This window comes from Ochotona curzoniae, unplaced genomic scaffold, assembly GCF_017591425.1.
Source record: "Ochotona curzoniae isolate NIBS_2020 unplaced genomic scaffold, NIBS_Ocur_1.0 contig_4064, whole genome shotgun sequence".
Taxonomy (NCBI): Eukaryota; Metazoa; Chordata; class Mammalia; order Lagomorpha; family Ochotonidae; genus Ochotona; species Ochotona curzoniae.
Window position 1 is genome coordinate 813,961 of NW_024466107.1, and position 141,519 is coordinate 955,479.

General features: G+C 56.7%; 1 protein-coding gene across 1 annotated transcript; it reads right to left on the bottom strand.

The window, feature by feature from the left end:
- Positions 1 to 1,120: 1,120 nt before the first annotated feature.
- Positions 1,121 to 93,932, bottom strand: RREB1 (ras responsive element binding protein 1). Its single transcript, XM_040984022.1, has 12 exons — positions 93,699 to 93,932; positions 48,432 to 48,533; positions 46,138 to 46,257; positions 45,575 to 45,787; positions 41,222 to 41,311; positions 40,353 to 40,516; positions 26,796 to 26,940; positions 26,289 to 26,425; positions 18,729 to 18,918; positions 15,214 to 18,106; positions 4,307 to 5,044; positions 1,121 to 3,681 (listed from the first exon to the last, which is right to left on the bottom strand). The coding sequence occupies exons 4-12, from the start codon at positions 45,743 to 45,745 to the stop codon at positions 3,284 to 3,286; spliced, it is 4,926 nt and encodes a 1,641-aa protein (XP_040839956.1). The 5' UTR covers positions 45,746 to 45,787; positions 46,138 to 46,257; positions 48,432 to 48,533; positions 93,699 to 93,932; the 3' UTR covers positions 1,121 to 3,283.
- Positions 93,933 to 141,519: the final 47,587 nt, after the last annotated feature.

A 141,519-nucleotide genomic window follows, 5' to 3' on the forward strand; every position in this document is an offset into this window, starting at 1 on the left:
TGGAAATTCCCTGTGTCTCTCTCTCTAAAATCTGGCCTTTAAGATAGACAAATCAGAAAGAGAGAGAGAGAGAGAGAAAGAAAGAAAAGGAAAAAGAAAGAAAAAGAAAGAAAGAAAGGCTCAAGGGGTCGGTGTTTGGCACAGCAGTGAAACAGTGGTACACCAGCTGCTGTGGGTGCCAGCCCTATCTGCCTGCCAGCGCACCGGGTGGGCAGCACATGGCTCATGCGCTCAGGTGCCCGTTGGCCAGCTGGGAGCCCTGTGTGAGCTTCCTGCCTGGCCCAGCCCGGCTGTGCTTCTCTGGAGTGAGCCAGTGGATGGGCCATCTGTCTCTGTCTTGCTGTGCCTGCAGTGTTGGCTGGCCACGCCTCGGGCAGCGAGGACCATCTCAGCCAGACACCACAGAAGAGGGGGCGCTTGCGTCCAGAGCCCCGGCCTCACCTCCGCAGGCGGCAGTGCTGGTGGCTCGTGGCTGCACCGAGGTCCCTCCCATCGCCTAGCATGCCACAGCGGTGCAGCCACCGCACGCCAGGCCCTGCGGACAGACTTCCCGTGTGGGATGTAAGTCCCAATGGTGGCAGATGACAGCACACAGATGAGGAAGAAATGCTGTGTGACCCATGGAGGCGACAGGTAAGTCAGCAGAGCGGGGCTGGGACCAGGAAGGCTGTGAGCAGGTGTGTGGGCAGGGATGTGTGCGCAGGGCCAGCGAGAGCAGGGGGTTGAGCAAGGGCTGGGACGGGCACACGAGGGCCTGGAGGGACGAGGGGATGCGGAGGCCACTGAAGGTCACGGTGACACAGGCCAAAGGAGGGCCTTGCACCTTCTGACCCCCCAGTGTGGGTTCTGACCTGCACTCTCCGTGCCCACACTCGCTGCATCCGACAGTGGGCCATCACAGATGACCAGGCCAGGCCCGGGCGCTCGTTGCAGGGGGAGCCCAGTGCAGCCTGCGGCTCCAGGGCAGGCTTGGGCTGCAGCCCCGGCAACGGTCGTGGTCTGCCAGGACAACCCTGACCAGCGCAGCCATGCACGTCCTGAGGGGCAGGGACCCAAGGAGCTCGGACCCTCACATCCCACCCACGTGGCCATGGGCTGGGGACAAGACGACGGCGAACTGTGCATTTTTAAAATGACATTTATTGCTCAGATGGGTTCATACAGAACAGCTTTCTTTTCATTTTGAATCTTGAAGTTTCTATACAACTGAATACAAAGAGGAACAAAAAGTACCAAAACCGAACTGGGGATTCTGTTCATGTGGCATAAACCAGTTTTGTACATAATATGTAGCAGCAGTTCTTAATTTCCCTTTAGAAAAATATGAATTCTACATTTATTGTTTCCTGTTTAATGCACGGGCTGAAATCATATAGGATCAACTTCTTTCTTGGAGAGAGAGGACAGCAAGGAGACACATGCGTGACGCCTGCGAGGCGGCCCCGTGGCCGGCGTGGCCTGCGTGGCTGCCGTGGCCGGCGTGGCCGCCCGCCCCAGGGCCCCGCTTGGCCCGGCTGCCACAGCCAGGCGCTTCGTGTAGTGATTAACTCGGCTCTGTGTCCACTCACTGAAGAAAACAAAAGAGAAAAAACTTGCACCTCAAAAACTTTTCAGAAGATCCACATATATATATCTTATATATATATATATATATATAATTTTTAAAAGCCCTGAGAGGAGAGAGAGAATCAAACAAAATGTATAGAAAACAAGCAGAACAAGCTATGATTCACCCAGAGTTTTTTTTTTTTAAACAAATCACAAATTTCACAGTTTAATATTGGGGGAGGGGACAGGAACAACACACAAATAATCCATCTCTCCACCTTGCTGAGAACGTGGCAAGAGCTCCCTGGCTGCGACGGCGGGCGCCGGGCAGAGCTGACTCGTGGGCGGGCGGCCACCCCGCGGGGCTGCGCCCAGACAGGGCGAGGAACCCCAAAGATGACAAATTAACAACTGTAGTAATAATAATTAAAAAAAGAACAAACCCATACGGCAAGTAGGAACTGCTCTGAGCAAAACAGACCGGGGGATTGCTGCTTGCGACTGGCACCAGATGCCCCGGGCAGCCAGCGGAGCCCCTTGCCGACACTGCTTCGTACGACCCCGTCACAGGACTTGAGCTGGTTGTTCACGGCCGAGATGCTCTTTGCACCTTCCTCAGAGTCAGGGTGCTCGGCTCCCAGCCCCCCGACAGGCAAGCAGGGAAGGTGGCGCTGCCCTGTGCTACAGTAGGATGTCCCACCTCGCCTGCAGGGGCAGCTGGGGGAGGGCTGGGTCGGGGTTCTGGAAAGGAGGCAGGGCCCGGGGCGGGGCGGGGTGCTCTGGGAGCCTGGCGTGCCTCCTGGCAGCTCGCCCCTCGCACGCACGCACCGCTCCATCAGCAGTAGTAGTGAATGGGCGCCTTGCCCCTGGGCAGCCCGGGGCCCCTGGCTCAGGAGCGCCCGGCCCACCGCCTGGCTGGCTGGCCGGGACTGGCACCTGCAGTCAGGGACGGAAGGCTTGTGAGTACAGTAGAGCTGCCGCCACCCGAGCTGTGGGCAGCGGCTGCAGGCACGCAGGATGGGGACCTGGGGGCAGCGCAGGTCTCCCAGGACAAATATTGCCCACTTGTTTCTGCTGACTGCAGAGACCAGCAAACTGACGAACTAATAATAATAATAATAATATTATAATAATAATAATACATACATACACCAACGGGAGAGGGAGGGGGGAGGGAGGGAAGCCACACCCGGGACGGGCTGGCCCGACCTCCCGGTGCTGGTGGCTGGAAGGCGGCCCTCAGGAACAACTGGCACCGGCAAGGAAAGCTTGAGATCCCTTTGCCCGCTCAGGGCGAGGGGCCGCGCTGGGCTGCAGCTGCACCTGCCCAGGGCAGCCCACAGAAGGGCCCAGAGCGGCTCCTCCGCCTTCCTCTGGGCACTCGTGTGGTTGTCTTCCAGTTATGGGATCCGGGTATCCGTGGGTGCCAGCTCCCGGCACGCGGGGAGGGAGGGACGCTCAGAGACCCACCAGGAAAGAACAGACTTGCTCACACCGATCCGAAGGGTCACGTTAATGCTTAAAGGAAATCTCCAGACAGTTCATTACAATGCTGGGTTTGCTTTGTTCAAAAGTCGGTTTGGGGGAACACAACGCCCGCGCGAACGGCGGGCCCCTAAGTAGCTAAGGCACTGGGAAGGCTATGGCACGGCGCCTGGCGGCCGAGGGCACCCAGACCAGGCCCAGGGCGCTTTGCTCTGCTGGCTTGTGCGGGGGTCGGGGGGGCGCGCGGCGGTCACTCGGCGCCCAGCACGGGCTGGGCCGGCCTCCTGCCGCGCGGCTCCTGTAACTCCTGCGCCGGAGGCTCGGGGCTCTGGGGGCTGGGCTCCCCCGGGGATGCCCCCTGCTCCTTGGCGGGCGCCCGGCCCGCGGCCTTGTCCTCCCTGCGGGCGCAGTCCTTCCGGCTGCGGGTGACGGCCGCGTGGTTGCTGGCGGGGGCCGGCTCGGCCTCGTTCTCGGAGACGGGGTTGGTGCCGCTGTGGCTGGAGCCGTCCTCGCTGTCCTCCTCCCTGTCGCTGTCCCTGGCCTGGTGCTTGGCGTGCCGGGCTTTTTGGTGGATCCGCTGGTGCCGAACGAGGCTGTGCTTCAAGGTGAAGGTTCGCTCGCACGTCTGACACTTGTACGGCCGCTCGCCTGGGCAAAGGGAGACAGGCACGTGTGCGCGTCGCCCTCCCTCCTAAAGGCCCCGGAAGCCATGACCACCGCGCCGCACCTGCCTCCTTGGTGCCCGCTGCCCAACTGGCAGGCTGGGGCCCACTCCTCCTGTGTCATGCCCCGTCGCCCTGGGAGCTCTCCATGCAGCCTGGACCAGCGTGTCTGGGGGCTCCAGAACAGCCCAGGGGTCCCTCGCTGTGGGAACAGCAGCGCCTGAGCCGCTGGCCGAGGGTCCCATGGGCCCCTGCTGCTGTTTCTGCTCCAGCCAGTGGCATCGCCCGCAGCCAAGGGCCGCGCACAATACCAGCGTGCAGGAGAGGGAGTGTGGCCGACGAGTGTGTGCAGCCTGGGCTGTGTGTGCACCTGTGGGGGTGTGTGTGTGTGCGCACAGGGGGCGGGCGTGGGGAGGCACTCGCTGAGCCGAGGCAGAGGCTGCCCGAGCTTTCTGGAAGAGGACGACGTGTTGCTCACACAGCGCTGCTTGGGCGCTTCAATGCCCATGGTGGGCAGAGCTCTCCCGAGTGGGACGTGCCTGCTTGGCAGGTGGGGCAGACGAGCTGTGCCCCGGCCCAGCCCTCCCGGCCGTGGGCGCCCGTGTACTTACCGGTGTGGGAGCGCATGTGGCGGGTGAGGTCCTGCAGCGACCAGAAGCGCTTGTTGCACACGCTGCACACCTTCTTCCGCTTGTCCGCCTTGCTGGCCGCGCTCTTGGGCGAGTCCGTCTTTGGGCTCTTCTCCGGGGGTTTCTGCTCGGCCGCTGCCTCCCCGTCGGAAGGGCCCTCGGTCTCCTCGCTCTGCTTCTCGGCCTCCCCCATGCCCGGGGCCGGCTCGGCGGAGGCGGGGGTCTCGCTGGCAGCGGGCTTCTCGTCCAGCTCCGGGGTGGCGGGCGACTCTTCCCCGTCCGGGCCCGGGGCGTCCCTCTCGTCCCGGTGCGCCTTGCGATGGCGGCTCAGGGTGCCCAGGAACTTGAAGCTTTTGCCGCAGGTGTCGCACGCGTACTTGTGGTCGTGCGGGGCGCAGCCCGCAGCGCCCGCCTCGCCCTCGGCCAGCTTGAAGTCCATCAGCTTGCTGGCCAGGTCCAGGTCCAGGCTCTTGTTGCTGACCGTGTCTTCCTCGGGGCCCTCGGCCTCCCCAGCGCTCTCCTCCGGGCCTCGCTCATCCTCCGGGCGCTCCTCGGTCCCCGGGCAGGTGGGGTCTGCCTGTGGGGCATCTGGGGTCGCGGGCTCGGGATCCGCGGCTTCCTCCGATGGCGGTGGCTGCGGCGGTGGCGGCTGCCTGTCCCGGGAGGTGAGGTCCAACACCTCGCCTGCTGGGGCCGGCGTCTCCACGTCGGACTGGCTGTCTGTGTGGGCAAGCACAGCGGGCAGTGGGTTCAGACGGGCCCGTCCGCAGTATGAACTCCACGCCCAGGCCCTCCCGCCCCGGGTTCCCACAGCCATGGGCTGAACCAGCACCGCATGCCCGCTGGAGAATCTGAAAGGTTCCATGGCCCGCCCCTCAGGAGGAGGTGTGAGTGGCAGCAGACACAGGGGTTGGAGACAGGGGAGGTTGAGGAAGCCAAGTGAGGTGTCCAGGGCAGGGGTGATTCGGACATGCAGCCCACACAGGCCCGCCCTCCTGGAGTCCAGCTCATGTCCAGGTAAGGTGGGAGGCAGACACATGCAGCCGGCACAGGCGCACAGAGGGGTCTGAGCCGAGGAGCAGGCGAGCGTGCAGACCGGGGGCCTGGGTTATCCATTCCCGCAGACCCTGCCTGTTGGCCAGCCACCATCTGGGCCCCGGCAGCACGAGGTGCGGGAAGCCCACCAGCTTCTCGGGGCTCCAAGGGGTGGCTGGTGGCAGCACCACCAAGTCCCCTTGCAAAGGGGTCGGAGGACCTCACGCTGCCAGCTGGGAGCTCTGTGCCCACAGACCCAGCTCTGTGGAGTCTGCACCCTATGGAGGCCCATGGAGGCCGCTCCCCAGGGCCACATGGTCAGGATGGTGTGGGAGACTCCCCTGGCAACAGAGCCTTGCTCAGCTCTTCCGATGGTTTCCTGGGCGATTCCCTCAAAAACATTTACTCTTTGGTTATTACTTTCTCATTGTCAACTTATCCTGGGCTCTGTGTAAGAACATGGGGTATTTTAACGCAGAACCTATCTAAATCAAAAATGAGTTCTGAAGCCAAGTGCACAGAAATCCTGAGATGCAGCCATTCCCTTAAGAGGCGGGCAGTGCCAAGCTAAGCTGTGCCCAGGGGAAGGCCAGCTCTGGACACAGTGCCCGTGGGTGTGCTCCACCAGACACCCACTAGGAGGTGTGCTCCAGCAGGACAGCCCCGCCCTCCCGCCCCAATGCGCTTCTGCTATTAAACAGCAGCGGGCGAGGCCAGCTCCTAAAGGCAGGGAGCCCAGTGGGCAGCGTTACAGGCAACCCTACTTACCACAGGGCAGTTACTGAGGTGTCCCACTGCTCCTTACTCCCTGGGCAGCTACAGTTGTCAGGACTGGACCAGACCAGTCCATCCGGGCCTTGCAAGGCAGCAGCCCAACTCAGCAGAGGAAGCCTGGCGGCTGATAAACCCGCCGCCTATCCTACCCGGCGATGCCCCCGTCGGCTTGGCAGCACAAAGTGGCTGCTTCCTGGCGATGCCGTGTCACCATCCGATGCGATGACCAACCTGAGGCAGTGAGCTGACGGGCAGGGCGGCTGCGCCCAAGAGGCTGCTCCTGACACACTCAGGTTTAGAAAACATCCATGTATCTTAGCTAACGGTCCCATGTAGGGCCAGTGGTCCTGGCTGCGCTGCTTCCAACCCGTCGCCCTGCAGTGAAGGCAGCAGGTGAGCCAGGTGCCCACGTGGGAGACTGGCTCAGCTCTAACCATTGTGGCCACTGGGGCCTGAGCCGGTGGGAGGAAGATCTACATCTCCTTTCTCTGGTATGACTCTGCCTTTCACATAAATTACGTCTTTAAAATGTCTCAGTATTCATTAAGCTGTCCACGGGAGCAGTTCTTTGGGGAAGGGAGAACTTGGGTGCACTTCCACAGATGCCCTCATGTCACTGCTTGGGAGGCACACATTTCATACTGAGTGCTTCCAGCGTGCTGCTAACAACCATCTTCGGAGGGACAGGTGAAGGACTCCTGGGGGAGCGAGCCCCTGGCCCAGCTGGTGGCTGTTGGCATCCCGGGGAGCGAGCCCCTGGCTGTGGGCATCCCGGGGGCGTGAGCCCTGGCTGTGGGCATCCCGGGGGAGCGAGCCCTGGCCCAGCTGGTGGCTGTGGGCATCCTGGGGAGCGAGCCCCTGGCTGTGGGCATCCCGGGGGTGTGAGCCCTGGCTGTGGGATCCCGGGGGAGCGAGCCCCTGGCCCAGCTGGTGGCTGTGGGCATCCCAGGGAGCGAGCCCCTGGCTGTGGGCATCCTGGGGGAGCGAGCCCCTGGCTGTGGGCATCCCAGGGGTGTGAGTCCTGGCTGTGGGCATGGTGGGGGAGCGAGCCCCTGGCTGTGGGCATCTCTGAAGCATGTCAGTGGGCAGAAGCATTCCAAGTTCCTGGTTCCCTGCCTTTTCAATGAGAATAAACTAACAGAAAATGCACTTTAAGTGCATGAATCTAGAGACCATACAAGAACATCCCTTGTCATTTACTGCTCTTTCCCCGCCTTGAAAGGGTCTCCCTCATGTGGCATCTCCCCTTTTCTGCCCCCTCCCCCAGATATAGAAAGGAAAAAAAGGGAATGTGGAAATGGATCTCACCCACCTCCTTTAGACCTCCACCCTAATCAACTAGGTACAAATATCAAAAATAAAAATTAAAAAAAAGAAATCCAAACCCTCCCTTCTGACTCAGGCGAGGCTGCCCAGCTCCGAGGGCTCCCGGCCTGCTGCCCTGCCCTGCTCTCGTACCCTGGGGCTGCCCTCTGTTCTCACTGTGCCCACAGCCAAGCCACCCTGGTTGGGTCCATGTTTACTTCCAGTGACCCCCAGAGGCTTTGTCCCTTTCCAGAAAACATGCACAGCTCTGGGGCAGGCTGAGGTAGGAATGCTTTGATGGGATTGGGAAGAAAAGCCCAGACAACTACAAAATGAACAATGGACCACATGGCAGGCCAACGCTCGCTGTAGACTCCCAGGTTAGGTACCCCATCATGACTCCACACGTCACTAAGGCACCCCAAGCCACCAGCTGCTTTCCCTCCCGCAGCCCGCTCCAGCCAAGGTCCCACTGCACTAAGCAGTATAATTAAACATGGACGCTGGCCAGCAGGACGCTGCTGGCTCATGGACCCCAAGTCACAGTAAGACCCCACGGGCGGTCATGACCATACCAGCCTGGCTCACGGGAGCTGGGGGAAGGAGCCAGCAGAGAGGCCTGCATGGGCATACCCACGGGGAGTTTAAGGGCAGACAGCGGGGGTTAGCTCCCCCTCCTGTGCCACCCCTTCAGACAAGCATGGCTGTTCCCTGTGACTTGGCTAAGGACAAGGGGACTGACTGCAAGGACAAGGGGGTAAGGGGTAGGAAGGCCCCTCCCACTGTCCACTCCCCTGCATCCCTGTGTAGCTCCAAGAGAAGCACTGAACAGTCACAACCCTGGAAAAGCACAGGAGGCTGGAGAGGGTGGGCCAGGGCTCTCTGCTCAGCTCTGAGTTACAGGGAAATGCCAGGATTTCAAAACCTGCAAAGAACATCCCGCCCCTGCAGTGCAGTCCCTAATAGGGCATCCTGCACCTGCAGTGCAGTCCCCCTGCTCCCACAAACAGGGCATCCCGCACCTGCAGTGCTGTCCCTGACCCCAACATCTACAGCAGCCCATTTCTGGTTCCATTTTGGGACTGGTGGTGGCAGATGGGGGTAGCGGGAGGTCAGAGAAGGAAGGGGTGGCAGCTGTTAATGGCGCTGTGGGGACCTGGGGCAGAAGCGGGGTCAGTGCAGGAGGGACGCAGGTCAGAGTGGTGAGTACGGCATGCAGGGAGTGCCTTCCAACAGGGACGGTCCCCCAGCGCGCTGGCCACCTCTGCCACAGCTCCCGGTGCCTCGGGCTGCCAGTGGAGCGCCCTCCCATGCAGCCCGCCTCCCCGCCCACTGCGCTTCCTCCTGGCTGTCCGGCTAGGCTCAAGGGGCGGCCTGTGCGCCCCCTGCTCGGGGCTCTTCATCGGCCAAGGCACTACCTGTGCTATCACGGGCGCCACCATCACTCTCTCTGGACTGGGGAGTAAGCCCGTTTCTTCTCAGGGAGCAGGTGGTAACTCCGTGTTTGCGCAACTGGTGGCGTTCACAGTTAGATTTGGTAGAAAAGAAGGCATCGCATTTTTGACAGGGGAAGGGTTTCTGACCTGAAGCAGGAGAAAAAATATATATATTTATCTGGCTTCCTATTGCACGAGGAAGCAAAGTTGCTCTTGCTTTACTCCCCTGAGACTGCTGACATTCACGCCTCCCCCACCCCAGCCCTGTACATTAACACTGGACACACACACGCACACACACAGCAAAACCCAGCAATAAGCCATGATTTCTTCTCCCCTCGAGTGCAACTTTAAAATACTCAAGAACTGCTGGAGTGGAGGCCACGCACTGACAAGGGAATGATGGCAGCTCAGCAGAGCGTGTCCGCAGGCCGTGTCCATCTGCTCCCAGGACGTCACCTTCAATAACCCCTCCCTGGCAAGGGACACGGAGGCCAGGCACCGTGCAGTCGCCCGCACGAGGACGCAGACACAGGATCCCCAGACTGACTCATCCCCTGGCTATCCTCCGGGGCCTGTTCGAGGCCACCGCACCTCTGGCTGAGCAGGTGCCCAGGGCCTTCCCCCAGGGCACTGGAGCTCGCCATTCTGACTGCCCCAGCTGCCTGCGGTGACCTTTGCCCAAGGTTGCTGGCATCCTGGCTGGCAGGAGACAGGCGGTCTCCTGCCGTCAAAGGGTCCTTGTTCCCTTGGCTCTCAGCTCTGACTCGGTGTCTAAATAAGCGAGCAACATGTCACTGGGGTGGCAAAAGGATGTGCACACGACTCCATAGCTGTGCATGGGGAGAGAAAATGCTGGCAGCGGCCATCCCGGCTGGTCCTCCCCTTTCCTGCGCTGCCCAGCTCCACGCGTGGGCTGCCAGCTTGCGAGTTTGCTGCTTTGATCTGCCCAACACTGCAGGACGCAGGGGCAGCTCCGGGGCGGGTGGAGGCCACCTGGAGCACAGAGTGGGACAGGGAGGGTACAGGCGGAAGGGAGGTGGCGTGGGGAGGGCACGGAGGGCAGAGAGGTGGGTGTTGCATCTGCCGCTGGTTTCCCTTCTCCACTCCCAGCTCTGCATTATGGGGCTCGAGGCAACGAAGGCAGCCACACAGCCAGAGCCCAGGCTTTGCTCTCACCAGCCAAGGGATGCCACAATCCAACCAGTTCAGTCACCGGGCACAGCTCCCTGCAGATGCAAGGGAGCAGGGGTGCTGCCAACTCCTGCCAGCACTGGTGGGCTGCAGCACAGCCACTTTCAGGGGAGGCTGCCCAGCAATGGCAAAGGTGTGACCAGGAACTGTGCTGCTGGGGGAACGGCCACTTTCCTGGGACGCCGCTTCCGGTGACGCACAGTTGTCACAGAGAGGGAAGCTTGGAACCCTGGCACACGCATGGGAGCATGCTAGAGTATTCCTGTACAAGGGGGATGGAGGGCATTGGTTGGCAAACAAACAAACAAAAACTTGAAATCATCATTTATTCACAACATGCACTTTCCATGAAAAAACTTTTTTAAAAAAAGATTTGCCAGGAGCTGCCTCTGGGTCTCCCACGCAGGTGCAGGATCCTAAAGCTTTGGGCCGTCCTCTATTGCTTTTCCAGGCCACAAGCAGGGAGCTGGGTGGGAAGTGGAGCGGCCAGGATATGAAGTGGGGCATGGACGGGACGTCCGTGCTTGCAGGCAGAGGATTAGCCAGTTGAGCCATTGCACCAGTCTCTCATGAAGTTCTTCACGACAAAACACGTCTCCAACAAGCATCACACCAAAATAAATCCTTTTCAGTGCTGTTTTCTGTGAAGTTTTGGAAATACCCTCATCCTTTTAGGGAACACCAGAGGTACATAAGTGAAGGATTGGGGCTGGCGCTGTGCAGCCAGTTAAGCTGCTGCTGGCAATGCTGGCAACCCCTGTGGGCACTGCTCTGCCTCTGATCCCGCTCGCTGCTGATGGTGTGAGAAGGGCAGCAGAGTGGCTCAAGTGCTTGGGAACCTGCACCCACATGGGAGACCTGGAGGAGGCTCCTGGCTCCTGGTTTGGGATGCCCTAGCCTTGGCTGCTTGCACATCTGGGAAGTGAACCAGCAGAGCAAAACTAACTTTCCCTCTTCTCCCGCTCTGTAATTCTGCCTTTCAATTAAACCCACCCCCTTTTTTTTGAAATGAGGGTCCCCAAAAAGTTTAAAGACAATGGAATTGAAAGCTCTTAATACACAACTTCTGAAATTCATGCATGGTTCTTTCATGACACACATTCCCATAGACTTTCTGAATATCTTTCTGACATATCAACTTTGACTTTTCTGCATCAACATAAACTTATCTTTGAATCCCATTTTCCCTGAGTTCCTGGAAGACCCCCCTGTTCTGGCAAGCAGAGGACACGAACCTTTGCAGTGATGTCCTAGCAAAGCTGATGGCAATTACTTGGCAGGAGCCCCTGCCGGGGTCTGTCTGAGAGGGACCTGGGCCTGAGGCACACCCCAAGCCCCCGCCTTGCTGTTCTTACCCTCAGCCAGCCCGAGAGCTGAAGGGAGGCCTGGTATGCGGGCTGGCAGGATCTGCCCACCCTGGGGACACACGGCGGGGAGAGGCCTTGATTTCGGACACCAAGTACAAAGAAACAGCTGGGAATGGCTCTGCCCGCTTCCACAGGACCACGCGGCCCAACCCCCGCGACATGAGCCCTCGTGGCAAAGGCGTCTTTCTTCTGCCTGTCTGCCTGCCGGCAAGTCCTGAGAGCTGGAGGAAGGTGCCAGCCAGCTGCTCCCCACAGCCGGCATCAGCACCGAGCAGCTCAAGCTCCCTGTGCTGCCCCTCAGCAGCGGGCAGGGCCTGCGCCCTGAGCTGCGAGGAAAGGCATCCAACGCCCCGAGAGGGAACAGGGAACTGTGGACTGGCAGAGGGAGCTCAGATGGCACACCACTGGGGCAAAGGGAAGGAGGAAGAGAACGGGGAGAGATGCCGGAACGAGCTGGCTGCGTCTGCTGGCGCTAGCCACAAGGGCAGAGGCAGAAACAGAGCGCCCTTGTCTCCTCCGGTGGCGACAAAGCGAAGGAACCAGGAAGGTCCCCGCCATGGGTAGTTTCTGGCCAGGAGGGAGATTCGAAGCCAGCAGAGGGCGGACGGCAGGTGTCTGCAGAGCCCATGCCAGCTTCCTTCTCCAGCAGTTCCCAGAACGGGGTGCAGGCAGGAGGAAGTGGCTCAATATCCTTGCTGGTAGGCTGCTCAGATGCCCAACAGCTGGGTGGAGGGGAAGACACACCGGCAAGGTCGACAGGGACACTGAGCCCGACAGGGACACTGCTCCAGCAGGCTGGCCAGCGAGCAGCAAAGGTGGCAGACCGCTGCTCTGTGACAGCTTCCCAGACTGGTGGCTGCAGCAGCACACAGACCCCTTCTTGAGGGTGTGCTTGGAATGCCGGGGGCGCTTCCGGGGGCATGGCCCAGCCACCCAGGGACAGGTCATGTTTTCACAAGGCACGGATCAGAGCCGAGCACCCTACATAGGGTGAGCCTGTGGGAGGTGGGGCAGGCCTCAGCGGGCAGCTTCTCAAGAACGAAGCCCTGCCTCACGCCATGTTCCTAGCTCCACACGAGGGGCATGAGGGGACGAGTGGACCATGTGCACTGACCATATGGCAGCTGGAAGTGGGAACTTGGCCCTGGCTACGTCTTCCTCGCCAGAGGGTGGCCGAGGGGGTCCGACTTGAATTCCTTCTGGCAGGCATGGATAGGCCTACCTGGAAGACGTGCTCTGAACAGCCTCCCAGGAACACGGGGTTTGAGTAGCAGTGACCAAGCTCAGAAGGGAGGCTGGCGGCGAGGCAGAAGGGTGAACCACTTTGTAGGAGTGCCAGTTTGCATTCTGGCTGCTCTACTTCCAATCTGGGCCCCTGCCAATGCACTTGGGAAAGTGGCTGGCGATGGCCTGAGTGCCTGGGCTGCAGCCAGCAGCGGTAGCGCCCTGGATGGAGTTTGGGCTTCTGGCTTCATCCAGCACTGGATGCCCAAAGCCATTTGGGGAGTAAGGCAGGCTATGGAGATCTCTCGGCTGTAACTTTGACTTTCAAATGAATAAATCAATCCTTGAAACAAACACACAAAAACCAGCCTGGATTCTCAGTAAGAGACTGGGGCTACTCCAGGCTTCCGAAGGACAGCACACGCCCAGCACGAAGGGCAGTGCCTGCCAGCACATCTGCCTTCTGAGAATGTGTCTGTGGGACCTGCAGGTGACAGCCATGTGCTCGGAGGAGGATGGCAAAAGGCAGCCATCTCCAGAGGATGTGTTTTCCTATCTGAGTTGCAGTCCTCATGGGAACGAAGCCTTGGCCATGCTTAGGTTTCCGTGAAGGAAAGAATACAGTGGCCCAAATCTGGAGAAGTCCTGCCCTGGGGAGGCGAGTTCCCCCCGCCTGCATCACGCTGCATGTCGCTGGGGGCTCGTGCGGCCTGGCACTGACTGCAAGCTTGCTTTGCCTTTGTGGAGCTCCTGACAAGGTGGCGGCATGGCCACTCCCTCTACTGTGCCAGCTCGCCCAGGAGGCAGCTCCTTGGCCACTCCCTCCACAGTGCCAGCTCGCCCAGGAAGCCCCAGTTGCCCAGAGCCTCCCTGAGTGGCCCAGGGTGGCCACTGCTCAGTGACATTCGTTAGGAGTTCGCAAGCACTATTCTGAAAAAGGTGGTGGTTTGAACCCCAGCTGCTCCACTTCCATTCCTGCTCCCTGCTAATGTGCCTGGGAAAGCAGAGGATGGGCCAAGAGCTTGAGCCCTGCACCCACGTGGGAGACCCGGACAGAGTTCCAGGCTTCTGCTTTTGGCCTGGCCCAGCCCCGACTGCCTTGGTCATTTGAAGAGTGAATCGGTGGATGGAAGATCTCTGTTTCCCAACCATCTGTCTGACACTTTCAAGTAAAATAAATATTTAAAACAGGATAACATTTTAAAAGTAAAAAATAATTATCATTTACATTAAAATGTAACTGGTGCCCTGTATGACAGGGCTTCCAAAAAGTGAAAGAGCGGCTTTAGATGAGTTTATTTTGGTATACAAATAAGCGGAAACCATGCATAAAAATTTTCATTTTATTTGCAAGGCAGAGAGAGATCCTCCATCTGCTGGTTCACTCTTCTGAATTCCTACACAACAGGAGCCAGGGGTTCCATCCCGATTCCACGTGGGTAGCAAGGCCTACGCACTGGGGCCAGCCCGGGCTGCCCTCCATGGCGCATGTCAGTGGCCAGCCGGATGGGAAGCAGAGGCGGTACGTGGACCAGGCCCTCTGCAGGGGACAGGGTGGGCACCCCGAGCCACGCAGCACCCTGACTCCGCACCAAACACTTGCCTTCCGACCATCCCCCCCGGACTGTCCTCTTCATTTTACCTGCCAAGTTTGTACCACACAACGGGAGCTACTTGGCCAAAGAGTAAATCTCTCTACTTACTAATCCTTGGTTCAAATGACTTAACCCCGCGGTAATCAAAACACTAGGATTATGTGGCCAGCGTGATGGTGTGGGGAGTAAAGGCCTGGCCCATGCTGCCTGCCTGAGTCCCCCGAGTCCCGGCTTGCGTCCTGGCTGCTCCACTTTGGGCCCAAGGACCTGGGCCTCTGCCAACCAGGAGGAGACCTAGCAGAAACTCCTGGTTCTCGCCTTGCCCACCCTGGCCACAGTGGCCATCCAGGCTGTGAATCAGCTCACACAAAAAAATCTCTCTTTCCCTAACTCTGATTTTCCAATAAACAAATGAAACCTTAGGGGGAAAAAAAAAGTGAGATGGAACGTGTAGGGTCTTTGGATATTAGAAGTACCTGGTGTGAAATTACTCAAAAAGTGTGTCTTATCCCCTAAACTTCTTTTCAAAACTTAACTCACAGAGGACATGCTTGAGAACCTGGGGATATCTTTCTCTAGCCTGGGGGTTATCCTGGGGGTTATCCTGGGGGGGGTCTCTGGTCTACATAAGTGATTCTACCAGCCCTGGCACGATTCTCAGCAAGCCCTGCCTGGTGGATGGGCAAAGGCCACGTTCAGTCTGCAGCAGCTCGCTGCCCGGAGCCTCTTGGGGGAGGTGTCTGCAGGGCCAGGTCACCGGACACACGTTCTCCTAGCACAAGCAGATGGTTCCTCCAGTCCCAGCCCTGTAGCATGGAGCCTGGCTTCCCTGTCCTTGCCCTCCACCGGCAGGGTGTCGAGGACTTGGCCCCCCAGGCTCAGGGATCCAGAGAGCACACAGGGAGACCCGAGCTGCAGAGGGGGGCTGGAGGCCAGCCCCCGTGGGGGAGCCTGCTTACCGGTATGCGTGAGCATGTGCCGCTGCAGGGAGCTGGCCCAGGGGAAGACACGCGGGCAGTGTGGGCAGGTGATCTTCTGCAGGCAGCTGGCATACGAGTTCCGCTTGGCCTTCAGCAGCTTGTCCTCGGCGGTGCGGCCCTGCTCCTCGTCGCTGGGCCCCTGGGGGTCTGGGGGGGTGCTGGCCGCCGCCTCCCCAGCATCGTCCTCTGTGCTCTGAAGGAAGGGACTGAACTGGTTCGTGTCCGTGGTGGCCAGCATCTTCTCGATGCTAGCGAACTCGCCGCTGGAATCCAGGTCTACCCCGCCACCGGCTTGGGCTCGGGGTCTTGCCCCCCTCTTCCGGCCCTTCTTCTTGGAGGAGCCCGCTGCCTCCTGTGCCAAGGGTGACGATGCCTCTGGGCTGCTAGCTGCAGGTGGTGGGTCCCCAGCTTCTCTGGGACTCGCACTCTCAGTGGCGGTGGTGGGGTCTGGGGTGACCTTGGGCACGCAGCCCGCAGAGCTGTCCGCGGCCACTGCCACGCCAGTGCCTGGAACTGGGCCGGAGCCCATGGGCCCGGAGCCCACGGGGCCAGGCTCTGCCATCTTGGCTTTCAGCAGGGTTGGGGCGGACGACACGGAGGAGATGATTTGCGCGATGGAGGCCAGTGGAGGCAGCTCTTCTGTGACAGGGGGCTTTGGCAGGAGCAGTGGGGGCTTGGGCCGCAGGGGCCGCAGCAAGGCGGCGCCGCCCAGGAGGGCTGGGTTGCTCAGGAGCGTGGGGCTGCCCACCAGGGCCGAAGAGTAGACCGGCAGGGCGAGCTGCACAGAGGCCTGCACCGGCTGCGCGTGCGGCTCCAGGGTGCTTGCCGACACTGCCGGGTTTTCCAGGGTACCCGGCTGCGGCGCGGGCAGTGGGGCGGGGCAGGGCGAGCTCTGCTCCACGCCTGGGGCCTCCTGCTCCGGCCTCTTGGCCTCGTCCTTGGCTGCCTTCCTAGGGTTCTTGCGGATGGACAAGTCGATGGGCTCCATGGGGCCATCGTAAGTGGCCAGGGAAGACGAGCACAGGAAGGACATGCTCTCCTGCTTCACCTGCACCAGGGCCAGGCCCTTCTGAGAGAAGTCCAGGGGTTCGTTGAAGTCCATGGCGAAGCTGCCCATAGGCTCCAGCTTGATGGAGACGCGCGGAGGCGCGGGCTGGCTGGGGCCCCCGTGCAGGTAGCCGTTCTGCGGCTCCAGGAAGGCGGCCAGGGGCTTGCGCTCGCCGGCCTCCTGCCCTGGCGCCGAGGCCTCGGCGGCCGCCGCCTCAGCAGGGCCCAGGCCGCTGTCCACCGCCAGCACGTAGCTCTCGATGTCGTGTTCCGGCACGTGCAGGTGCTGCTTGAGGATGTGGTGCACGCAGTTGCGCTTGGCGGCGAAGGCGGCGCTGCACTCCTTGCACTCGAAGGGCTTGCGGCCCTTGGGGCAGCCGCCCAGGCCGCGGCCGCAGTGCGTGCGCATGTGGATGCGCAGGGCGCGGTAGTGCTTGAGGTCCTCGCCGCACAGCCGGCACACCGTGTCGGGCGCGCAGAGGGCGTCCACCAGCTCGGCCGCGCTGCTGCTCACGTACTCGATGTTCCTCTCGATGTCCTTGCGGGTGGCCTTGAGGTGCTTCTTGCGCAGGTGCCGCTCGCAGTTGGCCTTGACGGTGAAGGGGTAGTGGCAGATCTTGCAGATGTAGGGTCGCTCGCCGCTGTGCGTGCGCAGGTGGCGGATGAGCGCGGCCTTGTCGGCGGCGATGTAGTCACAGATGTTGCACTGGTAGGGGGAGATGCCGAGGTGAGAGCGCACGTGGGCGCGCAGCACGCCGGAGAAGCTGAACACTTGGTTGCAGAAGCGGCAGGGGTAGAGCACTTTGCGCATGGCGGGGGCCTTCTTGCCGCCGGGCCCCGTCATGATGGCCTTGAGGTCCCCTTCGGTCAGCTCCTGCTTGATCTTGGCCTCCACGCTCAGGGGCAGCAGGGCCTCCATGAGGCTGTCTTGTGCCAGCTGCGTCTTCATCTCGGGCTGCCTGGGCAGCTCCAGCTGCGGCTGCTGCAGGAAGAGCTGTGCGGCTGCGTGGGGCTGTGCCCCTGCCTTGGCCTGCAGCAGGTGGGCGTGGGCGGCCGCCTCCACCGTGCCCTGGAGGAGCTTCAGCGGCGGCGGCGGGAGGCTGGGGCTCAAGCAGCCGGGCGAGGGCTGCTGGGCGTTGAGGAGCGGCGGGGGTGTGGAGGCAGCCACCACAGTCCTCGGGGTGACCAGGGGTTTTGGCTTCAGCGGAGGCATGTGCTTGAAGATGGCCTGCAGGGGTGCAGCCGGGGCCTTGGCCAGCGGCGGAAGACTGATCTGGGGCGGTGCCGAGGCCGCCATCTTCAGAATCTGCTGGATGTCAGCCAGCTCGATGGCCGACTCCCCCGAGATGGGCTTGACCACGATGCTGTTGTCCGGCTGGATAATGATGCCCTTCCGGAAGGGCTGCAGCGACAGGTGCTTCAGGCCCTCCTTGGCGGCCGGCAGCAGCGTGAGGGGGCCGCCTAGGGACGTAGCTTCGAAGGGGGACAGGCTCAGCACCCGGGTGCCGGCGGGCTCCTGAGGTAGCGGGCACCTTAGCACCTGCAGCTGGATGGCCTGGTTGTCGTCGGGCACGGGCTCCTCTGCGGGCGCAGGCCGTACATCTTTGGCGTGCTGCAGACCGAACAGGGCCAGGAAGACCTTCTGGTCCAGGGTGTCGTCGGGCAGGGACCTGGCCGGCGGCTTCTCCCGCCCCGGGTCTGTGGCCACGTGGGTTTGTTTGTGCAGGGTCAGCGAAGAGAACATGGGGAAGGCCTTGTCACAGGTGTCACAGACGAAGCGGTGCTGCTCGCTGATGCACCTTCTCAGGTTCGTCTCACACCAGGCCTGCGTGGGACCCACGGGCAAAGAGCAAAGCAAGAGGCGTGAGGACTGGCATGTGGTCACCAGAGGGGGTGGGGCAAGGGCTGGCTGCTGGTCAGGGTGCCCGGAGGCAGCCTCTGGTTCACCCGGGGCCAGACAGGGCTGGACGGGACGGCCAGGGATCCCTCGGCAGGGCACGAGTCCGGCCAAGCAGCAGGCCCGCGGACACAGCAAACAGGTGCCGTGGAAGCTGCTTCAGAGACCTGGTTAGGTGGCATGCACGTGTGTTACAAGTGAGCCCCTGGAGCCAGGAGCCTGGGCACCTGACCAAGCCCCTATGGATCATCTCCTAGCTAACCACTGTTAAACACTGGAAGCAAAGAAACCCCAAAGCGGACCACAGCCAAACCACTTCAAAGTCATCTTGGCACTGCTTTGTCAGCGGTGCTGCCAGTCCCACTCTGTCATGACCGCTGGGCTGCCGATCCTCGAAGATGAAACGGCCGCACCAGAGCTATGCGGAGCGACCTCACTGTTCCCCATCCCAGAGCCAGTGTGGAGCAGTCACAAAGCTGTCAGCAAACTCAGCCCCAGAAACGAGAGCACCACCCAAAGGAGACCACAGTCAGCCGGCCGCTCTGCATACCTGCGAGATGCGGGGAAACTTCCTGCAGGAGAAGTCGGTGAACCCCAAGTCGTGGAAGCCAGCAGGGATCGAGGGGTTGCTCTGGATGAAGGGCCGCCCCATGGCGTCACGTGGCAACTGCCTGTGCACGAGTGCGTTGTGGCGCAGCAGCCCACGGTGTGTACGGAAGGTGACACAGCAGATGTCACATCTGGAGGAGGGACAGGGTGCCCGGAAGCAGCTCGGTTAGTTCCCCCTGCTCTGTTAGCCAGAATCTAGCCTGCTTTTGAGAAACTGCAATCTATTGTCTGTGCAGACAGCACCGGTGGGAGACCCGGAGCCTGGGCGTCGTGGGGAGCCAGGCGGGAGGAAGCAGGCCGGCTTGGGGTGGCGCGTGAGGCTGAGGCCTGCGTGCTCCTCCCGGCCCCACGAGCTCAGCCCTCAGCACTCGGACGGAGCACCTCCGCTCGCCTGGAATCGAATAGAACGTTCCCGAGTTCTCCAGGAAGAGTCAGAGGCAAGTGGCGACTCTAAGACCATGACTGGTAGCACCTGCTAAACGAAACCGGGCTCCCATGCAGGTGGGTGAGACAGCCCTTATGTCAGAGATGAAAGCACTGAGGTTCCGTGACTGGCACCCACCAGCTGCACACACGAGGACAGAACACATGTCCATTCTGAGACACCACCATGCAGTACAGTAAGTTCCTGCCCACATCCCATCAAGTGCCAGTTCAGGTCCTGGTTCAGCTCCACTTCCAATCCAGCTCCCTGCTAATGCAGCTGGAGAGGCAGTGGACGACGGCTCAGCGCCTGGCCCTGGCACTTGTGTGTGGGATGTCTGGATGGAGTTCCAGGCTCCCGACTTTGACCTGGCCCAGCCCTGGCCATCCTGAGAGTGAGCCAGCAGATGGAAGCTTGCTTTCCTGCCTCAATCCGCAATTCTGCCTTTCAAACAACTCATCAATCTTTAAAAAAAAAAGAAAGGGAGAAAGAGCAAAGCAGGCCATCCGTGCCACACCTGGTCCTCACTTCACAGTGCTGCGCTCCTGACCAGTAGGAGTTGTGCACTGAGCATCCTGGCTCCTACTGAGGTCCACTTCTGCATCTTGGCCGAGATCCCCAGGGAAGATCACACCCCAACTGCGTAGCTGCCAACAGCCTGCAAACTTGCACCAGGTACCATCTGCCGGAGAGCCAAGTGTGCCGTCCCTTCGCCCAGTCCCAGCGGCATGGTGCTGGCGGCAGATGTGCCCTGTGAGACAGTACCATGTGCTACGCCATCCTGTCCACTGACATGTGTACCTAACCCACTTGAACCATCCAGGGCGTGCCTGCCATCCCCACAGGCTCAGGCACCGCTCTGCAGACTCACAGTTAACATTCACCCACAGAGTGCCTGCCATCCTTCTTGCTGACTGACACATGGCACCGGGCAGGACGCTTGTCACCCAGCCATGTATGGTCAAGGTTCTGGGGTGGGTCCTGAGGATGTGGCTCCTTCTCCCTTCTCCTCTCCCTGGAGCTGATGCTGTTCCCCTGCTAATCCCTCAGCCAGGTCCTGGAGGTCAGACCCAAGGAACGAATCCTTGCCAAAGGCCCCCAAGAGCCAGGTCATCAACCATGAGGCAGCGTGGCCCAGCTGGGACAGGGCCAGCCTTGGAGCTGCACAAGCCCAGGGGACGGCGACTTGCCTCTGTCCCATCCTGGCCTGCAGACAGCTCCTCTTCTTGTACCTCCCTGACCTTGGTTCTCCCTGGCTCAAATCTGGCCGCACATCCTACACAGAGATGCCCGAATGGGGCGAGTTTAACTCTGACCAGATATTTCACAGGATTAAGAAATCATTGGTAACGTTTTGGCATGCTTCCTGCCCCACTAGGAGCCTCCAGGAAGGGGGTGGGATTGGCTGAGGTCTGCAGGGACCATCACGTCCCAGCCTCTACTTCACAGAGGTGGAAGATTTTTATTTAGGGCAAGTGGGGCCCATGGGTGCTATAGGAACTGGAAGTAGTTCAGGGGTGCTGCAGGGCATGGCAGCTGTCTGTGCCAGCCCTGGGAGGTGAGGCTCCTGCCTGCACCCAGGGCACCGAGGCCCAGAGCCCTCCTCCTCCTCCCTGGCTGCATCCACACCATGCAGCGTTGGCAGTGCTGTGTGGCTCCGCTGCGCTGGCACCGAGCACATCTCTGCACACTCATTTCAGACAACAGCCCAGCTAGAGGTAGCAGGAAGAGCCGCAGCTGCAGCACCTTTCTCCCTGTGCAGAGAGCGAAGGAGTGGGGGGTTCGTGCAGTAATTCACACTCGCACAGCTAGTGACACGGCTGTGGTGTACACATGAGCTTCCTCGGCAGTCACTGTGTCACTTGTGGAGCGAGGAGCAGGCCTGCATCTCTCAGACATGCTGCTGGCAGGTGGCAGACCACATCAAAGACCAAGTCTGGTGGGCACTCATCTAGACCTTACATGACACTAGCATGGCAGACCAGCACCTGGGATACACGCCTGGGCCCCAGCCAGCACTCCTCTGGCCGGTGGGGGGTGACACCTGGCTGTGAGATCTGCTCTATCCACCTCTGCAAGGACAGCGGAGGCCACTGCAGACCTGCCCGCATGCTGTGCCACCCGCACACCCTGCCTGAGCTTGTCAGCTGGGGCCCCAGTGGTGCCCCATGGTTCTCCCCTCACCCCTGCGTTGGGGGGTAGCTTGGCTCTGCCAGGAACCATCAAGGGTGCAATTGTGAAACATTTATAGATGGGGCTGGACGGTACAGTCATAGGAGAGGGAGGGCTGGACAGTTTCATTTGGCAAGAGGCTGGGACAACGTGCCCGAGGGAGGTTTAGAGGGGGTGCCTCTGCATTGTCCAGCACCAGGGGTGGCTCTGTATCAGCGATGTGGCAAATCTTTCCAAATGGAAACTGAAGCCGGAAAGTGAAAGAAACCACGGACCCTTTTGATCACACTCCAACAGGTGGCTCCACAGGCACAGTGTGGAAGTCACCATGACATTAGTGGCTGGGCATGGGGCCTCTGGCAGGCACAGGCCTTGTAGGAAACTCCGGGAGCCAGTCCTTCCCATTTCTCTCTCACACACACGTGGCTGGATCCCCGGGCACAGTGGCTCTCGCCCACAACAGGCTGGCTAGACTTAGCCGCACGTGCTCAGGCACAGATGCAGCCCGGGGCTTCGCTGGGCTGTGCACAAGCAGGCAGAGGCCCAACAGGTCAGTGCAGCCTGCCAGCTCCGGCCTTGTCTTCCTTTGCCCTCGGTGCAGCTCCACCACGCTCCTGCACCCTGCTCAGAGCCGCCTGTGGTCTGGGTGAGGCCAAAGCACGAAGCTGTTTGTTCACAGGAAGCACGGAGACTACGCATCCTCCTTCTTTTGCTTACATAGGCTTAGGAACCTGCCCTGCCCCTCCTTCCAACTCTGGGCTGGGGTGGAGGTGCACACGGCCGACATGCCCACTGTTCGGCTCAGTGAGTGGCAGTGCAGAACCTGTGTCGGGATGGGTCCCAGCAGGACCGACTGTTACCTTCCAAGGTGCTGGCCTGACCCAGAGGCAGCCAGCGCTAACTGGGGCGTCTCTGATGCGCAGCCCGGGGCGCAGGGGCTCAGCGCCTTTGGAATCTGCTGCCCTGGAGACTCCAACACCCAAGGCTTAAGGGAACAGCCCAAATCGTAGTGGCCCGCTCATTCTGCCACTTGGATTTGGTCCACAGCTGTAGCAGGCCGATTGCTGTCCCCTATCAACATAAAAGGCCATGCCAGTATAGCTCCAGGAGCCTGCCAGTCCAACAGCAGCCAGGTCTTTTTTGTGAGCGTTCTGAGGAAAGCGAGGCACGGCTCTGTCATGCAGGCTCTCCCCTGGCCATGCAAGGCCTACTTCTCAGCACAGTCCCATGGCGGGTCTACACCAGTGTGTCCCAGGCGAGCTAGAGGCTGGCCTCCCACAACTGAAGCAAGAACCCACTCCCAGCATGTCTCAGTTAAGTCACAGAGCTCGCGAGTGGTCCTGGACTTCCACCCCCATCTCTGCTTCCCCAGGTTGGCCACAGTGAACCCTGCATGTCGACACTGGCTCAAGATTGGTTATAGTCTGAGCGCTGGGCCCCCTCGCTCTCACTCGGCTCTGAATCTGTTTTCCAGATGGAGAAACCGAGCCCCTATGGCCCGAGGTCACAGAGACACCAGGCAGCGGGCTGGGCCACAGCCAGTTGGCTTGACAAGGTTCGGCCACACAGGGCACTGAGGGCAGCTGCTGGCAGACGGCCAGGCTGCGGGCACGGCCCTCGGCGAATCCGCAGACCCTGGCTCAACAAGGAGCGTGCTGCTCCTGGCTGCTGCTGCCTCCCCCACCTCCCTCTCCATCCAGCCCACTCCAGGAGGAGACAGTGGCATTCCTTTTTCAAAGGGATTTCATGCTTCATTTTTCCCGGCCCTGCCTCCAGGGGCCAGAAGGAGTCAGCTTCTCCTGCTGGTCTCCCGCCCGCCTCAGACATTCCTCTGTGGCCCAGCCTGGGGACTGACTGCCACAGCTGCACGGCTCACACCTACCGTGAGCAGCAGTGACGGCCCTCCACAGGGCTCTGGCAGGCCCAACACCCTGCCCTTCACTGCTGTAACAAGCCAGCCAGCCTGGGGCAGCCTGGGGATGTGGGCATGAGTGGGTTTCATCCATCCTACCTGGGAAGAGGGGGGAAGAACAGGACAGCTCTGAGCAGGGGGCCCGGCAGGTGGCCTCATCTTAACTCCTGGCACAGATCTGCAAGTGCACCCTCAGTGATGATCAAAGCCAGTGTCGCCACCTCCCAGCAAAGCACCAGGAAACCCAGGGAAAACCTGAGAATATCAGCAAGTCCCACTGTGGGAGGACAGGTGGACATACCCTCACAGCCCACTGGGGGGTGACAGGTGGACATGCCCTCCTTGTAGCCCACTGGGGGGTTAACAGGTGGATACCCCCTCCAGGCCAGCTCAGTGGGCCCTGCAGTGGACCTCTGGGCCAGTTTTGCCTCCACATTTCTAGATCTCCCATTTGAACATCAACTACTTAGGGGTAAAAATGTACCTGTGATTAACACACATCGCTCCCCACCCACGTGTCATCATTCCCCAAACAGTACTGGGTGACAACCAGCTCTGCTCCAGTTTCCAGCTTCCTGCTAATGACACCCTGGGAGGCACAGGGTGGCAGCTCAAGTGGCTGGGTCCCTGACACCCACATGGCAGATTCAGGAAAAGTCCTATGTCTTGGCTCCCCTGGCCCAGTCCTGGTGGGCACATTCAAGGAGCAGGCCCACAAAGAGGATGTCTTCTGTTTCAAATACAACGAACATCTAGTGGATGGCACTTGAGCACCCAAGGGTCTGGCATGCACAGGGATACAATGTCCTGTGGGCACCAAGAACGTCTGGGTATGAATGTCATTCAGTCGCTACACCGACTCCACTTTGATTACACTGGCATGATCGACAAAGCACTATTCCTTTTGCTGGCTTCCATTTCTCTCTCCCTCTTTCTTTGCTTCTCTTTCAAGCTTTATCTCTTTATAATAGAAAGGCAGATTTGCAGACAGAAGGAGAGGCTTTCTGACTCCCCATGGCTGCGGTGACCACAGCTGAGCAGTCTGAATGAAGCCAGGAGCTTCTTCCGGATCTCCCACGTGGGCACAGGGTCCTAAGCACTTGTGTCTCCTTCACCGCTTTCCCAGTTCACAAGTAGGGAGCTGGATGGAAGTAGAGCAGCTGGGACATGAACCCGGGTCCATAGGGGTGCTAACATTTGAACATGGAGGATCAGCCTGTTGGGCTATGGCACTAGCCCCCACCAACAGGTCCTCCTGCAGCCACCTGCCCTCTGCACACTGTGGCCCTGGCCTCTGGGGCCACAGACCAGCACCCTTCTCGTCCCCACCTGCCTCTTCTTTCTTCTGAATACAGAACCCAGAAGAACTGGGAGAGAGGCCCAGCACCTCTGCGAGCCGGGAAGGGTGCTCACACACAGAGGGAGAGGCCAACAGGTGTTCCGAGTTAAGAACTGGCTGTCCTCCAAACTGACAGCATCTCCCTGCGGCTCTGCTGCCTCTGGGGTTTGAACATGGACTGGTGCCTACTTTGTTTCTGGGTGAACAGGTGGTCTCTACCAGGAGCCCATGTCGCAGATGTCACAGTCCTCCACAGGCTGGCTTCCTCCGAGAGCAGGCCTTTATGTGGGATGGCAGAGCGGGAAGGAGCATGGGCTCACCCACCTTCTGTGACCAGATCCCTCTGCTTCCCGACACCCACCGCATCCCACGAGAGCGCCCAGGCAGAGGCCTACTGGCTCACCCCGTGCACAGGATGCAAGCGCACCTCCTGAGCACTTAAGATACCTTAGTTAGTTGAAATGTATAGTGCTGCAAGGAGAGGCGGTAGATGCAAGTCAGCACCTACCACCCACAGACCATCCTCAGTCACGCCTCCTGCCAGCAAAGGACATCCCCACGAGCCAGCGACGAAGATCCCCACCCTGCCCCGCTCTGCCTGCTGGACGTGCAGGACCCATCTGCCACCAGGTCACCCATGACATCCTGCCTGTCCAGAGTGACTGCCTCTGTTAATGTGGAGGACATCAGGGTTCTCTCCCTGGGGCAGCTGCTCAGCCAGCACCTCTGAGAGGGTCGCCTCATCTCCCCAGGTGGCACCCGGGTCCTAGCCTTCCTCACACACAGAGCAGACGGGAGCAGGGTCGGGCCTGCAGCCTGACTCCCAGGCATCAGGCCATGTCTTGAGAGCACGCAGCCCTGAGAGTGCATCTCCGCCACTTCCGTGTGGCGCTCCCTCGCCCATGCCTCCTGCCAGTAGAGATAAGGACGTCTGATCTGGCTTGAAGGAACCACATCATTGGCATCCCACCCCCACCTGACTGTCTCCAGCTCCGCCGATGCCCCAGCTGGCCTCAGCTGTGTGTGCCGTCCAACATGACTACTCCAAGCTCCCCCGTGGCTTGCTTCCTTTTCAATGTCTACTTATCATTCATTCAGAGAGCATGTGTGAGAGCTATCTCCCATCTACTGAGTTTTCCCCAAAACAGCCAAAGGATCTTTGCAGGTCTCCCATGCGGGTGGTGGGGTCCGTGCACTGGCAGGCAGCTGGGGCCAGGAGCAGAGCCGGGCCTCAAGCCCAGCCATGTGACGAGGGATGTGTGGCCCCAGCTGCAGCTCACGGGCTGGGCCACGCGTCTGCTCCTGGGGGGGAGACATTCGAAACCCACTCGCTCATTCAAGAACCCAGGACTTTCTGCCGGATGAATATTGAAAAGGAAGGGGGGATCCTGCTTCATCCCCCACGATTCTGCCCGGAAAGGCGGGAGCCGCAGCAGCAGCTTCCTCCCTGGAACCTCACAGGCCCCCCGTGCAGCCATGGGCCCTGCATTGAGGTCCAGCTCTGCTGGGTGCGAGAGGTGCAGCACCCAGGAGCCCGTCTGATTCACAGGTTTGTATGCAGTCAGCAATCACCTGGATCGAAAGAGCCTGGAGAGCGGCTGGCAGTGGTGGCAAGAGAAGGCGCTTCACGGAGCAGTGTGTGCACTCCCCTTACCTTAGTGGGTTATCCGAATGCGTCTCCATGTGGCTCTCCAGCCCGTACTTGCACACAAACTCCTTGAAACACACTGGGCAGTGGAAGAGCTCGTCAGCCGTCCCGGCCACCTCGCCCGACTGGCCGTCCTCCAGCATCTGGGACAAAGGGAAACAGAGTCAGAAGGTAGCCTCCAGAGGGCTCGGCCTCAGAAAAGCCAGACCAGTGCCAAGGGAGGAGGCGACCCCGGGGCTAGGGTCACAGCTGGCCTCTCGCAGGACACCCAGTCACACAGGGCACCTAGCTCCCACTGGTGGGATGGATTAAAAAAGAAGAAGAAAAAAAAGAGTCCCCAGGGATAACAAGTCCTCCAAAGTGCCCGAAAACAGGGTGAGACCTCTAGGGCATCCGGGGGCTCAGCAGAGGGTGCTGCCAAGGAGGTACACAGGGATTCAGACATGCCACAAAGCCCTTGTGGCAATGCACAGCTTAAGAGCTTACGGTGGACGTCAGGCAGGGAGGAGAGACCTTTTTAGCCGGGGCTGTGTCCTCTCTCTCCGACTCGGTGTCATGACTCAGTTTCCTCTTGGAGGACAGCCGCCTGCGCTTCAGAGGGGATGGCGGAGCTGCGGCTGCCGAGCCATTGGGGTCCTTCTCATGAATCTTCATGTGTCTGCAAGGGCGCACACACACGTGAGCAAGACAGAACCAAAGCCCGTCTCTGAGCACATAGGGGACACAAAGCACGGCTGCCCCGAGACCTCCGCCTCCAAAAGCTTTCTAGGCCTCTCAAGCCCTTGTCCATTACACTGCCTCCGCTCTGCCCCTGGCTGGGCAATGACAGTCGCCAACTGCGCTGGCAGGAAAGAGCCAGCGAATGAGCCTGCAGCCCGTTCTACCTCTTCAGACAAAGGTACAATTTCAGGACATCCTGTTGCCTGGCTCATGAGGCAAGCAACAGCCACAGTTACTGACGTGCCCCCGCCGCCATCCCTGGCACGTGCTGATGGTGCTTGAGCCCTATGGTGTGTGCCAGTTCTCCACAGTACTATGTCATCTACAGAGCTGGGGGTCGCTCGGCTCACGGGTGGGCGCCAGCTGGGAGACTGCGGGAATGTGCCCCTCTAGAATGTCTCGCAGGTGAGCCAAACCACACAGCCTATCTTACCGCCATCTGCAGCCATTGCTGCCATTGCCGCCATTGCCTCTCACTGCTGACTGCGAGGCAGTGCTATGGGGAGAGCTGGTGCCCATTTGGGGTGCTGGCATACAGGCAGTGACTTCACATGCAATGCCACAGTGCCCGCCCAGGACGATCTTACCCAGGAGCTCGTCAGCCGAGCAGTAACAGCACTGCTTTCTTGCACCATTCCCTAGGGTCGATCTGCTGGTGTACTCTCTCCACCCTCACCCCCATTCGCCCAAACAGCATCTCAGGACTACACGATAGGTTCTGCATCACCAGCTGTGATCCCACAGCTGTCACCTGGACCTGAGGTGAGACAGCCCGCATCAAGCTCTAACCACACTCCATCTGGTGAGAGCCAAGGGCCAGACCCAGGCTAACGCCCCCACCGGGTCTGCACAGGGCAGCAGGCACTGAACGCAACACCCACTGAGCCAGTGGCAGCCTTGAGCTAGCTGCACGCCTGGGGAACCCACAACAGTGACCCACAGCAGCCGGCCCCTACTTAGGACAGCCAGCCCCCAAAGCTGGCAGTGTCAGCTGGCCACTTCTTCCCAGGAGGCAAGGCACAGCCACTGTGACAAGCTGGCCTCTTCCCTCAGGAGGAGGGGTCGCCCTCTCTGGCTGGCCCCTTTCACTTCCAGGGACTCGGGGGCTTGGCGCACCAGAGTGAGCTGCCAGCTTGTACAGCCTCCCACCCCTCAGTGGCCAGGCCAGTCACTGTTCACTCTGTGGACACTGCCCCTGCTCACCCATGTTCTACTGCCATGCCTGAGGTGGGATCAAAACGCCTACTGGCTCTGAACATCAACGGCTCAACTGTGGCGGACAGCATCAGTGGACACTGCTGGCCACGTGGCACCTCCTGAAATAGCACACGGGAGCTGGTGCCTTCCCCCTTCTCCTTGCCACATACCTCCACCCCTAGTGCCAACTGCAACTCTGGCAGGTCATCTAGTTGCCACCTAGCCTCAACATACTTTCTCTGGCTTGTAGGAAATGCTGGATAGAGGAGCGAGAACCTGCATGTGCCCCAAGACCTCAGGCCAACATGGCTGGTGACAACACGGCGCCCCAGTGTGTCTGGCTGTGCCGTGTGATGCCAACAGCATGCCCAGCTCATCCATGTCCCCTGTTCACAAACCATGTCCCCCGTTCTGCACTTGGAACGGCTGAGGGATCTATCTTCCAGGGTTTGCACAACAGGGCGCTCGGTGCTTCGTGGCACTAGCGAGGACAAGCAACCACCTTTTGCTTTTTCTAACCATAACACTGAGCCACCACCTGTGAGACCGGCATCCTGCATGCGTGACTGCTTCCAGTCCCGACCGCTCTGCTTGATACACAGCTCCCTGCTAGCGCACCTGGGAAAGCAGTAGAGGATGGACAAGCACCTAGGCCCCTTCCTGAACCCACGGGGTAGACCCTACTAGGGTCCCAGCCTGATGCAGCCCTGGCTGTTTCAGGGAGCGGGCCGAGGCTGGAAGCTCTCACCTTCTAACTCTGGTTTGCATATAAGAAGTGAAGGGAAGAGGGGGGCAAAAACTGGAGATTTTTTTTTTTTTGGATGGCAGATTTACAAAGATTTTTCATCTGTTGGTGTACTTCCTAAGCAGCTGCAACAGCCAGAGCTGAGCTGATCCAAAGCCAGGAGCCAGGAGCTTCTTCTGAGTCTCCCGTGTGAGTGCAGGTTCCCAAGAACTTGGGCCATCTTCCTCTGCTTTTCAAGCAGGAAGCTGGAGTGAAGTCAGGGCACAAACTGGAACCCATAAGGAATGCTGGCACTACAAAACGGAGGATTAGCCTGTTGAGACACTGCCCCTTCTCCCCCAATTTTCCCCTCTTGAACCTGGAGGTTGGGTAGGTGGGTGAAACATCCTCCAGTTTAACTGTAGCCTGCACCCAGCTCATGTCGCATTTTCCGAGCAATCCTGGATCTCCTTTCCAGGTGAGATGCAGACGCTCTCACAGCTCCCAACATCCAGCCCGGATTTCCTGTGGGCTTTGTAACGGAGCAGCTGAGTTCCTGCATCCACGGAGTGATGTCATGACAGGGAGTGTCACTGTGCTGAGCACCTGGCACTGCCAACCCAAGGCAACAGGCTCAGGCAGGTTCTGGCAGGATGCTCGCTGCTACGTCCCTCAACTGCAGCCCTGCTGGCTTTTCCTGTCTGACAAAGCTTCGTGATAACCCAAGAGGAATGAATATGATTAAGAAGCATCAGCAACCTACATTTCCAGCCAATGAAAAGCGCATCTCCGACACACCTGAGAGAAGCTGAGTGAGGGTGGAGCCCAAGGCCACAGTGTCAAGTTCTGTGCAAGTGTGGAGATGCAGAGGGCTGATAGAGGCAAGGGCAGTGGAGCACTCCCAGGGACGCCCTTCCTGCTAGCACAAAGGCACCTTCGAGTGACCCGGGTGTTGTTCAGGTTCAGTGTAGAGGAGGACTTGTTGTGTGTGCAGCTCTGCTGATCTGAGGGCCAGCCCCAAGCATGTGGTCCAAGTCCACGTGCTGCAGGGCTGCATACAGGGCACCTCGGCCTTGTGGCTCTCAGGCAGGTCCTCTGACCCAGGCGACGTGGCCAGCAGGCCTGAGCCCTGACCCAGCTGGAAGCACACTCCACCTGCCCGTCATCCACGCCAGACGCTCCCTGCACAACAGCAGAGAAGTGCTTGCATAGTGCCGACTGCCACTGGGCACGCCGAGCAGCCAGCAGGAGACGGTGCTGGGGCTCACTACACGATCTTGGCCCAAAGCAGCGTGTGCCACGACTCATCAGGGCACTCGCCTGTGTCCACCACTGCCACGGCTCGTCCTCACAGTCCCCCCCCCCGCCCGCTCTCTCACACATACACACGTGCACACAGCGCAGGGAGCTCGCCTGTGTCCACCACTGCCACGGCTCGTCCTCACAATCTCCGGGCTGTGTCGCATGGTGGTGTTGGGTGGGGAGGGAGCAAGTCTCACTGCTCACCACCCTCCACCAGGACGAAGCAAGGCTCTGCCAGTGATGGGCACCTCTGATGTGTGCTAGCACTGGCTTACTCGCTTGCTGGGCCCAAACAGGTCCCACAGGGTGGATCTCTACACAAATGGGAGGAAGAGATGCACAGAGAGGCTCCTGCGGGGCAGCCAGGTAGCCGGCTTCCTGTGCCCGGCATGGCTGCTATGCTGCAGCTCACCTGCACGGGGTCCCACTGCCCGTCCTTAGGCCCCTGCCCCAGCTCTGCACCCTTCAGCCCACCGCTAGCAAACGCAGACCCTTCCTTGCTGTGACCTACCTGGCCTGTTCTAGTGTGGGCAGGCAACAGGCTCCAGATGCTGACACTACCCCAAGGTTTATCTGGGAAGGTCTTGGGAGAGGTTTGAATGCCACTGCCTGCCCTGCCCTCCCTCTGCCCACACACAAGGCCGCCGAGGTCATACAGGCAGGTGCCCTGGTGGCCCAAGGTCAAAATTCTCTCCACTAGCAGTCAGTGCCTGTCTGAGGTGGCAGGAGGACAGAGGGCGTGGCCAGGGCTGCATGGGGGGCCCGCTCCTTCTCCAGAACTGATTCTGAACTGGTCCCAAAGCAAGAAGCTGAATAGAAAGTGGCCATGAGCCATAGTTTTCCTATGGAGGGCGGGGCAGTGTGGCAGTGCAGCTTCTGATCCAGCTGGGAAGGCTGTGAGGATGGCCCTTGTCCTGTTCCCACATGGGGGACCTGCAGCCAAGTGCAGGCTCCTGCTGCAGCTCACACAGTCCCAGCACCTGAGGCCATCCAGTCTCTAACTCTGCTTTTCAAATAAACAGATACACCTTAAAATATATTAAAAACACACCAAAAACAATAAACTACGCTGATTTCTAAGGGTAACAGAAAAAAGCATAAAGAGAAAGGGAAATGTTTTTACAGAATGTAAATAAAAACACCGCGGGGGGTAATGATAGTTCAGTTGGGTAATCCTCCGTCGGTAAGCGCCAACATGTCATATGTGGCCTGGTTCTAATCCCGGCTGCTCCACTTCCCATCCAGCTCCCCGCATGTGGCCTGGGAAAGCAGCAGGGGACGGCCCAAAGCCTTGGGACCCTGCACCCGTGTGGGGAGACCCAGAAGAAGCTCCTGGCTTCGGATCGGCTCAGCTCTGGCCACTGCAGCTACCTGGGGAGTGAACCAGCAGATGAAGATCTTTCTGTTTTGCCTTCTCTCTATAAAATTGACTTCCAATAAAAATAAATAAATATTTAAAAAATGCTGCAAAGGATGTCAACTAGAAATAGTTAACATTTAGCTTTCATATTTTCTTGTACTTTTTAAATCTTATTGGAATAATTCAGTTCTGTGGATTACTTTTTTCTGACACAGTTCCATAGGCTCGGGGACTCCCACCCCCCCCTCGCTCACTACCCTGCAGAGAATAGAGGCGCCTTCTGCTACTGCCCTTTTTACACGCAAAGCCAGACTTCTGCAGTGGACATCACAACCTCACTTAACAGAACCCAAAAATGGAACACCATCCACTGATCCACATGTTTTACTTTGTTTTTAAGGATTTATTTTATTTTTATTGGACAGTCAGATATACAGAGAGGAGAGACAGAGAAGATCTCCCGTCCACTGATTCACTTCCTAAGTGGCTGCAATGGCTGGAGCTGTGCAAATCTGAAGCCAGGAGCCAGGAGCTTCTTCCAGGTCTCCCACACAGGTGCAGGGTTTCAAGGCTTTGGGCTGTCCTCAACTGCTTTCCCAAGACAAATGCGGGAAGCTGGATGGGCCGCCCGGATTAGAACTGATGCGTGTATTGGATCCTGGCACATGTAAGGCAAGGACTTTAACCACTTGGCCACTGCGCCAGGCCCTGATCCACATGTTTTAAAAGGGACAATGAAGGCTTGCCTGGTCAGAGCTGGAAACAGGGGTCCGCAGTGCAGTCAGTCTGCCCCACGCTGAGGCCACACCCTTGGGTTCTCAGCATGCAGTCTTGCCACAGCCCGCTAAGCCAGGGCACCAGGGCTCTGTAGACAAAGGTGCCCGCTGATGGTGCGGGGCTGCCCCTGCGTGAAGGCACGCGGAGAGGACAGGACGTGAAGGAGCAGGGCCCTGTTCGAGGGCTTCGCTGTCCTGCCCTTCTTAGAGTGAAGCTTTCTGAAGTAAACCGCAAGCAAGCGGCCTGCTTTGATATTCAAGTAGCATAGCTGCAAGCCCACCTGCTGTTCACTGAATCCACAACACGTGTGACAATCTCATGCCAGCACAGACCACATGTTGCACCAACTGCAAGCAACAGCCATTTTTCCTCTTGGAGCGCTGATGTTGAGCTGCACCAAGCTATGGCATGGGTTCAAGCCCTGGCTGCCCCACTTCCCATCCCGCTCCCTTCTCATGGCCTGGGAAAGCTGTGGGGGATGACTCAAGCGCTTGGGCACCTGCACCCGCATGGGAGACTCAGAGGAAGCTCTGGTCTCAGCCTGGCCTAGCTCGGGGCTGTTGCAGCTGTTTGGCGAGCGAGCCAGCAGATGAAGACCTATCTTTCCTCCTTTAACTCTGCTCTCAAATATGTGAAAGTCAGCACATCTTTAAAAAGAAAAGCTTTCCTCTTGGCTTGGATCTGCAGGTGTGCTCACAGAACCCGCGGGCCTTCTGCAGGGCGTGAATGAGGCCAGGCCCCCTCAGTGCCCCAGAGGCCACTCCGCTCCCACCTGTCCCATCCCCCGTAACAAGATGCTTTCTCAGGTAAGCAACTGTAATACTTCCTGCTTCCCCTGTCTTCACGGAAACTTGTCAAGGAAACAAAGTCCTCACACAGCCCCGGCTAAGGAGATACAGACTCTAATCCTGCACCCGAGCCCTGCACCTGTGGACGGCTGGCAAAGGGCACCAGGCTGCTAGGGGGTCCTCAAGCTCACCAGGACCCTCACAGAGGGTTGCACAGCCCCAAGGGGAAAGCAGTGACTGCTCCTTGCTCTTGGAAGCCCCAGCGCACCCCCTCTGGATCGGGCATCCAGTGCAGCTGGGTGTGGCAAGGGCTGGCTCAGCCAGAGCCTCTATGAGCAGCATGCTAGAATCTGAGCTTCCGCGGCCCCCTTCGTCATGGGGCAGCTCACACGCCTGCGCTGTCTTCGGGCACGGGGACCAGGCCTCCCACGCTGAGCTGAGGCCTCCTCACCTTGACCCTTCTTACAACAGGTGCTTGGAGGACGCACCCTCACCCTGGCTCTTCAGGGAATAATGGAGAACAGGGAAAGCCTGCAGCCCCACTCCCGCCTGGAGGTCTCTGATGTGACCTTAAACACGGCACATAACCTACAGCTCTCTTTATAGCTTCAGGTTCTATGAGTCTACCAAACACACAGCAATATGTGAAATTAGCTTCCTATTTCCCCAGGCAACTATGGCCAGGGAAAGAAAGTACCCGCTCTAGAGATGGATCTGTTCTGGGTAAGGTCTGTTTCGATCCTTTCACACAGGAATGCCTCCCAGGCTCCGCGTCTGGTGCGTTCCGGAACAAAGTTTGCAAATGGCAAAGCCTGATGCCCCTTTTCCCACACGGAGCTGTCCCAGAGGGCTGGCGCCGGCTCAGCTTCCCGAGTTTGTTTTGTAAGAGGAGCACCGCATGATCTAAATGTTCAACGTGAGAGAAGGTGATAAAAAGTTCTGGGCGGCTGAGGCTGGAGCCAAGGGGATGTTTCGTGACAGCAGCCCATTGTTCTGCTCGGAACGGGCCGTGGGGAGGAAGCCCTGCGGTAAAGACTCCGACCTCCAGACACGAGGGCCACATGCACACGGAGAACCTGTCCCAGAGCAGGTAACAAACTGAGAAAGGGTCTTCTGTCCTTCTCGAAGTGAGTTCAGATAAGCCGCACCCTCCCTGAGCAGGTCGGCTCCCGAGGTACCGCGCAGATAGCTTTGCCAAATGAGAAGGAGCAGTCAGGAGCTCCAAGACCACCGCTGTCTGCGTATTCAGCTCACGCACGACCCTCTTACAGAACCAAGATGAGACTCTGGAAATGGACAGGGACCCTTGCCAACAAAGTAACTGACGCCCATGCGCAAGGAAACCAGCGCCAGAGGAAGCGAGGGGTGGCACCCATGCCCTCCATGCTGGCAGTGGGGAGCAGTCCACAGCCATGGGCACAGGTGCACAGTGGAGCCCCCTTCCCAGGGCCCTCAGAGTACATGGGAGCAGTGATCCAGAGGCAGGCTGAGGGGCCCCCAGCCTGCACTCCACAGGGCAGACTTGGAAAACCACAGCTCACAGCCACCACAGGAGAAATTGGCCCAGTTGAGGGGTCCTGGATCCCACGTCACTGACAGGGTGGGGCGGACAGTGCTGTGTGCTGTGAGCCGAGGCAGAGGTTAGCCAGGGCAGGGGTCCTCGACTGCTTAGCTCTGCCAGGGTCTGGGGTGCTGGCCAGCAAGCTCTAGGGCACTCCTCTGGCTCAGCAGATGCCAGGATCAGAGTGCCAGCCTTCAGCGCCCGACAAGCACAGCCCGCCTTCCTTGCACACTGTTACCTGGGCGATTGCAAGTGTGCAACAGCGGAAACATGGAGCAGAGTATGGGCATGCAGAGGAGCAATGCTCAGACCCACGGAGGGCACGGGCACACAGAGGAGCAGCGCTCAGACCCACGGAGGGCATGGGCACGCAGAGGAGCAGCGCTCAGACCCACGGAGGGCGTGGGCACGCAGAGGGGCAGCGCTCAGACCCACGGAGGGTGTGGGCACGCAGAGGAGCAGCGCCCAGACCCACGGAGGGCGTGGGCACGCAGAGGAGCAGTGCTCAGACCCACGGAGGGCACGGGCATGCAGAGGAGCAGTGCCCAGACCCACGGGAGGCACGGGCATGTACAGGAGCAGCGCCCAGACCCACGGAGGGCATGGGCACGCAGAGGAGCAGCGCCCAGACCCACGGGAGGCATGGGCATGTACAGGAGCAGCGCCCAGACCCACGGAGGGCACGGGCACGCAGAGGAGCAGCGCCCAGACCCACGGAGGGCACGGGCACGCAGAGGAGCAGTGCCCAGACCCACGGAGGGCATGGGCACGCAGAGGAGCAGTGCCCAGACCCATGGAGGGCATGGGCCCTGCAGCTGGGCAGTTGGGCCCACCCCTCTGCACTGTTGCTTCAGGGGAAAGCGGATGCACCAACCCCAAGGCCGGAGTTCAACAAGGAAACAAGAGGTCCAGGCAAGGCGCTGCTATAAACCCAGCGGGCCTGGCTGCACGCTGGCTGGCACGCCCCTCCACTCAGCAACAGGACACACATGCTGCCCAGGACGTGCCATATGCTAGGCGACAGCACACGCCTCAGTAAACGGGCAAGCCTCAAAGCCAGGCAGGCCGTGTTCTCCAACAGCCACCCAATGGCATTCGCGAACAAGAGCAGGAAGAGACCAGGGGAGCTGAAAATTCACGGAAACTGAGCAACCAATTCCCTAAAGAGCCAGCGGCCGATGAAAGCTCAGAGAAGGCAGAAAATACGCTGAACCAGTGAGAAAGCAAACACAACCTCGAAGGAGCCCCTGGCTGCAGCTCAGAGTGAGGCATGCAACCACCCAGGAGGGAAGCAGGTTCCCAAGGTGCTTGACGGCTCTGAAGCACTGCTGAGCTCACCCATCTGCAGAGCAAGGCACTGGGGGATAGGGACCTCATTCCCCTTGACGAAATGTGAAATACCCACCAGGATCAATCTATCTATTCCATTTGGCTGGCTGGACTAAATACACACTTACAATTTTTAAGCGGTTTATTTCATTTATTGAACTGAGCCAGCCCAGGCGCGTGGGCAGGGAGGCAGATGGAAGGCAGCACAGCCAGGATACATCAGAAGACGGGCTCCTGTGAATGCTGGGATGTCACCGTGCTTGGACCAGCGTGATGGGCAGCAGCTCAGAACTGCTGAGCTATCGAAACCACTTGGGCAGTGCCCTCGGAGCACGCCCCGAGTCGGGGACCCTAGGGTGGGTGCGAGGCTGGGTGGGGCTTCTCCCTTTGTTTCCCTCCTTCCCCCAGATACAGGAAGGAAAAAAGAGAATGTGGAAACAATGGTCTTACCCACTTTCCTGTAGCCCTTGACCCTTTGTGCCCTAATCAACTATGTAAAGATCATAAAAAAAAAAAAAGATTGGCTCCTGCACAATTTTTATGTTTATTAATTTTTTTTTCTAGAAAAAGAAATTTAATTGAGTCCTAAGAGAAAAAAAATACCCAACTGTCAAGTGGCTATTATGGAAGACAGCATAGAAATTCCTTGAAATAGTAGAAACAGCACTGCCGGATGACAGGGCACTCCCTGCTCCTGGGCGTTTATATGAAGAGAATCAAGGTAGGCACTCGGGGCTGGCACGCAGCACAGAGGTAGAGCCATGGCCTGCAGTGCCCGCAGCTCCCACGTGCAACAGTTCAATTCCTGGCTGATCTACTTCCCCCTTAGCTCTCTGCTGATGTCCCCTGGTAAGAAGTGGAAATCTGCCCAAGGCTTGGGCCCCTACACACACAGGGGACGCCTGGAAGAAGCTCCTGGCTTCGGGCTGGGCCACCCCTGGTCACCGTGGCCGTTTGGAGAACGAACCAGCAGATGGAAGACCTCTCTGCTAGTCTGTCTTCCCCTCTTCCTGCAATTCTGCCTTTCAAAGAAATTTAAAATAAATAATTTCCTGTTTGCCAACAGATAAATAAGGAACATGAGACATGTAGAAAACAGCACAAGGAATCTATAGGACTGTATCTCTTAAACATAAAAAACCTGTTTATGAAAAAACACTCAAGAAGCTAGCCATACAAAGGAACTTTCGGAAACTGATGGAGGCATTTGTGAAAAATTCCCAAGCTCCATCATGTTTAATGGGGGAATTGGAAGGCTCTCCACTAAGAGCAGAAATGATACCAGCACATTTACAACCTTCACTTCCATCCAGGTTCAGAGGGCAGGAGAAAGCTACATGGCCTCTAGGCTGGCAAGGGAAAAAAATCTGCAACTTCTCTGCTTGCAGCTGCGAGGGTGCTGTAGCTAATATGTTAGGTTAATTAAGGCACAGGAAACACCAACACATAAGCTTAAAGGCTGAGCATACCTCAAGTGGATAAAGTGCAAGGCTTCTGAAAATCACGCATTTACAGGGAATATACACTGCAGAAAATATGCATGCATTTCCAAATGTTTGTGCCAAAAGGGAAAAAAACGATCTTGATTCAATTTTCTACAAATACTCTGAAGTGCCCTTGTGCATATCTACACGCTGAACAACGAACAGTTGCAGAGGAAATTCCACTTATTAACGGGATCGGAGAGGCACACCGCTCGGGCACTGCTGTCGAATACACCACCTACGATCCTGCCAGCTGCCCGTCTGCAGAAGCGAAGCTGATCCTAACTCAGGCACGGGGCCCAACAAAGCCAGCACAACCGTGCAGAGGATCGCAACTGAAGGGTGCGAACTTCTTCATTTCAGAACGTACTCCAAAGTAAGCAATACAAGAGGGTACCGATCTTCGGAGGGAAGGGCATCCTTCCACACCTGGTCCACGGGGCTTCAACAAGGGTGGCCATGGGGAAGACTTTTCGCAAAGAAGGTCAAAGACCCCTTCCTTACATTACAGAGACACGAGCTCAAAATGGACCCTCGAGTGTGAAACTAAGGAGGCCCCTCGCACCGACAAGGCTGGCTTTGGAGAACAGCCTGCTCGGTGGTTCCTTGAAACATGAACTGAGTGACCACACGGCCTGGCAATCCCACGCCCACCAGGCCAGATGAAGTCACAGACCCCCCAGAATGCTGTGCGGCGCACCACTGCTCGTGGCTGAATGACGAAAGCAAGGAGGTCTGAACTAATGAAGGCAACAAGGCACACGGTATCCACAATGAACCAAAAAAGATGAAAACCATTGAACTTCACCCACTTTTAATGAGTGAAGCGAACGGTATGTGGATCATATCAACAAAACGTGACAAAAATTAACAACAACAAAAGCCACCACACCAGGCAGGCTTGTGTGACTTGGTGGGGCCAGCAAGCATGGCTTGCACGGGTGTCTCTCCAGCCACGGGCACAGTCCAGGATGGGCACGCTCCTCATTCTGAACGCCTGGCATGCCTCGGCTCAGAAGCAGCCAGTGCTGAGGGTCAACACGACCTGGAGCTGCCCTGCAGGACCAGGTGGGGGAGTGTCCCCCTGCGGGCAGCACCACTACCTCTCGGTCCAGACTTGGACAGGAGCGACAACGGGAAGGACACGGAGCTGCTGGGGACGCGAGGGGCAGAAGGAAACCTGAGCTGAGGAAAACACGGGCCAACGAAGCCCAAACAGACGTGACCGCCAGAGGCAGCAGCCAGACACACTCGCGGCAGGAAATGGGCAGAGAGAAGACCTCATCCAGCTGGAGATCCACATGAAGAGCCAAAGGTTAAGGCAATGTACTACAATTCTTCAAAACGTCCGTACCTTTCATGAGCCATGCTCTACTTCATTCTAGGAGTCGAGCCTGAGAAATCTATAGGGTTTGAATTATTGCAGCAGTACTTAGAAATGCAAACATTAACAGCAGGACCAGATAGAAGCCTTCCACATGATCACCCAAACAGACCCTTGTGTCAGCCACAGCCCGCAACACCAGCATTCCATTGAATGCTGGCTCGCCTCCTGGGCTGCTCCACTTCTAACCCAGCTCCTGCCAATGCGCCTGGGAAAGCCCTTGCACCAGGAAACAAGAGACAGATGGAGTTCATGGCTCCTGGTTTGGGCCTGGTCCAGCCAAGCCCCAGTCATTGCCATCTGGGAAGTGAGACAATGAACTGAATAGCTGTCTGTCCTGTCTCTTTTAAATATGAACAGATCTTTAAAACACAATCTCATTTTACAGCTGAGGGAACTCACGTACAAAGGAGTGGAAACTTACAGTGTCCTCTGAGAGCTGGACTCAAAGGCAATCTTCAAGTCCACCTACCACCATGTCAGGTTGCCCCAGGTACACCTCGGAGTGCACAAAACGGCTCAGAGTGGGATAAACCAGACTGTTTCACTTCATTGCTGATCCATCACCAAGCTAATCAATTTCACGATGTGGGCATGCGCTGCATGTCCTAGACGCCAGGGGCCTCTGTGCTGACCCGGAGCGGAAGCACACCGATCACCAAGTGATGCCACAGCCACGGCAGCGGCACGCGTTCCTCCGTGACTGTGGTGGTGTCACCGCAGGGCCAGACGCATGATGAGCCACGATGGTAGTGCTGGCTGTGCCTCTGCTACGAGACCCATCACACTGTTGGACTTCCCACACGGGCATGGTCTGCATCCTGGCTGCTCCACTTCCACTCCAGCTCCCTGTTTATGGGGCCCTGGGCCCCTAAACCCATAGGAGACACCTCCCAGCTTTGGCCAAGCCCAGCCCTAGCAATGAGGCCATCTGGGGAGTGAACCAGCAGACGAAAGCTAACTCCACCTTTCACATAAGCTAAAACCTTACTTTAAAAAAATAAGTGCTTGAAACAATTCTCTCTGTTCTAAGCCCTCTAGCATATGTGTTTCTCTGTGAATATTTCCCCTGGCACCCTGCCATGCTCACACCACTGTGCTTTTTCTTCATTTTATCCTCTCTTAACTTGATGCTCCGGGCCACTTACAGTTTACTAAAGGCCTGGATACTGGTTTCATGGTGGAGCATGTGGCAGGCACATGGAAACAAAGACTTTAAAGAATGGGGGTCCCATCTGGCACAGAACAGCCCCGAGGGGCCACCCACCCAGCCCAGATCCTCTGACGCCCTGGACATGGTACACATGGGCAAGTAAAGGCACCCCCAGCTTGGCTGCAGGGCACAGATTCTAGAACTGTCTGGACCTCGAGGCAAGTCCTCCAATGGCTGGCAGGGCCCCTCTGGGTGCCAGGCAGACGCTGGGGCAAGGGACACAGCACCCACCTGTGCATGTTCCCATTGGTGGTGAAAGACTGGCCACACACGGTACATTTATATGGCCTCTCGCCAGAGTGCACCAGCATGTGGCGGTCCAGGGAGCTGGCTGAGCTCAGCGACTTCCCGCAGATGCTGCACGCGTGGTCGGCTCCTCCAGTGTCCGTGTTGTGCTGCGAGAGGCAATGAGAGCAGTGGTCATGGAAAAGGGCCAGCCCCAGTCGTTAGCACATGTGGGCCTGCAGCTTCTTCCAAAGCAGGGCTTCATGTTAAGCTATCTTCCCAAAGGGCCCCACATCTACGAAAAGCACAGGCAAGCATCGTCTTTCCCCACTGCCCAGCTCCACATGCGTACGGCAGGGCCCGCAGAGGGCAGTGGTCTCTGGAGCACAAAGATCGGCTGCCCACCCCAAGGGGAAGGACATGCTACAAACACGCACAGGAAACGGGGTCCCCACTCAGGAGCCAGCATCTCCTGTCCAGGTTTGATGACTCAGGCCTGCTAGAGGGGAAAAGAGAAGTGAAAGCCGTCCAGGGCAGAGGGCTGGGCCTCTGACACGTGGCAAGGAGACTCCCCGCTGCAGGCTGCATGTTCCCACCACAGTCAAGGACGGGGGTGACACCTAGGGAAGGGCATCTGGCTCACGCTGGTGAGCCACTCACAACGCACGCTTCTCATGCAGGTATCCAGCGAACCAGACTCACATGAGGTTCTGCAAAGTCATTCTACACTGACCCAGGATTGCAGAACAGCAGAGCTGCTAAGAAGGTTATAATACTGCTCATAAGTGGGCACAGCTCAGTGCACCTGCTGACGCTCAAGCTCCTTGCCCCGTGCTCATGTGGAATAACTAAGGAACACAGACAAGTTGGCCAACCTGACGGATGTGCATGGTCAACTGGTGCTGAGTGGTGCAGAGCTTCTCACACAGGGGGCAGCTGTAGGAAGACTTCTCCTCTTTTGTTTCCTAAGGAGATGAAAAGCAAACATGAGCCTGCGATCACAGAGAAGAAATGCCTTCTATTTCTGCAACAAGCACCTGTGACTCAACAGTTGAGGGCCACAGGCGAGAGCCCATCCTGGGTGACACCCAGGTTCCTCGTGGGTAAGATGGCAAATGTAACAGTGCCCAACTCGCTGTTCTGTAGGCACTGAACTGGCACACGGTGCAGAACAAGTGCCCAGCAAGCAGGGTTTTAGTGGGCAGGAACCAGATAATTCAGTCCTGGTGACTGCGCCAAGCTAAGTGGCGAACTTATCATGGTCCAGCTCAGACAGCGACACCAAGTCCAGACTGCTGCCTCAAGTCCAACTCATGCTCTGGAGTCTGCCTTCTACCAGGTCTGAGAGCCCTACAAACACACAAGAGACAATGTTTTCATAAAAGAAAAAAGCAGAATCCCAGCCTACTCACATGAGAGGTGCTCTGTAGCAGGCACCCAGTGGGCATGGGCCCAATATGGGTCCGCTGTTCACGACGAGCACCTGCTCATAAACAAGAGTAGGCAACCGGGGCAGATATTGAGCTCAGTAACAGGCTGTGTCCCACAGGGAGCACCTGGGGTCAGTCCTGGCTCTCATCCCTGATTCCAGCTTCCTACTGGTGTGGCCCATGGGAGGAAGCAGCTATGATTTGTGGGACCAGCTCTTGCCACAAACACGTCAATCTGGATGGGGAGTGAATCAACGGACGGAAGATCTTCCTCTCCTCTCTGTATAGCTAACTTTGCAATAAAAATAAATATATCTTTTAAAAAATAAGAAACAAACAACAACAAAAAGATAGATAGACAGATAGATATTCTGTCTGCTGGTGTATATCCCAATTGGCTGCAACAACAGGAGCTGAGCCAATCCAAAGCCAAGAACCAGGAACTTCCCCCAGGTCTCCCAAGTGGGTTCAGGGTTACGAGGTCTTGGGCTGTCCTTGACTGCTTTCCCAGGCCACAAGCAGGGAGCTGGATGGGAAGTGGTACAGCCGGGACATGAACCAGTGCTCGTATGGGATCTTGGCACATGTGAGGTAAGGATTTAGCCACCAGGCTATCGTGTTGGGCCCCCAACACTATCCTTCTTAAACCTATGGGTATGATCTGGGGCTGAGACATCCACACGGGATGAACTAGGACCAGTCTACTCCTCCGGGAGGTGGCTCAAAGCGTGCTTTCTCCAAGCAACCTGCTGCTTCCTACCAGAGGGCAGGCCAGCCTCCTTGCCAGCCTGTTACAGCTCCTTTGTCCCACCCTCTCCCGGAGACTTGGCTGTCCCTGCCCCCTCAGCCACATGGGATCTAGGCTCAGTCACCTTTCCTGAAAGCTCTGACACTCAGGCCAGCGGGCTCCATGTGGGAGCACAGTCCCCTGGAAAGCTTTCTGAAACACACATTTCTAGACCCTGTCCTGGACAGGCTCACCAGAAACAACGTAGCGGTGGTTAGAGGGTGTGAACCCCAGAAGTCTGTCACAAGCTCCCTAGGGGATGTTGCTGCTCAGGTTTTGGGGCCACAAGCCCTGGAGTTCCTGGAGGGTCCTCCTGGTCCACCCCACGAAGGCATCGAGGAGCTCAGAGGACATCAGCTCCCAGCTGGGGGCTGCACCTCCCTTCCTGCCTGCAGCCAGCTTTCCATGGCACTCTGGATGAGCTGGCATCCCTTCTCCTGGTGTGTAACACCAAGTACTGAGCACTTACTCTGCTAGAGTCTGTGGGGCAGGAGGAGCAAGGTTTGCCCCACGGTCATGGCTACGGATCCTGTTTTCGGGACAAGGAAAATGGGTTCCCAGCAATGCAAGAAACTAGCCCGGAATCAAAGAACAGTTCCGTTAGCCGACTCAGGACTAAAACTCAGTCCAGGTGCCCGAGAGCCCAATAACCTAAACCACGATGCTATATAAAGTGCAACCCAAAAAAAGCATTAACCCCAAGGCACACAAAGGAAACATGCTTGTGGCTGTCATGAGAGATGATGAAAATAACCCCCTGAAGACCATACAAACAAATGGCACCAGAACCACATGGGTGGAGTAAAGCATGGCGAGGTCCGCTTTGTGGCTGCCTGCCTACTCTCTCATCTGTGGGACCAGCTCAGAGAAGCAGGCTGGCCACACATCTGCTTACTCTGCAACTTTAGAAAACAAAGGCTGGGACACCCAAGGGAGAGCTGAAAGAGGATCTGCAGTGCTGTCCCGTGACCCACACACTTGGCATCCACGGGGGGTGAAGGGCAGCGGGGCAAGGGGTCAGGCCACATGGACAGGAAAGGGCAGCACTGGGCCCCCGCACAGGAGATGGAGCGGCAGCAAGACACACTCCACCACTGGCCGGGCTACGAGGTCAAAGGACCAGTCCCCCTGGGGCATTTGGTTAGACCATCCAATTAGCAACAATATACAGTAAAAATAAAACCTTCTTACGGAAACATCCACTCATGGTCACAGTCAGGTCCACACTTGGCCCACCTTTCAAGGACAGAAACCCTTCCCTAACCTTTGCCTTCACCTCAAAGGAGACCTGAGAGCACCATGCAGCTGTGCCCTGGTTCCTGGGCTGGCAGAGGCATCTGTGGACCAGGGTACAGGGTCCTCTGGGCAGGAGGGTCGGAGGGCGGGAGCTTTGTGGACTCAGGTCTGGCTTGTAAAGAGACCCACAGAAGCCAAGCAAAGCCCCATGGTGAGTTCTGAACCAGTTACTTGGCTGTGCAGGTGGAAGGAGCACACTTTCTGAGTTAATGAGACAAGCAAGGACCGCGTAGGGGCCCAGCAGCAGCAGCAGCAGCCAGCCCTGGCCAGCCCGCGCTCGCGGACGGAACTTCCACGAGCCGGCTGGCAGCTGAGGAAGGTCTCCCCACCGCATTTATCAGGTGCCCTCTGACTCAAGACCCCCAGCTGCACTCCCGGCTCTCGGGGCACAAAGGACGGCTGAGTAGAGGGCTCCGGGCCCTCAGGGAAGGATGGCTGAGCAGTGGCCCAGGTGCACCAGTCAGTTGGTTTCCTTGCCCCAAGAGAGGCAACCCGCATCTGGGAGGCAGGCATGGGAGAGGCTAGTCCTGGCCTGGGGCCAACTCCACGCCACCCGAGGCCAGGCTCTTCCTCTCTCCCACTCCTTCTTGGCCAAGAGGGGCAGGGAAGGACATGGACCTCAACTGAGTCACGCAGCCAGGCGTTGCCAGCCGAGCCCAGTCAGCGCTGGGCAGGCAGCATGGAAGGGCAGATGGAGACAGATGGACAGATGGGTGGTGGACAGGCACACAAGACAGTGGAAGTAAACCTTTTCTTCCCACAGCTAGCGCTCCTCCTCGACTCGGGCCACAGCCACACAGGGTACCCCAAGAGGCACGTGCAGAGAGGGGAGAAAAACAGAGAGAAAGGCGTCAGTGTTCTGAACCCAGGCCATCTCAGGACGCTGCCAGGCTCCTGACCTTGAGCAAGATGAGGTGAAGTGTGCTCCCCATGGCAGGCGGGGTGCAGGCTGGGAGGGCCGGCTGTTCCCATGACCCTCAGAAGGCTCAAAAGGACGGCTCAGAAATCAACAAAGCTGAGCTCACATGGCTGTACTGGGGCACTCTCAGTGGGCTTACCAAGAGCAAACAGCGACACCTCACCAGAACCCAACTCGTTGCTTTCTTGGCTGTCCATCCCAGGCCCCAGGAAAAGCTTCCCGAAGACCTCTGCCTGGCTGAGAGTTGAGTAAGCCCAGGACTCAGTCCCCCAGGACTTAAACACGAGGGATTCAACAGATGCAAAAGAGTCAGGTCTCTCGGCCAGAGAGGATGACGTTTCCACAGTGCCCCACTCTGCCACAGCTGGGGAGATGCCATCTCGTCCACTCCCAGGAGGACACCCGGCCCTCCTCCCAGTCCTCACCCACCGCGAGCATTCTACCACTTCCCCCTGGTCCCAGCCCCACTGGGCACTTCAGATCACCAAGGGGCATCTTCCGTGGGATTATCCAGAGCAAAGTTCCATGCTGCTCTCCAAGCACGGGCAGCTCTTATTCACAACCTAACCCGAGGATGCTAAAAATAAACAAATACATAAATAACTCAGGAGGCAGCTTTGACATCCCAGCCCGACGGACAAAGACACAAACCCACTGCAGCAGGCTTGTGTTCAAATCACATCATTGTGCAGCGTGAACGTGCTCCTGCAGAGGGGAGGCACACGTAGGGCCTGCACATCCATCGCTGTAGTGCGTGGGGCCTGACCCTCCCACTCCCAGTCCCTGGCGTGCGTACCTGGTTCCTTCTGCCAATGCGATTTAGTCCCGGAGGCTTGGCAGGGGACTTGAGGCCCTGGGGGCCGGCGCCGTTCTCGGCGACCTTCCCCATGCCCATCACGGCAGACATCATGGTGTTGACGGAAGATAGATCTGAACCCTCCAGGCCGGCAGGTGGACTTGACGTCATGGGGACGGGGGACTATGCTTCGGAGAAGCCTCTGCCACAGTTCTGGAAAGTGGACACAGCAGGCAGTCAGGCTGTGGGCTCAGCCAGCCCTGCTCACTCTGCTTCCATGGTGTGAGCCCAGAACACCCAGGCTTTCACCAAATCAGGTGCTGGCACCCGAAGGCTCACCCCTCAACCCTGCTTCCTGTGTCATCTGAGGTCAGGCGCCCTGCCTTCCCTCACATGCAGACGAGCTGCTGGCTGTCCGCAGCCACCATTGTAGTCGATGACTCGATGCCGGGCCCTGGCTTTCAAAGGGGCCTCTGCCAGGGCTCCAAAACCATAAACCCTGCTCCTGCGGTGCTCCAAGCAGGCCACAGGTCTGCACCCCGCGGTCCCCAAGTGGCCATTACCTCCATCTTCTGCCCCCAACGGCACTTGGAGACCTCTCTCTGCTGCAGCTGTGGTCGATCGTGGAAGGAGTTGGGTCTGCACGTGTTCCTCGCTGTCCCTCCCCGTAGTGCAGGTGGACACTGCAAAGGACAGGGGGACCAGACTCAGTGAAGCGAGCACTAAGCCTCTGGCTGCGGGCACCGATGAAGGGCATGGGGGCTGAGACGGGCTCTGTAGCCACCTGATGTGGCCAGCTCACACAGCCCAGAGTCTACACCCCTCGCCACCACAGTGCATAGATCTCTGCCAGGCCCTGAGACCCACCTCACCTTCCACCCCAAACCGCCCAGACACAAGATGGGCAAGGAAGTCACCGAGGGCTGGTACTGGGTGGAACCTAAGTGAGAATGACCACAGGCTCCTGCTGGTCACCTATAACCCACTCCAGTGCCTGCCTGCTCCTACCATGTACCTGACACCATGCACTCACCACATTCTGGAACATGCCCATCCTTTTCCAGAAAATCCCACCCCAGCTTTGGTGCCTCCAGTGCACAGGCAGGGATGCTGGAAGGTTCGCCCGCAGTGGGCTGCACTCCCCACATCTCCCCTGGGAGTCCACAGCAGCCTGCTGCCTCAGCCCACTGCAAGCAGGGCCAACGAGAAGCCCGCAGACATAGGGCTTCCCTGCCTGGGTCAGGGCACAGCCCCATCGCTGCCAGTCACAGTGCCCACACGTGCCATCGTGCACACGGGGCGTTGGTAAATCCACAGGCCCACAACAACGGCAGCAAGGAGAGCCTGTCAGCTCTGAAGGAACACCTCCTGCTGACCGGGACAGGTGCCAAGGCACTGCTCAATGGTGCCACCTGAGGCACAGCACAGAAGGCCAGGGCCTGTTCATGAGCTCAAAGCTAAAATCCCACCCCAGGGGCTAAGAAGAGTCTGTCTTTATGCAACTGTGCATTGGATGTGTCCTCCATGAAATCCCACCTTGCAAGCTCAATAGGCCCAAAGGATGTGTTCACGGGGCTCGGGGGGCCTTGGGGGGGGGGCCTCCTGCTGGCCCGAGGAGAGGGACCTGAACAGGAGCTGCGTGACCACAATGTGCCAGGGCTAAGCTCCTAGGGAGCAGGCAACACGACAGCAACTGAGCCATCCGTGAACAGACGTGGCTACAAACCCTGCCTCCCACCTAGCCATCTATCCAGAAAGTTCCCCACAGTAGCTGCCCACTTAATAATCATTAGACCGTGTCTTAACCTCCCTGTTTCCAGCTGCTCTCTTAGGCAGTATCTCCCCAGGTGGAAAAAGATGCACCCTCAAGTACATGTATATTTTAGTGTGTGTATACACCCAAGAAACAGCATACAGTTCTCCCTAATTACGGATGATTCATAAGTGGATACAGGTACTCCTTGTCAGGATATCTCTCCCACAATAGCAATGTACACATGATGATAAAAATCAACTCTTCTATCAGCAAAAAGAAAAAAAAAACCTTCCTAATAATTACAGCTTCAAAGTTCTGTCTTCCTTCTGTCTAGGAAGGAAAAAGGTTATAGGATTTACTCAAATTGGGCCTGGCACTGTGGCCTAGCACCTGAAGTCCTAGCCTTGAATGTGCTGGGATCCCATATGGGTGCCACTTCTAATCCTGGCAGCCCTGCTTCCCATCCAGCTCCCTGCTTGTGGCCTGGGAAAGCAGTCGAGGATGGGACCCTGTACCCGCATGGGAGACCTGGAGGAAGCTCCTGGCCTTCAGATCAGCTTGGCTTCTGCTATTGCAACCATTTAGGGAGTGAACCAGCAGATGGAAGATCTGTCTCTCCTTCTCTGTAAATCTGATCTGCATTTCCAATAAAATAGATAAATTTCTAAAAAAAAAAGTCTCAGCTGAAGGCTCATTTACACACTGTGTTTTCCTTACAGGTATTCCACATTCCCCACTCTTCATTCCCATTTCCTCTCCCTCTCCCTGTCCTCTGTGCTGCCAGGGAACAGACCTTCACCGTGCCCATCTGGCACTGTCCCCTCCATCCGGCTTGAGTGGGCGCGGGGAACCAGAAAGCACGCACAGGCCACAGTATGACCAAAACTCCCCGGCGCTCCGCTGCCCACCCCTCCCTGCCCCCAGTCTGCATTTGTGGATCAGGGCGATGCAGCTCCCTGTAGGACACACACACAGCTGCCCAGCTCACTCCTGGGACCGTGTAGTCAGGGACTTGGGAGTCACTTGGCGCCCAAGCCTCAGGAGGGGACAATGCAGGGCAGTGCAGGGCGGGCCGGGGAAGACGGCGGGGCGGTCACTAACCTGTGTTCTCCGTCTTACTGAGGGGCTGACTCTGGCTGAGCCCAACCGTGCGCGTGGTCACTCCTCAAAGCCACCACTACTGGCCTAGAGATTCGCAGCAACCTGCAACAAACAACGGGTGACATTGAAGTGGGGTGAAGACCGAAGATGATCCTGGCTTGCACCCATGGCAGAGACAAACTCCCAGCTCCCCCGGCTATGGCCTGGCCCACATACAGCCATTGCAGCCATCTGGGTCTGTCTCTACCTCCTTACTAGTTCTGTCTTTCAAATAAATAAATCTTGAGAATAAATCCCTCCCTCCTCCATTAAAACTCAGACCTGCTTCTTAAAAAATTTTAAATTTACTTCATTTGCAAGGCATATGAGACCAAATGGAAGACGGAGAGAGAAATCTTCCATCTGCTGGTTCGCTTCCCAGAAGTCAGAATGGCTGGGGCTGTGCCCCGCTAGGCCAGGACCCAGGAGCTATCCGAGTACATCCAACGTGGGAGGAGGCGCTCAGGCAGGTCAGCTCCTGCTGCCTTTCTCAGGCACGTTAGCAGGAGCTGACCTAGAAGCAGAGCAGCCAGGACCCAGACCAGCTTTCCCACAATGGACGCTGGCATTCCAGGCAGAGGCTTACCTCCACTGCACCACAGCACCAGTCCCTAGAAAAAGGCACATCAGGCAAATGGCCAAGTGGTTGGGAAACCACGTGGGCCACCCACCCTCTTATCCCAGCCTCCTGCTAACGCGCACCCTGGGAAGCAGCTCGTGGGGGCTGGCGTGGCTGGTGCCTTGCCACCCACACAGAGCCGAGTGGAGCTGCCGGCTCCTAGCCCTGCCTACGGCGGAATGAGCTGATGGAAGGAAGACATTCTCTCTTTGCCGCCTTCCAAATAAGACAAGACATAGCTGAAAAAACATTTTAAAGACACCAAAGTGGAGAGAGGGTCCTCTCAGAGCAACAGGGCCAGAGACCTGACCTCGGGGTCCCCACCGTGTGACCCTGGGCACAGAAGCTGCACACTGAGGTTCCTGCAGGAAGGACAGCCCCTGCCCCCCGCTGGCTTGGGGCTCCATCAGGCTCCTGGGATTCAGAGAATGGGAAGGCATGCCAGATCCGCCTCACCTCCATCACCACCTCCTGAGAATGGGCTGTGAGGCTCAGGACACCCGATGAGCCACTGGGAAGGTGACTCCTGCAGGTGAGCGAGGAAGCCAGGGCCGTTGAGGAGGTGCTGGGTTCTCAGACTCGCATTCCCATATGCTTCGCGCAGAGCCCAAGGTGGCTGGGCCCTTCTGCAGAGGGCAGAGGTTGCTCTGGGGCAAGGAGGGTCAGGAGAATGCCAGCCCCCAGTTCCAGAGGAGATAAGGCACATCGCTATGCAAAGCCGGGGAACTTTAAGGTAGCTGTCTCCAGCTCCAACCAAGATAGCAACCCAGAGATAAAGGAGCCAAAGGGCTGCAGCCCAGCTACTAACACCCTCAGGGGGTGTAGGCTGGGCAGGTGGAGGAGGAGAAGGGACTTCGAGAATGGGGGCCCCTTGACCCTCACAGCAGTTGACCATCCAGTTGTTGAGGTGTAGCTCCCAACACCTGTCCTGTGACAGCCTGGCCAGCCCGTTGAGGCTACGTGAAGACAGGCCAAGCAAGCGTCTGAGCAACACGGACACTGAAACGGCCTCTGTTCCCAGGGAGCTGAGCAGTTAGCCAACACATCTTTTGCAGGACCCAGTGGCTGAGTCACGGCCGGGCTGCACCAAGCCAGAGCGGCCCTCAGCCCCAGCACAGCGTCTCTGCTGACCAGGGTGGACTTGCCGGTGTCCCAGGGTGCAGTCAGCTGGGACAATGGCTCTGCGTTCCAGGAAGTGGATGTGTTTCTTGGCCGGGGGTGCAGGCTCTGCCTTGGGTAGGGCGGCCGCTCCTGCGAGTCACCCACCCCACATGGCTCCGACTGGCACAGGCTTTGGGAAAGCAGAGCCGTGGAGCCTCACGTTGCGGGCATCGTGAGGCATTCCTAACAGCCCCTGCCACGGCTGGGTCTCCTCCCACAGGTGAGCGGGAACTGCTGAGAAGCTGGGCAGGTTGTGGGAGAGGCAGAGGAGGTGAGGCTTCTCCATCTGCCCATTGGGGGAGCTCCGAGAACCCTGCTGCTCCAGGCTCTGGCCTTGGCTCACCTTCTGGACCTGCTGCTCCCAGCCCTGGGGAGTCCCCTGTCTGCGTGGCCCCTTCCCTCAGAATAGCAGCCTGCACTTCTCCCCACTGGCCCAGGAAGCACGCCCGGTCACCACAGCCCACAGCCTCTGGGTCTTTCATGCCGTCCATCCTTAACTTTCCTAATAGTTACACCAAGAGCGCAACTGCCCTGCACACATAGATCACGCCAGTGTCTCTGAGCTCCTAGGGGATCCCGTCTCCACGCCAGCCTCTTCTGTACACAACGTGTGACTCCTGGCACGCAGCGCGGGAGAGCATAGATGTGCTGCTGTGGTCACGTTCTCTGAGTCATCGCTGCCCTCCCAGATGCTTGGCGCCTGGCCTTCAAGCCTGGCCCGTGTCTGGGCAGGAAGGAGGTGGGGCGAGCTCTGCACTCCCTTGAGCAGCAAGGCAGTACTGGAACATGTGCAGACACAGCCAGGGCTGTGGGAAGGGCTGGGGGCGGGGGACGTACCCTCGTGACAACAGGGAGGCCGGGAGGCAAGTCTCCAGGCTAGGTCCGAGACCCCGCGCAGCCCAGGCCTGTCTTGGGGCTGGAGGGAGCCTATACAAGAGGATGGGGGCAGAGCCAGGGCCCCAGGGATGAAGACGGCGGGCAGAAGAGCTCTGACTGTCCAGGGCCGACCTGCACAGGACAGCTAGCCGGGGGAACCTGCCAAGGCAGCCCTCCCAGCAGACAGATGTTCCTGAACTCACTCACTGTCCATTACTCTCCAAGGATCTGCTCTGAACCCCATGGCTCGGATGCAGAAACTAGAGGCTGATGGCCCTGCTTGCACGCCCTGGTCAGGACCCTCGGGAGTCTCCCTGGTGACCTCTCAGTGTCCCCAGCCCAGAGATGCTAGGGATGACACTAGCCAAGAGGAACACCTGTTCAATATTCCAGGTCCAGTGCTACCCCTTGGAAGTCCCATGGCTTCCAGCTATAGCCTGACAAACAGCAGGTGCCCGGATCTCATCCCAGACCGCTCTCCACAAACCCTCCCAAGCCAGAAGAACCAGCTCGTTAAACGGTGCAGAGGACACCAAGCCAAGGGTATTCTAGAACCTTCATTCCAGGGGGAACAAGGAAGCTGGTGGAACAAGATTCCAATCCAGGCTTTGTTCACCACGGACAAACTAACCAAGGAGGAAGGCAAGTCACCCAGCTTTCCTGGGAACAGGGATGCTTCCGGTGTCAGCTTCGGGCAGGGCAGGCAGCATATGGCAGATCCTTCAGTGTGACACAGCTGCCATGTTGCTCCCCTCCAGGAAGGCCCCGGTGTAGATGCTGTGGGCAGGGCCCCCACGCGCAAGCCTTCTCAGCCCTGGACACACCCTTTCCCCACTCGCCTCTCTGATTCTCCTAGGCAGGAGGTGGCTCTGAGGGAGGGCAGCCCCATGGCTTCCAGCTACAGCCTGACAAGCAGCTCGGGAAGTGGCCCACAGGGACACAGGCGGTGAAGTTTTTGGGGATTGTAGCAGCGGGGGGGTGGGCATGGAGTACAGGGAGCAACTTCTCTTAAAGATAAAAACATCACCTGCCCATCCTAACCATTGTGTGAGGGTCAGGCCGGAGCCAGCTGACCCCCTGCACCTCGCTGCCGCCACCACCACACGGGCTCTTTGTTTTCTCAGAGGAAGGAAGCGGAGCAGAGGCCCGGTACAGGCGAGGCTGCTGGCGCCCAGGGCTGCTGCAGAAGCTGAGTCCACACCCTGCAGTGCCGCTCCAGGGAAGCATCCCGCTGCCAGGGCCAACGGCTGCCCGCGAGGCCACCTGCCAGCCGTTTGTCACACAGGGCCCTGCGCCCCCTGGGCGGCCCTTGGTGCCGGGCTGTGGGGACAGTAGGTCTCGGGCTGCCGTGCACAGGCAGGCCAGCTGCACTTCCATGCCGTTTTCCTGTTTGGCCCTTCACACTGGGCATTTCACCACCTTCTTGCCTAACAGCAGAAGCCTGCAGCTTTCTCGACTGGCCAGGGCAGCTGGGGGGGCGGGGTTGGGGACAAGGGGCAAGCAGCAGGGTCCAAGCATGCGCTCAACTGAGCAGCTCGCACAGCACCCTCCTGCCCAGTAACTGTCCGGGCCATGAACGTGCCAGATTGCACTCGACCCTCCCCAGGTCCCTCAAGGCACTGCCTAGCTTATCTACTGGCTGTCATGTGACTGGAGTGGGCAGAGCCAGGCAGCCAGCCTGGGCAACGGATGACTCCAAGCCCACCACAAAGGAAGGAAGACTGCTGAATGCCCAGACAGGACCAGGAAACCCAGGGTACTTCTAGAGCTGGAGACAGAACCCTGGGGTTGGCAGAGGGCACTTGTCTGGGGGGGAGGGGGTCATGAAGCCCAGAATGAGGTACAGGTGGGCGGGGGGCAGCAAGCTACCCCAAGACTGCAGGTTCTTGCAAGCAGAACTTGGAGCAGAGTTCACCGCCCCTCAGATGGAAGGAGGCTTGAGAAGGTACTGACCTTCCGCCCTGAGGGGGTGGACCAGGCATGATGGCCTCGACCTCCAGATTCTGCGGACATGCACACCAGGAAGGCACCCCACGCTGTGGACTCACAGCCTGACCCCAGTGCAGGCAACTGGCTCTCTGAGAAAATGATGCTGTTATTCATATCTGCTCTCCTTACAGAAACCCAAAGAGCACCTACTGAAACACTGCAGGCAGTGCAGCACCCTCCAGCACCAAGGACCCTCCTCCCAGCACTTCACTGACCAGCCCCATCTCATCCTGGCTCTTAAGGGACTCCTCTGCTCCCAGGCCCGCCCACAGGCAGGACAGCTCAAGTAGGAAATAGAATCTGTCTTATGGCCAAGTCCACTGGCGCCCTCCGGTGCTGCAGGAGGCTGGGAAGCAGCACACCGGACCTCTCTGGCCACACCACCATGTACAGGCGCTTCAATCAAGGCAAGGACGTGGCTCTCCATGCCCTGACACCAGCTTTCTCTCCAGGGCAGCAAAGAAACGCCACGGGATTGTCCCAGCTGCTGTCTGAGTGGAGTCGGCCTCTGCAGGCAGGCGCACTGCCAGCTTCAGGGAGAAGCTGTGGAGAGCTGGGCAGCCGTTTGCAGAGGGCTTGAGGCAATATCCTGTGAGTCTTTCACAGGCGCCCAGGTCACCGGCCGGCCTCCTGACCTGCCTGGGCATGGCATGTGGCAGAGGCAGGACTCTTGGGGGAGTTCTGCAAGCCCAGCACCCTGGGGTGGCTGGGTGACCTTCACCAGGGGCCTCAGTGCCCTAGAATGCAGGCTGATGCTCCTGAGAAAACCCAAATGACATTGTGGATGGCCAGAGCCGCGTTGGCCATCCCCTGCCAGCTCAGAGGTGGCGGAAGACAGAGGATTCTCCGTCCTTCCTCACCCAGGGGCAGAGAGGCCAGCTGTGGGCAGAACTCACCACATGGAATCAGACATGACCACCTGTCAGCTGAGTGTCCCTCCCTCAACAACCTGACGTCGAGCACTGCAACTCCACAGCAAAACAAAGCCTCCAAGATGGCTGGCTGAGTGCGTGCTGCCAGCCACCCAGAAACATGGGGAGATGCAGATGGGCGACACGAAGGGCTGGTGGAGGCAGTGCCTCCTGAGGTGGGCAAGGGGCAGGAAGCCTCACAGGGGGTGCTTGGTTCACAGCCCTTGCCCTGCCAGGGCCTTGGGGGTCCTCACTGTGCCCCCACCTTGTGCCCCTTGTCCTCAAGGTACAGGTGCTCACTTGCTTCAGACTGAGCTCCCGCGAGGCCCTGCTCAGGCTGGTAAATGTGGGTACCGGGGTGACAGTCCTCCTGCAAGCCTCTGTATGCCCCTCCAAGTGTCACAGGCTCAGCCAGAAGGGGGACAGAAATCCCAGGGGCACGGCTCCCTGACCTCCAATGCCCCAAAGACGAACTGAGAGCCCAGCCAGGGCCACATGCCCTCAGATGGGCAAAGAGGTACACCATGCTGCTTGGGGCTGCCAGGTGAGGCCTGCCCAGGCCCAGGAGGGCCACAGCTTCCACCCTGTCCTGTTGGACCAGGCGTCTCGACAGGGAAGATCCTGTAGAGTGCAGATTTGGCGCCCAGGGGAGCGCCCGTGTCACATAAGCTGCGGGTGACATGGCAGGCCCCCAGCAGGTCATGCGTGCCACGCCAGCAGCACGCTCCTCTCCAGTTCCTGTTGCACAGCAGAGCCCCTGCTGCCCTGGAAGGATGTCCCTGCTCTTCCCTCCTATCTTGCCTCAGCAGCTCGCAGGAGCGGCCCCCTCCCCCAGGCTCGTTCTTATCTCCCACTGAGCACACCAGCTCAGGGGCTGCAGTTTTTGCCACCTGCCCAGAGGGGCAGCGTGCCTGTCTCCAGTGTGGACCTCTGGAGCTTGGCACCAGGCTGCAGCACCACCAGCCCGGCACCCACGTCAGCTCCCTCTGCAGCATCGTCCTCACGGCCGGGGGCGGGCCAGGGCCACTGCTCCCTGCAGAGCTGACTTTGGGGCTCGCTCACACGTGGCTTGCTGCCTACAAGAACAATCTTCAATGCAGGCCAGAAACTTCAGAAGTCAGTTATGGCAAATGCTGCCTGCACGCCACAAAACGGCCATGGGGGCTGGGACAACAGACCATACCCTTCGTTGTACACACGGATGCGGGACCCCTTGGCCACGGCGGGAGGCTGTCTCCGACCCCCCAGATGTCACTCCTCTGTAGGATGCTGGGGGAGCTGGCTGCCTGGTGAGAGCCACGTGTGTGCCACTGACAGGGTGGGACCCCAGTCCCGCTTCCCACCACACGCATGGGGCTGGCTGAGTGAGGACAAGGAGGAGACCCTGATCACCATCCCCCAGGCAGAGCGCCTCTCTGTGATGCCAGCACAAAACCAACAGAGGACAAAGATGCGGGCCCCAGCCCCCCAGCAGGGATGGGTGGCAGGTGGTGCCCGTAAGGACTGCCCTTCCGACACTCCAGAACAGAGTCTGTGCCACATGGGACACCTGTGAGCACGGCCAGGTGAGATTCAGGGCTACCCTGCCAGTCAGGGGCCTGTGAGAGAACAGGAACTGGAAGCCGAGGGCCCCACTGGCCAAACAATCACCCTTCAGCACCCTCCATTTCCTCCCAGCCATGAAGACAAAGGACACAGAAACCCTGCTAGACCGCAGCATCTGCCGTGCCTGTGAACGTGCCCGGAGAAAGCCTGTCCAGAGCCCTGGGAGATGCTGTACTACACGCTGGCAAGAGAACGCAACCCACTCCACCACATCTAGCACACACACTCCTACCCACCCCACGTCACGCTCGACCAGCGGCTCAGCTCAAACCCAGCGGCTGGCATGCAAGTCAAGAGGGCAGGTTCAGCAACCTGACTGATTTAGGATCCTTAACCGGCACCACAGCCATAGTTTAACACACACGGCAGTCGTCTGAACAAGGGGCAATTAGAGGCACAAAACTCAGTCAGGGCAGGCATGGAGACGCGCAGGGGAGGGGAAGGCCGTCCCCGAGAGGAAGTTCTCTGCCACACTGCAAAGCAGATGTGACGGAGGAAACGCACAGGCGGGAAAAGCAGGAGAGGGGTCTCCAGGGCATGGGAAGAGGAGCCGGTTGCGGCTGCAGACAACATCTTAACACTCCGTCAGTTCAGACTTCACCCAGGAAACCGGCCGACCTGGAGCACTCCAGGGAAGGTCCTCACAGAGGCCCATGTGGGAGGCCAGCATTGTGGCACAACACGGAAGCCATTGGCTGCAACATCCCACATGGGCAGCCCTGCTTCTTATCCAGCTCCCAAGTCCTTGGGTCGCTGCGCCCACGTGGGAGACCTGGGTCTCGGCTTTGGCCTGGCCCGGCGCTGGCCATAGTAGCCATCTGTGGAATAGACCAGAAGGTACAGGATCTCTTCTCTGACTTTCCAATCAACAAATTTAAAAAAATATTCACCTTAGAGATCACAAGCGCATACTACACCCAATCCCCAACACTTGGGAGAAAGCCAACGACCCTTCGCGGTGCCGTCACGCGAGGCCCACGCAGACGGCATGCGTGCCGCCCGGACATGACCCTGCACAAACTGTGCGGTCCCCATCGCACAGTGCCTGAGAATGAGGACTTTGTCAATGTCCCTCAAGTCTCATGAAGCGGTGACACGGAGCCAAGTGCACTGGAAAGTCCATAGATTTTTCCGAGTCCTCTCAGGCTTCTGGATTACAGCCCGTAATTTGCTTCCTTCTGAGGTTTTTAAAGCCTAAAGCACGAGTGAGATAACCCAGTCACGGCTTGACCTGCGGGCGCAGGAGCGGAGCAACTGCCCGGGTTTATGAGTATGTGGCTCCCGTGAAATGCCCATGAAGCCAACTGGAGACAGGCATCTCCTGAAGAGAGCTGGTCCCTCCCAACCTGAGTCATCCCCACTCCGCTCCAACCACCCGGAACCTGCCGGGGCCTGGGCCCACCCCAAACATGGCCAAGTGTTCACAAAGTTAGCTTGACGCTTAGGACCAAGTTGTGCTCCTCGTGCTGACAGTATACACTTAGAAGTGCAGGACAGGCTAATGGAAACGAGCCACTGTCACGGGAATGCGGTGATCCCCCTGGGGCAGCTCGGGCTCTGCCACTGAGGCGGGACATCTGCAGGGAGTTCTAAGCTCCTGGAATCAGCCTGGCCCATCCCTCGTTATTCTTATTTAAAAAAAATTTTTTTAAAGATTTATTTGTATAGGAAAGTCAGATTTACACAGTGAAGGAGAGACAAGAGAGAAAGATCTTCAATCTGCTGGTTCACTCTCCAAGTGGCCACAATGGTCGGTGCTGAACCAATGAGGAGCCAGGAACTTCCTCCAGGTCTCCCACGCAGGTGCAGGGTCCCAAGGGTTCTGGGCCGACCTCATCTGCTTTCCCAGGCCACAGGCAGGGAGCTGGATGGGAAATGGAGCTGCCGGGACACAAGCCAGCATACATATAGGATCCCTGGGATCGCAAGGCCAAGATTTAGTCACTAGGCTACCATGCCGGGTGCCCAGCCCTGGTTACTACAGACATTTGGGGAGTGAGCCAAGGAATACATACATGTTTTTTCTTAATAAAAGTACAACTGAATTTCACTTTAAGTTTCTATACACCACAATTATTTAAAAATACATACAAAATAGACAGTAAATATCAACCCTTCCTGGGCGCCCTCCTCCAGGATGAGTTTTTGGTCAGTAGCTAAGTGCTAAGCAAGGCTCGCATCATCCCACAGACACCCACTGAGGACAGACAACCTAAGAGGACATGGCCACGGCCCTGGCCACCTTGGCAGACACATTCAGGCAATATTCTTGAAAATGTAAAGTAAAGTGCATGTGACGTTCATTTTTGGGCAAAGACTGCACATGTTTGTGGTCCTCAAGCATTGTGAGGCCTTCAGCAGTGGCTGGGGAGCGTGGGCCAGACTCCCCTCCTTTAGACCAACACGGGCTGCAGGCAAGCCCTGGATGCACAGAGCCCCCCGGAACTCTCGCCAGGGTCAAGGAATCCAGGGTGGTCTCAGCCCTGGCCGCACGGAGCCCCCCGGAACTCTCGCCAGGGTCACAGAATCCAGGGTGGTCTCAGGGAGCATGTTTGCTTTGCAATTAACAAAAACTAATGGTGGCTTTTGTGAGCCTCTTAAATGGAAGGCAAGAATTTAAACCAACACACACACACACACACACACACACACACACACACACACACGGCAGTTCTGCTTGCTTAAATTGCAATGCAATGCAAATAGGCTATAAAAGGAAGAATTATATCAGCCATAAAAACCAAGTCACAGCCAGGGGAATGGGGCAAGTAGATATTGAAAGAGGTGTGGGGTGGTAGCTGGCCCAGTCCTTGGTTTCCCTACAGATGAAAACTAACCAACTTTTTCTGGCCTTTAAGCTGTAATTGAGTTGAATTAAAAAAAAAAAAAAAAAAAAAAAGCTTAAGATCTACCCAAGGCCTTCAAGTAGATTTTGATGACAAAAACACCTGTTGATGGCCTCAGGCGCACCTGCTGACCCAGCACCAGCCAGCAGAGGTGCTCCAGAGGGAACAACTCCAACAGCTGGGAGATTCAAGTGCGGCCTGAGGCGTCCCACAGCTTCCAGACTGGCAGTAGCCTACCCTTGGAGCGGCGCAGGGAAGGAGAGCTGAGCAGTCAGGGACAGAGGGGCGGGGAGGGGAAGGCGCACCTGAACAACTCTCAGAGATACCCGCGCCCAAAGGCGCTGCCCGCACACAGAGGAAGGGGACAGAATCAGTGTCGCTGGAGGCGGTGGCCTACAAGTGGAGAAAGGCAGGAAGGTCCCGTGTGATGCCCATGGAACCCTCTTCTGAGAAGGGCGGGGCCTGCCTGAGCTGGCAGAGTGCAGAAGAGTCCAGGGCCATGGGGATGGCTGTCAGGAAGGAGCGGGGACAGGAAGGAAACCCGAGACAGACAGAGGCATCCCCTTTGGGAGAAGTTGGATGTGGGTGGTCTTAATCTTGAGCACACAGCAGGTGCTGCCAGCAGGGGAGGCAGAGAAGGGGGGACCTGAGAAGCAGCCCCCTGCAGCCCAGAGGTGAGGCTGAGGGGAGCAGAGGCACTTCTAACCACATGATCTCAAGGTGCTCTCGAGCAGCCCAAGCCCAGGGCAGCCGCCAAGTGGCACTCTGGGAGCCCCTTCACTTGCTGGGGTGCCTCCTGTGCAAGTTCTCCGTGCTGTTTCAGAGGGCTGCATCTCGCATTCCAGCTCTGAGAGGCACGCCCGCTCCTTCGCTTGCAACAGCGTGGCTGCTCCCCTCAAGCAGCACACAAGTGGATTCCATATACAGGCAACCCAAGGCACCGTGGAGAGGAGTGTCTCCCAACAGCCAACCCCAAGCGGCCTTCACGCTGGCTTTGCAGACAGGACCTGCTCAGTCGAAGCCAGACAGGGCCCAGTGCTCCCCACCAGGGCGAGCTCCGCCATGCCCAGGCCCCTTCTCAGAAAGTAAGTGGGTCCCGGCAAGCCTGCCTCCACTGCTCTTTTTGGGTCAGTTCTTTTCTTCTTTTGTTTAGATCTGACTCAGGACTGACTTCAGTTACCTACAAGCCGGCTGCAGCACCTAAGCAAATTAAACCATTTCAAGCTGGGAAGGAAGTGGACAGAGCTTTGAAGCAACGTATGCAAATTGTCTCCTCCCTCTCCCCTCTGCCTCACCCTGCTCTCTTCAACCTGTGAAACGAAAGCAGGCAAGTGTTTCCTCAGAGGAAAACCCTAGGTTCTCAGGACATGGAAAAACCCATAGTTAAACCCTTGGCTTGCAGAAAACTAAAAACTTCAGCCGTTCTGGAATGAAAAGCCGCATCCAGAGCTCTGCAGAGCTGAGCAGCTGCTCCAGCCAGCATGAAACCCGAAAGGGGGCGATGCTATCTTTATCCGTCTCCACCTGGAGTCGGGGCCAGCCCCGGCCCGGGCAGAGCTGCCAAGGAGCCGTCTCAGTTCTAGTCTGCTGAGCACAGGAGACAAAGGCCAGTGAGGCCTACCCAGCAGCCACGCACACTGGGCCCACCTGCAAGGGGAGAAAGCAGTTAATCATTACAGATTGTAAAGGGATGCCAGAGAGCAAGCAGCCCTCCAAGTGAGGAAGTCATGTCCATCAACTCCACATTCGGACCACAGCAGCGGCATCCGCCTGCCCTGACTGCACTGCCCAGGAGATGGAGAGGACGCCGGGGCAAGCTTCTGGGCAGGAAACTGTTGCTGCATTACACCAAAGTCCAGCTCACAGGAAAGGCCTGCAGGCCACCTGGTGGGTGGGAGCAGGCCTGGGACGACCTGCTGTAGGCCTGGGAGCAGGCCTGGGACGAATGGCTCTGGGAGGCCTGGGAGCAGGGCTGGGAGAAGCTGCTGTAGGCCTGGGAGAAGCTGCTGTAGGCCTGGGAGCAGGCCTGGGACGAGCTGCTCTGGGAGGCCTGGGAGCAGGCCTGGGACGAGTGGCTCTGGGAGGCTTGCGAGCAGGGCTTCTTACAAGCCAGATGCTTGTATGGGGTTTAGCGGCACAGAAGGCTCTGGTGTGAGTGACCCCCTGACTGTGGTATCTTCATTGACCTCTAAACAACCTGTTCTATTTTTCCTCCAGGCTTTTCTTTTTCTTTAAGATGTATTTACTTATTTGAAAGTCAAGCTAGAGAGAGGAGATGTGGGGAGGGGCTCTTCCACCAGCTGGGTCCACTCTCCACGAGGCCACAGCAGCCAGAACTGGGGCCATTCTCGTTGTCCCTCACCCCAGGTTATCAACAGGGAGCTGACTCCCAAGCAGAGCAACTGAGACTCGAACCAGCACCCACAGGGAATGCTGGCTCCCAGGCGGCGGCTCATGCCACCTTGCCAGTCCCTACCATTCCTTGAATTGCTGGAGCACTGCCACCCAGGCCACACTCCTCCAGGCCTGGCCAACACTGTCACCAGCCCACGTGTGAACCTCCAAGGACGGAGGGGCCTGCTCAAGATGCTGTCCGGTAATGCGAACTGGCGCCAGCAGAGCGCACTTCCTGTGTCTGCGCTCGGCCAGCTCCGGAACCTCTGAGCCCCAGTGTGCTCACCTACCAGACACGACAGGGACCAGACCTGCCTTCCAAGCACAGAGGGGAGAGGGGACGTGTTCTGGGGCGCAGGCGCTGCACGGTCTCGCCAGCACACTGGAACAGGGACCTTGCTATGGCCGAGGCTTCAGATGTGAGCCCACCTTGCTTCATGATGGTGCCCAGTGACCCACTGCTTGGGGAGTGCCTGTCCTGGTACCCCACCCGTGGCGGTCAGGCAGCTCCCACGGCCTTGGTGACACCCATGTCCTGTGCAGGCGGCTGTGCATCCTCCTGGCTGATGGCAGGTGGTGGGCACCACAGCAGCCTGGATCCCTGGCCACTGCGTGGAAGGGAATGGAGCACCATATGCCAACAGGCACCGATGTCTTACGGGGCGAGAGGCTGACTTCAAGGCTAGCTTGGTTGTAGAGCGCAACCAGCAGGATCTGACCTCAATACCACCGACAGCAATGGCCTGGAACACCCACACATCACTCAGTCCAATCAATCAGGCATTTTATAAAATCAGCCAGATGCCTAGCCCCATTCACTTCTCACTCGCTTCTACTCATGGAACTAAATGAAAGAAAATTTAAAGACTTGCTTATTTGAAATTCAGTTAGAGAGGCAGGGAGAGGGCAGAGAGCGATCCTCCACCCCCTGGTTCACTCTTCAAATGAGCACAACGGCCAGGGCTGGGCAGGCTGAAGCCAGCAGCTTCTTCCAGGGCTCCCAGAGGGTGGCAGGGCATCAAGCACTTGGACCATCCTCGGCTGCTTCTCCATACCGTTAGCAGGCAGCTGGACTGGAGCAGTGGAGACTCAAACCAGTACCCATGTGGAAAGGTGGTAGCTCTACCCACTGTGCCATAACGCTGGCCTCTAAATGAAAAATTTCTAACCACTCAATTTGGGTCTTTTTGTCACCAAACACAAAGTCTTCACTTTTGGGCCCAGTGCAGTAGTCTAGTGGCTAAAGTCCTCACCTTGCATGCACCAGAATCCTATTTGGGTGCTGGGTTGTGTCCAGCTGCCCCACTTCCCTCCCTGCTTGTGGCCTGGGAAAGCAGTAGAAGACAGCCCAAAGCCTTGGGACCCTGCACTCACGTGGGAGGCCCAGAAGAAGCTCCTGGCTTCAGATCAGCTCAGCTCCAGCCGTTGCAGCCACTTGCGGAATGAACCAGCAGACAAAAGATCTCTTTGTAAATCTGCCCTTCCAATAAACATAAATAAATCTTAAAAAAACAAAACTTCACTGCAAGACGATGTTAATAACCACCTACAGTGCACAAAGTGACATATTTAAGATATACTGATAATGTAGAAGTGGTCAGTCACCAGCACCCCACAGTATTTGTGCCACATTGAGTCCTGGCTGCTCCCTTCCAGCCTCGCTCGCTGCTCATGTGCCCGAGTCGCTGCCGGGCACACGGGAGCCTGGGATGGCGCTCCTGGCTTCGTCCCGACCCAGCCCTGGCCATTGTGGCCATTCGGGAAGCGAGCGTCAATGAAGTTCTCTCACACGGTATGCTCCCCATCTGACCCTCTGCCTTTGAAAGAAGTCAGTGGGTGCACTGCAGGTTCGGGGCAGAAGCCTAAGGAACAAAGCAGGTACACAATGTCTACCTCCTACAGCTCCTAGGCGCAGACCATGGGCAAAATATTTCAATCTCATTTACTTACTCACATGCAAATTGATAACCTACTTCTCCCAAGTCAGAGAAGCATCAGCCTTTAGTCACAAACTGTTTCTGTTTGTTTAAATCTGTTTCCTGTGACCGTAGGAACATTTCGCAATTTAGCACCCAAGGTCATCAGCTGTCCACAGCATACTTCACCAGAATGTAGATGAAGACAAAGCCCTGAAACACACATGCACCACAAGATACCCTGTCCTACAGAAAGCTGCTTCCACAGCACCTCGATGTGTGAAGGCCAGAGGAAGACGTAAAACACAAGCTAAGAGAGAAGGGAGACGGCGGCTGGGCCAGGAAGGGCCGGGGCAGGCAGGGAGTGAGGCTGCACTGGGCATCACTGAGGCTGGGCCAGGAAAGCCCTGAGCCCACAGCCAGTCCAGGAAGGGCCGGGGGCAGGAGGCTGGGAACTCCGTCCACAAGGGTAAAGGGCCTCAAGACTGGCCATCTTTCACTGCTTTTCCAGCCATGAGCAGGGAGCTGGACCGGAAGCAGAGCAGCTGGATTCCAGCAGATGTCCACATGGGATGCTGGCAACTTGGGCAGAGCTGAACTCGCTGCACCCCGGAGGGCCTTTTGGTTTCAAAGTCGTGCACTTCACAATGTCGAGGAGCCGCTCAAGTCCCCACAGAGGCTCAGAGCACTGTTCTTTGCTTTTCCTAAGGAACTAACGCCAGGGAACATCCTCCTGGGACACCGCAGATAACAGGAAGACTGCAACCAGATTATCAGTGGATTTGCCACCCGTCGCCTGGCCAAAGAAAACTCGGCGCCACCTCTCACTGGTTCTCAGCACCCCGTCACTCAGCAAGATGATTCAGATCAGAAAGCCCGCGTGAGCACCACAGGAGAAGCACGCCACGGTCCAAAAAAGCACGAGCCAGCCGTCCCATGCCATGAGTTGTGTTGTGTTCAAGCAGTCGTCCACTCCTGGGGGTTTCTGCATGGAACACCTAGATGGCCCAAACCTCCTTCCCGTTGCGATGTCAGGCCTCGACACATGGTCCACACACAGCGACTGATTTGCAAGGGCTTAACCAGATGAGCTGTCTGTCCCGGGGCCCAGGCTGGTTGGGCTGCCTGCTGGGAGGTGTCCCGGGCTACTGCAGCACGCAGAGCGCCTTGCCAGCCTCCATCGATCTCAGGGCCTTCACATGTGATGTTCCCAGGGTGTGCTACCCTACACAGACGCCGGGGCCACGACCATCCGCCCCAGCTGCCCACTCCGAAGTGGGCCGCTTTGTGGGCCATGTGACTGCGGGCATCCCTCGGACAAAGGCAGGCGTTTCCTTGAAATCTCAAAAAGCCAAGTAAGGTCACCCCTCCAACAACTTTAACCCATTGATGGAATTCGTCTCTGTTCCCCTCCTTGTAAATAATGCAAGCTCTGGTAAAGCAGTCTTAGTCGGCCGTCACAGCGGATGGCATTCACTTGTGAAGGCGAGGGAGAGTTTTAAAATAATGAACCAAGGTAGGGTCCCTGATGTCTTCCCCCAGTGCTCCACGGGACGGTGGCAGATGAAGGCAAGCCCCTTCCTGCCAGCCCCACACAGCCGCCAGGGGCACAGCTGAGCTCCCCGTGCCTTTGATTCATGGGGGGCTGAGCCTCGGGCTGCAGCAGCTGTTCTAGGACGTGCCTGAATGCTTTCCTCCCCGGCAGCTCCAGCCCCACCATCCTAACCTCTCCCAACAGCTGTGCCCCAGACCCGCCCACCCAGGGCACAGCACCAGCACGTCATACCAACCGAGGCGCTGCGAGGCACTGCTTCCACTGGTTGTTTGCAAGGCCCAGGAGACAAAGCCTTCTGCCCCGGGCACCATCCCTCCTGCAAAGAGCACGCAGCCCTGGCTGCTTGCTTTTGGGGAGGTCTGGCCCCGACACCCAGAAAGCCAACTCCCATTTCGTGTATACATTTCACACGGGGCAAAAGCACTCCACTGTGAGTCCTTCCCACGTGGGCGCAACAGTTGGGAGACAGTCTCCCGGACACTCACAAAGCACATTTCCAAAGAATTACATTTTCAGAGGGAATTCTCTTTTGTCAAAACAAAAGCAGTAATCATACTTGAATCGAAGACAGGAAACTTTCTATTAATCTTATTCACACATTCATCATGCATTACACAGAAATAAAAGACTCTTCATGCTACTCTGTGGGCCTGGTGTGATGGCTCATTTGGCTAGTCCTCCCTGTGCAAGCACTGGGCACCAGTTCATGTCCCAGGTGCTCCACTTCCCACCCAGCTCTCTGTGGCCTGGGAACCCGACAGACGATGGAACAAAGTCTCGGAAACCTGCACCCACGTGGAAGACCTACAAGAAGCTCCTGACTCCTAGCTTTGGATTGCCTCAACCATTTGGGGAGTATCCATTTGGGGAGTGAATCAATGGATGGAAGATCTTTCTGCCTCTCCTGCTCTCTAAATCTGCCTCTTTAAAAATAAGTAAATCTATAAAAAAATTAATACGCAAGTGTTTAAAATGCATCTGTGGCTCTGAGTAATAAAACTGGGCCCAACAATGCTCTATAATCTCGCAGATAATAATCAAAACGTTAGACAACCATCAGGAGGCACTAGAGAAACTGGGTGGGCGGGGGATGGGTTTTAACCCTGGGATTTCCACGAAGATGTCCATCCCTGCTGCCAGGGACTCCACTGTGCACCAGGGAGTGCTCGCGAGTTCCAGCCCGCCCACGGAGCTGCCGCCGGGAGCAACACAAAAACACAAAGAATCCAACAACTCTGCTACGTCCCATGTACCTTCCAAGTTAGGCTTACTATTCATGGTCCCCCCCCCAAAAAAAAGCCATGCAGACACTACTCCAGAGGCCTTGTTTCACACCGGCCAGAACCACGGACTGCAGAAGAATGCTGAGCAAAAACAAAAACCAATGCAAAACGCAGCCTCTCCCATCCCTACCGTTCCAAAACTCAACAGGCCTTGCACCGGGTCCACACCTGGTCGAGCCCATTCCCCGATGGGTGGGAGCTGACCTTGTGTCAGGCGCGTCAACAGCCATGACATGCTCACACACCCTTTTACCCAGAAATGCGAAAGGACTCTTCACATGAGCAATATGAACCACGTGGCGGAGAGGGTCTTCGGACATCACTTGAAACTGTTAATTAATAACTTTTTGTCCCGAAAACAATTTGGGCAAAACAAATAACAATATTTTAGATTACATTTGAGTACCTTTAGAAGGTGCCACGCACGCAAGCAGCACTGAGCCTGTGCGTGTAGGGGGTATTCCCAAATGAAGCCTCTATAACAGGTTCCTGGGTCTAGGCCATCCCAAGGTGCCTTTCCAACTTCCCCATCCCCTCAACGCACGGTGAATTGGCATGTGATTAACCGACCCTTTGGGAGAATGACTCAGGATCACCACAAGGAACAGTCTGACACAGGTTGCCTTTGGAAACTCGGGGAAACGTCCTTCCTACTCCCCGTCTTTGCCCCCGCGTCACGGAGCCTCTGTCGGCCACGCGTGCCTTCAATGGAAGTGCTCCGAGCACCATGAATGCATGTGGCGATCCTGCAAGTGTCCCCCATCCCACGACCTGTCTCACCCCATGGCCATCAGCGCAGCAGCCATGCAGCCTGAGACACCTGAGTCTCCTGCTCGGGGTTTCCTTCCATCCCCAGCCCCCGCCGCTGTCTAATCTGCTGACGGGAAAGCGGGAGGCTGCAAGTGGCCAGGCTGCCACCATGGCAAGACCAGGGTGCTGAAGTGTGGGCCGGGCAGAGGTGAGCTGCTCCGAGGAGCTCCTCCCACGACTGCTCACACGTCTGTGACTGCAGACAGCTGTATTTCACACGCGCTGCTCACCCCTGCCCCCCAGCACACACACACACCCCTGCTAGCTCACTGCCCACCAGCTGAAGGTGCTGGGTACACAGAAGCAAGGAGAGCTGCCCAGTCCCTCGCTGTTGCCATGCCGCTAAGCGGCAGTGCCCTCTGTCTAACTCGCAGCATTATCAGCCAAGCACTGTTAATAATTTGGAATGAATTCGCATAGCTTAACAAATTAAGGTCCCTCTCCCTACGCTCCCCGCTCCATGTTGGAACGTGTTGGTGCTTCCGAGAAAGTTTTAGCTCCTGAGCCACCTGTGCCCCTTGCAACAATTCAACTGCTGGAGCCAAAGGCACGCCAGACGCCAGACGTCCCAGGGAGCCCTCACTCAGGAGCACTGGCCTTGTGTCCCACTGCACTAGCAGCTTCTCAAACAAAGAGGCTTGCCGAGGCAGACAGAGAGGGGCTTATCAGCTTAGGACCAGGGGAGGGTGGCACACTTCACTGCCACACAGAGTTCCCTCCCTCTGAGGCGGCCAAGGAAGTGCCGGCTCTGCAGCAACTTTGTCACGGGTCACCCCCACACATGGCCAGCTAGGAGAGGAAGTGAGCCTGAGGAGGAAGGGAAAGAAGGAAGGAAAAGCAGAGGGGAGAGCACAAGAAGGCTTCTTCCTGGAGGCTTGGAGAGCCCTGGCTGCGCAGGATTCCAAGGCCGAGAAACCCTGTCTCCTGGCTCCTGCCATGGGCTCCGGGGACCGTGGCATGGTGGGTGCTTGTGACGTGAAGGGGAATGCCCAGCAGAGGTGGGTACCCCAAGACCCACGTTCCAGGGCAGGGACCAGGCCAAAGGGTGCTGCCCTGAGCCGGCAAGGGAGCAGCTGGGAGCCAGGGACCATAAGCCACAAAGCAGGTGTGTGGGTTCAGCCAGTAACGACAGACGCACATGGAGAACTCCATCCTCCTCCAAGGCCCTTCTGGACACCGGGCACAGCAGGGTCAGGGCTGTGCTCCAAGCAGGGTGAGGCTGGAACAAACAGCACTCTCCCCTCTGCCTCCCCCTCCGAAAGCAGACAGCCACAAGACACCAGAAATAGCCAGCGGCGGCTTCCCAGAGCCCGCCCGCCCGCCGGGATGTGTGCATTAGGAGCAGGCCCCTCGCGACGCGTGTTACCCTGAGCCCGGCCGTGACTATATATGGTATGTTTATGGAGCCAACAGACACAAACACAATGCAGAACTTGCCACAGCCCTCCGCGAGACATCCCCTGTGTCGGAGCTCAGCAAGGATGCTCGTGGAGCCGCAAGGCCCTCCGCGCAGGCCTGCCTGGCACACGGCACTTCCTCCTCCACCTCCCACAGGCCCGGCTCAGCAGGCCCACAGACCCGGAGCCCACGCTACGCGACGAGGCCATGGGCCCGTGGGACACACTGCAGCAGCGTGGGGGTAGTGGTCTGAAGATGTCTTACAGTCCTGGGCGAGCTGCTTGTGGCAGGGAGGGGAAGAGAAGGCAGGGCTGCATCAGCGCTTTAACAGCCTTGCCCAACCTGTTCTGCGGTATGTTCTGTTAACTCCTTTCTGGCGCACGGACGCAAAACAGCAACCTCTTCCTCCCTCTTCTCACCCTCACAGCCGGGGGGCCACTCGAGGCAGGCCGGCACCCCGGAAAGGCCCAAGCTCACTTCACTTCAGCCATCAGCTCACCGGCAACTCCCAGAATCGCAGAATTGGTGCCCAAGCTGAGGCTGAGCCAGGTGCAGCACTGGCAGGCCCTGGAGGGTGAGAGGCACCAGGCACTCACAGGTTAACGACGGCATGCAGACCAGAATGCTACCTGCCTAGCAACACAGCATCACACAGACACACACAGGAAAAGCAGTTTCCAGCAGAGCTGAGGGAGCTGCAGGTGCAGGGCGGAAGGGAAGCACCAGCATGGCCATCCCTGTGAGTGAGCACAGACTCAGAGAGGCACTCCTGGGAGGAAGGCCCGGTGCTCAGGGGCTCGCCTTCCCCGCCTTCCCGGCCCTGTCTACGGCTCCTCACGCCTCGCCCCGCACCGCACCGCGCTCCAGGTGGCGGGACTGCCGGGTCATGAAAACACTCTTCTGGGACAGGGAGAAGAAGCGGTGCCGTACACACGTTAGCAGACACACTTCCGGGAGCTGCAGGATGCCCAGCCTGCAGCACAGCAAGGCCCGGCTGTGGGCTCGGGCTCGGGGTGCTGTGAGCTCCCACGAGCCAAGCTGTGAGGGGGTGACTCACAACGCGCAGGCAGCCACTGGGATCATGGGATACTCCACCAGATGAGTCAGCAGGGAGATTAGAAATACATATGTGTATAAGAGGAACATCGATGCACACGACACATACACCACATACACGGCAGCACAAAACCTAAGTGTGCGAAACCAAACAGGAGGGAACATTCTAGCACGAGCACCTCCGCGTGCGCAGGAGACACCTCTCCAAGAGGGCGATGACTAAGTTCCTTTTCTACAAGTACTCTGGAATTCCACGTTGTACAGCTGGTTCTGGGAGCCTTCCTACCTTCTTTCTTTAAAAAATCAATTTTTCCATTACAGTATAATGGACAAAACCTGCCTGTGTCTACAACACAGGTGGGATGTTCTGATATGTATTTCTAGATTGCAAAATGGTGAAGCCAAGCCCCTTTCACAGACCCAGCACGCCCCTGGCCGTGAGCTACCCAACATCAACCACAGGACAACTGAGTGCTAACGAAGAACTGCAAACGCAGAGAAAACCACTCCAGGCAGGAAGGAATCCCACATGGCATGCTGCTTTGAGACTTGTCAAAATAAGCACGCACCAAACACAAGCGGCACGCAAAAAAATCAAAAACCCAATCACTCTCTCTGCTCAAGTGAGGCGTGTGGGCTGCTGCGGGCTTTCGGGATGAGCGGCCGGAGCACACCAGTCCTGCTGCTGAGGCTCACACGCGGGTCAAGGACACGCAGTGTGGACAAAATGATGGTATTTAAAGCAAAAATCTGGCCTATGCCAAAAAAAAAGAGGCCGCTGTGATGCACACTGGTGGCAGGCTGAGTGGGCAGCCGGGGCAGCTGTGCCTCCCACTTGTCCTACAACAAATGGGGCATTCAGAGGCGCCGGGGGCAGGGGCTGTCCGGGGGCTGTGCAGCGCGCACCCGGGCCGGCGAGCGGCTGGCCTGCCCGTCCCACAGGCTGGCATTCGGTTGGAGCAGCGGCTGGCCTGCCCGTCCCACAGGCTGGCATTGGGTTGGAGCAGCGGCTGGCCTGCCCGTCCCACAGGCTGGCATTCGGTTGGCGCAGCGGCTGGCGCTTCAGCAGATAGAGGCCCCGGGCCTCGCAGCCCCTTCTCCCGGGCGCTGGGCCGGCCGATAGGCACCGAGCTGCGAGATAAGGCTGCTGCCCAGCGCGGGCCACGGCGGCGGGCGCCCCCAGCCCCTCCCCGGCTCCGTGCCCTCCCCAGCGCCGGGCAGACGCTGCAAACGCCGCCAGCCCGCGGCAAGCAAGCAGGCATCCATGAGGATCCTGGCTTCTACCCAAGTTTTCAGACCTCTTACTTCCAAAAAGCATCCCATGGTTCACCGTCTCCACCGGCCGCACCCAACACCGGGGAAGGCTGTGAGATCCTAAGCCCTTGCAGTGCCCTGCCATCGCCGGGAATGGGGCCTGCTGAGGGTAAGATGGAGCGACTGGTCCCCTGGGCCCCGTGCAGAGAAGGACTGCTGCAGGGAGGAAGGCCTCACCAGGGCCCCCTCAGGCCAGTTCCTCCAAGTCAGCAAACTGCACGCAGAACGGGCTGTTTCCAGGGACACACTGATGCCAGAGGCTCAGGCGTGAGGTTGTGCCCACAGGCGCAGGGCAAGAACACCCTGCTTTCCAGAGAGCGCCAGGTCCTCGGTCTGACGGCTCCTGAAGGTTCCAGAAGGTTCCAGGAGGTGCCTCCGTTCTCGGAAGGCAGCTCACTTACGAAAGCTGAAGGCGGAAAGGGCCCGAAGCGCACTGCCTTCCCGGCTCCGCCAAGGGCTCTCCTCCCTTCCTCACACAGGGCTTTTGCACAGCCCCAGCTGTTCCCCCTCAGGAGGCGCCGGCAGGGCCACAGACCACCTCAGGGTCGTTCCCAGAACCGGGTGAGGGGGACCAGACTACAGTATAATGTTTCTAATCTCTAAGAACTAGTTAGGTGTCTTTCTCTCTCTTTTTTAAGCCCTGTGGGGACTCGGTAGCGGACCACGCCGTGTGAACGCGCGGCCACAAGCCGCCACGCGCCTCAAGGTCTCCCCGAGGGACCTTGGCCGGCAGGGCGGCCGCCCCCCGCAAGCCCCGCCCCGCGCCGCCCCGCCGGCCAATCGGCGCCCGCCCTCCTGACTGACGGCCGGCCCGGCCGCTCACAGGGCGCACAGGCGGAGGCGCGGTGGGCGAGGCGAGGCCGCCCCTCAGCAGGCAGCGGCGGGCACCGAGAGGCCCTGGAGAGGCGCCGTAGGCTGCTGCAGCTTGCCCGGGCCCCGAAGCGGCTGAGAGGGAAGGCGGCGTGGGCAGGGGGCAGCTCCACACAGGTCCCCCGGCGGGGGCCACCGCGGCCGACCCCGCGCCCCGCCGGGAGGCCTCCTCCAGGGCCCCAGGGAAGCACCTGCCAGCCGCAGCTGCCACGGCCCCAGGGGCAGGCAGAGCTCCGAGCTAGCGTGTCCTTTCCACTAAAAATAAGCAGGAATCTCATTCCTGTCACCCGACGTGACACAGACAGGTGAAGAGCGGACGCCGCCACACGCCGAGACTCACATGTCGAATCTCTGGCCACTGTGTCACGCAAGCACTTGGGTTTCTGGGCTGCTGTGCTAACTCAGAAAAAAAATCTGAAGGATCAGAGGGCAATCCCGAGGGCCCGTTGAGCAATGCGAGGATAAGAAGAGAACGGAAATACCTGTATTGACAAGAGGGAGCTAGAGAGTTCCCCAGGTACCTATAGGCTGCTTTTTTTTTTTTTTTTTTTTTTTTTTTTTGCCTAGACTTTGGGAGCCCTTCATTTTCCTAAAGGGCAGCACTAAATAAAGCTGAGATTATTTTTTAAACATTTCAACGCCAGTGAAGAAAAAAAGCTGTGCTTTCAAACCAGTTGCCTTGCCACCCACACATATGAACAGACCGGTTAGTCCCTGTACCTAAACCTGCCCCATGAGGCAGGCCTGCGGGAGGGACTCACAAAAGGAGAGGCTGGCGGTGTGAGAACGGTGCCTTACTCCTAAATTCTCACTTACTTTCAAAAATTCGACATCTAAGTGACCTTGGACTGTCATTTTCATGTGTGTCTAGCAGTACAGTCTCTTTGCTAACCATTCAGCACACTGCAAGCCCAGATAAAAGTAGTTAATGTTTACTGAAACCTGCACATGAACTGTGCTCAACCTGATAGGAGTGCAAAGGCGAAGCTGTGTTAACAGCATCCCTGTACAATAAAAACACGGGGGCCAGCCAGGAACAGTCTTTCTAATGGGAGCCTAAAACTGCTCACTGATGAAATTCAGATTTCCAAAGTCTAGGGAGTGAGGGCCCTGTACACCATCCATAAGATACTATTCATCCGTTTTACCTATTTGCAAGTTTTTCGACACAAATTTGCCTCCCTGACTGCACAGGTTTTTGTTTTAAGCAGAACTAAAGCTGCAGTCTGCTGCGTGTCCTCTCCTGAACAGCCGAGTCCCTATCAGGCCGCAAGAAACACAACCTCAACCGTGAGCCTGAGTCGTCCGTCTGTCTCCTTCACTCCCGAGCGACAGTCACCTTCAGCTACCCAGAGCTTTAACTGTCCCAAGCGTGTGGCACTGACCCCGGGCACACGGCTACACCGGCAGAACGGACTGAGACTTCTCACTGCCACGCTCGTGTCCCTCCCCTGTCTACACTTTCCCGTCCCTCAGCTGACCTCAGTGAAGAGAACATGTCAACTTACACACACATCCACCGCCACAGGCCACAGCCGGAACGGGATGCTCTTGGATGCCGAAGGCCGACTTTCTCTCTCCCCCTCCCCCTTTGCTTAAAGGGCAGCAATAGAACCAGTCACCTTGGAAACAAACATCACCCAGTGTTTGCAGAACAAACAATGGTACCTTTTCAGCCGGTAGCAGGCAGGCAGGGCAAGGGGCGGCCAGGCATTGCTGAGCCGACCAGGAGCGTTCACGCAGCGCATTCATTCAGTGCACCCAAAAGGAATTTGATCCTAAACACGGAGGGCGCGCCAGTGTGGCCAGAGAACCACGCGTGAACGCGGGCGTGAAGTCAAGTGCAGTCCTGCTTTTCACTAATGTAGGGATTTTTTCATGTGGTTCACCAGCTGCGCTTTTGTCACTGAAGCTTATCTTCTTCAGTAACTGGGAAGAAGTTGCTAAAAAAAAAAAAAGTTTCATCTAATTCTTCCCTGGAAATATCATCATGTCATTTTCCTTTTAAGATGCCATGATGTATTGCTTTTTCAAATGCCCACATCAGTGGCTGCGAACGCCTGGGAATTCTGGTACTGCTCCAGCAGGTGAGGGGGTTGTCAACGCAGAGCCCTTTTAAAAAATGGCCGTTCAGCCAGAGGAGTCTGTACCGACCCTGCATAACGAGAACTGCTTACTGACCTTGGAGAGAGCAATCATTTTTAAACTTTCTTTCCTGTAGACCTAGGGGAGTCAGTCATTTCGGGGTAACTCAAGTCTTGGTGTGGGGTTGGACTTCTGTTGGTGCTGTTTTTTAAAAAGCTCAACCCGGTAGCTAATTAAAAACCTATAGGTGTTCTTCAGATAAAATACTCCAAGTAAGCCTCCTTCTCAGGTTGGGTGTGTGCCCAAGTTTCCCTTCCCCCCAATTAAGAGACGGCTGGGCTGACGGGATTATTTGGACAAGACAGTGATGCGGGTTAAATGCCACAATCCCTGGCTTTTCTATCACCTCTAGACTAGGGGACACAGGCCTAATTAACATGGACCAACAGGCGGCTTCAACTGGAAAAGTGCCTGTCCTCCTCTCTTTTTTTCCTCAAAGATTTAGGTCTTTAACATCCTTGAGTCAAAAGTGCACAAAGGGTGTATAATACCATCCAACTGAGGTGGAAAAGTCTAATTAACTAATGCTTTTTCGCAGCGACAGTATATCAGTTAGCATTCTTAATCTTCCTGACTAGGCGTGAGTGAGCGAGGAGGGCTATTTGAAAAGGAGCTGCGTGGTTAGACTGGGCACCTGTGGTCTGGGAGAGATGCCTGCGGGCAGCAGCGGCGCAGGGCCCAGTCCCAGGCTGCTCCTGGGCAGAGGCGGGCAGAGGCGGGCAGAGGTGGGCAGAGGTGGGCAGAGGAAGAGGAGGGGCCAGGCAGCCTGAAGGGACTCTCATCTCCCCGCTTTCCTCCCAGCACCGGCGCCTTCCCCGCCCTCCTGCACCACTGCACCCTTCCAAGTACTTTTTCTAGTAGAGCAAACAGAAATTACTACCTGGAGTAGTTTGTGCAAATGACTCTCAACAGTTGAGCCAGTTAGGCTAGTTTCAAGCTGTCAGTAAAACAACAGTCTCGGTGATTCGGCTGCTTGGTTTGCTTTCTTTGCCTGTGTATGCAGCACCCAGATGTCCCCGAATATCACCTCCTCACACTACAAGCCACTCACGTACCACATGCATTCCCTGGATGCCAAAACCTGAAGCGGAGGGGAAAGAAGTCAACAGCCCCACAACTGCTGGGCCACGGCTGGTGTGTGCCGCGCAATGCAAGCCCGTGCCCGCAGCTCCTCCACCCTCCCCTCTGGATTCCAGCTCCCCAGGGAGGAGCGGGGCCCTGGGTTCCTCCCTGGCCTGCCTCTTCCTCCTCGCTGGCCTGCCCCGGGGGAAGCCCAGGGCCAGGACTGCCCACCTCCTGAGTCAGCTCTGAGCTGGGGGGAAGGAAGTCCCAGTGCTGGGCCACTCCCAGCCCTAGATCAAGGATCCAGGGACCCGCCAGGCCCAGGACGATGCCCCCGTGCAGCGCGGCTTCTCCATCTTCTCCTCCGGGCAGAGGGGCGAGAGGAAGTGGGAGGAGGGGCCCAGGGACCACTGCCCCGGCCTCATCTTCCACCCTCCTCACCAGTTTGGCCCAGTTTCGGTTTCACTGACCCTCCGGCAGAAAAGGAATGAGGGGCCAAGGCATACACACGGCCTCTCCCAGCCTCTCCCGGCCTCTCCCAGCCTCTTAGAACCCTGAACCTTCCAAACTCCATCTGCTTTTGAACACAAAAGTCTATGTTTTGTTTATAGACTATCACTACCATGCTGCATTTAGATTTTGTTTTATTTTTGCTGTTTACCTAGCTGACAGGAATGCAGGACCACTGAATAGGGTGGGGAGGTGGGGGAAGGTGGGTGGGACAAACGCTTACTAAGGTGTTCTAAAAACCACCTTTTCCCAAGTTCACAGAATAATGTCAGCGTAGAGAAAAAAATCCCTCCTGCTGTCCTGGCCGGTCTTCAGAATAACCCAGCATCCTGAGCTGCCACAGGGACCTGAAAATGGGGTGGGGAGCAAGGAATTTCAGTGATCTTCAAGGCTAAAATCACGAAGCCACACTGCTCGACTCACCGCCCTTGCGGAGAACCCTAACAGCCGTATCTTAACCCGAAGGCAAAGAGAAGGCGTCTGGGGGCTTCACATCACACCTCCACTAGAACTGGGATCTGTGAGTCTGTCTGCAGAGTCTGCCGTACCCCCACTAAAAACCTCTGCGAGGTCAGGGCCCCCTCAAAGTCACCATCCTCTTGGACCAGGACACTGGAACCTCACACAGGTGCAGGAGACCAGGTCTGCCCGGGACAGGTGTCCTGGCTCTCGCCTGGTCTGCTTCAGGAACCACCTCACCCTGTCCACGTTCACAGAAAACCCAAACCATGGGGCTCCCCACGCCCCACTCCTGACCAGTGCCACTTATCATTCACTCACCCCGTTCCTCTCGGCAACTGCTCCAGGATGATCGCAGCCCACAAGACAAGGCTACACCTACGCAGGCGTGAACGAGAGCTCATGGTGGATGCTCTGAAGGGCCTGCCTGCCACGGACGAGCCCTGCGCTCAGCCAGCTCAGAAGTTATGAAGAGATACTAGGGTGTCCCCTGGCAGACACCTGGCCCCCCACAACCAGGGCTACAAAGCAGCTGCTATCCAAAGTCACACAGGGCCTAAGAGGGGCCTCAGTTAGCTGCTGGCACTCCCAGTTAAAAAGGGAAAGCAAAGCCACAGAGAACAGGGAGGTGAGGCAGCTCGAACCCTCCAGCCAGTCTTGGTTGCAGTCGCGCCTGAAGGCAGCTTACAGTTTTTGCTTTAAATCAAAAGACAATAGCTTTTGTTTTCACCAAGGTCTCTGTTTGCTTTAAGGATTGAGAGAACGCTGCCTGGGGCATCCTAGTATAACCTAAGAAACACTGTACCCACTTGAGAGCTGGAAAAACCAAGGGACAAAGCATAATCAAGGCTGGGCTTGGGTGCCAGCTAACAAATCCAGTCCTCTCCCTCCTGGATTGCAGCAGACGAATTCAAAGGGCCCTGGGAGAGAGGTCCCACCTCTGCCAAGCTGGCTGACTGCAGCTTTGGAATGATAACAGGTGAGAACGGGTCCGTGCAGGGCAGCAGGGGACACAGCATCTAACTGGTCCCCAGTTCCGGAGGCGGACAATCCCATGTGTGGCTCAGGTCAGCATCCCCTCACTGCTCTCAGCCCTTGGAGCTCTGTGTATACAGGCCTTCGTGCCAGGGGTGGAGCCCGAAGGGAGGGAGCTATTTCCAGAGATGCCCCTTTGGCATCCACTAAAATGAAAGCTGAAATCATTGCTTGTAGGAGGACATTGTGACCCTTGAGAGTCAGCGAGCACAGGATTACAGCTGATTGGACAATATTTGTATGAGAACAACCGAATGGCTACCTTTTCTATACCTGATTGGATACCATTTGTATAAGAACAGCTGAGTGGACAGTATGTGTGTGAGAACACTTGGTGGAATATACAAGACAAAGGCGTTCCAAACAAGAGTATAGAAACAGTTGATGGGTTTTGTTGATGAGCTCAATACCTCCTCCCTTATCCAATAGGACCCTCAGTGTATAAAGTCTGATGGCACTAATAAACTTCGGCTTTGGCCATCAGTCAGTGTCCACGCGTGTTATTATCGGCTCCGTGCACCAAGTCCATCGCTGTGGGACAGTGACGATCGATGGCCTGGCCTGTTTTTTGGGATTTTTTTTTTCTTTTTACACTTGAAGATGCTGTTGTTTTGAGTAGGTTAGAATGCCCAAATAACATGTCATTGGTGAAAGCAAGGGCCCCCTAAACATACCACCACAGGTAAAGAACATGCAAGATGGAGAAAAGCTGCCCCAAGCTGCTTGCTGCGTTTCTCCTGGGGAACTCTCTCTGGTTGGGACACTGCGATGGCAGGTCACACGCAGTCCAGAACACCAGCATGCGGGGGTCACTACAGCATTAGCCTTTTAAAGTCCAGCGGGTTCTGATGACCCGTCTGCATCCTCAACTAGCTTGTCACCTAACAGAGGAAAAAATACCTCCCCTCCCTTGCTTGGTGAGTATCCAGGGTCACGCATCAGCCTCTGATCCCTGACCCTAAAATGGCCTCAACACCCCAAGGATGGCATTCTCACAGCCAACAGTGCTGCAATACATCACAAAGATGCTTTCTGTCAAAATTAAATGTTAATAGCCACAGTAAGAAGGCTATCCGGAAAGGAGCTTTTTACTGTCTACAGATGCAATGAGCCCTGTGTTTTGTAACAGGTTCAATGGTTATCTCCAACTTGTGGGATTAAGTAACTCTGGAGGTTGTTTTTCCAATTTCAGATTCTTTTTGCCCTCTTCCTGGCTTATTTAGAATTTTCCTACAACAAATATGAGGCACATGTGTAAGAAAATAATGCAAACTCAGTGGGAAAAATCATTTTGAAGCCTTGGGCCTATTTCCTTTGTAAGCCCAAGTCCCGAGGACGACAGGCTGTTTGAACTCTCACCCTAGCCCTTCCTGTGCAGTGACCAAGATTTTCTAAGGAGAGCTGCTTCAGCAAGGAGTGTGGCTCTTGCTGGGATTACAGACAGAACCTGCTAACATCCTCACAGGAACGAGTGTGGCCGCACCACACCAACGCTCAGACAAGCCGACTGCGGCCAAACCCCAACTCTGAGCCTTGGCAGGGCGTGCTGACATCCGGGAGGAGCTGACACGCAGACTGTGGCTCCACACCCAGCCCTGCCCTGCTACCTTCTCCAGGCCTCGTCTTCCTCACCTATAAATTAAGGCAGGAGAAGCAGGGGGGATGTACCACAATCGCAGCAGGGCCCTCTCAGTGTGATGCGCTGTCAGCGTCAGCAGAGAAGATGCAAAGCAGTTTAATCGAATCTCGCCTGCCCTCACCACTTTGGATGAATTTAAATTGATTTCCCCGCTGTATCACCTGACAGACGGGAGTGCCAACTCATCAAACATTAGCCAGACCTGTTGCCTTTTGAAAACTTTCAGTGTCTAGTCGAGTTTTTGGCTTTGCTCATTTCTATGGCAACCCTGCCCAAAATGAAGGCCGAGGCCAGGGGCTCCAGCACAGCAGGACTAATTGAACGTTTCCATGGCGCCGGGGCCCGGCAGGCACACACAGGTCTCACACCACGCTCTGCAGGCCTGTCACACACGTCCGACGGCTCCCGCTGCACAGGTGTGAAAACAGGACTGCCGTGTGCCCATGGGCGAGCTGCCCTGCTCCAACCCTGGCGAAACCAGCCTCCCCTCACCGACACTGCCCGAATGCTGGACAAAGTCCCAGGGAAGCACCAGGGAACAAAACGCCGAGTCACGACCAGAAGCTCTCGCGTAGCTTGCATGCAGGCCTGAAGACCACACAGCCGACTTCTCTAGAGCACATGCCAAACACTTAGTGCACGCCTGATCAACACCAGTGCCCTCTCTTCCTGCTGTAAAATGCAAACAGCATCAGGGAGCAAATGAATCCTCGAGGCCGCCAGCTTCATCAGCCCCCAGATGAAAAGTTTTCATTTATAAACAAATGCAGATGAATACTGATACAAAACAGTACTTGTCCCGGGTTCCCTCACCTGTTGGATTGACCTTGGCCAAATTACTGAGTCTCCTTACACCTCAGGTTTCTCATCTATAAAATGGACGTTAATGGAACTTGGGGATGAAGTGCCTTCTGCTTTTGAAGGGGCCCCGGCTGCGCAGGACCACTTCCCCAGGCACCATCCACTCAGTGGGGACCACCCGGAGGGCGCAGACAGGGGCACCAAAGCCAGCATGGAGCTAGGGAGGCACAGCCCCCCTCACGGTGGGTGCCAGCTGGGGAAGAGCGCCGTGCCCTGGGCAGAGCTTGCCCCCGGATGGAGCAGGATCTGACGCAGGTGGTTGTGAAATGGCAAAGGCGAGGGATGTCAGTCAGAGGGCTGCCGTCAGCGGTGTGGGCACAAGGCCGGCCCTGGCTCGCGCTTCCAAGTTCGCCAGCGGCCCGAGGGAGCCCAGCAGAGGGACACACAGGGATTTCCTGTGACTTTGCAAGTCAGAGGACCGAGTGTTGCCTGCAGAGGATCAAGATGATCTGAGAGAATTATCAGTCAAAGGAATACTTCCAGACTGGCTCCTGTCCTCCGCCAGGGCAGAGAGGGCAGCCCCTCCTCGGCACAAGGTAGGGAGATGGGCTCAGGTACCCAGACAACGACCCCCAGGGCGCTCTCCCTCTGGGAAGGCAAGCCAAACCTGAGCCACCACTGAGGTGAACAGAGCTGCCTCCCAAAGTGCAGACCCTAACTCCTAGTCCCCCACGGGTGTCTTCCAGCCTCTGTCTCCTCGGCCAACCACTTCCAGAAGACAGGGCTCCTTCTGCCCGGCCCCGCCCAGCCCCACCTAACCATCCAACCCTATCATCTTCCAGCCCCAAATTATACCCAGAGCGCCTGCTGGACCTCAGCCCCGCTGGTGCTTTTCCTGGAAGCACAGACCCAGTCCCCAGCACCTCCCTGCGCTGGGCCCCCCTGGAGAACTTGGCTCAGGGCCCACAGGGCACTGTGGGCTCCCTTCGCTACGTGAACTGCCTGAAGAACCCCCATGCCGCCAGGTCTGAACAGTCTCAAACACGGCAGTCACTCCATGAGTCAAGCTACCCTGACGAAGTGCTGCCGGGGTGCTGTGCAGTGGGTCAAGGTCGTCGTTACAGAGGCCTGCACCTCACTTTGGGAGTCCCCAGAGGATGACTCAAGTTCCTGGGTTGCTGCCTTCCCAGTGGGAGTCAGCTCCAGCTCCTGGCTGGGGCATTTGCGTGTGGGGGAATTGGCAGGCGAGAGTTACACCTTTCTAGTACAGGACAACAGACCTTTACATTTAAAATGACAATATTGTTGCGATCCTGGTGCCGGTGCTGTGGCTCCAGAGCTAATCCTCCACCTGCAAGCACCAGCATCCCAAATGGGTACCGGTGCGGGTCCTGGTTGCTCCACTTCCCTTCCGGCTTCCTGCTTGCGGCCTGGGAGGCCAGCAGAAGATGGAGCAAGGTCTTGGCAACCTGCAGCCACAGGCTCCTGGCTTTGGCTCGACGTGGCTCTGGCCATCGCAGTCACTGGGGAGTGAACCAGCAGACAGATCTGTATGTCTCTCCTCTTCTCTGTAAATGTGCCTTTCCACCAAAATTAATCTTTTTTAAAAAAATAATAATGTTATGCTCTCATCTAAGCCAACTGGGAAGAATACAGACAAATTTCTCAGAGGGGGGAACTTTGCAGGTACAGAGTGAAGACCATCCACAACACGTGACACCTAAGATGGGGTAGTGGACGGCGAGGCTCCCTGGTGGCCAGCGGCTACACTTTATCACACTGTGTGCTGGCCGCCATCACACCTGCAGAAGAGCTCACAGAGCCCCCCACCCGGCCCTCAGATCTTGCTGGCTCGAGGCATCCTCCTGTCCAGCTCTGATGACCAGAACACGTTAAGAAAGGGTTGCTGACAGCTTGTCAAAATCCTAGACCATAGCAATGTCAGGGGATGCAAACCAGTGCATCGTCCGACAGGCGGCATTGGCACGGGGCCTCCCTGTGCCTCCCCAGGCTCGCGGAGGACTTAGCGACCCTCCCCGAGGACAGAGGGCTCTGCTAACAAGTTAACACCGTGCCACTGCCATAATTACTAACCCACTAATTGACCTTGGGACCTACTCCCTGCCTTCACATCCACTTTTTTTTTTCTTTTAAGAGTTAGCTATTTAGAAGGCGGAGCATGAGGAAGAGACAAAGAGACAGAGATCTTCCATTTGCTGGTCCATTCCCTAAATGGCTGCCACACTGGCCAAGGCCCTAGAACTTCATCCAGGTGTCCCAGGTGAGTGTGGGGCCCGGGGCATGTGGGCCACCACCCGCTCCTTCCCAGACACGTTAGCAGGGAGCTGGATGGGAAATGGAGCGGCCTGGACGCCTGCCACCCCCTGCTCCCTTCCTGGACGCCTCATCTGTACTGAGGGAGGGGTATGTCTGAGTGAACCCCCAGACTTAAACTACCCCAAATGTGTCCATCACAAGTCGGTGATGGGGCAGAGAAAACCACCCCCTCCGACTCCCAGTATTCCTGAGGGAGAACCATACCCTCTCCTGTAACAAATGCATTCCTCAAGGAGCTCACCATTGAGGAAGTTCAAACACGGTCCAAGGGGACGGCTGCTGTTTGCTCCCACCTCCCAACGGCCATTTCACAGCACACAGTCTCAGAGTCCACACTGCGCTCCGCCCAGCTGTTCTGTAGGGACCACAGGTGGGCCTGAGGCTCGCGGCCACAGCCTGCCCCAGCCAATGGCCCCACGCCCTGGGCACACCCCACTTCTGTGTCCCGGCCCCAGACCAGCCAGGAGCGTCTGTCACCTCTTCCTCACGTGCAGGGAAGGACACAGCCTCTCGGCAGGTGGCTCCTCAGCACATCCCCGCTGGGGCAGGGCCAGGAATTCCCTCAGCCCTACCACAAGCTGGGCAGGGCCAGAGGCAGGTAGAGTCCCCGAGGCGAGGCGGTGGGCACCAGACAACGACACCCTCCTTCCCCCGGAGGAGAAAACGGGCACATAATCCTGAAGCGACTGAGCCACACAGCACATACAGAGGGCTGGGGTGCTGTCCCCGGCTGCCACCGAGCAGTCCTGCTTCTCCAGGGGTTCATCGCAAACCAGATCCCCAGGACTGTGACCCCCACAAAAGGAGCGAGGCACACTGCAGACCTCCCTCCCCACCCCAGAAACGCGGGCCAGCCTCCTCTGCTTCCATTCACTTCCTGGAGGCCACCTCCCCTCCTTCTTCCAGGGCCAGGGTTGGGGGGTGGCCAGTGACCTCAGCCTCACAATCTCCCCCACGCCTGTTCTGAGGCAGAACCTCAAATCTGCCTGTTCAAGAAGCAAACAGCCACCTGGAAAGACGTGTGTGCCAGCGCAGCGGCTCGCCACTTGCCCAGAGGCCCTGCACCTCAGTGCCTGCACGAGCAGCCAGCGTGACTCTGCAGCGGGGCTCAGGTGAGCTCCGCGAGGATGAGGCGAGTATCCACACGCAGGCCCTGGGGACAGGTGAACCCCACCGCTCCCTTCCACTCACACGGCATCTCCCACCATGCACAGGGCCCCCCCACCCCCGTTGTCTACCGGCAGCAGGTAACTCGGTCCTGGGCTGGGGGCAGATTCAGGCTTGCGTCCAAACAGCAGGCCAATGCGGCCCTGGGTCTACTCTCTTAATCGCACTGCTCAGCGCGAGTAGCCGTGTGGACCAAGTGGGAGCAGGGCCTCAGCCAACGCGCCCTCCTTCCGTCTGCTCCTGCAGCATTACCCACGAACAGGGTTAGCACCCGTCAGACCCCAGTCACCAGCGGGCGGAAGGCAAGCCCCTTCACTCCCAGATTTCAGCTCTCCAAGCAGAGCAAAGAGGCAACAGCAGCTACGAGATGGCTCCATGAGCCCTTCCAAGAGTCGGGCCACTGTGAAGACTTCAGAGTAGGACCAGTACACGAACGGCCACATGGGATACACTCTCCCAGCGTGCACACCTGGCGCCCCACATTCACCTGTGCCCACGGTGAAGTGCCTCGGCTGGAGCCCCCGCCGCTGTCTGCCGAGGCACTGTGGAAGGCAGCCGATGGGCCAGGCGGTTGTGCCAGCTGTACAGGGGAGCTCTAGGGCTGAGTTCCCAGCTAGATGCCAGTGACCTGGGGCTGGGTGCCCGGGTTACCCGTGGTCTGCAGGTGCTGCAGGGCTCCCACCAGCCTCCCAGGTGTCCCAGTGCAGGGGATGCCCGGGCTCACACACAGGCAGCAAGAGAACTGACGAAGGTGCAGCCACCCTGCCTCCCTGGGGCAAAGCATGGGGCTGTGCGCTTCTAGCCTGTATCAACTCACCAAAAAACACACCGCTTTCTTTCTGATTCTGAAATTTTTGTCTGCTATGAAAAAACACACACACTCACAAAAGTGAATGAATGCAGGGACCTGTCGCAATAGCACAGTGGCTAAAGTCCTCACTTTGAATGCACCGGATTCCCATGAGCCCTGGTTCTAATCCCGGTTGCTCAGCTTCCCATCCAGCTCCTTGCTTGTGGCCTGAGAAAGCAGTTGAGGACAGCCCAAAGCCTTGGGACATTGCAGCCATGTGAGAAGACCCAGAACAAGTTCCTGGCTCCTGGTTTCAGATGGGCTCAGTTCCAGCCACTGCCATCACTTGGGGAATGAATCACTGGACAGAAGATCTTCCTGTTTCTCCTCCTCTCTGCATATCTGACTTTCCAGTAAAAATAAATAAATCTTAAAAAAAGAAAAGGTAAATGAACGAATGCACACGCAGGCATTCATTAAGACCCACGGACTGCCTGGGGTAGGGAGTGCTTGGCCATCGGCAGAGGCAGCACTGGTTCGGGCCTGACCAAGGAGGGCACAGGGAGCAAGACCCCCCACCATCTGGGCACCCACAGACATGCGGCTTGTCATGAACTCTGCTTTACTGGTTGAGTCAAATGGTACTGTGACTCTAGGACTGCCTTCCCAACAGCCAGGGGTCCTCCCTGGCTCCCCAAGAAGCCCAGCAGATGAAGCGCCCCAAAGCCAAGCAGGCAACACCCTCCCTTGTCTGAGAACTGCCTACCAGGAACCGGTGGGTCCGTTAGCATCAGGAAACTGAAAGGAAAGAAGGAAGAGGAGGAGAGGGAAGGAGGAAGCCACGCGCTCCTTCCCAAAGGTGAGCAGCCACACCTTCCGTCTCACCCAGGTTACGTAAGTGCTACCTGTGTCCCTTCCAAGCCAGACTACAGCAGAGAGAGGAGGAAGCGCGTCCGCTCCCAACTCCTCAAAGGGCATGGCGTGGTCCTGGATCCTGATGCTCCCCTAGCCCGGCTCCAGCGTCACACATGGCCGCCCCAGAGGCCAGGCGTGTGCATGCCCCGCCCCCTTACGACCCTCAGACCTGCCTTAGCTCATCAGGCCACCCCCGCCAGCCTCCCCAAACTGCAAAGCTCCTCACACCCCTGACAACTCCAGGCAGCCAGCCTCTCCACACGCAGGGCTGCTCTCACTCCTCTGGACATGCCCCTCTCTGCATCAAGAGGGGCCCAAGCAGTCTGCCCTTGCACCAGCATCTACCAGACACCACTTCCCTGGAGGCCTGCCTTGACCTGCCTCCCAGCATGCTCTGCGGGAAGCCCTTTTCTGACCTGCCTCCCAGCGTGCTCCACTCTGCCCACAGCCAGCCTCACTCCACTGCCTGGGCTCGTGTCACGCTTCACTCTCAGACCTGACATGGACAAAAATAACACGCTGGTGGTTAGGCCTGCCTCTCCCAACACAAATATGTCCTCGAGGGAGCCAGCCTCTGCCCCTTTCTCTTTCCAGTAGAAGAGGGCTTATCAGAGCCTCTTCACACAGTTGTCTCTCAAGTAAAAAAGCCACAGGAGGCTGGCGAGTTCAGTGACATAAAACTGTTGTCCCACAGGAGCCCGAATCTGGTACTGTCTCCCCAGAGAAAGGACCCAGCCGCCCGGACAGCAGGTGGCCCATGATTTAAATACACGTCAAATCCAGAGACGTGCCAGTTAAGCCTCCTCCCAATTACACATCGTTGAACACTTTAACTAGAATGATTTACCCAGAGATTTAAGGAACCAAGTCCCGGGAGACCATTTTGAGATGTTCACTTAGCAGTTTCACAAAATCATCCCCCAAACAACCATTAAAAAAATCCTAAAATGAAAGATAAAATGGCTTTTTAAAATGTATTCTTCTAGTTTTTTTTCCCCCTCATTGAATCCCCCACTGACTCACAGGTCATACAGCAGCATTATTTTCTTCAAGGTTCTTGATTTTTTTTTTTTTTCATTTCTTCAGCGACACATTAGTCATTCAGTAGCATGCTATTTAACTTCATGGTGTTGTAAAATTTTCTATTTTTCCTCCTGTTATTGATTTTGTTTTGTGGCTTTTCATTTGAGGGGATGTACAGTAACTGTGTAATGGAGACTGTCATATCCAGATGTGAGGATACAATGCAGTATGCATGTCTACTTCCAGACAAAGATGGACTCCCAATGAAACTGTTAACTTGATGATAGGATGCTAAACTCTGCCATTGTCCATGCCTGCAATGCCAGGATACACTTAAATAGTGGAATTATGAGCTTATAACCATTTATGAATGAGTATACTATTGTAATGACATAGAGGAATCACTGTGGGTGGGGGAGGGGATTAGATAGGAGGGTTCGGGAAATCCCAGGGCCTATGCAACTGCATCGTAAAATGATAAACTTTTTTAAATTTAAATTTTTCCAGGGGTTGGTGTGAGACTTAATAGACTAATCATCTGTAAGTGCCAGCATCCCATGTGGGCACCAGCTCATGTCCGGCTGCTCCATTTCCCATCCAGCTCCCTGCTTGTGGCCTGGGAAAACATAGAGGACGGCCCAAAGCCTCGGGCCCTGCACACGCGTGGGAGACCCAGAAGAGGCTCCTGGCTGACACTGTGGCCATTTGGAGAGTGAATGAGCAGATACAAGACCTTTCTCTTTCCTGTAAATCTGCCTTTCCAGTAAAAATAAGATCTATCCTTTTTTTTTTTTCCTATGTCAGAAAGGAAAGCATACAGGCATGTGTTAGAAATAAGGCTAAGTTAGAATGACACGTCAGATCAGAAACCTCTGCCGGGTCTGACGTGGCACAGCACGTTAATCCAACGCCTGCAATGCCAGCACCCATAGCATAGCAGAGTCCTGGTTAAGTCCCAGCTGTCCTGCCCATGTGTTTGGGGCAGTAGCAAAAGGTGGCCCAAGGACTCAGACCCCTGTTGCCAACAGGGGAGACCAGACGGGTCCCCAGCTCCTGACCTTCACCAGGCTGAGCCAGGCCGGGCGTGGACCACAGCTCTCCTCCCCGGCTTCTCCCTCAGTCACTCTGCCTTCCACATAAGTAACATTCCCCAAGTACACGCAGTGGTTCAGGATGAGAGCCCAAGACCAGGTCCTAAGGGCTTCCTCCACGCACGGCTTTTCTCGCCATGCACCGCCTGAAAAGGAAACCCAATCACGTGGCTCCCCTTGTCTTTGAAACGCCCACTCCTTCTTCCGGGTGTCACCCCTGCTTCTGAGACATGTGTACCTCTGTCAACAAGCCAGTTCAGAAAAGATGCTATGCTAAGATGATTCTGCATACGCAGACAAGTGCTTCGGTTTTTTTTTTTTAATAATAAAGGAAGCTCCTTTACGACAATTTTTATAAATAGAATCTCTCATCAGCTTTTATCAAGTATGAACCGTGCACGTGCGTGCGCACACACAAAGCAGGATCTATAACCTGTGGTTTTCTGGTTTGGCATTTTGTTTTAAATCCAAGGAGTAACGGAAAAAAAAAAGAGAGCGAGAGAAGCTAAATTATACACAGACCAACACTCCCATTAACTCATACCACTAATGAAACAAAACTCTAAGCAAGCAGAGAAAATGGGCCCACACATCGGAGCTCTGAAACGATCCCGGGCTTTGATCTGCGTGCCCATCTCTCCTATTTAATGTAAACTTCAAACCGAGAGCCATGAAAAGTGGTGATAATTAGGAAAGACCCCGTGTGACAGCTTTCAGCGCAGCGCGCACGAACAAAGGCTTCTTTCCCCCCCCCCCTTCAAATTAAGCTGAGCCGACTCTTAGCTTAGAATTTCTGTGACTCCAAAGTCTTTCCCACCAGTGGGCACCTCGCACCCAATGCCTCCGTGGAGGTGGTGCCCAAGAGGCAAGCTGCCCTTGCTGAACTGGCTGCTCGTGGCTGTTCTCCAAACACTCCCGTTTCTGTGTTAAGAAATCAACAACACAACGGCTGTGGAGTCAGCAACTGCTGTGCCTGGGGGGCAGGAGGCAAGAACCTGTTAGCAGACCAGCAGCGGGGGGGCCCTGTGCCAGGACAGAGCACAGGCACACGGGACGTGGCAGAATGAATAGTCAACGCAAAAGCAGAAAGAAATGACTCAGAATGGCATCGGAGCCAAGGGGCAAGAGCGGGGAGCAGAAATTCACTCCATTTGGAGGGAGATGACAAAGCTCCCTGTATGTCAGGCGTGGGCCGGGGGTGGCAGGAAGGATCTTCCATGGACAAAGGATGCTTCTGAACGGGCAAGCACCATGCACAGCGTTGGTACCGGAGGCCCAGGGGAAGGCGAGCAGCACTCGGCCACACGTTTCCTACCCACAGTGACCAGGTGTTTGCTAGGAGCCACCAGGCTGGCCGCTGTCGCAGTCAGACCAGGAGGCTTCTGGCTCATTCCTACACGGCAAAGACAGCTTGCAGAGGGGACCTGTGCTGTGGCACAGCGGATGAAGATGCTGCTCGGGGTACTCACTCCAGTCTCTGAGCCACCCACGGAGGAGCTCCAAGCCCCTGGCCGTGGCTTGGCGTAGCTCTTGTGGTCATTTGGAGAGTGAACCAGACAGTGGAGGCTCTCTCTCCTCTCCCTACCTTTCAAATGAGTGAAAATACACAATTTTTTCTAAAGACTTCTCATCTGTTCAACCCTGCATCCAGTAACAGTGGCCCAGAAGACTGAGTCATTTCGAGAAGGTGGCTGCCCCGCCACAGGCCCCTTCAGGAAGGAACTCTGAGAGTCGCACACCTCTGTGAGGTAAGCAGGGAGCTGGGGCGCGCCCTCCTGGGGTGCAGGAAGGCTGAGAGATCGGGCCTTGGCGCTCCCCAGTCCCGGGTGACAGGTACACAGGCTGGGCACAAGAGCTTGCCGGCTTCCTGCAATTCCTGATGTCCAAACATGGGCACACCTGGGCCCCTTGCACGGCCACCACCTGGCTCCTCGAGCGGTCCCACCCTGCCAAGTGATGACAGACAGCCGGGACTGCAAGGGAAGTGGGAGGAGGCGGGCAGAGGTTTGTCCCCTGCTGGGCATCTCTGCTGTGCAACAGGGTCGTCAGACATTGCCAAACATTGGGGGCAGTCAGGGCGCTCAGAGCCCCAAGGTCTCCTGCTGCCTCTCGCCGCTGGGGAACCTCGCTCTCAGCCACGGCACAGCCCACACCAAGTGCTGCATCTCCCCAGCTCCAACACAGGTCCCGGGCAGAGCTGCCCTGTGACACTGCCAGGTGTGCAGGAGTCTGGGAAGGAGCTCCCGAGCAGACAGCCACCAAGCTTTGTTTCTGGGGTCAAAAGCGACGGCACGTGCTTCCATAGATTCTGACTTTGTGCCACATCTACTTCATCCTGACCATAGTTCCACCAGGTAGCAGGCGTCTCAACCGCCAGGCGGAGTCGGCCCAGGTGCTGTGGAAGGCACGGTGCCGGCACACCCTCAGACATCCCCACAGCAGGGGCCAGGCCATTGAAAAGCATCTGCCGCACATCGTGGCAAGGGGCAAACACACAGCCAGAGGACAGGCTGCCGTATTCACAGCAAGGCCCCCTGGCCGGGCTCACTCCAAAGGCAGGAAGGGTGGCTTTCTAGCAACACCCCAAAGCCCCACTGCACCCCGCTGCTCTGAACAGTCCGTGCACCTTGCTCCAGGCCTTCCTGAAGAGCAGGGGAATTAACTTAGTCCAACAAGGTGCACCTGAATGAAAAAGGGTTTCCTTTTTCTTCTTTAAGTGATTAGTCTACCAGCTGTCCCCAGCACCTTCCCGCTCTCCCTAGCCCGCAGTCTGCAGGGAGGGAGAGAATGCCAAGCAAGCTAAGGGAAAAACAAATAGAGCATTTAAAAGCTTTATCTAATTACCCCCACTGAGACTTTTTCTCTTCAGTCTGGCTGTCTGACAAAGCCAGCGAGGGTTTTCATTCTCGGGGCCAGCCTTCCCCACCCCGCAGCCCGCAGGTGAATCCTGCCGGGGAGCCTCGGGGGGCCCCCAGTCCCAGGACCTCACAGCTTTCCAAGCTCCGTGAGGCTCACTGGCTAGATCAGTCTTCCCCTCTCTCCGCCTGCTTTTGTCTTCCGGCACCTTTGCCGATGCCCAGGCGGCCCCCTCCTGCCCAAGGCCCAGGGCATCCTGCAGTTTTTAGGTCAATCTGGGCCAGCGTCCGCAGGAGAAGCACCCCCCGCCGCCCTGCCCCCAAACACATACACCTTTATCTTTCACCTTGGCAGCAAGGCAAACATGAGCACACCCTTCTACGGCAGAGGGGAAATTAAAAACAAGTGATGCACTTCGGAAGGCACAGCGGCTGCTCCCCTCTGGGCTCCCAGGGTACACTTCTCACCTCTGATTCACCAGCCCCTCCTCCGCCCTCAGGCGTGGGAATCACTCCTTGACCTCTGCTTTTTTCAAGAGGGCCACGGAGTTCTACTTTAAAGAAAAAAAAAATCACTTTCTAAATCTGTGAGGAAATTCATTCACCAACGTGTAAGTTATGATGCTTGGGTGCTAAAAAAAAAAAAAAAAAGAAAGAAAAAGAAAATTCAGGTGTGGCCTGTTCAGTAGGTCAGAGGGCCACACGTGGCCCCACATGGGACCCCCACTCAACTCAGCTTCCAAGGTCATCTCAGACACAAACTTGCAGGTGTTCCTGCAATGCTTTTCCCTCCCAAAGATACCGTGAGCCCCAGGCAATTCTTTTTGGAAAGGTGTCTATGAACTAGGCTCAATCAATTGCTTCAAACTAGGTGGGCGAGAGGGGAAGGCGGCTGGGAGGAGGGGTTCACCCACAGACGTCTGTGGGTGCCATATTGCACCTGCAAGCCACCGTGTGCAGCCCATAAACCCGCTGAAACCAAAACCTTACTAATCAGTGGCATAAACTGATATTACACCATGTATACCTCCGAGGGTCAAGCCAACAAGAAGCTGGCCCAGATAAACTGCCATCTGACACCACGGGTCGGCAAAGACCCCGCCAGACAGACAGATGATTTAAGCATAATCACATAAGCAAAGCAAACTTCTAACTATCTACCTCCTTAGGTCAAAGGGCACTGGGGATTCTGAAAATTAATTAAGCCCAGTAAATAACGTAAAACAGGGAGGGGAGTCTCTGAAAACGCGCCGGTTAATTTTAGCATCCTTCTGTTTAGCTGCTTAGCAACACTTATCCAATGACCCTCTAAGCACCACCTACTTTTCAGAAGGGTAATGAATAGAAACATCAAAAGGATTCACCTCTCCCTAGACAGCATATTTAACCCATTTTTGGTAGAAAACAAATGAATTAACTACACTATGCAAAACTCAAAAAAAAAAAAAAGCGGGAGGGGGTAGTTTAGGAAAAAACAAAAAACAAAACACACTTGACCAAGCAGGAATTTCCTTAGTTGAAAGCAGTTTAAGTGATGTTCGCGACACAGCAAGAGCAGCAAGCAAAGCTCGCCTCACTGACCTAGGAAGTGGACCTGCATACGGCTTCAAAACTCTAGAGCAAAAGCGGAAGCCAGCCAGGGTAGACGAAGGCAGTTAGCTGGTGCCAGGGGTCCGGCGGGCACACCTGGGGAAGCTGCTGGGGAGCTGTGGGGCCGTGGAAGGGGGCGGCTTCCCTGCCAGCTGCTTGGGAAGTCCACGAGGGACATCCACGGGGCGGGCCAGGCACCTCCCCCACCAGCCGACTCAGGCAGTCGGAATATCTGATGCAAAATACACCAAATCCTCTTTAAAAACAAAACGCCCTAAAACACAACTGGCCAAGCAGTTTTAAGAACAGTGAGGAGGTCTAAGTCCACTCACCTAAAAGGCAGTGCCAGCCCCGCAAATATCGCAAAGACACCCCTTTCTCCCTTTCTTTTGTAAAAGGTGGGAAGCTATTTTCTTCACACATTTAAAAACGTGATTAAAGCCATTCAAATGTTTAATTCATCAGTGTAACCAAAGCTCAAAAAAGCACATCAAAGCAGGCAGGGCCCGGCAGGTACCAGAGGCGCTCCCCAAAGGGCAAAGGGGAAAAAACAATAGAAAACATCCCCTTAAAAAAAAAAAAAAGTAGTCAACTTTCACTGTCAATTATTTGAGGAGTACTCCCAACCCATCCTTAAGATGTTCTGTCAACTCTTGGAGAAAGTACAAAACTGTTAAAAAAAAAAAAAAAAAAAAAGAAGGAAATCACACAAAAGGTATTTTTGCGAAGCCCTCGGCCCTACCTCAGACTTGGAGTTAAACTTTGCCTTGGAAACCAGCCCTGCCTTCTCCCCGAGCACCCAGCCTATAGGATGCTCTCTGCACACGGGTTTCCAGCAAGCCAGCCAACAAAACAAAAAACACAAACAAGAAATCCCTTTCCGTGTACTTCTCTCCCTACACCTTCCACTCGGAACCGGCTTCTTTCACAACCCACGTGAACGCACACTGGAGAACTCCACCCCACCTACACGCTAGCCTGGGGGGACCTTCCCAACGTAGGGATGCTTCTGCGAAATCGCAGCTCCCTACACTGCCAGCCACGCAGGCAGGCCTCCTCTTCACTGGGGTTTGCAACGGCCACGCTTCCAAGAAGAGGAACGAGGCTTCCTATTCCTGCAGATGAAAAAAAAAAAAAAAAGCCAGCCACGAGCAAGTTTTGCAGAACCCTGCGGGGCGGTGCTTTTCCCTTCTCCCCGAGGCTCCCTCTGCACCACCGTGGGCACCTCCCGGACGGCCGCAGCATCTCCGAGCCCTGGGCAGGCAGGACCCCCTCTGGGGCGCCCCGAACGCGCGCCGCCGCCGCTGGCTCCGGAGCCGTGTAGAATTTCGTAATGGAATGTGAACTGCTCGTCCGGATCTGGGCTCACGTTCTATCTCCTAACCAGTAAGAAGCGAGGGAGGGCAAATGTGCTGAGCAAGGAGAAATAACTTTTTTTTTTCCTCCTCTTTTTTAGAACCCATCACCGATGCCCGCGGCCGGGCGAGCTGCGCGCCGCTCCTGTCAAGCGCTGCCCGCCCCAGACCCCCAAGGCACCCCCCAAGACCCCAACTCTGCGTCCGAGCGCAGCACTCACGCGTGCCCGGAGTGGGGGTGCAGGTGGGGGAGGAGCCGGTCCTCGACGCGCCCCAGGGCCCCGTCCGGAGTTGGGGGGGGAGGAAAAGAAAACCTCTCTGCTTCCCAGGGAGGGGGCCGGCGGCGACGGGAAGGACCTCCCCTGCTCCTTAGCAACCATTAAGGTCGCAGTCTCCTAAGAGACCGCGAGCGGGGAGGGGGCGCGGGGGGCCGGCCCGAAGCTGGGGTTGGCCCAGCGGCGGAGCATCGTCCCCTCCCCACCCCTCCTCCCCACCAGCCTCGCTGGACCCGGGATGCTGGGGAAGCAAAGAAGGGAAACCCCAGTACTCGGAGAGAGAGAGAGAAAAAAAAAATTGGTCCAGCGGCCGGCGGACAAAAGTTTCCGAGCGCGCTCCACAGCTGGGCGGCGGAGAGGGCCCCGGCGGCGGCCGGCCCCGCCTCGGATGCTCCCGGCCTCCTTCCTGTGCCCGTGACGGTGCCGGCGCCCTGCCCCCCGCGATGCCGGCGCTCTCCACGCCGGGGGCTCCCACGACACACACACCCCGAGCCCAAGGACGAGGCGACCACACGCGCCCGCCGCGGCCCCCCACATCCCGCCCTCAGCGCTCCGGGGCGCACGGTGCAACGTGCCGGAGGGGGGGGGGACAGAGATCGGCGTGACCCCCCCACACACACATCGCGAGCCCAGGAGCGCGGGGGGCCGAACGCGCGGGCCCCACCACCCCCAGCCCCCGCCTCCGGGCCGGCGCCGTCCGCCAGGGAGGATCAAAGTCCGCAGAGCCAAGGGAGGGCGCGGCGGATGCTCCCACCGGGCAGCCCCCCGCGCCGGCACCCCAAGCGGGGCACCCCCGCCCGCTCGTCGCTCTCCCTCCCGGATACCTTGCGGCGGCGGCGGCGAGCGAGCGGGCGCCGTCATCTCCCTGCTTCCCGGCCCGAGAGGGACTCGAAAGTATGTAGGAGAAAAGTTTCCCCTCCCACATGGGGAGGGAGGGGGAGGGAGGATGTCGGGGGAAGAGAGGGCGGAAGATGGAGAGCAAGGGCTGGGAAGATGTTGCTGGCCCCCGGGGTGCGTGCACCATCCGAGTCCCGGGCGGTGCTGGTTAAAAATAAACTCGGCGGCGCGGGCCGGGCCGGATTCCTGCGCTCGGACGGCTAAGATGGATGCGCATCAGGTCCCCGCGGTGGCGGGGCGCTGCGGCGGCTCGCGCTGGGAGCTGGTGGGCAGAGCCGGCGGCTCGGGAAGAGGGGGGAAAAGGAGCGGAGGAAGGGGAGGAGGAGCGGCCGCAGCAGCCGGCGCGCAGCCCGAGGGGAGACAGGGCTACCCGGCTCGCTCATCACCAGCCAGCCCCTCTCCGCCCCGAGCGCACGCTGCGCGCGCGGGCCATGGAGTGTACACGCGGACCCTCGTTACCTCAGGGGCACGCCGAACAAATTTCCAAAAAAGAAAGGGAAAGAGACAGACGACGCGCTCTGCACACTTGGGCCCTTTCCCCATCCCTAAAAAAGTTCTCATTAAAAAAGAAAAAAAGTCGGTCTCCGGCTGTAGCTCGGACGCATCTCGTCGGCTTGCCACCCCAAGTCCCCCAGCCCCCACCCCGCGCCAGCCGAACCCCCGGGGCGCGCGTACTTACGGCCGAGCAGAGGGCACTCCGGGCTCGCAGGCATGGTGCGGGGCGGCGTTGTTTGTATGGGGGGGAATGAGGCTGGCGAGGACCCGCGGACTTGGCTGGGAGGCGAGGAAGAGGAGAGATGCAAACTTGTTCCGGAAAAGGAATCAAAATGGCGTTTCTGGATGTGCAAAGTTCATCAACTCCGCAGTCACTTCCCCTCCTCCTCCTCCTCCTCCTCCTCTCCCTCAGAGAGGGCGGTGGGCGAGGAGCTGGCGACCCCGGCGCGCCCCCAGCCCGTCGTCCCGGCCCCCCGCCCCGCGTCCTCGCCCGCACGCTCCGAAGCTCGCTCTCCCCCTCTCACCCTGATAAGTAGACACATCACGTGTTGCTCCTGCGAGAGTCTCCTGGGGACGTGTTACAAGAGCGGCGGCGGCTCCGCGGGCGGGGGAGGGGTGGGGCGGAGGAGGACCGGGGTACCCGCCGGGCTCCCCCGCCGCCCCCGCCCCAGCAGCGCGGCGGCGCGATGCCCATCCCGGAGCCGATGGAGATGAGGTGTCCCCCCTCCCTCAGACTGACGCCCCGCCACGCCGCAGCCCACCCAGCTTCGCCTTGCGCCCTCGGGGGCGCTCAGGGCCGGAGACAGGATTTCGGTGGCCGCGGCTGTGCGCGACCCCCCAGGCCACCTTCTCGGGCCACCGCCCCCCACCCCACTGCAGCCCTCATCACTTCACTCGGGGTTTGTTTCACTCTTGGAGGAAGGTGCCTCGGAGGCCCTGATGTGTGTTTGGGGACGTGAGGATAGTTGGGGCGGTGGGGGGGGGGGCGGTGTCCCAGGCTGGCGCCGGCCCCCGCGAGCCAGAGGGCGGACGGGGGTCGCCATGGGCCCGCGCGTTGTCGCGGCACGCGGTCCACGCGCCGCATCCAGGTGGGGCGCATCGAGAGAGGATGAGGCTGGAGAGTCGGACGCTCCACCCCGCCCCCACCCGGAGCTGTTTGCTCCTTCGCGGCTGCTGGGATGGGGGGTGAGGATCACTGCCCCACCGCGCGCGCGTGTGTCAGCTGAGCGCCGAAGCGACCCGGGTAGCCGTCCCTCGGCCTGCACCCGACCGCAGACAGGATGCTTCCTCCGCGAGGCCGGCCGGGTCTGTGCGCCAGGGGCCCGGGGCTGGCCGAGGCGCCCCAGCACGGTCGCCGCCGCGTCCCCCCAACCCCACCAGGGAACTGGCTGATGCTGTGTCATGGACGTTGCCGCCCGGCCCTCGGGGAAGCCACATACAATATCTCCTTCTCTCAGAGGGCTCCTGTTTCAATGCTGAGGAGCTGGGCGGCAGGGGTGGGGGAAGGGGGACTGGGCCCAAGTTATCACCCCCAGCCCAGAGAAGCCAGGCCTGGGGGTAGGGTGGGGGTCCTGCTTCCTCCCGTGCAGGGAGCTGATGTCTTTCCAACTGTTCTGAAAGGCGGCCTTTGGAAACATCTGAGAGATAAGGGTGATTGTGGTTGCTGAAAGCAAACACCATGCTCAAGCCAAATTCTAAGCGTATGGCAGGGCCGATGTGGGCCCGAGGCACCCTCTGCCTTGACTGTGACCTTTGACTCGGGCCACACCCCACTCTGGGTGGGGTGAGAGACCGTTGGCCATGCTACCAGGTCGTAAGCTCCATCCATCACCGAGCCTTTCCTTTGTAAGAGGCGTGCCATCCAGCCCCCCGCCCCCCAGTGCCCACAATAGTCTGGGTTTATGTCTGGCCAAAGTCAGGAGCCAGCAACTCCATCCAGGGCTCCCACCTGGTGGGGCAGTCCCCGGCAGGTGCCCCAGCTTGGAGGCCAAGAGGAGCTGTCTCCCAGCACCCTGGGTGGGCGGTCGGGTGCCCACTCCTGTCATGGGCCATGCCGTGAACCTCACGGGTGGGGGCTGGCCGAGAAAGAGCTCTCCAAAGCTGGGAGCAGCGGGAGCGTTCTGGAGCAGCAGGATTAGCACCCAAGGGGAACTGGCAGCTGGCTGTGACGCTATCCCCGTCATCAAAATGAAGTTTTCATAACCTGTTCTGTTTCCCAGGGCTGGCTGTTGACTGAGAAAAACTTGCTCCAGGGACACATTAGCAGGTGCATTTTTTGAAACCTCTCCCTGTCCCGGAATAAAAGCTCAAGTGCCGTGTTTTGTGGATTTTGTGGACTTTGTGGTAGAGAGCTCTGCCCAGCAGTGCTAGCTCACACAGGTGTCACAGCACAGGTTTGTCTCAGCTGGAACTGTCTCAGTTGGGATTTTACTTGTCATTTAGCTTATTCTTTATGTTATCCTCAACTGTCCAAAATTACACGATTTTCCATAACAGCATAACCTTTATAATGCCATCTAGAAGATAAAACTATAAGGAAAAAATTTATTAAGAATTTTTTTTTTCTTTAAAGAAAAGTGAACTCTGGGACCAGCACTGTGGCCTAGTGAATTGAGCCACCACCGTGATGCAGGCTGCTCCACTCCCAATCCAACCTCCTGCTGATGCTCCTGGGAAAGCAGCAGGCCCAAGTACATCCGCCTGGGAGACCCGGATGGAGTTCCAGGCTCCTGGCGTCAGTCCGGCCCAGCACCGGCTGTTGTAGCAATGCGGGGAGTAAGACAGCAGGGGGAAGATATTCTAACTCTGTCTTTCAAATAAATCAGTAAATTATTTTTTTTTCAGGTTGGACTCTAATGACACCAAGCCTGCATCTCATCTCTAACAGGTAGACTTGGAAGCCAGCACACGCCCGCTCAGCATCCATCCAGCAGATACTGCCGTGAGCATCTAAAACACCGAAGCAGTCGTGTCGTGTGAAGCCCCGTGAGTTGCCACTTCCGACTCATGCAGCTGGCTGTACTCCCGAGGACAGAAGGTAAGAGAGGAACGTACTCCGATCCTCCTGCTGCCAGTGCTGCCAGCGTGCACAGCGGCTGGGCAGTTCCTCCAGAGGCAGTACCCGTCTGAGGGTCCCATGCAAGGAGACACAAGAGATATTCACACAGAACATGCCCGTCAGCATTCATTTACAATCGCCAAAAAGTGCAAACCGCCCAGATGTGCACCGTGTCGGTACAAAGTGCTGGTAGTGTTACTGATTAGTGGAAAACCTTCAAAACATGCTAAGGACATACGTAAGACCTCAAAGGGCATCTGTGCAAAAATCCACAGTAGGTGAGTGGACGGTGACAGAAAGTCAGCTAATGGCTGCCTGGGGTGAGGGATGGGAAGGGAGCAAGGAACCAATGACTAATGTGGTAAGGGGTTTCTTTCAGAGGTGGTGAAAATGCTCTGAAATTGATAGTGGCAAGGTTTCATAACTCTAAAGTTTAAAAAAAAAAGATCCACTGGGGGCCAGCACTGTAGGGACCAAGTAGAGTTACCATCTGCAGGGCTGCAATCCCCTTTGCATGCCAGTTCATGCCCCAGCTGCCCCAGCTCTGTTCTAGCTCAGTGTTAACGGGCTGGAAGTAGCACCCCATCTGTCCCCCACGTGGGTTCTAGGGCTCCTGGCTGGGCCTTCTGGGGAGGGACCCGGGGTGGCACATAGTTCTGCTCTGCTCTCTTCCTGCCTTTAAGTGAAAATGCTTAAATAAGACAGCGGTGGGAGCCCGTGTGAAGTGGAAGGGTGATAACATGACACTGAGCCTCAGGTGAAAGAGCTCTGTGGTGGATGTGGCAGTCAGGGAAGGCTTCTGGGAGGAGATGACACCATGCCCGTGTCACACAGAGTGTGGGTGTCCCGGCAAGCCAAGAGGGGCTGTTAGACAACAGGGTCAGGTCTGAACTGCATGGGCCTCCCTCTGCAGCTGCAGCAGAGCGGGGAGCTGCAGCCGTACTGGGGGGTAAGAGGTCTCTGCCCCTTGCAGCTGATCTGGACTGAATCCTAGGGTGAGGCCATGCCAGGGCCTTCCTCGTGGTGCTTGGGGGGGGGGGGTGGCCTCAAGACAACACAGGGAGGACAGGGAAGATGGCCAGGGCTGCGGCGCACGTGAGGAGAAAGATGTGGCACGCCGCTGATGCGAGAGGCAGAGAGGGATGTGCTGGAGGGAGAGAGGCCGCGGATCAGCAGAGCCCCAGAAGGTGACACAGTTCCTTGATGGATGTGAGGCAGTGGTGCCTGCAGCGGTGGAGGGGCCCGGCAGGATCCACCGAGCTTGGCCCTTCCGTTGGCAGAGACTTGGGGAACCGGCTGGGGCAAGTGTGGGGGGGTGGCAGTGGGGATCCTCTCCCTCCCAGGGCAAAACAAAGAGCAGAATCATCTTGGGCCAGGACAATGGACAATGAGAACTGGCAGCTGAGCCCAGGGTGACACCTGCCCTGGGGCAGGAAGAATCAGGCAGGAGGCAGACAACAGGGTTAACATGGACAGCAGGCAAAGGGTTACGGAGTGAGAAGAGGAAGTGCTTAGCTCAGAGCACAGGTGCGAAGGGTGAGGCGAGAACACAGCAGCACGCAGGCGCTGTCTTGGAGGCCTGGGCAGGTGCTGTGATGCGCTCTGTGTTGCAGCCAGCAGAGCTGAGGCGGCCAGGGTGCTCAGCCGCCATCCCGACATCCCGCCTGCGAGCCAGATGCCCGGACAGGCACACCAGAAGCGTGATCCCAGAAGCCCACATAGCTTCCCTGTTGCTCATGGTGGTTCTGAGCCAGTGGAGAAATAGTTTACCAATTAAAAAAAAAATGCCTAATTATCTCAATGAATTGCAATAAAATGTTCTTGATTGGACTCCTGTGGAAGGGCCATGTGCTTCCATAGGACGTGATTGAACTGGGAAAGTGAATAAGTGTAGTTTCAGAATTGCTTGGTGTGTTTGGTAAGGATCCCTCATCCACAAGGCCATTAAGTAGAGACACCATCTCCCAGTATTATGGAATAATTTTTTTTTAATTTCTATTAATTTTCATGATATGGTTTTGTAGGTATAGAGACTTCCCCCTCCACCTCCATATGGAATAGACAATAAATATAGATACATAATAGAATAACTAATAATAATAACTACTTGAGGAGTCGATCCTGAAGCTGCAGCTGGCTATTTTGCGGCCTGAATTCCCATACATGACAAAGCCAAGGGTAGAGATGGCTCTAAGAGAATGCCCAGGAGGGACATCTCTGCCAGTGCTTCTTGGGCAGTTCTCATCCCCTGAGGTTGATGGGAACGGGCAGAGACATCTGGGCCTGTCACACGCCAGGTAACAGAGCATCCAGGTCGCACTGCTGCCTGACACACTGTGCAAGGACTGAGGTCCCAGGCCGCGGTCAGCAGGCCGAGGGCCCTGTGCGCCGTCTCTGCAGGTGTCAGCATCCTGGGAAGGAGTTTGGAGTGGGAAAGCCACCCAGACACATTATGTCAGGGCAAAGGAATGCAGAAGAAGGGAGGGAGGCAGTGTAGGTACACGGCTCAGCAAACCTCTGTGTGTGTGTCCGTGCCACAGCAGCAGGGAGAGGGAGATGGGCTTTGGGGAGAAAAGTGAGATCCTTCCACTTCTGAGGGAGGGAAGGCTACGAGGACAGAAGGAACATCCTGCGAAAACGTTGGTGGGAGCGGCTATCTGACGGCCTTGACCACGGGCAGCACAGGGCAGCACACCGGGGGAGGGAGACTGCAGGGAAACGTGGGCTGCCTCAGCTGCTTCCCAGTGCCGTGGACCAGCAGAGGAGAGAGCCCACGGTATGGATGGCTGAGAGCTGGACCTGCATGTGAGCCAACGGGCACGCTAGTCAGTCCGGATCAGTTCACTCCACTGTGTGCCCATTTGGGAAGTGAACCAGTGGATGGAAGATCTTTCTGTCTCTCTCTCTCTCTGTAAATCTGACTTTCCAATAGAAATAAATACATCTTTGAAAAAGTTACACAATCCAGAAGCTGTCACCGGTGCTGGTGTAGGCCTGAGCAGGTGTGAACAGAGCAAAGAAAATGATGCCAGGAGAGGCCGAGGGGACACCAAGCTGGGAGAGGAGGCAGGTGTGAGGAGGAATAGACAACCAGAGGCAAAGGGAGAGGGGCTAAGGAGCCTTAGGGACAGGACCAGGGACCCCTGAGCACGGGGAGAGGGGCCAAGGAGCTAGGGACAGGACCCAGGGACCCCTGGGCACAGGGAAAGGGGCCAAGGAGCCTTAGGGACAAGACCAGGGACCCCCTGAGGTGGAGCAGCGACCTTGGTCCCTGGACTGAGAATACGGCAGGTGTGAGACAAGGACCACATGGAGCTGTTGCTGCCGATGACGGATGGGATGCAGTATACTGTCGCATCAGATAGAGAAGGGGTGGGTGTCTGGTGCAAGGGTGAAGATGTGGCTTGGATTGCCTGCATTCTGGTATCACAGTATCACGGAGCCTGGGTTCAAGACCCAGCTCCGCCTCCAGCTTCCTGCTCCTGCATCCTGGAGGCACGGGGGCTGGCTCAAGAAGCGGACACTCCTAGGGAAAGTTGATGATTGCCAAGCACTTAGGCCAGCACTGACCTGTCGAAGACAAATGAACGGACCAGGAGATGGATTGTCTCAAAAAAAAAAAGCGGGAATTGGGGGGCTGGAATGGTGGTTCCCAGGCTAATCCTCCAGCTGCAAGCGCCAGCATCCCATACGGGCACCAGTTTGTGTCCTAACTGCTTTATCTCCAGTACAGTTCCATGCTTGTGGCTGAGGAACTGAGGGCCCAGCATGGTAGCCTAGTGGCTAAAGTTCTCGCCTTGTATTGCTGGGATCCCATATGGGTGCTAGTTTGTATCCCGGCAGCCCCACTTCCCATCCAGCTCCCTGCCTGTGGCCTGGGAAAGCAGTTGAGGACGGCCCAAAGCCCTGGGATCCTGCATCTGCATGGGAGACCTGGAAGAGGCTCTGGGCTCCTGGCTTTGGATCAGCTCAGCTCCAACCGTTGTGGCCACTTGGGGAGTGAACCAGCAGATGGAAGAGCTTTCTCTCCTCTCAGTAAATCTATTTTTTCAAATAAAATAAATAAATAAATAAAATCTTTAAAAACGTGAAACTGAAAGTGACACACGAAGCTGAGACAAGGCAGGTGTGAGCTGGTGGAGGGGCTGAGCTGTAGCCCTCCACATTCACGTCTGAAAATCCAGTCTCACGCCCTGCACCTCCCACCCTGCTGCCAGGACCTCAGAATGTGGCTGCGCAGGTCCTCGGAGCAAAGGCTTTTCAAGCTGTGATTACAGCAAAACAAAGTCACAGGCTTATCCAATCAGACCTTATCAGAGGGAGCTAGCAGGGCACAAACACACAGGGAAGATGGAGCAGACAGGGAAGGCATGGGCGTGCCCAACCAAGGAGAAAGGCAGCGAGGGTCGAGGGTGTGGCCCTTGCCAAAACTCCAGCTGCAATGGAATCCCAAGGTGATGTGTTTAGAGGTAGGGCCTGGGGCGAGCCAGGAGGTTTAGGTGGAGGCCAGGGCTGGGGGCCAGGACTCTGCTCAGGCTCTTAAGGAACAAGGGCCCAAGCCAGCACGCTTGCTCCGTCCCACCCTGTGCTGTGTGTGGCGTGACACAGCAGGATGGCCCGCACCAGATGCCGCACACGTGTGCCAGCTAAGTAAACCGTCCGTGATGGGTGGCTGTCACAGCACGGGTCAGTCCTGGCTGCGGGGGAGGGGCACCAACTGTGGCTACAGGGTCTCAGAATTCCAGTCCCCACAAGAACTGGGAGAAAAAAACAGCCCCTTGTTGAAGCCGCCCAGCGCCTGGGGTGCTCATTACAGCAGCTCCCGTACAGGAGGGGGAGGGTGGGCGCTGGAGGGTGAAGAGGGATGGGAGGCGCGACTGAGACGCACTGGCGCGCATGCCTCGCTGTCCTCCTCGCAGTCCGGGAACTGGGAGAACCAGTCCCGCCAAGGAAGTGCGATCTCACGAGTTTCTGCCAGCTGCGTTTCTCAGAATAAGGGCATCCATGGCCTCAAGGGCACTTGTCCCGGCTTCGTTAGCAGGCGCCGAGCTCAGCCTCTGCAGAGCACACAGAGGCCCGGGCAGGAAGGGGTGGGAGTCAGCCCGAAAGAGCTGGGGGGAAAGTTTGCTTTAGCTGCGGCAGGTGAGGCAGAAGGCTGGGAGGCGGGTGCTGGATGTTTGGAATTTCAAAACCTCCCTAGTAATGTAGCCAATTTAGACTGGCTCGCTCTACAAGCAGTACATGTGCTGCTAGGAACACCTAGTGCAACTGCCGTTACCCTGACTGGGTTATTACCCTAGCTAAGGTCACTTAGGAATGCATGGTTTCTAATGATTAAGGAGTTTTCCCTTAAATGTTAAGCATTGAGAGTGGAATTCAAACAATATAATATGTTGGGGCCAGCACAGTGGTGTGTAGCAAGTTAATTCTGCTCCTGCAAGCACCAGCATCCCCCATGGTTCCAGTCCCAGCTGCTCCACTTCCACGCCAGCTTTCTGGCCATAGCTCGGGCATGCCACAGAGGGATGCTCAAGTCTTTGGCCGCTGCAAGCCACGCGTGAGAGCTGGAAGAAGCTCCTGGATCCCTCTCGGCTCAGCTCTGGTTATTGTAGCCATTTGGGGGCTAGGAGGTCTCTCTTCCCTTCTTTCTCCGTAAAAACCTGCCTTTCAAATAAAAATAAATCTTGATAACATACCGTGTTATGTCATGCCTCACATTTTCTCCCTTTTCTGAAAATCAGAAACTTCTATGATTGTAGATGCTATCACCTGAGGATGATATTTGTACTGGGTCCCCCATATAGCCACATCCTCTAGATCCTGCTTGTGTCTGGAGCAGGTGTTGCTCTGGTGCTGAGCCGCTGGTTGGGATGCCCACCTCCCCATCAGAGCGGCTGGGCCATCCAGGGAGGCGGGAGGGGGCGGCTCAGGCACCCCGGTCACTGCCAGCCATGAGGGAGACCTGCGTTGGGTCTGGGCTTCCTGCTATGGCCTGGCCCCGCTTTGCCTGTGGCAGGCCATAGCAGGAGTGAAACAGCAGATGGAGAACTCAAAATTAGGCCATTATTTTGGTAATTAGTTAGCTAGTTTTTAAAAGATATGGCTGCTGTTTGAGGTGTGTAACAGCTATTTGCTCACACTCGCTAGGCCTTCACAGCAAGTTCCACTTTGCTCCGTCACCATCTGGCCGTCCCTTGCCACGTCTGACTGCTGACGGCAGCCTGCTCTGCCCTTCCTCCTCACTGCTCTGCGGTCCGCAGGCGTGAGGGAGCTGGGCAAGCAGGATGGCTAGAACCGCAGCCTGGGGTGTGAGGACCAGCGACCCCTTTCACTGTCCACAAGTCCTTCCTGTTGAGTTGCTGCTGAGTTTAGAAGCAGCTGTGTGTTCTCCTGAGGAAGTGCTCAGGGTGAAGGAGGCTTCCACACAGGGCAGGGAAGGGTGGCAACCATGCCCCATGGTCTACAGTGCTGTGATGGCTCCGTCCACACTGCCTGAGTGCTCAGGTCCTCCTGACCCCAGACAGCTTCCCCACGCTTCCCAGGTTCAAAGCAGCAGACCAGCTTTACAGCTCAGCAATGTGAGCGCACCCAGGCACCCCTTGCCAGCTGTCAACACGGGAAATACCACAGTGAGGCTGCAGCGGTCTCCTTGTCATTCCTGGAGAAGTCTACCTGAGGCCTGCGTGTCCCATCGCACTAGAAAACAGCGAGCTGCAGGGACTCTGGCTCGTCTCCGCTTTCTAGAAGGCGATGGATCTACTCACTGGGGGTGCCTTGTTGTCTGGACCCATCTTACCAGCTCAGCAAGACGTAGCATGCCGAGTGACGCAAGGTGGACAGGAGGCCTTCATGTGACCAAGGAGACTGCACAGCCTTGACCTTCATTTCAGCCATCACCTGACTCTAGGCTGCTCCAGCGAGTCATTCAGGCAGAAATTGGGTGCAGGCCTTAAGCACCGGGTGTCACAACAACCTTAAAAGTTATAGTCCTAACCCCCATTTCCTCCCGGAGGTCGCGGGGCAAGCCCTAATCCCACGTGGCCCGTGTCCTAGCAAAGGGGAAATCTAGCCACACACACACAGGGAGGGAAGGCCATAGGAGAGATGCCAGCCTGTCCCCACCTTGCAGCTTGGACCTCCAGCGTCCAGGGCTGTGGCAGAATTCACTTCGACCATCTAAGTGCCCCAATCCGCGCCCTTTGTCACAGAACCCCGCCAACTAACACAACTTCTGAAGTGAAAACCGACCTGCCAAGGGTTAAGGACTATTCTTAGCCGGGGGGAATCATGCTCCATGGTTGGACAAATCGTCTAGAAGAACTGAAAGGCTCAAATCAATATTGCATGATATCACAAAGCCCAGTGTGATGGCCCAAATGGGCGATGGTTCGAGTCTCGGCCACTCCACTTCCCATCCAGCTCCCTGCTTGTGGCCTGGGAAAGCAGTCAAGGATGGCCCAAAGCCTTGGGACCCTGCACCCGTGTGGGAGACCTGGAAGAGCTCCTGGCTCCTGGCTTCAGAAGGGCTCAGCTATGGCCATTGTGGCCATTGTGGGAGTGAGCCAGCAGACAGAAGGTCTTTCTGGCTCTTCGTTTCTTTATAAATCTGCCTTTCCAATAAAAATAAATAAATCTTTTTAAAAAGCAAATTTGTGATAATGTTCATTGTAATGGCGATTGGAAGCAACTTATTTAAGAATATTAAATTAGCAACTAAAACTATCACACATCCATGAAACAAAATATTTTGTATTTATTAAGATGAGTCTGGAGAATGCTTCTTTTTTTTTCTCCAACATTATTCTTATTTATTTGAAAGGCAGAGTTACGGAGAGGGAGAGAGAGATCTTCCAACTGCTGGTTCACTCCCCAAACGGCTGGAGACAAATACATAATCTCCTTTTTATGGATAAACAAACAGATATTTCCATATATATTTATTAAAGATGTGTAGACATCAAATATTTTTTAAGATTTACGTATTTGGAGCCCGGCATGAAAGCCTAGCAGCTAAAGTCCTTGCCTTGTTCGTGCCAGGGTCCCATATGGGCACCGGTTCTAATCCTGGCAGCTCCACTTCCCATCCAGCTCCCTGCTTGTGGCCTGGGAAAGCAGTCGAGGACGGCCCAAAGCCTTAGGATCTTGCACCCGTATGGGAGACATGGAAGAGGCTCCTGGCTCCTGGCTTCAGATCGGTGCAGCGCCGGCCATTGCAGCCGCTTGGGGAGTGAACCATGGGATGGAAGATCTTCCTTTCTGTCTTTCCCCTTCTCTGTATATATCTGACTTTGCAATGAAAATAAATCTTAAAAAAATTTATTTGAGAGGCAGAGAGAGAGGAAGAAGGAAAGGCGTATAGAGATCCCTTCCATCTGCAAGCTCACTGCCCAGCGGCCTCAGTGGCCACGCCAACCAGGTCCGGGGGCTGTGGGTGAGTTCCACAGGTGGGTGGCAGGGACCCAGGGCCGCCTCCGGCTGCCTTCCGAGGCACACTAGTGGAGAGCGGGATCGGAAGTGGAGCAGCCAGGACTCGGACCGATATCCATATGGGATGATTGGACATCAAATATTAAACAGTGCTTATTTTGGGACTATACATGGTAAAAAGTCATCACATTCAATAGAGTTTTTTTTTCCTTTTCTATATCTGTGAAACCCAAGAACCGGGAATGGGTATGTGGCAGGGCAGGCACGTCACTGCTGAGGACAGCTCGGACACAGCTCTCAATGCTTACTTTCCGTCCAGCTTCCTGCTGGCTCGCTTCCTGGAATATAACAGGTGATGGCTCCAGGACCTGGGTTCTTGCCATCCCGTGTGGGAGCCCGGGATGCAGCTCAGGCTGGGCCTGGCCCAGCCTAGAATGAATCAGTGGATGAAAGATATCTTCCATTCTCTCTCCCTTCCAAGTAAAGATGGAGATATTGGGCCAGAGTAGCAGGTTAAGCTTGCCTGCGTTCCATACGGACAGTTCAAGTCCCAGCTGCTCCATTTCTCATCCAGCTCCCTTTGCTATGCCTGGGAAGGCAATGGAGGATGGCCTAAGTCTTTGCCCTGCCTCCACGTGGGAGCCTAGAAAGACACCCCAGGCTCCTGGCTTCAGACTGGCCCAGCTTTCAAAGCTGTGGCTATTTGGGGAATGAACAAGTGCATGAAACGCTTCTCTGTCTCTCCTTATCTCTGTAAACCTGCCTTTCAAACAAGAATAAAGAAGTCGTTTTAAAAACCTAATAAAATGTGAATAAATAAATTAGTAAATAATAAAAAGTCGAAAGGCTCTGATGTGGCATTATTTGGGGACTTTAACAGGCAATCCTGCCAATATAACACGTAAGACATGTCCCTGCTCCACAGCAAATCCCTTCTACATCCCACCAATCGTCACGGACACCGCGGCGGCTGTTTAGGTGTGTGTCCCATATGCAACCTTGGCCATCAGATTGGTGACCCTGGCTCTGTCACTTATGAGATCGCTAGGACAGGGGTCCAGTTGTAGGAACCATGCACTCCACCCAGGAAACCAACGCAACACTCTCCCCCAGCACCGTCACGAAGAGATGGAGGAGACATCACGAACTCTTCGGCTTATGCACCTGACCCCAGCTAGGCTGACAACACACTGTCTCTCTTATTATTTCCCTTGACACTTGGGTTGTCCTGGTGGGTTGAGCTTCTGCTTGCGAAGCTAGCATCTCCTAGCAGAGCACTGGGTCCAGTCCCCGCTGCTCTGCTTGCAGTGCCGCTCCCTGCTGGTGCACAGTCCGGGGCTTGGGTCCCTGCCTCCCCTGGGCAGACCTGGCCGGAGCTCCTGGCCTCCAGCTTTGGCCATCTGGGGAGTGAACCAACAGATGGGAGATCTGTCTCTCCCCCTCTCGCGCTCTTTGAAATAAATATATATATATTTTTAAAAATTAGATGCTTAATAGTTACAAGTTGAAAGCAAACACACTTGTCTGACTTCAATAAAAGAATTAAGGCATTAAGGCTGCATCAAATTCCCTATGTAACCTTTTTCAGAGAAAGAAAAGGATTCTGCCATTTCAAGTAACGATTTCTGAACTACTACAGAACATTCACGCTTCTGAGTCGTCCGGGTTTATGTAGCTGGGCTTTTGCCTGTTTGCACATCTGTGCATCCACAAGGTGGTCACAAAAAAGTTTCTCATAGTATCTCTTAACGCTATTAAAATTACAGACAAGATGAAGCAGCTATAACCAAAATGCTGAGTTACGAGTGTTCTTTAGTCATTAAAATAGGGTTATTTTCTAGAATGGTGTAAACCCGAGTTGGTTTTGTCCCGTGATGAAAAAGCCCCAGTTCCATCTCTTGAGATGAGAGTTGGGGTTCATTTGCACACGATCACTTCAGCTGAGAACTGGGAGATCAGCTAGCACCTTAGCTCAAGGGGCACGGCCAGGCCTGGCACCCGGGTTCTCACAGCCCGCGTTCTTTCTCGTGTCTTTTACAGAGCAACATCCTTGGGCTATCATCCTTGGGAGCTACATGCAGATCTTCCGTTGGGAAGTGCCAGTGGGGCCATGGAGGAGACGTGGAGGGCTTGTGCTGCTCACCCCGGCACTGCAGAAAACCCAGAATGTACACGTCGCTTACACCGGAGCCCACCTCCAGTGCCACAATCGACTGGCACTGCGCTCAGACAGAACAAGAGCTCGATGCAAGTTATAGATGGCGCTTCTGATCAGTAATTAGTAAATACGACTGGAGCTAGCTACTCGGGTGGGAGATCCATACTGAAGCTTAATTTCACACTAATGGCCAGCCATACTCCAAAGGGATTGGAGACTATAAAACACGAAGGGATGGAAATCCGTAAGACAAGCAGCTGGACACTTTATATAATCTCCGGGACTGCAGAGGAGTTGTGTATTTTGAGAGAGAGAGATCGTCCATCTACTGCTTCACTCTCCCATTGGCCACAACAGCTGGGTCTGGCCCAGGCAACCAGAGCCAGGAACTCCATCTTAGTCTTCCACAGGGGTGGCTGACCCCGTGCCATCCTCTGTTGCTTTCCAGGCACATTAGCGGGAAGTGGGGTCAGAAGCGGAGCAGCTTGAACTTGCACAACTTCTCTGTGGACACGGGATGCCAGCCAACTTCACCTGCTGGGCCAATATGCCTCCCCCATTTTCCAAATGGGTTTCCAAGGGGAAGAAATACATAGAGAAGAGTTCTGTGTATTTGTTTTTGCGTAACAATTTAAAGTTTAAGTCCATAAAAATTATAAGCCGAATTGAAATGGAAATTGCAAAACAGAAAAAAGGTATTTACAAGCAGAGTTAGTGAAGAGCCCCGACTGGGTGTAAGACACGGAAAGCACATTGCACACAATTATCTTTTCATAGTCCCACCCAGGAGATGCAATTGGTTCCACTTTTAAAATAAAGAAATAGAGACATTGAGTCATTTGCATGCTGCGTCACTAGAAAGTGGAGGAACAGAGAGAGAAACACGATTTCTGTCAGTTCTTTTACCCTGATTGTTCCACTCTCCTGACTCCCACCCGGCCACCCGCACGGCCGTCTGAACACACCTGCAGCCGAGCGGGCAGTCGGAAGGAACCATGGACCCGAGATGACATACCAATATGTGCACACTGGTGTCCAGTCTATCCTGAACAGCAACTTGGAAAGGATTGCATCCTTCCAGTCAGCACTCCACCTGTGACATCAAGCATTCTAGAACCTCTGGATTTATCTATCTACTTGTTTATTTGAAAGGCAGAATTATAAAGAAAGAGACAGGAAGGGTCAGAACTCTTTCATCCTCTGGTTCACTTCCCAAGTGCCTTCTGCAGCCAGGCTACACTCTGTCGAGGCCAGGGTTTCCATCAGGTCTCCCACTTGGGTCCGGGGGCCCAAGTTCTTGAACCATCTTCTGCTGCTTTTGCAGGCATTGGCAGCAAGCGGGATGGGAAGTGGAGCAGCTGGAATTTGAACCTCTGCCCACATGGGATGCCAACATCTTGCCTGCTCTGCCATAAAACCAGTCCCATTAAAACATTTTTTTATTTAATTTTTTATTTTTTATGATGTTTGCATCATTGATCAGGGTGGGAAGGATTGAAGGTTAAGGAAAAGTGAGTGTAATCATGGTTTCCAATTTTCCTATTTCTTCTTCCTGTACCTGGAGTAAGGGGGAACATGAGGGGAGAAGCCATACCCAGCCTCCCAATCGCCCCATACCCAGCGATGGGAAGGGGCCAGCTGATATTAACCTACAGTCCCTGATATGGTTCATGCTCCGAGGGTTCTGTCCCAGTGGTTTCACTAGTTTTGAAATGCTGTCGATCTTGCCAATCCAAGGGTGAGGAACCCCTTCCAATGGCTATTGGTTGACATAGTCAAACTTAGAGTCTCCACTCGCCCAGATATTTGCTGTCATCGTTTGCCCGGGGTAGTTGCCCAATTTGCTCTGCCCTCCTTTCTCTGCTATGGTACCAGGTGTCCTCTGCAGGCCCCAATGGACTGCCATATCCTCCATGTGCATCTGGGCATGCCGTCCACTGCTCTGTCTTTTCCACTGAGGAGGCCCAGTTCTGACACATGCACATCATGGTTAGTCCTGGATGTGAGACCCTGGGCCCCACCCACCCCCACCTGTGCTAGCACCAGCCCCTGTAAGCCCTCCCATCAAATTCCACAAGTGTGCCCCTAGGTAGCCAGTGCACTTCCCCCAGCACCATTGGCACCCTGGGCTATCTGAACAGGGCCCCGCAGGACCTCCCAACCCTGGAGCTCATGGACCTGGCATCCACCACTCGGGCAGGCCCAAAGACCTGGGCCACGTGACCTGGGCCCCACCGGACTGCCTGCCCTGGGGCTCAAGGACCTGGTACCCACCACTCAGGCAGGCCCAAGGACCACCTGAGCCCCACCGGACAACCTGCCCCTGGGGAAAACCAGCCCTTTTAAAATAAAAGACTTATTTATTTATCTGAAAGGCAGTTACTGACATAAAGGGAGAGGGGAAGGGGAAGAGAGAGTGGGAAAAGGAGAGAGAGAGAGAGAGAGAGAGAGAGAGAGAGAGAGAGAGAGCTGGTCCATCCATTCCTTATATAGCCACAGTGTTCTGGGCTGGCCTGGGCTGAAGTCTGTACTTTCATGATTTTAATAATAATGGTTATTAAAGTATCAATAAAGTTGAATCCAAAGATCTGATTCAAAATTGGACACTTTAAACATGGTTTACATGCTCTGATTTTCACTATACAAGAAACCCATGCCAGATACAAAAACAAGGTGTGGATTTCGGGAATACAAAGGAACTGATGGTTAGGCCAGTGAGAGGATGGTGCACGCCCTCCAGACCCACTCCAGGAGAAATAAGCCAATCACCTTTCTGTATCCAAATCCATAGCAAAGCTCGCCAGGACATCACACGGGAAAGGACAGTAACGACGTCCCTTTGCAGGACAGACTGGTCCTTAGCGGCTTTCTCTTTGAACAGCACCTGTTTTAATTTGGAAATACCATTGTTCAAATCCTAGGCATCTTCCGAGATGACGACGTCCAATTTAAAAACTTTAAAAAGACTGAAATACACTTTCCCAACAGATAAAGAGGAGCCATTTCAAACAGCAACTGATATTCTGCTTCCAGTGCAAAGCTAGCGGGAGATCCTTTTAAAATCAGCATCGGAAAAGTGTGGACATAGGCAGGACGGCTCTGCACACCTTTCTGGTCAATGCAGTAATGCAAGCACTCAAGTGAAGAGATTTAAATATTGGAAAGGACTCATTAACATAAGCACAAACTAGAGATTATATTCTTGTGTAGCTAAAACGAAATAGAACAACCCAGAATAATAGGAAACCATGTCAAAGCATAAGTTAAGTGTGACAGCCACCATTTTTTAAAAGACATATTTGTTTTTATTGCAAAGGCAGATTTACCAACGGAGAAGTAAAGACAGTATCCACTGATTCACTCCCCAAATGGCCACAAGGCCCATCCGGAGGCAGGAGTCAGGAGCCAGGAGCTTCCTCTGGGTCTCCCACAAGGTACAAGGCCCAAGCAGTCACCTGATCCTCTGCTGAATTCCCAGGCCATTAGCAGGGCACTGGATTGAAAGTGGAGCAGCTGGGGCTGAAACATCCAACAATAAGAACCAGAATGGGTTGAAGGTCAGTCAGGAAAGGCCACTGTTCCTGCTAGGACAGGAGGTGGACTGAGTATGGCTGGCTCATGGACCCACTGGTATGTGTGAAATCTGGTACTGGGAAAGGTTCTGATGGAGGAGCCTGGGCAACTCCTCCGGCAGGACACAGTCCCTGCAAGTGAGTGTAGGAAGCATGATAAGGAACAGCCCAGACCAGCCCAGGGAAAGGTACCACTGGCATACATTTGGCATAGGTCGGGGGTGCACCAGGCCGAACCAGTTCGCATCAGCCACTAACAAATCCGAGCACCAGAACAGTTAGGGTCAGGCCAGGTATGGTCGCAACACATACCAGTACACATTACAGCTGGGATAGGGTACACACTGGGCTGGGCTAGACCGTAACCCTCGCCAGCTGGAATTGGGGGTGGGCCAGGCCGGGCCAGGCTACAGCACCCACTAGCAAATGCCGAGGTGAGACGGGCCATGCCAGACTGGGTTGCAGCGCTAATAGGAACCAGGGAGGGAGGGGGTGAAGCTGGTAGGGGGAATGTGGAAGGCCCCTCTGATGGAACACCTCACTCACTGGAGAGCATGAGTTGGGATGGGGGCAGACCAGATTGGGCAGGGCTACAACACCAGTGGGCCCCATGCAATCCAGATCAGGGAAAAGCCAGGCTTGGTTGACTATCCCTACTGGTGCAAACATAGAGCAGAATGGGTGAGGGTTGGTTGGGCTTTGCCTCAGCATCAGATAGCAGATGCTGGCACCGGTAGCTAATCTGTCAAGTTAAACTACAGAACCATCCGGAAAGTGCATGATTCAGGAGTGGGAGTGGCCTAGGAGGGAAATAGTGGGCACCTCCCTCTTGGGTTACCACTCCCACTGGAGAGCATGAAAACCAGGACTGGTGCAGGAGTGGCTGGACAGAATGGCACCCACCAGCATGTGTGTGGGCTGGATAGTGGAGCTGGTTGGGTTGAACTAGGCTTCAATGCCCATTGACATGTATGAGAGCTGAATGGGATGTGGGACAGACTGGACCAGTCTGCTGTACATATTGGCAAGCACGGGAACCAGGGTAGGGGGCGGGCCTGGTGGGGGTTATTGTGGGTCGCTCTGACTAGAGACTGCAGCTCCCACTGGTTTATGTGAGAGCCGAGTATGTGCTGGGCAGAATCAGGCTGGACTGCAACACCCACTGGTTCCAGGGGAAGACAGGGCTGGAGACAGAACCAACCCAGCAATTGCAACCACCAGCTGATTGGGGCGATGGACTGACTGTACCGGGCCCTGTACTTGCTAGTACACACAAGAATCAGGTGTGGGATCACTTCAGATGAAGTTTATTTAGGGATCTCCCCAATCGAACTGCCAGACTCAGAACCCCAACCATGAAGAGAAGTGCAGGTGCCATAGTCTGCCATGGAGAGCAAGTGCCAGAGCCGAGCCTCCTCAGAGGCTCAGATGGAGCAGTGGCGAGCATAGTCAGGTGCGCATGGAGGATATGGCAGTCCATCGGAACCTGCAGAGGACACCTGGCACCACAACAGAGGACAGAACAAATCCATCAGCTACCCCAGCCACGTGTTGGCAGTGAAAAACTGGGCAAATGGAGACTCTAAGGTGGACTATGTCCATCAGTGGATTCTGCAGCAACTTCATTGTGTTTGGAATGGCGAGATTGGCAGCGATTCATAACTGGCGAACTATCAAAACCACTTGAACAAGACCCTCGGAGCATGCCCCACATCGGGGACCTGGGATGGGTGGGAGACTGGGTGGGGCTTCTCCCTTTATTTCACCCTTCCCCCAGATACAGAAAAAAAGAGAATGTGGAAATAGTGGTCTTACCCACTTTCTTGTAGCCCTTGACCCTTTGTACCTTAGTTAACCATGTAAGGATTGTCAAAGATAAAGAAATTAAAAAAGAAAGAAAGTGGAGCAGTTGGGACTTGCACTGGCGCACGGATGGAATGGCAGCACTGCAATGAGAGGATGTGCTTGTTGAGCCGCTGTATTGAAAACCCAGATGCCAAACACTGCTCCGACATCTTCCTGGGGGTTTGCATCTGGGATGCAGCAGAACTGGGCTCAGACCTGCGACTGTTACCCCCAAGGCCACTCTTTTCAATACAGTGTGTGTGCATTATCAGGACATACACACACTTCCTATGAAAGCAACAACTGCCACAACAGCACAACAAACAAACCTCATTTAACAAACCTCATTTCAAAGAAAGAAGTGTGAAAAATCTTGTATGCGACCAATACAAGGAAATAGCAAGCCTAGACATGCAAATGAGATGGGAGAAGAAGAAAGATTGAAATAGAAAGACTACACTTTATTTTTAAATGTGCATGCTAACTTGATTTATATGCTTCACGCAGCTCCAATCAATATGACCCTAGCTGGGCAAAATCTTCTACCTGACAGAAACAAATGTGTGAGAATAGTAAATGCAATTTTGCTGGGAAAAAACTATAGGAAGAAGAGGCACTAAGATTACAGTTCTTAAAGAAATCTATAATTAAAACAGTAAGGAGACTGTAAGTGAACTCAGTGAGATGCCACGTCATGCTCCGTGGGGTACCTCTCAGCAAAAAACCAGGCCTGCGTGTCGGCAAGCAGGTGGAAGGTGCTGGTGGCCGTGCTGGGAGGTGCGACAGCTGAGGGGACAGTCAGCGTTCCTCTACGAATTCAAAACAGGCTTGCCCTGCTTCAGCAGCCCCACCTCTAGGTACCGGGATGGAGGGGCGGCTGCGCAGCGCTCTGAATGTGCTCAACACCGCTGAACTCTGCGTCTGATCGCGCTCGGGGCAGAGCCGGTACTTCCCCATGCGATGGAGATGTCACTGAGGGCAGTGCGACAGGCCTCAGCACCCATGGGTGCCGGCTCGTGTCCTGGCCTGGGAAAGCTGCAGGAGGTCCTTGGGCCCCCGTACCTGCATGGGAGACCCAGAGGAAACTCCTGGCTTCTGGCTTCAGCTCAGCTCAGCTCAGCTCTGGCCGCTGTGGCCATTTGGGGATTGAACCGAAGATGGAAGACCTCTCTGTGAGGTCTGTATTTCAAATAGAAATAAATGAGCAAATCTAAAGAAAAAATGAAAAAAGCTGCCACTGCAGGCATGTACTCTTTGCATCACAGCAAACACTTGATTGGCTGTGGCTCCTGATCCTCTTCCTGCAGTGAGCACCCTGGACGGGGCTGATGAGTGCTCGGGTCATGGGGCTCCCTGCCACACACCGCATGGGGACCCAGAGCGAGTCCCTGGCTCCTGCCTTCAACAGTGTCCAGGCCAGCTGTTGCGGTCACTGAAGCAGTTAACCAGCAAACAGCAGCTCTCTATCTGTCTCTCAAGTAAAAATGTAAGACAAAATAGGATAAGTGTTAATGCAATTAATTTAGTTATTTATTTTGACCTCTGGCCGCACCATCTTGGGAACACTGTAGGTGCTGGGTCTCCCTTCACTGTAGGATGTGGAGGGCTCTTGGGAACACCCCAGCCCCACAGCACACACTGCGGCAGGGTGGGGCACCTGGACGGGTGTGCCCTGTGCTGCCAGGGCCCTGCTCGCCTCTCGGGCTGTTCTCTAACTCCTGCCAAGGGACAGGAGACTCAGAAAGCCCCAACGCTCGCATCATAAAGCCAAGCAGGGTACTTCCTTATCACCATCTCCTCGACTTGGGAGATCTCACTCAACGGACAGAGGGCAAAGTCCCAGGCCCGGGGAGTCTTGTTCACCTGATGCGGACAGAGTTCACCTGGGTCCCTTGGAGAACGGCAGAGCGGCCCAGCATGGCACCGAGGGGTCCAGCACGGCTCTGAGGGGCCCAGCACGGCACCGAGGGGCCAGGCTGCAGGGTGGGCGAACGGCTGGCTGCTGGCCTGGCAGTCAGTCGCGGGCAAAGCAGGCTACAGATAAACCTAAATAACTCAACTGTCCCAAAGCAGCTGTGCTGAAGGGCCATGCAGGTCCTGCGCTGGACAAAACCCGCAGCCTCACTTACCTCTTCCCACCTGGTCCCGCGGCCTGGGGACACTGCCTCGGACTCTTCTACAAGGCCCTCTAGCCCCCTGCTGGATTTTTTTTTTTCAGCGCCAGAGCTGGGCAAAGGATTGCTCTTGTCCTAAAGGATAGCAAGAGGAGTTGGTAGCTGGAGGCTGGGCAGACTGTAGGATTCAGCACCCACAGCTCTGCCAGAGAACAGCCCAGCCCAGCAGGTGCCCAGGAAGGGCATCCAGAGGGGGGCATGGACATGCTGCTGTGACATCTTCATCCCGGGCAAAAGATCTGAGACAGAGACGAGGTGACCAAGTCACACAGTGTCGCCTTGGTTCTTTTTTCAGATGTCCACAGGATTACCAGCTACTTCCAGCAGGCACCAGCTCAGCCCTTGCAAGCACGTTCTAGGTGAGGTGCTCCATGAACCCAGGAGCCACGCTGGCTTAGGGAGATGTGCAAGTGTGCCCTTCCTGTTCAGCTTTCCAAGCGGGATCCTGTTAGATGTGGTGCTAGAGGAGAGGGCCGGCCAGGGAAAGGGCAGAGCACATGGGAAACGCAGGGTGGCGGAAGACCCACTGAAGCGTGTGAGACTAGAGGGTCGCGGGGAGAGAGGCAGGCTTCAGAGGATGCTGCAGCCCAGCAGTTCAGCCTGAGAGATACTACTGGTGGTTAGGGGCAGTGATGCCACCTAACCTTCCTTCAAGGTGGCATCACTGCGGAGGTGACGTCACACACCTCCAGCTCCGGAAAAGCTCTTCCGGCTCTTCGCTGAAATGACCTCGTCCCACACCCAGGGGGCAAGTCCCAAAGGCACAAAGCCGTGAGGATGGGCAAAGCTGTGACTGGGATCCCGAACTCCAAACCCTGGGTCTGCAGCAGTATCTTGCTAAGCAAGATCTGAAAGCATTTGTTGGTGCTGGTGCTGGCCAGGAAGCAGCTGGCAGGGTCCACGTGGCTTGGCATGAATGTCAGTGGCCGCTGCTCTGTCGTCATGGGGCGGGGCACTGGTACGGATTCCCAGAACCCTGCCAAGCACTCCACTCCTGGGTGGCAGCCTGGTCAGGGGAAGAGCGGGGGCAGGCCCCTTCAAGGTCACAGGCTGGATGCGAGTTGGATCCACCTGCATGGCTCTGGGGCTCTGCACCTGCTGCTAACCTCCCTAGAACTCCTGAGCATCTCACACTGCATCGGCCTGGCTTTCACCTTCCCCTCGAAACAGCTCAAGAGATCCTTGACTCCTGGCTGACGGCAGGTTCTTCTTCTTCTTTTTGTTTTTCTTTAGACTATTCTCAAAGCAGACAGAAGAACGACAGCTGCCATCCACCAGCAACACTGTCTAAACACCCAGCCCAAAGTAGGGGTTTCAGCGCAGCAAGCCATTGCACGGTCCAAAGATCTGGATCATGAAGTTGCATAAAAGCAGAAATTAGCATGTACCAGGAGCCCGGATTCAGTGTGGGGCCGAGTGCTTGCCTGCCCGAGTTCATTTCACCCTTGTCACTGCCCTTGCAGGGCGGGCCGATCTGTCCCCACGTACAGAAGAGAGGTTTAGAGAGGTTACCCTGCCCAAGGTCATTCCAAAGTCCCCACTCCTTATCACCAGTGGTACACAGTGAAATGACACAGTCCAGAAATCAGCCCAGCGCAGGGTCCCTCCAGCTCCATGGCCCCTTCCGGGACACTGCCTTACAAGTGACCCAGGGGAATGCAGCTCAACAAATCCAATGCACTGGTCCCCGGACGGCTCCCAGCCCCCACTCCCTGGGCCCTGGTGCCATGGAGAAGGGCAGGGAGCGGCAGCCTCCGCAAGCCATGCCAGCCAGTTGGGAGATGCTGCCAGTCGGCTTTCTGAGCGGACAGCTTGGCTGTAAGCACCTGTCCAGAAGTGCCACCCTGCTCTTCCACAAATGCATGCCAAGACCAAGCACATTTGTAAAAGGCACAGAAAGGTCTCATCTCTATTCCAGGGGACCAGAGATGGGAGATTGCTCCGAGCCAGGGCCTTCCGTGTTCCTGCCCGGCCATCCCCTGTCCTGGCTCTCAGCAGGCTCCCAGGATGCAGCCTGGGAAGAGGCTGATGAAAGCCAGGAGACTCCAGGCAGGGCCTGCTGGGGCTGCTTCAACCCTCCAGAGAGAAGCCACAAGATAGGAGAGGAGAGCAGACATGGCGACCCTGCCGCAGTGGACACCCCCAGAGGACACTGGGCTGCTTTCCTGCCCCCTCCTCCTGCAGTGCTGTCTGCACTGCCATGGCTGTTCCTGTGTCAAAACAACACCAGCAAGCCGCGATGGGACTTAAAAGTCTGACAGGCAGTAGGGGCCATGACATAGCAGTGCCATGACATAGCAAGCTAAACCTCAGCCTATGGTGCTGGCATTCCATATGAGCACTGGTTCGTGTCCCAACTACTTCACTTCTGATAGTGCCCTCTACCAAAGCACCTGGAAAGACAACTGGAAGATGGCTCAAATACTTAAGCCCCTGTACCCACATAGGAGACCCAGATGGAATTCCAGGCTCCTGGTTTGGGCCTGACCCAGCCCTAGTTGTTGTGGCCATTTAGGGTGTGAGCCAGCAGATGGAGGGTCCTTCTCTCTCTTTCAAATACATAAGTAAATAAATAAATCTTAGGAAAAAACTTTACATGGCAAGGTTCCATGTGATGTGGGGAGGGAGGGAGGGATGGGACGGAGCAGGCTCCCACGGGCACAGCTCCTGTGGCAGGTGTCACTGACTCTCCCTAGCTCTGAACCCACAGCTGCTGCTGGCAGAGGCCTCAGCAACAGTCCCCGGGGTCTGGAAAGGTCACCTCGAGATGCTTCGCCGCAGTCTGCCCTGGCACGGGCAGAGAGGTTTTGAAATCTGAACTGGCAGAGGCAGAAAGATGGTGCAAGAAGCAGGCCTTGGTGGGAGGGCTCTGAGCAGCCAGGGCCTCCTTCGGGGGAGGCTCCCCAGCTCCCCACCCCCACCTGCCCAGGGCCTTGCCGCTCCTGACAGCTCCTGGGAGCACTCTGCTTTATGGAGAAAGTCGGACAGACTCCCTTGGCTGTTCTGGGGGTGGAAGGTGCCTAACCTCGCTGCCAAGGTTTCTTCACCATCGCTCTCTGCACCTGCGGGAGAATGGTATCCAAAAGACACATTGCAACAGTCCAGGTCTGCCAGGCCGGGCTCTGTCTGCAAAGTGGATGTGGGGCTTGCTCAAGGGAAGGCTCCTGCTGCCTTAGAACACAAAGACACTATTAAAAGGCACACATCCAGGGCAGGCCTGGTGGCTGCACTGCCGGCTGGATGTCAGCTCACATCCAGGGCAGGCCTGTGGCCTGTGGCTGCACTGCCGGCTGGATGCCAGCTCACATCCAGGGCAGGCCTGTAGCCTGGTGGCTGCACTGCTGGCTGGGATGCCAGCTCACATCCAGGGCAGGCCTGTGGCTGCACTGCCGGCTGGATGCCAGCTCACATTCAGGGCAGGCCTGGTGGCTGCACTGCCAGCTGGGATGCCAGCTCATATCCAGGGTATGCCTGGTGGCTGCACTGCCAGCTGGGGTGCCAGCTCACATCCAGGGTATGCCTGTGGCTGCACTGCCGGCTGGGATGCCAGCTCATATCCAGGGCAGGCCTGTGGCCTGGTGGCTGCACTGCCGGCTGGATGCCACCTCACATCCAGGGCAGGCCTATGGCTTGGTGGCTGCACTGCTGGCTGGGATGCCAGCTCACATCCAGGGCAGGCCTGTGGCCTGGTGGCTGCACTGCCAGCTGGGATGCCAGCTCACATCCAGGGCAGGCCTGGTGGCTGCACTGCCAGCTGGATGCCAGCTCACGTCCAGGGCAGGCCTGGTGGCTGCACTGCCGGCTGGGACACCGACATCCTGCATCTTAGCACCTGCATCTGAGTCCTGGCTCTGCTTCCCGTGCCAGCTGCCTGCTGGCACACACCTTGAGGAGGCAGCAGGTGTCCCAAGTACTCAGGTTGCTGCCATGCATGTGGGAAACCCAAATGGAGTGCCTGCTTCCTGCCTTTGGTCTGGGCCATCCCTGGCTGCTGTGAGTTGGAAAAACGCTGCCTCTCACACTGCGCAAAGACTGTAAAATACAACGTGTAATTCCTGGTTTGCACTCTGATCCACTGACAACTCAGATAAATTATCTAATAAGGTCCCCCAAGTTTCTATCTCTTCGCTTACCAGGCCAGACACTGTGGGCACATTAGAGGGCTGCCAGGCAAGTAGGATCCCTCACAGAGCCCCCGGGACACACGTGCCCTGCCACAATGGGCGGGCTCATCCTCTTTGCAGCAATCTCTTCCTAGCAGCTCCCGAGCGCCAACCCTGACTGGGCACACGGGTCTTTCCTACACTGAGGATGTTCGATGATTCTGACTTTGTGGCATGGCTGGGAGGAGGAAGTTCCACGAGGGCAAAGCTGCTGCTCTACTCGGCAATCCCAGAGCCAGGTGTGTGTTCATGGACATACACTGAGTGAGAGATAGGTACAGATTTCACAATTTTTGACACCAAAAGAAACTTATCATTATGTCATTTCCATGAACTTTTTTTTTTTAGAAGATGCATTTATTTTTATTGGAAAGTCAGATATACAGAGAGAAAGATTTTCCGTCCGATGGTTCACTCCCCAAGTGGCAAAAACAGCCAGAGCTGAACCAATCCAAAGCCAGGAGCCCAGAGCCTCTTCCGGGTCTCCCATGTGGGTGCAGGGTCCCAAAGCTTTGGGCCGTCCTTGACTGCTTTCCTAGGCCACAAGCAGGGAGCTGGATGGCAAGCGGAGTTGCTGGGATTAGAACCGGTGCGTTCAAGGCGAGGACTTTAACTGTTACACTATCATGCCGAGCCCTTCCTTGAATTTTTAAAAAAGAGTTATATATTATTTATCTGAAAGGCAGAATCAGAGAGAGAGACAGAAGGAGAGATAGTGAAAGAAGATCTTCATCTGATGGTGTACTCCCGCAAACGGCCATAGCCAGGAGCCAGGAGCTTCCCCTGGGTCTCCCACGTGGGTACAGGGGTCCAAGGACTTGGGCCATACTCTGCTACCTTCTCAGGCATTTTAGTAGGGAGTTGGATCACAAGTGGAGCAACAGGATTCAAACCGGTGGTGTCCATATGGGATCCCGGCACCACAGCCAGAGGCTTGATATGTGCATGAAATTCTCTTGTCCCTGTCCACACCTTCACTCGGGTGAGCGCACCAGTCAGGCTGGCCACCCAAGTGGCATGTGCGGCTTCCCAAGCCTGGGAGCAGGAGGCCCGATGAGCCCACAGGGCCTCCTTGCTGCACCCCAAACCCGCTCCTCAGTGGTGGAAGCACCTTTCGAGGGGATGCCTCAGGGGCTTCGGGCACAGCTCAACTCCCTCAGACTGCAGCTTGCCCCTAGAAAGCTCTCCCCTGTCTCCTCATCACTTCTCCTAAGTGCTTCCTCCAAATCCTACTTTCACTTCCTCTGTAACTTCTGAAGAAGAACAGAAAGATCATTTCCCATCCAACATCCAGAGTTCCCGCCTGCCGAGCCACTGCAGGGAAGCTTCAGACTGCCATTGCTGAGCGGACCACAGGGCACAGTGTGTCACTGTGAGATCTTCCATCTCCTAGTTCACTCCCCAAATGGTCAGGTCAGCCAAAGATGGGCTGTGCTAAAGCCAGGAGCCTGGCACTGCATGGGGCCCTCCCGTGTGGGCAGCAGGTGCCCAAGCACTTGGACCCTTATCTGCTTCTGCCCAGTATCTGTTAGCAGGAAGCTGGATCGGAAGCCCAAACAACGACCGAACATGGGCACTTCCACTGCGGATGCCAGCATCACAGTGCTGCCTTAAACCACTGTGGTACAACACTGGCCCCTCTAGAACCCCCTGCCTTTCCCTCCTCACTGCCCCCTTTTAAAAGATTTATTTATTTTACTTGAAAGTCAGAATCAGAGAGAAGGAGAGACAGCTCGTCCATCCCCTGTTCGCTCCCCACATGGCCAATATGGGCAACTGGGCTTGTCCGAACCCGGGAGCCGGGAGCTTCTTTGGAATCTCCTGTGTGACTGGAAGGGAGCTGGACTGGAAGTGGGACAGCCAGATCCAAATCAGAGCCCTTATGGGGTGTTGGCTGCAGAGGCGCAGGGCCAACCTACCATACCATAGCACTGGTCCCTATAATCTCCTTGGAACGAAGCGGAGTAGAGATGAGAATGTACATATTTTGTTGGTGGTTTCCATCAAATCAGCTTTCTCAGGGGAGTCCTGGAGCCAAACGGATGGGAAATTGGTTCCTTCAATAAGGCAGGAACCCTCAACCCCATTTCCAGATAAACATGAGCTGTTACTTAACATTACACACACCCAACCAGCACCCATCTAACAAACCTCGTCAGGGTCCCTTTGCAAAGGCTCCCTGGGGATTAGCGGAGCAAATGACACGTGTTATGTTTCACTCACAGACGCTTAGGTGAGTGAGACGCCGGAACGGAGGGCCTGGAGGAACACGACCGCAGAGCCCTTCTCGGGCTTTCCCCGTGTGCAGGCGCGTTCTCCAGGGTCTCTGGATCAGACCCCGGCTCATGTCTGAGCCAGGACAAAGGGCAGGCCCGCAACAGACTGAAGACTGACAACACCATCGCACAGCGGGCCTTCCCTGGCACTCCTGTTCTCCTCGGCTTCATTAACACTGGCTGTCCAGCCATGGGTGCTCCTCTCCGCTGGGCAACAAACCGCCCACAGGCCTGGTGACATCACAGCAGAGGCTGTGCCATCATCTGACACCGTCATTAACCTCAGCAGTACAGCATTAGGGCTGGCCTTGTGCACCAGTGGGTTAAGATGCAAGGCCAGCATCCCATGTTGGAATTAGTTCAAGTCCCAGCTGCTCCAGTTCCGATCCAGCTCCCTGCTAGCGAGCCTGGGGGAGCAGCAGAGGATGCCCCAAGCGTTTGGGCCCTTGCACTCATGTGCAAGACCCATGGTTCCATAGCTCTGCCCTGGTTTGGCCCAGCCCTGGCTGCTGCAGCCATCTGGGGAGTGAACCAACAGATGGAGGACCTCTGTCTCTCCCCCCTCCCTATACAAACTCTACCTTTCAAATACATACATCAATTAAAAAACAAGAAGTGCACGCCTCAGGCCAGAGAAGGTGTCCCACTGCTGCACAGGGCTGAACAAGCGCCGTTCTCACAGACACCGTGAGGTCTCAGCCTGCCTCAGCCACGGACATCGAGGAAGCTAGCAAGGGGCCACACACAAGGCCGTGACTGTGACACCTCTGCAGGACGTCCCTGGCTGGGACCCCAGGCCTAAGGAACACAGCAGGGAGGTGATGCCAATGGAGACTGGCGCTAAAGTCCCTCAAGTGACCTCTCCAAAGCCGAGAAAGCCTAGTGACTGGCCCGTCCTAAGAAACATAATCCCACCGGATCGCAGAGTTGTCAGCCGAGATCCGGGGTGCCAGGCCGAGATCCGGGGCACCAGGCCGAGATTGGGGCACCAGGCCGAGATCGGGGCACCAGGCCGAGATCCGGGGCGCCAGGCCGAGATCCGGGTCACCAGGCTGAGATCGGGGCGCCAGGCCGAGATCCGGGGCACCAGGCCGAGATCCGGGGCACCAGGCTGAGATCGGGGCGCCAGGCTGAGATCGGGGCATCAGGCCGAGATTGGGGTGCGAGGAAGAGATCCGGGGCACCAGGCCGAGATCTGGGGTGCCAGGCCGAGACCCGGGGCACCAGGCCAGGCTCCCGAGCGACAACGTGCCCACCGCCTGCTCATGGACAGGTTTCTTCTAACCCGAGTTGCCTGTTTAGTGGATTACAAATACACTTCAGTGAAGGTGGTATGAAAGATACAACCCCTTTGCCCCTTGTGTCCACTCCTCTGAGCCTGGCATCTCTGAAGAACTTTCTGGAATCTCTGCTCTGTTGCCTGCACGTGCCTCCGTGGTGTGGGACTCACTCCCCTGCCCAAGAACACGCATCTCCCAATGCTCGGAAAGGAATTTCTAAAGCAGTAAATATATTTTTAAAGATTTATTTATTTTTTATTGGAAAGGCAGATATACAGAGAGGAGGAGAGACAGAGAGAAAGATCTTCCATCCCATGGTTCACTCCCCAAGCGGCTGCAATGGCTGGAGCTGAGCCAATCCAAAGCCAGGAGCCAGGAGCCTCTTCCAGGTCTCCCACACAGGTGCAGGGTCCCAAGGCTTTGGGCCATCCTCGACTGCATTCCCAGGCCACAGGCAGGAAGCTGGCTGGGAAAAAGAGCTGCTGGGATTAGAGCCAGTGCCCATATGGGATCCTGGTGCATTCAAGGTGAAGACTCTAACCACTATGCTATCGCACCAGGCCCATCTAAAGCAGTAAATATTTTCTTAAGAATATATTTCATTTATTTGAATGGCAGAGTGACACAGAGAGAATGACAGAGAGAGGTTTTTCCTTGCTTGGTTCACCCCCCACACGGCCACAATGGCCATGGGTAGGACTCCAGCGTGGGTGGCAGAAGCCCACCTATTTTGGTAGTCCAAGCTGCTGTCCCAGACACATGAGCAGGGAGCTGGATCGGAAGTATGGCAGCTGGGATTGGAACCGACACTCCACTGTAAGACGCGGGTGCTGCAGGCCATGGCTTGACCTGCCCTGGCCCGTAAAGGAGCGGGTGAGTCAGGAGGCGCCTAGCAGCGCCAAGGCCCAACCGCTCTCCAAGCAGACGCCTCGCTCCCTTTTGCCAGAAACCAGTGGTTTTCCAGTTAGTAGAGGTGGGGCTTTCACTTTGAAGCGACAGAGAATATGACAGTTCTTCAAGAAGCGTTCAGGCAAGTTACTGAACCCTTCTCAGTGTATTCTTTTTCACAGATGTATTCACTTACTTGAAAAACAGTGACAAAGAGTAAGACTCTCTACCTGCTGGTTCAGGTCCCCAGATGCCGTCAGCAGCCAGGGCCGGCCGGGGCCAGGAGCCTGGAGTCCTCAGGGCCTCCCGGGTGGGCGCAGGGGCCCACGGGCTTGGCCCTTCCGCTGCCTTCCCGGTGTGTTGGAAGCAGCAGGTAGCCAACGCGCCCGCGGAGGATGCGGTGACCAGCCGAGGGGGACGGACTCCCCTAACAGTGGTCTGTGCACCTCTGAAGGGGCAGCACCCTCCCCCGACACACAGCACTCAGGTCTCCCCTCCCCGTCTCATTCCCTTGGCTCGGGTCAGGCCCTGGAATCTGCATTTCACATTCAGAGTTGGACACAGGTGATCCTGGAAGGACAAACAGTAAGAGTGAAACAAACAAACACTGCTCTACTCTGGAACCTGCTGAGAGAACCAAGCGGATTCTGGGTGGTTTCCCTCTCCTGCGAGACAGGGATTTATGGTTTGGGTGGAAACCATAAGAACACATTGGTTTGCTCATTGGTTTCGCTTTGAGTTTCTGCCTCCTTCGACACAGAGTGGAATCCCACCGAACTTTGCAGCCTCAGCCTCACCTCCCACGCACGGTGTAGTCGCGTGATCCAGCCGCCGACACCAGAGAGCCAAAACCGGGGCACACACACAGCAACAGGACACCTACGTGTGTGCATGTATAGATACATATATGTATAAAATGACCTTTCACAGACGATTTGTTTACTTGAGAGTCAGAACAATAACGAGAGAGAGAGAGAAAGATCTTCCATTCACTGGTCCACTCCTCCAGATAACATCAATGGTGGGGGCTGGGCCAGGCGGGGCCTGGAGCCAGGCTCTCCATCCAGGTCTCCCCCAGGCTGCTGGACCCTTACCCACCGCAGGCCCAGAAGCACCAGCTGGGTGGGAGGCAGTGCAGCAAGCGCATTCCCCCGGGCTGTTGGGTCACAAGCTGGAGCTCCCCCAACTGTGCACAGTACCAGCTCCCCCGGGGTGCTAGAACTCCCCCCACTGCACACAGCACCGGCCACCCCCCGCCCACGCTGGAGCTCCCCCCCCCCCCCCCCCCCCCCCGCACACAGCACTTGTTCCCCCCAGGCTGCTGGAGCTCCCCCACTGTGCACACCACTGGCTCCCCCCACCCCGCCCACGCTGGAGCTCCTCCCACTGCGCACAGCACCGCACCGGCTCCCCCCTGCGCACAGCACCAGCTCCCCCATCCCACCCCCTGCGCTGGAGCTCCCCCACTGTGCACAGCACTGGCTCCCCCCACCCTGCCCATGCTGGAGCTCCCCCCCCCCTGCGCACAGCACCGCCCCCCCACGCTGGAGCTCCCCCCTGCACACAGCACCTGTTCTCCCCAGGCTGCTGGAGCTCCCCCCCCTGCGCACAGCACTGCCCCCCCACGCTGGAGCTCCCCCCTGCACACAGCACCTGTTCCCCCCAGGCTGCTGGAGCTCCCCCCCCTGCGCACAGCACCGCCCCCCCACGCTGGAGCTCCCCCCTGCACACAGCACTGCCCCCCATGTTACTTACTGCTGTCCTGCATGGTCTTTGTTGTTTTTAAATTATAACATTGCAGAGATGCAAGTGGCGTGAGTGCCAACTCTGCTCCCCTGGAGAACACTCATGTTGGCTGGTTGCAGTCACACTGCCTGCCAGCCTCTCACCTCCACTGGCAGGCTTCAACCGCAGAAGTCATGGGATCCAGTGCTTGGCCGCAATGCATGCCAACGGGTAAAATTCTCACCCTTACGTGAACACAGCAGGCTTCAGGGTGGGTCATCACCCAGTGTCCCTGCTTCTCGCCTGATTCCAGACAGTTCTCAGGAAACTCAAACCCTTAGCAAGTATAATCAACCGTGGTCGCTACTGGCTCACGAGACATACAGAACACAGTAACGCGAGGGAGCTCCAAGGGGGGGGCGGCGAGAGGGTGGGGGGCGGTGCCACTGCCCGCCACGGTGGCACCCTGTAAGAGGGCCAGTTTGGGTTCACGTCCCGGCTGCTCCTCTTCCAAACCAGCTCCCAGCTGATGCACCTGGGAAGGCAGGAGGTGAAAGATCCGGTGCTTGGGCCCCTGCGCCCACGTGGGAGACCCAGACGAAGCCCCGGCTCCTGGCTTTGGACTGGCCCATTTCGGCTGCTACAGCCACCTAGGGGGGTGAACTATTGGATGAAAGAGTGCTCTATCTTCTCTCTTTGTGTGACAGGGTGGTTTACTGTGTGCCACACACAACCTCTTTTACACACACGTGATGCTGGAGCACCAGCACTCCCGGCTATCCTATCACGTGAACGCTGCTGGAGGGCACTGAAGCACGCCCAAGGCCGATTCCCCAGGGTCACGCGGCACGCAGGGCTGAGCAGCATGCAGGGCTGAGCAGCACGCAGGGCTGAGCGGCACGCAGGGCTGAGCCAGGACGCCTGACGCCTCCTCCTGCCAACGCCACGCTGCAGTGACTCGGCGGACTCCCTAATGGACACAGCAGTTCTGCCAAGCACACCTCTGGGCCCAGCGCAGTCCTAATGAGAACCCCACTGGGTCCTGTCGGGGAGTCTGAGCTGTTCCTGAAATGCTCTTACAAGGGCAGAACCCCACCAGCACATCAAAGCAAATGTAGGGGAGAGCCATGGAAGCCCACAGCCCCCCTGACGGCGTGGCGCACAGAACACTGCACGTGGTGGCACAAAGGGTTCCGCTGACACCTGTGACTCACCACCTCATGTGGGCACTGGTTCAAGTCCTGGCTACTCCACTTCTGCTCCAGCTGCCTGCTAATGTACTTGGAAAAGCAGCAGAAGACAGCCTAAGTACTTGGACCCTGCATCCATGTGGGGGGCTCCCGGCTTGAGCCCGGCCCAGGCCTGGCCACTGTGGCCATCTGGGGAGTGAAGAAATGCATGGAAAATCTCTCCCCTCTTCTGCAACTCTGCTTTTCAAATGAAGAAAATTAAGTTAAAAGCTAGTACAGAGCCCGATCAAGGGCTGGCAGAGAAACAGCGGGACAGAGCACAGGGAAGCAGAGGGCACCTGGGGCAGAGGGAGGGCAGAGAGTGTGCTGGGCAAACAGCAGCACAGAATGAACCCAAGGGGATGCCCGCCTCGCAGCACTCAAGCATACCAGAGGAGTAAAATACACCAAAACGTCAAGGGAGAAAACACTGCAAAAAAATACAGAAAGACGACAAAGAATTTCTGAAGATTCAAATGTGGGACCAGCACAGTGGCAGAGCACGCTAATCCTGTGCCTGCAGCACTGGCACCCCATATGGGTGCTGGTTCTAGTCCCAGCTGCTCCACTTCCCATCCAGCTGCCTGCTTGTGGCCTGGGAAAGCAGTGGAGGATGGCTCAACCTCGGGACCCTGCACCCTGCACCTGTGTAGGAGACCTGGAAGAGGCTCCGGGCTCCAGGCTGCAGATGAGCTCAGCTCTAGCTGTTGTTGCCATTTGAGAGTGAACCAGCAGATCAAGTTATTCTTTCTTTTTCCTTCTCTCTGCAAATTTGCCTTTCAAAAAGAAACAAGTAAGTCTTTAAAAAATAAATAAATAAAAAGATCCAAACATGGTCACCCTCCAGGAAAAGCCCCGCGATGTGGAGTGGCAGGACGAGCCCAGGCGTACGAAGGGAGGGCAGCGTCTCCGGCTTTGAAGATGCTCACAGTAAGAGCCCAGCACGGTCAGAAGCCACTAAGAGAAACACAAGCACCAGGCAGAAAGGCTGAGCAAGGCAAGTGAGAGGAAAGAGTCATAGAGGCCAGGAAATCTAACAATTAAAGGGTGCTGGTTCGAGTCCTGGCTGCTCCACTTCTGAAGAGCTCCCTGGGAAAGCAGCAGAGAACGGCTCAAAGGCTTGGGCCCCGGGTACCATGGGAAAGAAGGCGCTCTGCCTCCTGGCCTTGCCTGGTCCTGCCCTGCCAGTTGCAGCCATTTAGTAAGTGAACCAGTGGAGGGAAGATCTCTAACTCTGCTTTTTGAATAAAATAAATTCTTAAATATGTAAATACAGCAATGATGCTTTTTGTAATTCTCCCCTCTTTGCCTTATAAAAAAATCAAGGGCCCTTACCCGAACCCAGGCCCTTCCCTTCTGGCTGTAACCACACAGAACTATTCAGACAGCACAAATTAGTTCCCCGATGTCTGAACTCGCTTGCTCCTGACAGCGAACAGAATGCCTCGCAGCCCGTTTTCTGAAAATGGCTCTGCAGTTGTTTTTGCTAGGCAGCCACTTAAATCTTCCCCACTTGTTTAGCTGCAAGGGTTGAAGCAAAACGTTTGCTGGCAAAACAAACACTGGATTTAAAATTCTCCACTCGGGCTGCTGGATAAAAACACTTGTTTACTGAAACAAATGTTTTATTTGGAAGACGCCTGCCACTGTGGCCACTTTCCAAGGAACGCATCATGTCGTAGCAGGGTGATGGCAGCCACGGTGTCTGAGGGCGACTCCCCGGAGCTGGCCGTCAGAGAACAGGAGGGCGGTGGGGAATCCGAGCTGCTAAGCAGTTCCCCTCCCCTGCTTCTCCCCCACCAAAGGGTCCCAAAGGTTCTCACTGAGTTACTCACTGGGCAGGTTCTCTCCCTCATCCCACCTCCCCTAAGCCTTGTCTAATCAAATGGGATTTATAAATGACATCATAATTTTAGAGCCAGGCCCTTCTTTTCAGATCCAATCTGTGCCTCCCAGCTTTCATTTATGATATGCAGGTAAAAGATGCATTGATCTGAAAGGCAGAGGGAAAGAGAACGTCCACCTGCTGGTTCACTCCTCACTCAGCCACCATGCCACGGCCTGGCTTTCCACCCAGGCTTCCCACAGGAGGGGTGGCAGGGCACCCGCTTCCTTCCAGGGTGCATCAACAGGGAGTGGATTGGAAAGCGGAGCAGCGGGATCCAAAGCTGTGTCCCAATAGGCGATGCTGGCCCTATGGGTGGAGGCTAGCCCTGCTGCACCACCACATGAGCTGCAGAAAAACCAATTTTTCCCCCCTCTGCCTCATTGGCTGCCTGCAATGATACTGTATAGAACAGAAGATGGGACTGGAGTTATGCAAACCCAGCTGGAAACACATCCAAGATTTGCTTTCTGAAGTGTCAAAAGGAAGCGTCATAAGAGATGGCCTAGGGACCTTGTGATGAATTCCTTGTGGACGTTCCTGCGGACACATTCTAGTTGACCCAGTCAGACCCGGGAGAAAGCTCTACCGCGTTCTCACCGACACTTTCCTGGTAAGTTCGTTCTCAGGCCTGCAAAGGATCATTGCTGCGGTGCCATGGCACGGTTAGCAGGCAAGTGAGACACTGCCATGGCACACTTAGGAGGACGCCAACCTGAACGTGGCAAAGCACGCGGCCGCGATCCCGCGAAGAAGGGCCGATCGGCACATAGCACCCTTAGTCACCAAGCCACGAGGAGACGCTCCTTCTCATCCCACAGGGTGGGAAAATGAGAACAGACACTCAAACTGATACTCACAAGGACACTCACGGCAGCGTTACTCAAAACAGCCCGGGTGGGAAGCAACCCGAGTGTTCACCATCAGACGGACAAGTACAAAAACTGAAAGCTCTCTAGACGATGACATGTGACCCACGGCCACCCGAAGGAATGCCCGTACCACAACGTGGGTAAATCCTGAAATCCACCTGGTGAGGGAAGTACGCCTGGGTCTAAAGGTCAAATACTTCATGATTCTACTTGCGTGAAATCTCATGCAGAGGTTAAGAGCTAGGGCGTGAACTGGAAGCTACCAGGGATTTGGGGGAGGAAAACACGGAGCTAACGCCTCCTGGGTGCCGGGCTTCTGTTTAGGGTGATGGAGAGCTGCAAAGGCAAGCCAGGTGTGCGTGACTGGCATGTGGCTTACGGGGAACACGGGCAGGGAGTTCATGGATGGGGCAGGCCTGGCAGTCTGGTCTTCCGGGTTAAGGCTCACTGCGGAGGCCTGCACTCCACATGGGACTGTCAACTAAAGCCCCAGCTCCTCCACTTTCGCCTAGCTTCCTGCCTGGGAAAGCAGCAGCCAGTGGCTGGAGTTCCCGCCTTGGGTTCCCACCACACTCAGGGAGAGCTGCCTGGCCACTCGTGCCCTTGGCCTTGCCCAGTCCTGACTCCTGTGGCCATCTGGGGGGGGAATGAGCCCCCAGATGGGAAGACATCTCTTTCTTTGCTATTCTTTCAAATATACCGATCAATCTTGTAACAAAACAGGGTTTGGTAATGTCTCTGATTCAAAATTCCTAAACCCAAGGACCCTTTTCCGCCAGTCCTTGCGCAGAGGGAAATGCGTCCACCTGGAGGCTTCACCGACCCTCACATTGCAGCCTTGGTGATGCCAGTGTGGGAGTGCCCAGACACCCACTTCAACAGGGCCTTGGCTGCCAGCCTTCTCCCTGCCTCCTCCCCAAGCACACCGAGTGTGTTGGCAACCGTTTTATGGTGGAAGACCCAAGTCCAACTGAGCAGCTCCTTCCAGAGCTGCCCTCCGGCCCATTTTCTTCGCTTTCCCGACCCACACCCTTCCAAGCCCTCAGGCTCCAGAGCAACATTAAGGGGGAAAAGTGACAAGAAGTCATAAAAAGCTTAAGAGCTCAACATTAAGCAGCACCCACACTGCCGGGGCCCACGGGGTCAACCCTGAGGCTGGCTGGGGACCAAGGCCACAGGCTGCACACAGGACAACCCGCAGGCAGCGGCCACCCCTCCCGCCATCCCTGTCACACCCTCGGAACGGGCTCAGGACAGCTGTGCTTGGGATCCCAAAGAGTTACAGCTTGAGAAATCAAAGTTGTAGTTGGACTCCCAGGAGTACATCAGTGTTGTGTGTGCTAGAGATCTGGGTGGGAGCCACATGGCAGGTCTCGTCTGCAGGAAACGGGCACTGGGGGAAAAAACGTGATGCCCGATTTCTGAAACGCTTGCACACAAGTAAGCTCACGCCGAGGATTCCACGTCACGGACTTTGTGCAGCTCCTTTGCACAGCTCAGCTGCCCCTGCCTGACCCTCCGGCAGCAGTCCTGTGCAAGTCAGGCCTGCCCTGCACCCAGGACAGACACTCTCCCAACTGCAACGTGAAAGCGCCGATTCATGCCCTTCCCCGCTGCGGGACTGACTGCATCGTACTCAAGAATAATTCTGACTCCCAAACGCGTGCTTTGGTGAGTGCTCCTGTTTGAGAAGCGGACTCAAGGACTTCCCCAAAGCACGCTTTGAAGCAGGTTCCAGGAATTGGAAGGCAGTGCAGGGCGGCAGGTCTGCAAGTGTGTCTGCCTTCCTACGCCATGAGCCATCACCCACCTTCTCAGAAAGCTCCCCCTTGCCCGCGGTTAGCATTTTTGTGGGTCATCAAAAACCAAGAACCCAATCAAGATTTGACCGTGTCTTTATTTTTTTACATTTATTTTTTAAGATTTATTTCTATTGGAAAGGCAGGTTTACAGAGAAAGAGACAGAAAAATCCTCCATCTGCTGGTTCACTCCTCAAATGGCAACAACAGATCTGAAGCAGGGAGCCAGGAGGTATTTCTGGGTCTCCCATTGGGTGCAGGGGCCCAGGGCTTTGGGCCGTCCTCCACTGCTTTCCTGCAGGGGAAACGAGCAGCCAGGGCTGCCTGCAGGACACTGGAGCTGCAGGCTGGCCTGTCGAACCACTGCACCAGCTCCTCCTGATCTCTGGTTTTGTTTTCAAAGATGAATCCCACACACACAGAGGACCGTGGGTCATGAATATTCTTGTTTAAAAGCATTCCATTTTTGTTCCAGCACTGATATGGTTTCAAAACTCCTTTCTCAAGGCCAGTGGAGCATGCTATATTAAAAAAAAAAAGTTGCCAAACTGGTTTTAACGCATCTTGGCGAGACTGATAAGCCAAAGTTGACTAGAGCACCTCAGAATAAGATAAACTCTTTCTGTAAGTTTTCGCAGACCCAGCAGGGCATTGCAGCAGCTGCTCCATCAGCCATGAACTTGCAAAGCCGCAGGGAAGACAGGTTCTCCCTGGGTCAGGCACGCACCCCCAGCGCCCCGGAAGCCAGGCCGACATCCTGTTGGAGCGAGCCTCTCCAAACCTTTGTGTTTGTGTTTGTGGCTATGAGGAGGGACTGAGTTCAAGCAGTAAGTGGCTATGAAAATAAATTCTCTAATGCTAAAAAAAAAAAAAAAAAGTGTATTACTAATACCTTGGGTTTGACTAAGAACTTGGGGGAGTAACAATGTTTCTGATTTTTTTTTTCTGAATCCCTCCCTTTTTAAACATTTATTTATTTGAAAGTCAGAGTTACAGAGGGTCTTGCTGCCTTTGGCAGCACATATACTCAAAATGGAATGATGCAGAGTTACACAGGGGGCAGGGGACACAGAGAGAGAGGGAGAGAAAGAGAGAGAGAGAGATCTCCCATCCTCTGGCTCCCTAGCAAGCGGCCGCAGTGGCCAGCGCTGGCCAGGCTGAAACCAGCAGCCCAGACAGCTTCACCTGGCTCCTCCCCACGCTTGGGCCGTCCTCCACGGCTCTCCCCGGTCACAGGCAGGGTGCTGAGTCAGAGCGAAACAGCCGGGACTCAAACCAGTGTCCACATGGGATACACACTGCAGGCAGAGAACCAGACTTACATTGTGCCGGCCCCAGACATCAAAATCCTATTTCCCTACACATATCAAGTAAGGGTTGCTGAACTGTATTCTAAAAAACAGCTGACATGATAAATTCCATGTCCATTTTACTGCAATTAAAAACCTAACTAACTTAAGTCCAATCATTTTCTATTGTTCTTGGTAGAAATAAAAGGCCTCAGACAGGACTGGTGTTGTGGTGGGATAAGCTACCATCTGTGATGCCAGCATCCTAAACAGGTGCCAGTTCAAGTCCCAGATGCCCCTACCACCAACCCAGCTCCCTGCTAATGTGCCTGAGAAAGCCAGCAGTGCCTGGGGCCCTGTACCATGTGGGACACTCAGAAGCTCCCGGCTTCACCTTGGCCCAGCTTTGGTTACTGGCAACCATTCGGGAACGTGAAGCATGGGGTGGAAGACCTGTAACTGCCTTTCAAACAAACACATACATCTTTAAGATGAAAAAAAAAAAAAAAAAAGAAAGAAAGAAAGATTGGAGAAAAGCCCGCAACTCCATCAGAACCTGCAGCAACTAGAAACCTAGAAAAACAGCTCATCCCTCGGGGTGCGGCCCGGCCTCCACCTCCCCGACCCAGCCACTCCCTGGCTTCCACCTGCTGTCCGACCTCGTGTGCAGCACGACGAACACGTCAGTTCTCTTCACTACTGAGACAAGCAGCAGCTGAGGGTCACGGGCGGCCAGGCAGCCAGCATCAGGTCAGTGCACGGCGGCTGTGACAGAACACACCTTGTCCCTGATAACACAGGTGCTCCCTGAGACGGCCTTCAGGACTGCTTAGAGCTCCACCCACTGCTACTGATGCGTTTATCCGGAGGCCAGGAGACCCTGTGGGCCCCCAGCCCGTGGCCTGCCTGGCCTCCCGGCGACTAGTCAGAGCTCTCTGGAAAAAGCACAGCCCCGCACAGCCCTGCACGGGCGTCTCCTGAGACTCCTGCCAGCTGAACACACCCACCATGCTGTGGCGTGTCCCAAGGTACAGGAAGTGGTCTGCCCAGAGCCCAGGGCGATGGGTCATCCACGCATGCTTCAGTGTGCAGAGATGGGGTCACCAGCTCAGCTCCCCTTCCCAGCCCCAGCTCCGCAGCACCCCTCTCGGGGATAGCTTTGGAAAGCCACAGATGTGGAGAAAAACAACAGCAAGCACTGCCCATCAGACACAGGCAAAGCAGCCAAAGCACGGACACAGCTGGAAAGACCACAGGGAGAGTGAGAGACTTGAGCGGGCAGAATGTCTGGGAGGTTGCGGGTGCCTAGGTGGTCCAGTTAGAAAGCTCTGTAAGACACGCACTGCGCCTCAGGAGGCTGTGTGTCCGCGGTGGGCCCCTCAGGAGGCTGTGTGTCTGTGGTGGGCCCCTCTGGGTAGGGACACACAGCCGACTCGGCATCTGGGCTTCTAACACAAAAGCCCCGAGAGGAACCAGAGCTCTGGAGGGAAGAATTTCAGAACGATCTTTCAGTGCCACATTCTCTCTAGAACTGGGCCTGGTCCACTGCGCTCCAACGCGGAAGCCAGTGTAGGTGCTCCATCTCCGTCTGCTCCTGCAGCAGCTAACTTCACTGCCCATCACGGCCCAGGACTTCCTCTTATTTCTTAAACGTTGCTTTTTTCCTTTGGGAAGAGTTACAGAGAGAGGGAGAGAGAAAGCAGCCACCCACTGGTTCACTTTCTGCACAGGCCCAAGGGCCAGTGCCGGGTCAGGCTGGAGGCTGGACCTCCATCCAGGGCTGCTAGCCCTTGGGCCGGCCTGCCTTACTCTCCCAGGTGTATCAGCAGGGACCTGAATCAGAAGTGGAGCAGCCAGGACTTGAACTGGCAGCCATATGAGATGTTGCTAACTTACCCGCTACTCCACAACGCCACGACCTCACTGGACACTGACTCTCTGCTCCATTCTGACAACGCCACCTCTCCAGACACCCTGGGTCATCTTGGGCTTCTGAAATCCACAGCCTTCCACACCCGGCACTATCAAACGTCACCAAGGTTCTTTTCCAAAAATTTACAAAATGCTGCCCTCAGCCAATCTCCATGCCACAGCCACTCCCAGACGTCCACCCAAACAGCCTTGTTCGAACCCAGCCTTGGCCATCTAGAAGTATTTCTCCTGTTAAAAATTATTATTATTTTAAAAACACACCTTTGTTTAAACTATTTGAAAGGCAGAGACACAGCAAAAGCTTCCACCTACCATCAGGGAGTTGAGCCGGGCCAAAGACCCCGTGTGGGCCTCCCTCACGGCTGGCAGTGGCCCAAGCCCGTGGGCCAGCAGGGAGCCGGGCCGGGACGGGGTAGTCGAGGCTTTCCTCGGTGCTCTGGTCAAGGCTGCTGGCATCAGTGTCAGTGGCTTTACCCACTAACCCGTGCCAGGCCCTGGCAATCTGTCCATCACTCCATATACCTGCAGATAAGGACGCTCAGCGTGGCCAGGCGTCCACAGCCCCGCGCCGGCATGGCCTCCACCCAGCCCTCAGAGGGCAGCGCTCAGCCCCGGTCCGCTGTCTGCAGCCAAGCTAGCCACGCTGCCCAGCATGCCCTGCAGCATCCTGCCTCGGCCTTATCTCCCTGGGCATACTCCACGAGCAAGGCCATTTCCTCCCCAGTTGTAAAATCATGTCCATCCTTTCGGGCCTAAGTTCAAGCCTTATGCCTGCTCACAGGTACTTCCTGATGGTGCCACCTGGCAGCCACCCTGCCACTCCATTCCCTTCCTGAATACCCTCTGGTTTCTCTGTTCCTTCTGGAAGTTTCCACGGTCCTTTTTTCCTCATCTCCCTCAAGGACGCTCATGCTCAGGCGGGCTCACTAGCCACAACTCCCTAAAAAGAGCCGAGGTTTTGAGTGAGGTAGAAGCAGGCCAGTGCACTGCTAACATCTAGGAAAAGCAAAGCATGCCTTCACGACGTCACTGTGCACTCCGCGATGTCCCATGACCCCTCACTCACAGAGCACAAAATGCGAAAATCAGCGGGTGCTTTTCACTCAGCTCCCGAGGCGTGAGGCTTATTTTCGGTCACGCGGCTCACGTGTAGATTCTACAGTGCTCAACACAGTCCTGCTCCGAGAGCAGGTGGCTCAGTCACTTCAAGCACACATTCACGTGAAATGTTTTTGGGGTGGGGAGAAGGCACAGCCATGTGATGCCATGGGGTGAGCGGCCGGGCCAGACCCTGCCTTTGCAGCCATTTGGGGAGTGAGTTGATGGAAGATCTCTCTCTCTCTGTCTGTTTCTCCCTACCTCTGTTCTCTCTGGGTGCCTTTCAAACATAAAACTACATCTTTAAAATCGACTTTGGGAGATTCAATGAGCACACAGTCAAAACGCCTTGGATGTATGTGAAAAGTTATACACGAATCATTTTCTTAAAAAGTGCCCCAATGTACATGCCAACTGTTTTAAACATACAAGAACACACTCCACAAGCACAAGAATTCTGTTGGTGCTCTGCTCCAAATAGATGCGAATTCCATACGTTAATTTGCTCTATCAAGCTGGCTTATGCATAGAGAACAGATCCCCCCTCACACGTCTACATGTGGAGACGGACAGAAAGCAGGAGGGCAGTGAGTTGCTCCTGGTCCTGGCTCGGACCCAGGCTCGTTGGCTCACCTGGAAGGAATTCACCTTCCTCCTCAGGGAGGCAAACAGTGCAAGCTCACTGACGTGTGCGCTTTTCTCGAATGTCCAGGAAATGCCAAGGAACTCTGCCCCTTTCATTCAGAATGCAGTTCCACTCAGTGCAGGAACCTGGGCATCGCGCAGTGAGAGCCGTCCACCGTCCACGGCAACGCCGAGGTGGAAGTCACGGGCTCTGCCGGGCCCTCGGCGGAACATGGTGTCAGAGGGCAACTTCCCACCCCGAAGGAGCCTAACTCCGTAACACGGATACTATTCCGTCTACTGCTTCCAGGCTGACGCTGTGACACAGCAAACTAAACCTCTGCCTACAGGACGGGCATCCCGCAGGAGTCCCGATGGCCTCGCTTCCCATCCAGCTCCCCGCCTGTGGCCTGGGAAAGCAACAGAGGATGGCCCAAGGCTCTGGGCCCTGCCCCCACATGGGAAATGCTGAAGAAGCTCCTGGCTCCCGGCTTCAGAGCAGCCCAGCTCTGGGAGTTGTGGCCGAGAGGTGACCCAGTGGCTAGAAGACCTGTCTCTCCTCTGTGCTTTAATTTGGACTTTCAAACCAAAAAATCAAACAAATGTTTCTAAAAAATAATTAACTGGGATGATTCGATCTTTACAAATGTTTTCACAATAATAATCTTTTGCTCTGTATGCAGGGACTTGAAGTTCCAGACAAAAGAATATTATATAAAAGTATGCATGATTTCAAAACATTTTTGTATCTAAATAACCCTGCTTCTAAGATCCCATTTTCCACAGCCTTTTGCAAGTTTTCTCATAGATTTTAGCTTGATTTGTTTTTATTTATCTGAAAGGCAGAGAGCGCGGGATCTTCCATCCTCCGGCTCACTGCGTAGTGCGTGCAGATACGCAGGAGTGGCCTGCGCTGAAGCCAGGAGTCAGGACCTCAACTCAGGTGTCCCACAGGGTCCAGCGCCTTCAGCCATCACTAGGTGCCTCCCAGGGTGCCAGCGTAACGCTGCAAGGACCTGGCTTTGTCTCTTGCAAATGTCTGTTCTAACGCATCCCAGGCTAGATTTCTTGATGTAGGGAGCTTTGAACAGATACTCCTCCCTAGGTCAGCTTCTCAGAGAACTTGGGGTATCCCAGAGGCCAGCACCCGCCTCCTGCCAGCCCTCTGCCCGCCTGCCTTTTTTCCCCTCTGAAAACAAGTTCTCCGGGCCTTGCACCGGCAGGGGAGCCCCACACCTTGTGACAAAGGTCCACCAGACACCAGCAAACGGAAAGGGGACGAGAAGCAGGAAGTGTGGGCTGCCAACACAACCACGCCGCCTTCCCCTGGCAGCTCCAGCCTGCCTGGACCCTGCCGGGCCGCAGTCACGTGCCCGGGGTGTGAGCCGCTCTGGGCTCCGAGGGAAGTGGCCGCTCCTCCGGCTGCTTCTGCTTTGAGGAGGGCTGGGTGCTTCCCCCGCCCCTTCTTCTCCCTTTAATAAAGGCCTTTTCATGTTTGCTTCTCAGGCCTTCCCCAAACACAAAACTGTCAGTGTCCTCCCGCCCGCTGCTCCAGCTGCTGCCATCCCTAGGGTATCAACTTCAAACCTTTGTGTCAACTCGAGTGTGGGACTCTGAAGTGCTTCCCCAAGACGCGCGGCAGCTGGGTGCGTGTGGGGGTGGGGGAGCACTGCGCTTGGCAAGCCCCAACCCCAAACGCACAGACGTTTTTTTCAGTTAGGGCGACACCAGAGGCACCCCGCCTCCGCCCCAGCTTCCCTTGCAAGTCCTGGCTGCAGTCGTCAGAAGAGTTAATCCTCCCGCCAGGCGCGAGGCAGCCTCCTGCGCCCCGGCCAGGCGCACCTACAACACTCCCGGCCATCATGGCATCCGCACCAAACTCGGTTACCGCGGCAACTAAGTCTCCCAAGGGTCGCCGGGAAACACATCCCTGGGGATCCCTGGTAACGTCCACCGATCCTGCTGGGGAACCACACCACCCAAGGACTCGCTTCCCAAGGCTGGAGCGGGCCGCCCCGGTCGGCCACAGGAGGGGGGCGGTGCGCAGGGTCCAGTTACATTCCTGACCCACTTTCGCATCCCCTCCCTTCCCCTGGCTCTTTCTCCTCCTCCTCCCGGGAGGGCGCGGGGGGCCTCGAGGAGCCCACCCAGGAGCACTCTCCCGGCCGTGACGGGTGGGGTGTACCGGGCATCGCCCAGCCTCGAGCTGCCCCGCGGGAGCCCCACCCCGCCTCCTGCCCGGCGCGCGGCTCCTCCAGGCTCCTGCGGACTCGCGCGCACCTGTTGGCCATCGCAGCCCCGGGCCGAGCCCCTCCCGCGGCCAACCCTCAGCCCCATCCCCCGCCCCCAGTCCTGCGAGAGGCCAGGGGAACTCTGCCTTGTTCCGGTTCCGCACACCCGGCTTTTTACGGCGCAGGGCGCTAGGGCTGGCGTGCACCGCCTGTACAGCTGCTCGGTTTTGCCAAGTGCAGAAGCGCGTCCTGGCCGAGCGATGACCGGGTGCGGAGGATCTCTCCCCCTGGCACCCCGACACATACACCCCCACCTCCACACGCGCACACTTCCCCGGACGGAGTGGGGAAGTGGGGGGTGCGCCGGCCGCTCGCCAACACCCCTCCCCATCCCCCTCTCCTGATGGGCTGTAACCTGGGCTCCTGGCGGGCGCGGGGCTGGGATGCTCCGGGTCCGGCCCGAGGACGCAGGGGACAGGGCAGGCAGCGGGTGGCGGCGGGTGGGTGCGAGTTCCGAGCCGCCGAGTCCAGGAAGGGGGCTGGGAGCCGCCGTCGCAGCTGCAACTTCTGAGCGCACAGAGCAACTCAGCAACTTTGCCCGCGCCGTGCGCCCCTCCCCCGCGCCGCCGGGCCGGGGGGCTGAGGGCGCAGGGGCGCGGATGGGGTGTGGGGGGGTGTGGGAGGGTGAGGGGACCCGGGATCGGGGCTGGGGAGGGGGCCGGGCGCAGCGGCCCCACAGGCCAGAGTCGGGGTGTGTTGGCGCAGAATGCGGGGCTGCGCGCCGCCGCGCCCCGAGGCTGGGGAAGGGGGCTTTCACCCCGCCGCTGCAGCCGGGCTGGGCGCGGGGCCGGGGCGGGAGGACCGCGGCGGAGCCATGGAAACTGCTTCGGGTGGATAAGTAGGGCCGAGGGCCGCGCGAGGCCGTCCCGGGCTGCCAGCGTCGTGGCGGCGGATGCAGCGCCTTGGAGAAGTCGGCCCGGCTCGCACCAATTGTTTTGGCCGACAGGACAGGCCCGGGCCGGGAGAGAGGGCGACCCAGAGGACGCGGACAGGGTTGTGAGGTGTGGGATCGGAGCGGAAGATGACCCCTAGCCTTCAAGGTCAGCAGCCATTTGCTCCTGCCGTGAAGGAGAACAGGAGGTCCACAGCCCTTGGGGAGCCTGAAAAAGCTCACACAGGCCGTGGGGGCTGCATCGGGGGTGCGGGCGCAGATAGGGGACCTGGGCCAGTCTGGAATCCTGCCCACACTTCCTTCAAGGGCGGCTTTCCTGGAATCGGATTGGACAGGTGGAAGAGCGGTGTAGCCGGGGAGGAGAGGAGGCTGGGCCAGGCCCCTGCCCTCCAAGCTGTCAGCCGCACCCGCGTCCTGGAAGGCGCTGGCTTCCATTCTCCCCTGACTCACGGAGGATGCCCCGGCCTGGTGGTGAGGCTGAGTCACTTCAGGGGATGCGGGTGGCGAAGGGGTCATTTGGAGGGCTAGGAAAGCGCCTGCGCGGAGAAGCCGGCCCTCCGCCCTCCGGATTTAGAGATTAGGCTGCCGGTTGGCACAGTTGGACTGCCAGCCACCCTTGCTGTGTACCTTGGAGGTTACTTTTTAACTGTGCAAGGCCAGCTTGTGTTACCAACAGGTGACCTCTGTGAGACATCTTCATTCACAAATTTCAGCTCTTTTCTGCAAGGGAGGAAACTTCCCCTTTTCTCTGAAATAATTGCCAAAACCTCAGGTAGCACCTGGCCTGCCAGCACCTCCGCTCCGAAGACCTCATTCTGGCCGTTGGTTAGACCTGCTGGGCAGCACACCATCCTCTCCCAAATGCATGCTCCTCTGACAGTTATCAGAGAGCCTGAAGGAGCAGGCGGACGTGGCCGCGCACCAGTTCCCTCCCCAGATGCCCAGCAGTGGGCACATGCATGCAGTTACCCCCACAGGCGGCTGCCAGCTACCTGCCCTGCTCGGCCATCCTCCACTACTCCCCAGGGCGAACTGAGGAGGGCTCGGCTGAGTGGGAACTGGAACCCGGACAAGGCGATACCGGGTGTGGGCAACCCAGCCTGTGGCGGCGAAGCCACAAGGCCAGATGGCCACATCCTCGCGCTGTTCATCCCTCCGATGTCTTCCATGTGATGACAGGTTACCAGTGAGTCACAGTTTCTTTGGCCATGGCTTACTTAGTGGTTCTGGAAATAAGGAAGTCGGAGAAATGCTGAGTTCAATGAATTCAATCAGGTTGAGTTGCCAATCAGTGCATACATGGGACGGCTTTATAGACAAGGCTTTCGGCATCTTTGCTGAGCTTAAGGCGCCTGGGAATCGCCGAGAAGGTACTCTGTGAGTGCCTTCCTGGGAGCTTGTGGTGTGGTGGGCGGAGCCTCTGTCAGCAGTGCCAGCACCCTGTGTGGGCACCAGTTTGTGTCCCGGCTGCTCCACTCCTACTCAGCTCCCTGCTCATGGCCTGGGAAAGCAGCTGAGGGTGGCTCAAGTGCTTGGGCCCTGCACCCATGTGGGAGACCTGGAGGAGGCTCCTGGCTCCTGGCTTTGAGTCAGTTCTCTATTGTGGCCATTTGGAGAGTGAAGCTGTGGATGGAAGATTCTGTCTCTCCTTCTCTGTAACTCTGCTTTTCAAAATAAGTAAATGTATGCATTTTAAAGATTTTTTTTATTCGAAAAGGCAGCTATACAGAGAGAAGGAGAGACAGAAAGATTTCCCATTTATTTAATTTTATTTTTAAAAAGGATTAACTTGTTTTTATTGGAAAGGCAGATTTACAGAGAAAGAAGAGAGACAGAGAGATCTTCCATCTGCAGGTTCACTCCCCAGATGGCTGCAACAGCCAGAGCTGACAGACCAGGGCCGGGATCCAAGAGCTTATTCCAGGTCACCCACTCGAGTTCAAGGACCCAGTCACTTGAGCCATCCTCGGCTGCCTTCCCCGGCCGTTAGCAGAGAGCTGCAATGAAAGTGGAGTAGCGAGGACACAGACTGGCCCCATAGGATCTGTGCCACCAGTGGGGGCTTAGCCTGCCGTGCCATGGTGCCAGCCTTTCGTTTTTAATTAAAGACGTGTCTACTGACTGCTCACTATTCTTTATTGCTCCTCACAATCTTCAGCCTAGACTTATTGGTCCCTACTCAACTGTTTTGACTTTAACATTTGACTTCAAGACAGTAGAAGTAATAGATATTTAGCAAAACCCAATGTTACTTCATTTTATCACAATTTGGATTTGGACCGCAATGGCTGGAGTTGAGCCGATCCAAAGCCAGGAGCCAGGAGCTTCCTCCAGGTCTCCCACATGAGTGCAGGGTCCCAAGGCTTTGGGCCGTCCTCGACTGCTTTCCCAGGCCACAAGCAGGGAGCTGGATGGGAAGTGGGGCTGCTGGGATTAGAACTGGTGCCCATATGGGATCCTGGCACATGCAAGGCGAGGACTTTAGCCACTAGGCTAGCGTGCCAGGCTCTTGATACATTCATGTTAC

What these genes read in the sequence shown, in the direction of transcription:
- RREB1 (XM_040984022.1), bottom strand. Translation starts at nt 45,745, where the DNA reads ATGACGTCAAGTCCACCTGCCGGCCTGGAGGGTTCAGATCTATCTTCC. An exon ending in TGACCATGCACATCCGTCAG is followed by an intron (nt 40,517 to 41,221) that starts GTTGGCCAACTT and finishes TGCCTCTCGCAG; the next exon opens with CACAACACGGACACTGGAGG. An exon ending in ACACAGCCCCGGCTAAAAAG is followed by an intron (nt 26,426 to 26,795) that starts GTCTCTCCTCCC and finishes CCTTTGTCCCAG; the next exon opens with ATGCTGGAGGACGGCCAGTC.